Source organism: Ammospiza caudacuta, chromosome 20, assembly GCF_027887145.1.
Source record: "Ammospiza caudacuta isolate bAmmCau1 chromosome 20, bAmmCau1.pri, whole genome shotgun sequence".
NCBI lineage: Eukaryota > Metazoa > Chordata > Aves > Passeriformes > Passerellidae > Ammospiza > Ammospiza caudacuta.
The window spans coordinates 7,674,914-7,796,248 of NC_080612.1; the positions used below are offsets into that span (position 1 = coordinate 7,674,914).

Here is a 121,335-nt window from a genome sequence, read left to right on the forward strand (position 1 = left end):
GCTGTCTGATCAGGGCTGATAACCAAATTATCATTGGTGCCACTATTACCTTGACTCAGGTGTTTATTAATGAAGTTTCAGCTATCCAGGAAAATTTATTATTTTTTATTATGGCTGATAACCTCAGGCTTAGCTGGGAGTTTGTCTTTAATGTGCTGTTAAACCTCAAGCCTATTCCACTGCTCAGTGGTAACAGCACCCAACAAACCTTTAGGTGCAGTTTGCAAGTGCACAAAATACACAAAAAACCAAGAAAATCAAACCTAGAGTGACTATTTGACAGGATCTGGGAAAACATGAGCAAGAAAGCAATCAGAACATCTGGGAAATAAATCAAAATGATAAAGAAAACCAAGGAGAGCCCAGCAGAAAGTCACAGGCAACTTCAGAAACATCAATCATTATTTGTTTAGAGTTTGTGCTGCAGCTGGGCTGTGCAATGATTTCACCACAAACCATTACAAATAAAAAAAATTGTTATGGAAAAAAAATCCAGGTAATGACTTGCAAAAATGAACAGGAGTCTAACAAACAAAAATCTCAATTATTGGAGATTAAACTTTTAACATCTCTATTTGATTAAAACAGCAGGGATTTGAAATCAGCCTGCACTGAGTGCTTTCCTCACTTGCATTTTGTTCAGGTTTCAGTTGCACACAGGTGCTGGGCTGGGGGTGTTCACTGACTCAAAATCCACCTGGAGCAGGCACAGCCTGGCAGCTCCTGAGCTGCATGGGAGGGGAGGGTAATGAAGGGCAAATCTTGCTTTATTTTTATCAAATAAAAATAAGTTTTAACTCCTCTGGCTCCTCCTCACACTTTGGGGTGGAACCATGAACTGCAAGTTTGCACAGCATCAAACCTCATCAAATGAGGCTTTGCTGGTCCAACACTGAGACACATTAATTAACAGCTAATTAAAGAGTGACATTATCACTGTGTGTGGAATTCTCTACACAGTAATGAAAGTTGCAAATCTTATTACAAACAAGGAAGGAAGCAGCAGAAAAACCGAGTTTCCCCAAAGAATCTTCAAGGCTGCAAAAATCTTTTTTATTTCAAATGCTCTGAGCTTGGTCACTGCCCCACCTTGTGGGCTGGAGTAAAGCAGGACAGATGTGACTCTGAATTAGAGCACAGGAGCAGAAAATGCTCAAAGTTCTTTAAATAAGCTCTCCTTGCACACCCTGAATCAAACCCCACCCACGTTCAGCAGGTTTGGGATCAGTTCATAACAGCTGGGCTGAAACTGATGTCAAGTGTAAAATTAAGGCACTAAATGACATGAGGTGACAAAGCAGGGGATGTTTGTCCTGGCAGAGCATTAAATGATGCATTAACCTTGTCCTTCCTCACAGGAACACAGAAATGTGCTCCAGCTCTGGCAGCACAAGGTCAGGGGGTGCCAGGAACACCCTGAGCCTGAGAAAGGCCAAAGTCCCCCTGGTTGTTTTGAGTTTTTGCTCTGAGCAGCTCAGGAGTTGCTGCCTGTGATGTCTCAGCAATTGGAACAAAGCTTTTGACATCCTTTAGCTGGGACAAAGGAGAAAACAAACCTGGGACACTTTTCTTGCATGACACCAACAGCAGCTCCTTTGTGCCTCACTTCTGAGATGAAGGAGAGTTGGAAAATTAACAGCTCCTCCTGCTCTGAGGGGAAAAGGAGTGAAATATCAATATTTAGGATTTCTTGCACTCTGAAAAGCTCAGACACACAGGATATCCCTTCCTCCCTCCTGATTAAGGAGCTGCAGCTCAAACTGCCTCAGCTGGATCAGCAGCCAGCAAGCCAAGAGAGAGCTGCTCTTTACATTGCATTAATAGCTGGCAAGTATTAATTACAGTAATTTATGGCTTTGCATCAGTGATGATTCTCATGCTGCTGCAGACAGGATTGCTTTACAATACTAATCAAGAAATGAGGATGATAACCAGCATTTATGTGAAATGTGAAGCTTGTGATTTACAAGCTGTGGATCCTCTCCTCCTCCTCCTCAATTCCAGCCCCTCAGCCCAGATTTTGGGGATAATCTCCATGTTTTCTCTCAAACACTGATTTGAGACATGGCATTGCCATCTCTCTTATTGCTAAAAGCTGGCACTCAGCCATTCTTTGCCTTGTTGCATATTTTTTCTTTCTGCTTTAATCTTTTCATCTACTTTAGATTTATCCAGGGTTGTTGGCTGCTGTTGAGTGCCAAAGGGATTCCTGCCAACTGTTCTTTTGAAACCTTTAGAAAATCCAAAATAATTGTGTTTTAAAACCAGATTTTTGTCTGCTGTTTATTCCCCAACACTAAGTTTTAAGTGCTCCAAATGTAATCAAAACAGAATGGTTTTATTTCCCTTCCCCTCAAGCACCATGAAATTATCTGTGCTCCCCTGGAAAATCACAGTAAAACACTGAGGACATTTGTTATGTTTGAAAGGCACCATTTTCTAACAGAAATAACATTTTCCATTCATTAATCTCAGCAAAACCCCAGCCTGCTAAAGGATTCCTGCTGAGGAACTTTGGTTTTGATTAGAACAATAAACAAGTGATGCTAAAATGAAAACTCATGAATATTTATCTCTAACAGATACCAACTGCACCCTCAATAAATCCAGGTAAATTCAATATTCAAGTTTTCCCAGATCAACTTTGCTCTGCTTTAATGAGAGATTTCCAACATTAGAAAGCAAGAACTTTAAAACAAGTTGCAGCAAACCTTCCTTGAGCAAATTAAACAGCTCATTAAACAATTTGCTCATTATTTCTGTTTGCTGAGGGCATGTGGCTGCTTTTACCTCCATGGTCTGCAGATTGACATTTAAGAGGTGGATGTTTGTGGTTTTTGAGAGCTTTAAACCCATTTCTATTCCCAGTGTATGTTATAATATAAACATGTTCTAATACACAAGCTCGTAAAATCAGGCAAAAATAAGTTTTGGTTCTTTAAACACTGGGAACAGAATGGAATTTTAAATTTTAATAAAGCAGAGGAGTAACCTGTTTTTCATCCTGCTCAAATCCTTTCAGATTAAGAGCAACTAATTAATTCCAAACATGTTTTACCTACTCCACTGCCCAGGCTGAATGTCTTTATTAAGCCCTGGATGTACTTCAGTAACAATTCTAGGAAAAAAATTCCAGATTCATTTATCTGCATGTTGTAGAACCAGATTTCTCTGAAAAACACTGAGCCCGTTTTTCTGAACACTAACTTTAAGAGAAATTCCTGAAATTCTGCATTTCATGCAATTTACACCTCAGGCAGCACAGCCACCTGTGCTTTTGGAGGGACAGGGACACTGCCCTGATGCCACACAAGCAGCACCAGGTCACAGCAGCTTCCAGTCAGAAAATCAAAATGAAAAGCAATTCAGATGAACAATTTGATAAATTGAACAATGAACAAAATGAACAATTCAGATCTTCAGCTGAACTGCACAGGGAAGGCAAAACAATCCCAAGCTCTCCCACTTGGAGCTGTGCAGTGACCACTGTGATCCCCCCTTGGCAGTGACCACAGGCTTGTGAGGAATTGGTTTAATTATTCATTAAATTTTGCAAAAAGCCTTTGCAAAAAGCACACCCTGAAACCCTCACTGCTGACACCAGGTGGGCAGAAGGCTCAGCACCATCACTTTGGATGTTTGGAGCACTGAAGTGCAGAACCTGCCAGTTCTACTGATATATAATTAAGCTAATTGGGAGTTTTGGCCTCAAACACTGGGTTGTAACTCTTTAAAGCATCTCCAAGTTGCCAAGATTCCCCCTAACCCTTGAACTTTGCCTCTGCAGCAGACTTTAAATTCAAGTTTGAGATCAAAATGACAAACAGCAAGCCTGCAAACAAGCTACAGAAGCAGCTGCATTTGCTGCCCTGGTTGTCAGAGCACTGAAGGGCTGATCTGTGCAGTAATTAATTAATCTGTGCAGTAATTAATTACACTCTTGGTGTCTTGTTTAAACTCTCATTACCACCCTAAAACCCACTGGCATCATCTGCAGTGAAAATTTTTCACTCTGGGTACATCTTCATCTTACAGCACATTATAGGAGTGCCCATTTTCCTTAATGCAGTAAAGTGACCAAACAGTGGTTCTTTCTTTTTTAATTATTTTAATGTACATGTAATAAAACATTTGAACTGTTACCACTTTGTAACAGGCAGAAAAATGTTCTGTCTACACAAACTCCTCAAGCCCAGGTGTTTTGTTGGAGTCCTTCTGCCTCAGAGATGTTTGCAGCAGCATCACCTGGAACACAGGAGCAGGGTCAGGTAACCAGCTTTAATCCTCATTAATGCATTTGTTAATGAGTCAGATATCATCAGAAAACCTTTTGCTCACCACCAGTCAATCTGCCGGTAATTCCAGCAAGTTTGGGTTAGTTTCATCATGTGATATCACAGGAAATTGACACTTTGTGGCAGGAACAGGAACAGACCTTTCTGTGTGTCTGCAGTGCAGAAACAGCTGCTCTCACACATTTACTGCATTTTTTGCCTAGAGCTTCATTAATTATACATTTACAACAGAAAATCTGCTCCAAATGTACAATTAAGTTTCTTTTTGAGGCTGCAGCCAAAAGCCACCACACTCAGCTAAGAGCACAATGAATATTAAACTCACCCAGCAGATTCTCCTGCTCTGCTGTCCCAGTGCCCTCCACAGGACTCGGGAAGAGCTGTCCCATCAATGGGGGGACATCACCACCAGCACAGCCCTGCAGGCTCTACCTAAACACATCAGAAAATAAAGATTAGGCTTGAAATTCTAAGGAACACAGACTCAAGCTCCTTATTTCCTATAAACCTCACCCTAAATTGACATTCCACCTGGTATAGAGCTCTATATAATGCACTGAGACCCATCACTCACCTTCACATCAGAGCCACCTCTCCCAGCTGCTCCTGGTGCTGCTGTGTCACAGCCAGGTGGAAGGCCCAGCTCTGCAGAGAAGTGGGACAGAAGGACAAGGTGAGATGTTTCCAGGGACAGCAAAGCTGCCTGCTGGCTCTAGAGGGCGAATGTGGAGGTTTGAGCTCCTGTGTGTAGCTGCATTTCAGACCAGAACCAGGGTATCGTCAGTTCTCGCATCTGACGGCACTTCCTATTCAGGGTTATCATCATCAACAGCCGTTCATTAACTCCTCTAATTAATCACTCAAAACACCAGCTTGTATCTTAAACAGTTGTACAATCTCCCCCGTTGTCATGAAGCATTAACTCTTGTGTGTACACAAAATCAGTTTTGTTTAGTTTTTATTTAACTTAAGAGGTAATTTTTACAATTATTTTTGACTTGTAAAGGCCTGGAACTTCTTTTAACAACTTTGCCCACCTTAATGTAAGAAGAAAAAATTGAACTTACTCTTTACTTCACGACATCTTTCTGCTGTGGGAATAAAAGCAGAAGTGTTACTACAATGCTTTTCAGCAGTATAAAATAAGTTTATGCAGGGAAAAACAAGAACAAAACCAGACCCTCACGACCAACTCTGCTTGTGTTTCCACCCATGCTTACATTGATATGAATCACTGAAATATTTATATTAGACAACTATTAGTACTCAAATAATTCTCTAAATTAATTCTTAATGAGGAAATTCTCTGTAAGTAATTCTTAACGTGGAAATTCAGAATTATGTAAACTTAAAGTAGTAGAAGAATGCAGCTCACAAGACTGTATTTACCAACATGGCAATTTTCAAACTGAAATCGCCAACACCCCAATGCTCTGGGTGCAATTTTAAATGACACAGAAAGGGTCCATTACATTAAAAAATTTTAAAAAGGGCTTTAATTGCTGATTTTTATGGCTGCAGCGCCACAAAAACCCACGCACAGCGCTGGATGCCGAGCACTCCCCACAGCAGCGATTCCTGCAGGGCCCTCACGGAGCCCCGGGCAGGCCGTGCCAGCAGCGCTCCCCACACACACAGCTCCAACCCGGCCGAGCCCCGAACCCTTCCCGACTTACCGGGGAGGCGTTTCCGCGGTCCCGGCGGGGTCCGGACGTTGCCGGCGGGGTCGCGGTGCCGCTGCGGCCTCCATGGTGGCCTGAGGGACAAGGACCATGAGGGCGGTGAGGGCCATGAGCTGCCACGCGCCGCGAGGCCGCGCCCCCCCCCGCCCTTCCAATGGTGCGGCCCGGCCCGCGCGGCCCAGGCAGGCCCGGCGGCCGCTACCATTGCCGAGCTGGGGGAGCGAGCGCTTCAGCTCGCTCAGTGGTACGGGCCCTTCGCTCGGTACGCCGGGCCTGCGCCTTCCCGCTGCCCGCCCTGCAGGCCCCGAGCCCGGCCCGGAGCTCAGCCCGGCCTGCTCTCACCTCAGCAGCTCCAAGGGCACGGGACGAAAGGGCGCGAATCCGTTCGGCGGCCGCTTATAAAGCCTTGGGCCGTACCACCCCGAGCGGGGGCGGGCTGTGCCACTGCTCCGCAGGCGGGGGGAGCCGAGGCTCCCATTTCCTCCCGTGTGGGCCGTGAGAGAACGGGGCGGGCGGAGCTGTGGGGATCGCTCAAACCCCGCCCAAACCCCCCAAAAAACCCCAAAAAAGCCCTAAACCATCTCAGAGCAGGGACAGGTGACAGCCTCGGGCAGGGACCCTCGTGTGGCCGGGCACAGCCCCTGGGAGCATCGCCCTGCCCTGGGTTCTGCGTTTTCCAGGAACGCTGGAGAGGTCGGAGCGATTTCAGGCCACTTTTATTTAGAACAGAACAGCTGGTTTTAAATAAAAGTTCCATTCTTTTCTCATTGTGTCATCTTGAACTGAAAATAGGGGTGTTTTGGTGTCCTTTTCCCTCTGTTAAGTGCATCAGCCATCGTTTTAAAAACAAACATAAAGCCAGCTTTGCTTTAAAATTCCACCCTCAACACCACGTGTCCAGTCAGCCTGAAGAACTATTTATCAAAAATCCACATTTTCCAAACAGCAAAAACTTCCCTACAAGAAGGACTAGTGTGGTGCTATAACAAATCAACTAAAATTCAGATCCTGCAGCAAGAGCCAAAGCAAACATTCTCCTTTTTTGCCATTTTCGACATAAACACATTTTAGTGAAATACACAGGTCCCGTCCCCTACCAAACATCAATTTCTGCATCAAATTCTTGTAGGTGATGATAGCTGAGAGGTGAGTGAAAAATCACATTAGCTAAGGATTGAACAACTGAACTCAGAAAGGAACAAAATTCTCTTTGCAATCTCTTGATCAAAGGGATGTAAGTTAAAATGTTGAGGAAAAAGCATTGAGTTAAAATTCAGAGTTCATTTTTATACCAAATCCCTGGCTCAGGTAACTAAGGAAGCCCAAAACTGGAAAGGATTCCTGATACCAGCACTTTCCAAGGCTTCTCTGTGCATGATAAAAAAGCAAAACCAGGCACACTCAATTAGAAAACCTTTTCTAAACAATAAACTTCATTTTTTCTTGCAGCTAAACTCCTGTGGGCTCAGCATCACACATAAACCCCCCCCCAAAACCATAAAAGCACAGTCCTGACCTGGATGGGGGAATTTTTAAGGCATATTTCTGACAACCTGGAAGGCAGAAGCAGAGTTAAGGGTCACAGGCCTGTACTTGATTCACAAATCTTTTAGATCAGCTAGAGATCCTCTAATCCCATCAATTTATCCTTCACCAGGTTTAAATTAGGAATATTGACATGGAAACACACAAGGGCTCCCAATAATCCAGCTTTGGTGCATGAGGTGTTGATTCATTTCAGGAAAAAGAAAGGTCCCAAATGGATTCAAAGCAGTGACACAACACAAAGGTTTGCTGGCAAAAAGACACCAGTGAAATAAATTTTATCAGGATTGGAAAGATGGGAGTGATTCTCTGGGAAAGCTTGGGGAGAGGGTATCAGTGAAAGCACACGTTTAAAATGAGTTATTACAGTGATCAGACATTGCAGGCGTTTCTCTCAACAGCACTTTTATGAGACATTTATATATTCAATAATTAAATATAAAATCAAGGATGAGTGTCACAAAACAAGGAAAGAGTAAGGCTTGAAGCCTGGTCAGCCCCCAGATTGCCCCTGCAGTCACTGTGCCTGTCATTTGACCTTTCATTTGACATGCTGCTATCCTCACACATCATAAAGCACAAGAAGAGTTCATTTTGCAGATTCCTTGCTGAAATCTCCAACCTACTTCAACTTAGTACAAAAAGAGGAGGGGCAAAAAAATAAAAAGTGAAAAAGTTGCTTGTTAAAAAGCAGAAATGGGAAGAGAAGTTCACAGATATTTTGGACTGACAGAACCAAGGAATAAGGACAATGCAAACAGATTTCAGACTATTAAAATGATTTTGCTACCTGTTGTTTACCTGAATGTGATGTGCTGCATTATTCCTCACTCAGAATTACTGGCAATATGAAAATAAAAATAAAAAACAGCAGCTGCACACTGATCAAACCCTTGTCCTACCCAGGGAGGGGTGAAAATATGCAGGTAAAAAAGCTGAATGGAACAAGTCACCCATGTCCACATCCACATGTAATATACAGGAAGAACATCCAAAATATTGACAGGAGACAGTGATCCTAAAGTTTTCCTTTTCTGTTTCACTTCTACATAGATAGAACAGCACAGAGGAGAACACCACTAGAGCTTTCACTGTGGCCAATGGGAAGATTCTCACAAATATAAAAATGCTTTCCAGCTGTTGGATGGATTGCTTCAGGACATAATCCAGGTGGAATGACAGGGATATAATCTCTCCTCGTGGAACAACAGCAAAAAAAAAAAAAAACAAAACACCCCCAAACCCTCAAGGGTTTACACAATTGTCAAACATCCAACTTTGCAGTCCTGAACATCTCAATCCCTGCTACAGCAGAATGTGGCATCACCAAAATGAATGAGCAGGATTCCTTGGATCCTGGTGGTGCCACTGGGATACCTATAGGGAATTTAACTGTGATAAAATGTGTAACTTGGATTTACATTCAGTGTGATAATCAATCCCTTCATGCTTTATCCTTGCTGGCTGCCCACCCAGGAAGCTTTATTGTTATTACTTCAGGAAGAAATGAAAGGTGCTGGTAAGAGCCAGAAGGGCAAGGCAGTGATCTGGATCATGAAATAAATGCCCTGTTCTTTGGATGAGGTGTGTAAAACATTTTGTTAAAAGCCTCCATGATGAAAACATCAAGAACAGAAAAGGTCTCCTTAAAAACACAGAGCATTTCTGCCTCATCTTTTAAGTTCAAAGCTCAGGGGAGAAAATGTTTTGCTACAATTCACTACAGGTTTGCTGTCACAACCAGAGATGACAATGCCCTGCAGAGCACAGGGCCGGCCACAGACTCCAGACAAATGTCTTTGCTTTAGGTTTCAAGTGGTTTATGCCTCTCTTGTTGTAGAAAAGGATCAAAAACACCTCTGGAACCTTCACTGCAGAGTCTTTGCCAGTGTCCAGCTCCTGGGCAAAGGGGATCCTGCCAGGCTGCAGAGGCAGCACTGCAGGGTCAGGCTGTGAACCCAGTCATGATTCAGAGTCTGAGCCAGAGCTGCTTTCCCGGCTGATCTCGATTTGTAGGGAGGGTAAATGATCCAAGCGACTCTTTTTTTGCCTGGACTGTTCTTTTTCCTTGATGAGAGCACCCCAAACCCTCTGCAGCTCAGAGTCATCTTCCTCTGGAGATGCCACAGAGTTTTCAGCTTTCTCTGGAGTCTTTTCCTGCGTCTTCGGAGCAGACCCCAATCTGGTCCATAAATTACCTAAGCAGATGAAAAACAATCATTTTATAAAAACCAAAACAGACAGGACTGAGAGGAAAAAGTCAAGGAACCAACTTTTGGTTGGTTCAAACTCTTCAACCCTTCCTACTCCTCCCACCTCAATATTTGGCATGGAACTGATTATGCTTTGAAGAGTAATTGAAATTAAGCTGCAGAAGGCTCAGGGCAGCCTTGTTCACGTTTCCCCATTTTCAAAGGATGTTTAATTCACACCTCCAGTGCCCCTGCATTCCTGACACTTGTTTTGGTGCCCACAGTTTGAAAACAGATCTTCAGCCCACCTCCATAAAAATCCTGCTCCCAAACCCCCCAGCTCCTCCCTACACGTATTTAGATTTCAAAGCTCTGAACAAACATTTGCTAATTTATCCTGAATTTCATTCAACTTCACCCCTTCATGGCTTTCTGCTGGGACTTCTCTTAGACTCCAAAACCAAAGGAAGTGCAGCAGAACATTTTCTGCACAAAACTAACCTGATTTCTTCTCTCTGGTGTCAGAGTAGAGGCCTTTCACATCTTGTTTGGGGATTCCCAGCCTGCTGTGCACATCTGAGATTGGTTCTCGACGAGGAGCACAGGCACTGCTTGGAGCTTTGATTTCTGGAGAGTGTGGCCTTTTTCCCAGTCTCTGCCTCACATCTGGGGATATTTTCAGTGATTAAAATGACAAAAAAAAAATCCTGTGGCATTTACTCTACCTCTGCCAGCTCAGTTTATGCTCATTCATTACTGAAACTAGACAGATTCTCTGGTTTTATCTTTTCTTTAGCCTGTTCATTTAAGTCTTTCATACTCACACTTCCTGGAAATTTCTGCAGTACAATTAAGTCAGATTTCATTTCAGTTTTGGCAATAAATTTGACATTTCATGTTTTCAAGCTGTGCTCTGTCCAAAAGATAAAAACCTAAGTTATCCCATGGCTCCTGCTGCTTTCCTGGTGTAGCAGCAGAGTGTGTAAATATCCAGCAGGAGGGAAAATTCCATGGAAACTGGTCTGCCTTCAACAATTCTTTTCAGGTAACAGATACCTTGATTTAAAATTCTACCACTGCTTGGTATTTGGCAGAATAAAATAAAAAGAATACTAAAGCTATTGATACTTAACCCTTGATGTGAATTTTGTATTCTGAAGTTTGCCTGGCTTAGCTGGATGTTCCCAATCTTACAGGGGGTCCAGACAAAAATATGAAGGGAATTTTGGGACCATGTGTCAACTTGTCAGAGGCCCAAAATGGGCAGAAAGGGTAAAATATACAAACATTATTTTGACATTTCATTAATACAAAAAGGATATAATATTATCTGACAGATAAGTTAAAAGATGTCAGAAGCAGCTGAAATGATACACATTTAAGTTAAATAAATAAGTTATTTAAGCTCAGAAATAAATCCTGCCAAATTGAAAACCACCCATATTCATGTAATGCACATTTGTAATGTGTATTTATGTGTATTTTTAAGTGTAGTCAGTGTTTCACATTTGATTTTGGGCAGGACATTCCCTGTGTGCTGTTTCTCAGCTGCAGAGAATCTCTGCCTCAAGGAGGGAGCGAATTAAAAGGGAAAAAGTGGGGGGAGATTGGCACAGGCAAAGAAAATGGATGGAAATCAACATCACTAAAAAAGCTTTCACTAAAGTGTACTTGATTGTTTCCCCAAAGCAATTCCCACCTCAATCTCTGAGTGAGGACAAACTGTGTGAATGCAGAGCTTATCTGCAGTGGAGCACAGGTGTGAAATAAATATATTTTAGAGACAATTCTGCCCAGCAATGATAAAATCACCTGATTTGACAGTGCTGTTTGGCTGCCGTGGCCCAGAGTTATTCTGACGTTTCTCTTCCAACAGGAGCCTCACATCTGCAACTTTCTCCAAGGATCCTTTGCTGCCAATCCTGTTTTTGATGTTGCTGGTGGCTATGCTATCTGCTCGCATGGAATTCCTAAAAAAAAATCATAGATTTGATGTCCTCTAAATAAAATTCAATCTTGTGTTCTAAAGTCTTCTTATGTGGAAAATTACATCACAAAAAAAAATAATATCATGACTTCTCTGCTGAGAAAAAGTAGTAAAAACAGTGCTTAGAAGCTGTTCAAGCCAGAATCCTAAATATAACAGTAATTCCATGAATACCTCAGTATCCATTTCAAGGCAGCCTCAAAATTGTTGACATTATAATGAGTACAACCACCCTATTGAAGGGGTGGTAATATTTATTTGGATTTATATGGATGTTATTTTATTCATCTACAATATATACAACTTTGGCTAGTAAGCCCATAATAACATAAATTCCTCTTTGTCACCAACAACTGAGGGTTATTTTTTTTCCTCAGATAAAGAGCAAGAGGCAAAGAGATAACAGAGAGAGGAGTTATTTTTCCCTGTTAATTAGGGTTGTTTGCATAAATTTCTCTTGATTCTACTTCAGGTAATAAGCAATGACAGAGAGATCTGCAGAAAAAGCTGTATTAAAAACATGTTAATTCTGTTGAAAGCCTAGTTTCTGTATTTCTTGTTAGAAAATCTATACAAAATAATATAATATATAAAATAATAAAATAATAGATTTTAATAAATATATCTTATTGTTTTATATAATTTTGCTACCTCAGTCTTCGGCAGCTCTGTCGCTAAAACCACGCAATCCCTCTTCACTGCTGCTTTTAAAGACTAAGAAACTTTTACCTAATATTTTTCAGCTGTGACTCCACCTCATCTGCATACATGGTCATCTTCATGCTTTTTTTGGGCGAGGGGGTGGAGATCATTTTCAGCTCCAGGTCATAATCCATCTCGTCCGAGTCGGAGGCGCTGGCGCTGGATCTCCGGGCGGCGCCGCGCTCCCGCGCCTGCCTGAAGGCCTGCAGCTCATCCCGGTACTCCACCACCACCCTGTCATCCTCATCCATGTCCTGATCCTCCTCCTCCTCCTCTTCCTCCTCTATGGGCTCCTCAGGAACATTCACCAAGCCTGCAGTGAAACAAACTCAGTTCTGATCTACTGAATTTTATACAACCAAAACCTAAAGGAAAATCACCTCACTAATTAATGATCTCCTATAAGTGAGTCTGTAGGTTTTAGTTCTCTCTTCTTAAAGAGAGAGAATATTTTGCAGAGTATTTTAACTGGAATCAATAAATGGCATAAAACTGCTACAGGACAAAATGTGTTCATTCCTCAGAGGCCTGGCCAAGCACAAAGCTGGACAGAGTAATTAAAGCACAACTGCCTCCTGTAGGAGGTGCAGCTCTTCCTCCCTGAGCTAAGCACAATTCCCAGGATCTTACAGGGCTTAATGTGCCAGCTGCTGGCTCTGCAAAAATCCCTTCAAGTCCTGCAAGCAGCAGTGCCAAAAAGAACACAGGTGTCATTATGATGCATTCATCACAGACACTGATTTAAATAGAAACAATTTCAATTTAGTCATCAGCAGCACTCAGACATCTCTTCAGACAGCACTACATGACCAACATGGAAAATCTTCCATGAGATTTGTCACATCCATGGCTGTATTTTTAACAGGCCAATCACATTGCACTTGTCTCATGTCAGATTTTTACACCCATTATTTTTCTACCTTAGGTAGGAGATGAAGGTATTCCAGCCTAATTAATAGAATTTTCTCATCTCTATTGTTCTACATTTAGAGATTGGGAGAATTGACTTGGCAAGTGGGACAAATTGCCAAGAAGGCTGAAGATGTCATTCATCCCTTCTTTTGGCCTTTGATGCCACAGTCCCCATGCCCTAAATTTTATAAAAGAAAAATGTCACATAAAAAGCAGCAGCTATTTTGGGAAGCAATGAGCAGAATGAAGTTTCCACCTCAGGAATTTCCTGTAAACTCTTAAAATAAGACTGAAATTTATTTTTTTAAGAAGACTTCCACAGATCCCATGGGATTGCTGAGGCACTGCTGCAGATCCTGGCCAGCCCTCCATGTCCCAGTGTCCCCCAGGGCTGTCCCAGTGCCCCCAGTACCTGAGTGCCGATGTTTGTAGGGGGGAGTCAGGCCCACATCATCCCCAATCAGAGTCCTCTTCTTGATCACATCCCGGTGGATCCTCCTGGAATGGTACCTCCTCTTCCTGAAAGCAGAGAGAGAGGCTGACATGCCTGCCACAGGAATTATGGCTCATTCACGACCCCTAAATCCTGCAATTCTCACCCACTTTAACAGCAGATAAGTTTATGTCAGAGCTGGTCTGAATAGAAACTTCATTTTCATGAGAAAAGTCTCTCCTTATAATTGCAAAAACATTATTTACCTTGAAGCATCTACATAAACTCAATAGAAAATCCACAAATTAAAACAGTTTTAGATTAGCTTGTCCAATTACCTGCAGTGTTCCAATTCCTCTGTCCAATACTCACCAAGAATTGCTAAGAATTCCTTTCATGCCTCCGTAATTTGGATTGCCATATTTCATGTAATACTGGCTTCTCCTTGCAGCTCCCAGCTCCTTTTTGTCATCTGCAAAAAACATAAATTATAGGAATTTTTCCCTCTTAGAGCATAACTTACAGCACAGCATAAAAATAAATAACTATCCAAAGACAGAGAGCGAGACTGAGTGTGCCTTAAAATCAGAATTACTTCACCCTCCAACATGAAGGATTCAATTTTGCTTACACCTCTGGAATTTCTCCTACCACCACAGCTTTATTTGTGTCTAGAAACTTAATTCCAGGGAGACTGGGTTTGTAGAGATCAGCTTAACAGGGCATTACATCCCCCTGTCACTGCTGCAGTTTCCACTCACCTTCCTCATCACCTTTCTTTTCTTAATGAATGTGCCACTTCCTGCATGGTCCAGAAATTATATGGACATTAATTTTATTTTATTAACATGGATATTAATAAATAAAATTAATATTTAGCAATAATTCTTACTAATCCCTCATTGGCATCTCCAGTTGTATCCATATTTATAAAATGTGGAATTTACTTCTGGAAAAAGGCATCATTTCTATTCCATGGGATTGGGAAGAATGTCTTGTGCCCAAAATACAATTTCCAGGTACAATAATTTTCATACAACATGAACTGATATAATTGACACAAGAAATGTAGATTTGTGGCAAAATTTTAACACCTAATAATTAGCAAAAAAAAATCACACTTTTATAAGAAGTGTAATTTTTGAGGTGTTTATAAGAAGTGTTATTTTATAAGGAGTGTTATAAATAAGAAGCAGGCACTTTGAGGCATTAATTAGCCAACAAATAAAAGTACAAGAAGCAGTGAATTCAGGGTGCTTGGTCATTTACCTTTAGTAGCAAATCTCATGAACAGCTTGTTTCCTTTAGCCAGTTTATTGGCAGGGCGAAGGTCGTTACGCAGGAGGGAATCTTCTTCTACCTGGGAGAGGGCATCCAACTTTGGGGGCAAAAAAGGGATTTTGGACTCAAAAATCAAATTTTTGTTGAACAAAAATGGGTTGCTTACAGAGAAGCAATCAAGTGATAATGAAGAAAGTCGCTTTTCAAATGATGTTCAAATGAGCTCTGCTTTATTTTCTTGACAAGCTGATGTTAATTTTTAATGTAAACTGCCCTGAAAATGTAAAATATTTCCTTCTCTTGTTCCATAACATTAACTCAGGTTATTAAATCCAGTCATTGTCAAATGACTCTATATTACTGACTGAAATGCAGAAAATAAATAGCAAAACTCAGGCATTGAAAAGAATGATTTTTTTTTTCCCCCTGTTTCATATCTAAATTATTTTATTAACAGGTTGTCATGCCCTCACACAATGACTAAAACCATTTCTTTTTCATTTATAGCTGCTTTATAGAAACTCAATTCAGACATCCATGATGTAGGAGTGTTCACTGAGCCATTGCTACAGGAAACCCTAATCACACCTATTATACACTCAGGCAGTGAGGATTAAATTGCTGCCAGGCCATCACTGTATGTGCTGATTCCCACAGATCCATGGGCAGCCTAAATCCCATCGGGCTCTAAGCACTTTCCCTGCTGAAAGGTCACTGCCTTCCATTATTGTTCTGTCATTGCCTCCTCTCAGCAGAAAAGAGAAGCCAGGCTCACTCTTCAACTCCCCAAAATCTATTTTCACAAAGCCCTTTCCATTGGGATTATCACCACCTGCACTCCCTCTCACTCCCCACCTAATTTATTTTGATAATTAAATTGTGAATTGCAAATAGAAACCTAAAATGCTGTGAAAACTTCACCCCAGCCAGAGCAGCACTTCCAGAGCAGAGTTTCCACTTCCCTTCTGTACTGACCTCCACATCACTGGGATTGTCATCCTCAACCTCTCCTTCTTCTGTCTCATCATCAGAGCTTTCCTCCTGTTTTTCTAAGGAAAATAATTGGGGAAAAAAAAACAAAACAAAACCAAGCTCCATTTTAGTGTGTCAGCCTCATTTGATTTATGATTACCTACATTGTCTAAAATCAGCCTGAAGGTGTTTTCCTTCCTCCTGAGCAGCCTAGGGAATAATCAAAGCACTGAATGCCTATGGAAAAGTGGAGCACAGTGAAATTCAGAGCCCTGTGCCTGCAGCAGCACATGTGCATCATTAATTTAATTCTTTGAAAGCAAATGAAACTGCACTGCCTGTCAGGATTTAGTGTGTTCAAAATCAGAGATCAGCAAGGCCAAGGCACTAAAGGCACATTAAAGCATTTCCTTCCATCTCCTTTTCAAATGCCTGCAAATATCCAATAGTAACAATTAATCAAAAGCTTGAGAGAGAGAGTAGTAAAAAGGAAAAAAAACCTAACCTTAGTGACTTAATTTTGCTGTGAAATAACTAAAAAATAAGAGCATGCTTCCAGAACTGTTAAAATTGTGAGTTACTTTGATTCCTCAGTTCTTTTTAGCTCAGTGTAAGACAATTCATGGTGGTTTTTTTTCCAAAGCCCCCAAGAAATAAAATATTGTACAAAAGTAATGACTGTGGACAGCTATGAAGTGTGATGTGCCAATATCATTTGCAAAGATCTCAAAGTATTTCATAGGCCTAAGATTAAAAAATTCTCCCTCTTATATTTCAGAGTTCCTTATCTTAAAACTCTTCCAATGGACTTAAAAACTTAAAATAGAGAGTGGCAGCTGTCCAAATGATCCTGAAAATATTCCTGAGTGAAATCAATAAAGCACAATTAACTAAACTGAAACCAAAGAGAGAATTTAAGTAAACAAATTACCCAAATTTAAACCAAAATAATTAGGTTCCAGCAGGGAGAGTACTCAGGCATTTTTCTCCCTCACAAATTAGAAGTTTCTCACAGCACAGACCAATCTTTTGCTTCCCTAAGTGTCTAAACAGCCCTGAAATTCCTATCTAAAAAAAGGAATGTAACCAAGCCAGATGACTCCAGGGTATCTGTATGGATCTCACACCTTAAGATGTAATTGAACACTCTGTACTTTCTCTAATATCCCACTTTTCCAGAGGAACAGGAGTAATTCACATGACAGTTCTTATTTTCAGATGAGGTGCAATGATACTATAATTAGAGCAGGATTAAATATATATGTTTATGCTCCATTTAAGCAATGTCTCTAATCTCCAAAAATTTCCTAACAAGTCTTACTTGAAGCTTTATCAACATTTGGCCAAAATTAAAGTCATGTGGATGGCTGAGGAGCCACTGCTTTGTGGAGAAAAGGAGCAGGAAAAGGGGGTGAATTCAGAGAATCCATAAATTTAACAAAGCCCTAAACACCAAATTTCCCAGAAAGGCTTTTGGAAGAACTGCAGATATCTAACAGAGAGATTGGCTACTTGCATTTAAGTCATATACAGCATTTTAAAGCAAAATCCATGGAAAAGTTAATAAATATAACATTTTTTTCTCTGTATCTTGTGATAGAGCACCTCCAACCACAGCACTCACAGCAGCCTAAGAGCAAAACTCTCCCCAGGCAGCAAAATTCTGATTTTAAACTTCCCCACATAAAAGGAAAATAAATTTACAACCAAGGCAGCGAGGTACCAGACTGTTCACGACACAGACATGTACTTTTGCTGCTCTGCTCTTTTATAACCAACCTTTTAATAACTTCTTTCTTAAAAGGATAGCAGCCAAATTTAGAGCTGGTACACACCCTGCTGAAGTGATGCACTGTCACGCTGCTGTGAGGGATCCACTTGAAGGATGCTGGTGCATCAAAAAGGGAATTAGCTGTGGCATTTCAAAAATAGGCCACTTTCTCACACCTGCTTTTTGCCCACTTTGCCTGCCTTTGTAGCACATCACCCAGAGCTATTTCTGTGCCCAGGGCCCACTATAAATACCAGCTCTTAGTGGCAGCCTCATCTAACACGTTTAGTATCGACTGAATACTGCTTTTGGTCTAGCTCCAACCCACCTTTTAAGAAGCAGCTTCTTCAAAAGGTTTCCAAGATGAAAGCCTTTTTTAAAGTGGCAGAATACATTTACCTGCAACTATATGATAGAAGCTCCTTCAGTAATTTAGGTTATGCAATACCCCAGCACAAGTTTAAACTTTCATTGATTTAATGAGATGATGGCTGTATTTGCATATCTCAATCTACCTTTCTTGGTTTTTTCAGCTGTCTTCTCCTTGTTGTTTTCTCTGCTCTTTGTTTTCTCCTGATCAGGCAGGGAACTCATATTTATCAGAGCCCGCGTTGCTGTCACTTCATCAAGCCAGACCACATTACCTGGGACAAACAGAAACACAAAACACAAATGCAGTTGGTGTCATCAAGCAATCACATCTCCCCCTGCCCTGCTGGAAGGAAATCAATGAAAAAAAAAAATCAGAAATGACAGAAAAAGCCATCAGATCTCTTGCAGGGAAGGTCATATTTTTTTACACACCTGATAAGCTGAAGGACACACAATTTTCAGTTTGTTAAAAATCACTGAAATGCACAACAACAGATTTGAGAGGCTTCCTGAAACCAGCAAATCAGGGCACTGGATGGGGATCAGTGGATCCATGTGTTCCCAAACAAATGTGATTAAGGGAGCAGCAGGGGGCAGGAATGAAGCCTGGATCTTTTTCCCCTTTGGCAATTGACAGAACCTTGGACTTTACTGCAGAATTCTGTTAATCTTTTCCAAAAAGCAGGAAAATAGGGGGAAATAGGAGACTGCTCCAGCACTTTGTACAGATTATAGGGTACACAGGTTCACAGTATCATTCAGGATGTGCCTTAAGCATCAGCAGATGGTACTAAAATATAACTTATTAGGCCAATTAAAAGCATTTAATAGATGTTGAAATTGAAAGAGCTAAAACTGCTTAGAAACAGGATTTGAACAAAAGCTTTCTGCATTTGGTACAAATACAGCAACAAATGTCTCTGTTCTGCTGTTAAGCAGAGTGGATTCAGATATTAAGACTGTACAATGACCCAAAATAAGAGAATCTCTCTTAAATTACTCAAACAGACAAGAATTACAAGGTGAAGAACACCAGGTATTAACTTCAACGATTGGTTAATAAATCTACATTTTTTTCAGTCTGCCTCATCTTCCCATTGCCAAATTTCCAAAACCTTCATCATTTCAGATTCATCATTTTGAAACACAGGACACTAAATCCATCTTTGCACTAAGTCACCTTAAGATGTAATTCAGTTGGGAATACTGAAGTTTTTGCCATGATGCAAATCTATGCTGAAAAGAAAAAGCTTCTTGATATTTCTACCAAGTGTAGCTGACATGGTAACTCACACACAGCATGAAAATTCACCATTAAAAAAGATGTGCAATAACCATAACTGGGTATTGTTACAACCCTGAAGCCTTAATTTTCACATGAATTTACTCAAGCAGCATTTATAAAACAGACAATCTTAGATTGCCTCAGACAGAGTTAAGCTGTGCATTTCCAAGCTCCTGCATCAGCACAGGTCCATCCAGCAGCTCTGTACTGTAATTATCCACCCAGGGCTCACTGGGTTTCACATTTTCTATCAGCTTGTGCCAGTACCTCAAGCTGTCATACACAGTGACTTCAAGGTCACCATCTATTTTGTCTTGCACTGGAGCAGAATTTCTTCAGGGTCACTCCAGAGAATGAAGGTATTGATTCTCAGCTTTCAGCCACGCTTGTCAGGAAGTTTCCAGCTATTTGGAAAACCTGCGCTGGCTCCTTTTTCTTTTTCTATTATTTCAGGCACAAGGTTTGTAGCATGACAGTTTCACAGTATTCCAGTTCCATTTTCTGTAGCAAAAAATCTCTTCTACAGGTGTCAGTGAGGAAAGCACAACTCTCCACCACCTTTGATCTCACTGATCTCACTCCCCAAAACAGCCCTCACCATGTGTACCCACATTCCTTTTCCAATCTATGGAAATCACACCCAGCTGCCACCTCCTTCCACCCACCCATTTCTCCTGGAGCATGCACTACACAAATATGGCAACAAATCTCCTCCTCCTCCCAGAACCATCTCAACCTGCCCAACTGCACAGCTCAATCACCCTCTCTCAGATATATTATTTATGTCAAGGTGGAGATAATAATTTTAGACATTTTTCTTTTTTTCTTTAGAGATACAGCTGTGACCAGGTTTAAATAAAAGAGTAAGAATTACAAATACTCTGTTTGCTTACATGAGGTGTCATCCAGCCACTCAATATGAGCAGGAGGATACTCTTTGAAATAGGCAAAGATGTCCTGGGTGCTCATCTCATCCACTCCACAAATGTAAATGGTGTCCAGTCTTACTTTAGGAATTGCTGTAAAGAGGAAAAGACACAAAACTGGTACTTATTGCAAGCTTTCAGATTAGTGCCATATCAGTTTATAAAGCAAATACTTTAAAATAAACTAAAGAGGAACTAATTGAAGTGAAGCATGACACAGACCATAACTTAGTTTATTCTTCCACAATGCAAAATTTTAAATAAATTAAGAATTAAAAGAGGTTTCAAGCACTGGTAGATACAGAGATTGCACAGCAACCAACCAGCTTGAAAAATATTTTTTTTCCTTTTTGAACACTGCCAAAGTGCTATCATTAAGTACTAAAGAACCAGAACAAAACAAGGCCCTGCACAAAGCACTTCCACTTGCATCACCTGATGGTGAGCTGTTCCAGGCCACAGCTTAGCAGGTCCAAGCTGCCAGCTGGAAAAAAAGCCTTGAGAACCAACTGGGTGCCAAAAGCACCAATCTGTTGTGCACACATCTCCTGGCTTCTGTTCCAGCTTGCCATCAGTGCAGCTTCACTGTGTGTACAGCAGAGTCTGAGCTCCCTGTGCACAGGACACTGAATCCTCCACGTGTACCCACACACTGCTCCAGGCTTTGTACAAAGCATTTAAAAATTCTTAAAGAAGGTGAATCTTGGGCATTTAGCAGTAGTAAAAAAGGCACACCAAAAAATGTTTGCTTTTCCTGGGGTTGGTAAAACAAGAAGTGAAGTGGCAGGTGTCAAATAGGTTAAAAAAATAATAACATGCAAACAAGGAGGTGGAAGAACCCCCAAGTGATTCCTTTCAGCAGTAATGGGGAAAAACCTCTGGGAATGTAGGAAATATTGCAGGATAAATCAAGTCAAGACACTGTGAGGAAGTAACTGAAGGGATCTTTGCTCCTGAGTGCTGGATGAACTCGTACCTTTCTTCATCATGTCCCGGTCCAGGGCCACGTTCCTCTGGGCCAGGTTCACCTCAGCCCGAAAATGGAAACGTTTGGCTCTTTGCTCCTTCTTCTCTATTGCTTCCTGCAAAATGCAAAACAATGCACTCAAACAGGAGCCAGGAGCACACTCAACAAACTGCACTGAGGATACCTAAAATCTACCAGACAGCAACGATTTGTATTAATAATTCTGTTAATTCTGGAGAGACCTGTAGGTTTCAGAATGTGGAAGTAATTCACAAAAATATTTCTGTGTCACAGAACAGTTTTTGTGTGGATCCAGCAATGGGAATCAGGATGCATGGAAAACAAAGTGGCTTGGACAACACAGACTCCATCATGGAACAGGAGCATTATAGTCCTTAGTAATAAATATTAGACCTTACTAACAAATATTAAATACAACCTCTCTTCTAAAAGAAGTCTTTCTACCACAGGCAAAATTAATCTTCGAAAATGATATAATTTTCCCCCTATTTTTTTAACATATACAAAAGTGTGAATTTGTTTTCTGAGCATGAATTTAACACTGGAGAGCTGGCTCCAGAGAACTTTTTAGACTGGCAACTCAGGCTCCTCTTATGCAGCTCATGAGCAACAGTCTGCCTGGAACTTGTGCAGTTTTGGGAACTGGCTGAGAAGCTCCTTGTTCTCCAGATTTTATTAGGTAGCACTATAGATTTTTGAATCTTTGGAATATGCAGTGATTCATGCCAGCTGCATCACCTGAACACCAGACTAAGCCTTTGTGCATGCTGGGAAAGAAAGAAATGAAATGGTTCTACCTCTCCAGGGGCAAAAATGATAAAATGTTGAAGAGCCATAGCACAAAAATTACCTTGGAGGTTACATCTATGCCAGTGATGAAACTTCCAGCTTTGTTTTCATATCTCCTACTGGTGTCCTGAAACAAAGCAAAATGGTCATGAAACTTCAATGAGCGCTGAAAGCAACACATTTGTTACACTGAAAAAAACACCTGATCATTCTTACAAGAAATAGATCCTCTTTTCACTTTCACCCCATCTCATGTCAGTGAAACTGAAAGCACTGAACTGAACCAAACTTCCCTCACTGTAAGGATTCTTTCCTTTGACAGAATTTAGTTTCTATGTCAGCTGCTGCCAAGCTTTTACTCTCTCAGTAATACAGGAAAAGTCATCAAACATCTTTCCCAAGTAAGACTTCTACAATTTTGGGTTTGGGTAAAATTTCTTTGTAAAACATGAGCAGATTTAACAGTGATACCTGACTACTCAAATGTCAGTTTGAAGCTTTTAATCTCAGAAAGCGAGAACACCAAGCCACATCCAAAATTAAACAAGTAACTTTTTATTCCTATCATTATTTCAACCCCAAATTCCAAATCCCAAGGTGAAACATTTCTGTTTTGATACTGAGAGAGGGTAAAAATGAAGAATGAGAGGGGAAAAAATTACAGGTTTCCTCTCTATCAGTCAGAACTGCTGAATTCAGAGGGACTAAGCCCCAGAGCCCCTGGACCAATGACCCAATTCTGTGCCCTCCATTGTTTGCATCTGTAAAATGGCACCTCTTGATTCTGACACTCTCAACTGGCAGAAGTTCGGAGCTGGAAGAACATCTCCTCCTTTCCTTAGGAGTAAACGTGTTCTTTACACTTGTGCTGCAATAATTCCTTTGGCTAAAGGACCATTTCTAGAAGTAGGTTAGTCTCAGTTTAGAAAGACCGAAGAACACACACACAATCCAACTGCTTTTCTTAGTAACAGCACCAAAGTTCCTCTAAAGCTGCCAAATGGCCAGAGTTACTAGAGAAGGAAAAGCAAAATAAACATGGTTTTTCAAGCTGAAACCCCACAGTGTCTGAGGTTGACTCAGGGAGCAGAAGGAAGTGCAGCACGATGCTGTCTCTCAGGCCACATGTTGTGCAAAAGCACAAGCACACGTTGGTAGACCAGCTAATTAAAGATTAGCTTCCAAAGCAATTTTCACCCAAGTTTTCAGAGCAAAAGATTACTTAGGATTTTAGAACTCTGACCCATTTTTTAGTTGGTAAACCTAATCCTACTAAAACTTGTACAGAAACAATCAGCGAGTGCAAAAGGGCAGAAAAACATGGGGAAGGAAGGTCTCAAAGCCTGCTCGTCAGAGCCCACAGTCCCGGCGCTGGTCAGTCCCTGAATTCCCTGCTCCAGGAATTTATTCCCGGCATCAAACACCCCCTGTACACCCTCCCTGCCACCCACAACCCAACGCTGCACCCCAAATTCTTATCTCCGCCGCTTCCTTTATTCCATTCCTCCCCAAGTACACCCCGCCCGCTTCCTCGAGTCCCCTCACACCCCCGCTCCCACATCCCCGCTTTTCCCAATAATCCCCCCAAAAGCCCCCACAGAGCGCCCAGAGACCCCCAATCGCCGGACCCAGCCCCTCCGAGCCCCACACCGCCGGCCCTCACCGGGATGAGCTCCCGCAGCGAGCGCCTCACAGGGATGGTCTCCAGCTCTCCCTCTTCCACCTCCATGGGCTCGGGCTCGGCGCCGCGCGGCTCCGCCGTGGTGGTGCTCGCCTCCGCCTTCACCGAGATCCGCAGGCCCCGCACGGCCGCCATGGCTCCGCCAGGCCCGCCCAGCGCGGCCAGCGAGACGAGCGCGGGGCGGCACAGAGCGGCGGGGCGGCTCCGAGCGCCGAGAGCGGCCGGGAGCGCCGGGCGGGCGGAGCGCGGCGGCCCCGAGCGCCGCCCGCAGCACGGCCTGGCCCGCCCGGGGCTCCCGCCGAGACCGAGCGGACCCTGGGAGCCAGCGCAACCCCCGAGCCCAGTGCACCCCGAATCCAATGCACCCCCCGAACCCGGTGTGCCCCGAGACCCAGCGGACCCCGAGCCCGGTGCACCCCCGGAGCCAAACACAACGCGAGCCCAGCCCGGCACATCCCGGCCCGCCCGGAGCCGGTTCATGCCCAGGGGCTCGGGGTAGAACGGCCACAGAGACCGGGCAGAGCATGGCTTCCCCGTGTCCCCGGCGCTAGAGAGCGGACAAACACAGAACTTAAGTCTTTTCCCCAAAAAGGGTTTTTTTTTAAACTATCTGAACTCTAATGTTCAATTTTCCCGTCCATATTAGTGGAATGTTACACCGCTGATAAACTAATTCTCAGCTCGTAGTCCCATTGCTCACGTTCAGTTATTCTCTTTGTCCCCTTGTCCCAAGGTGTTCGGGTTGTTCCAGGAGAACAGCCTTGCCTTTTCTTGGCCTAAATAAACCACATGCTTTCACCAGTCCCCACGAGACCAGTTCTTCATTCCCCTCATGACTCTAATCAGCTCCATTCCCTCACACACAGCAGACCAGAGCCCTGTTGTAGCTGAGGAATTGCTCCTGCCCTGGCATCATTATTTCACACAACTGCCAGGATACACAGCCACATCCCAGTGTTATTGTGTGTTATTATCACACCACCGGGAATTCCTGTTACCTCTCCAGCAGGACCTTCCCCTCCAGCTCAGGCTGCTCCACGCCTCATTTCTGTGTTTACATATAAACTCCATCCAGTGCATTTCCTGTGACTCGTCACTTTCCCTCTGAACTGATGGTACCTCCCAGGAAAACTCAAATTTAGACTTTGTCACCAAGACATTTCCCAGCTGGCAGCATCAAGGCTCCTCCCCTTACACAAAACCCAGTGGGATCAAGAGATCCTTCTACCCATCACTCATTCCAAGATTATTTATTCTCAAGTCTTCACGCAGAGCTCATTACACAAAGGCTCGTGTCACTGTCCACCAAAAGTGCTGCTGACATCCCACAGCAGCACCTGGCAGGAACTGCTGGCACAGGTGACATTTGCAAGCCAGGTGTGAAGCCAGGTCCCAGGCCACAGGAGGTGAAGAAAAGGAATAAACAGGACACAGGCACCTCCTGCGAGCAGCTGAGCCTAAACAAGAGGAAACATTTCAGTGGGATAAATGCTGTTTCTTCAGGTCACAGGGAAAAGAAACCAAGAGATGGAACCTTCCTTTAGGTTTAGTTTTCTAAGTAGGACACAGTATCACCATGTGATCTAGACCAGCTTGACAAAGCCAAACCCTTCAAGGAGCAGCTGGGACAGGGTTATGTGACACCAGGTCACCTTGCCCTGCTGTCAGCAGAGTGCAGATGAACCCTGGGCTGACCCAGGTGTTTCCTGATTTTGTTTCAACATCCCTTGGATGTCACCTCAGGCAGAACATTGCTGTACTCCAGCCCTCCATGCTTGGCACCTTTTCAAGATTCACTCATTGCACTCAGCAAGAAACTTTCAACTGACTGACTGTGGCTTTGGACACATTGCCAAAATTTTAGAGCTCCTTAGGAAAAAACAATCTCTGGCCAACTGGTAGGGACAATAAAATCAGGAGAGGGCAACAAAACGTGGGTACTAGTGGGGTTTTTTACTGCTAGGTGAGTGAATAGAATGTTTTCATAATATTTTGTAATTCCTTTCAGGATCTTGTAAGTAACAGCGAATTCTTCAGCATTTCAAGCTGATTTAGGTTTATTCTTCTGAGACTGTGTCCCAGAGCTTTTTCTTTCACATTCCTCTCTGCAATCCCTCTGCCTATGAAAGATCACCTGAATTCTTAAAATTCATGTTAATTGTTTTCAAATTTGTAGGAAGCAGAAGGGCTGTGCCTTGTTGTAGCCTTTGTGCAGCAGGGATGGGGCAAGGGTAATAAACCACTGAGGGATGCAGTGTTTAAATAGGGGAGGAAAAAGAAATTTGGGAAAGGCTACCAGTCATTGTCAGAAATGTTAAGTAAGGAAAGGCTTTTACAAATAATGAAGATGAGAAAGTGACTGTAGGAGAGAAGCTGTGGATGACCTGGAAGTGATCAAGGCCAGGTTGGATGGAGCTCTGCCTTAGTTGAGGTGTCCCTGTCCATAGCCGGGGGTCAGACCTGGATGATCTGCGAGGTCACTTCCAACCCAAACTACTCCAAGATCCTATGAAATCATTCCAGCATGAAAACACTCACAGGAGCGATTTAGGGCAGGAGCGTTATTGGTTTCCCCTCTTTGACCACCAGAGAGAGCTCATGCAACAGAATTTCCAACGTGAGCAAAAAGCAGAACCAAAACCTGATGGAAAACACCAATTCCCGCAGTTCTGGGATCGGCTGAAAACAGGAGATGGGGACCGGGAAGGGAGGGGAAAAAAATAACAGTCAGCAAAAAAAAAAAAATAGACTTTTTTGCAGAGGTCTGGTAGGAGTCAGAAAAATGGTGAATTTTGCCCTAATAAAGAATTGGTTGTTTGTTTCTTTGTTTTGAGGTCTGCGAACACTGAACAGAAAGGACACGTGTTCCTGCGGATATGATTTAACTCTCCTGCCGTCCTGGGCTCTCAACAAGGATCTGCAGCTTTTCAAACCTGTGAAAAACCCATGAAAGTGTGTGTGCTATCCCTGCAGCTGGCCAGCACACCCCACACATCACCAGGGAAACTGGGACTGACTTCCAAATGGATATGGGCTCCTCCTAGCTCCAGTCCATCTAGAGAGAGAACAGCATTGGCAGAGGAAGGATGTGCATTTGTGAGGCTGAAATCAAGCACCTGGTGTTTTCTTATGGATTTGATGAATCCACAGGCTCCCCACCTGTAAAACAGAATATTTTCTCACTGGGATATTGTGGAGGTTAGTACAACCCTGGTAACCTCACACAATGCCAGAGTCCCATCCAGGACACAGCTACAGGGCCCTAAAAAAAGCAGGATATTGGGTGCAGGGAGGAGCACAGCACCCTCACAGTCAGGGACAGCTGTGCTCTAACATTGTTTATGCAAGTGCTGCCACAGGGAGAACACACAGTTGAAAAAGCACATTCCTTTCTGGAAAAAGCTCACAGAACTGAGCAGAGCTGGAGCAGAATTCTACACACATTGACACATACTACTCTGGCATTTAAGATATCTTGGAGAGCAGTCTAAAAGTGGTAAATATTTCTGTGTTTTCACAAATAGAACTCTTAATTTGTGCATGCCCACACACACATGGTTCTTCTGTGGCACCAGTGGAACTTAAGCTCTTTGCTGTTGCAGACCTCTGTGGTACTGCAGTCAGTGAACTGCCCTGAATAAAACAAAACTTTTTCTTTCACAGGGCTATTTTTAACCCAGAACAGCTCGTTGGCCCAATTCAGTGTGTACTGCCATGAAAAGAAGCTGTGCTAGCACAGCCATAGGTGGGAATATGTGGCTGGCAGTGAAGATGAGGAGAGAAGCTGCTGGCACAGCCCTGAAGGAAAACACAGTGAGCTGCAGCCTTCAATGTACAGATGAAAATATACACAATATACTGAGCTAGAAGGCACCCACAAGGATCATCTATTCCAACTTCTGGCCCTATACAAACATCCCAACAATACCAGAGCATCCCTGGGAGTGTTGTCCAAACCCTCCTGGAGCTCTGGCAGCCTCGGGGCTGTGCCCATTCCCTGGGGAGTCTGGGCAGTGCCCAGCACTGTCTGGGGAAGAACTTTTCCTAAAATCCAACCCAAACCTGCCCTGGCACAGTTCCTGCTCTTCCCTGTCCCTGGTCACAGTGCAGAGGTTGGTGCTATCCCTCAGAAGGATGTTGAAGATCACAATGAGGTTTGACGTCAATGTCTTCCTCTCCAAACAAACCAAGTATCCCCAGTCCATTCTCATAAGGGTTTCTCTCCAGACCCTTCCCCACCTTTGCAGGCAAGGAAAGGTGTGGCAGCAGGGCCAGGGAAGGGATTGTCCCCCTGTGCTAGTCATTTTAAAGGCCACATTCGAGCGCTGTGTCCCTTCAGTTCAGGAAGGACATCGAGGGGCTGGAGCATGACCAGGGAAGGGAACAGAGCTGAGGGAGGATCCGGAGCACCAGGAGAGGCTGAGGGAGCCAGGAGAGCTGAGCCTGGAGAAAAGGAGCAGGAACCTTTTTGCTCTCCACAACTGCTGGGAAGGAGGCTGGAGCCAGGTGGGGTCGGGCTCTGCTCCCAAGGGACAGAACGAGGGGAAACGGCCTCAAGCTGTGCCAGGGGAGGGTAAGGCTGGATATCAGGAGGAACTTCTTCCCAGAGAAGGTCATTGGAAAGGCTGCCCAGGGATGTGGCGGAGTCACCGCGCTCGGAGGTGTTCAAGAAACGACCGGACGCGGCACTCCGGTGTGGTTAAGAAGGCGGTGTCCGGTACCGGGTCGGACTCGCTGATTACGGCGGTGTTTCCCAGCCCGATCGATGCCGCCACTGCCGGGATTCACCGGCCGTTCCCGTCTCCCCCTCCCAGCCGCCCTCACACGGACCCCGCCCGCGCGGGGAGATGACGTCAGGGCTCCCCGTGTGCGGTCACGTCCGGTAGGTGAGGTCAGGCCGGGGCCGCCATTTTGAGCGGCTCCGCGGGCGGCGGCGGCCGCGGTCGGGGGAGGAGCGCGGCCCCCATGGCCGGGCAGTTCGACTCCGAGGACCGGGCGAGCTGGTACTGGGGCCGGCTGAGCCGCGGCGAGGCCGTATCGCTGCTGCAGGGCCAGCGCCACGGCACCTTCCTGGTGCGCGACTCCAGCACCATCCCCGGCGACTTCGTGCTGTCGGTGTCCGAGAGCTCCCGCGTCTCGCACTACATCGTCAACAGCCTGGGGCCGGCGGGAGCCCGGCGGTCCGGCGGCGAGGGCCCCGGGGCCCCGGGTGAGTGACCCCCAGGGCCGGCGGTGCCCGCAGCCCGGGCAGGGCAACCGGGGCGGCTCCGCCGGGCGCCCGGGCGGTGTTCGCAGGCTGCAGCGCTTTGTGCTGGAGTTAAGCCGCGTTCGGAGCTGCGGCCGCTGCCCGAGCACAGCCGTGTCCGCACCTGCCGTCCTGTGCCACAGGAAATTCAGCGTCCTGGAGTTGGGCATCCCGCGGCTCCAGCCTCGCACCTCTTTGTTTTCCTGACCCCCTTAGGGATAATTCATAGATTTCCCGTGTTATCTCAGCCGGGAGGTGGTTCTGTGCGAGTGTCATCTCCAAAGCCTGACTTCTGACAAGGCAGTTTTGCGTTATCAGGGAGGCTGAGCTCGAGTTTGAGTGGTGGGAACTCCTCAGGATGTTTCTTGAAATCAGATGTGAAGTTCGGTTTGTTTCCCCTTGAAAGGAGAAGTTTGATATTATTTCTCATCAGCTGAACATGTAATAATGAAAACAACACACTGCCGATTGTGCCAGAGGGAGAAGCAGAATTTTTGCTGTTTAGTCCAAGTAAACCCCAGCAGTGCAGAACCCTTGGATGTGTCAGAATGTGCAGTTCAAAGGCACTGGTGTCCCTCTGCTGGAACTGCTCGAGTTTGGATATTAATCCTTGCAAAAATGATGTGGATATGTGATTAGCACCTCTGCAAGGAGCCACTAGATAATTTTTAATAATACTAAACCTGTGTAATAAGAGATTTGGTGAACTTGTTTGGCAGAAAGTAGATAGAGACACTGTGGTGTAGGTCTGTGGGTGGAATAGGAGACTAGTGGTGGAAAGATATAACAAGACTTGTTTTATTTTTCAGTCTCTGCACAGAGTGTTTGACTAAGGAGATAATCTGAGAGAAAACAAGATTAGTGCCAGTAGGTTTGCACTGTCATACAGGGGAAGCATTTCAGATTGGAAAAATGGGGAAAGTCTAAACTGATCCTGTTTGTGCCAGGAACCTCCTGGAGCTGCATGGTGCACTCAGGTCACAGAGCTCCACAGGCAGAAGTTAAATGTGGCTGAATTCAGCTGGAAATGGAATTTATTGCTGCTGTGGGGGTCAGAACGTGGTGGGTTCCTGTTGTTCTGTGTGTGCAGGCAGAGGTTTGTTTGGTGCTGTAATTGCTGACAAGGATGGCTGGTGTTGTGTGGAGCAGAGTCAGTCACCAGGATGCTTTGTTGTGAGTCCAACCTAATTGGATTTTAAAGACAGTGAGAAACACTGGCTCATGAGTGTCTGTCACTTCTGGGCAGTTGTTTTTTGGGGAGCAGCTCATCTCTGGAAAAACAGTGGCATCACTTCAGTACAGCCATCCTGACTTTTTTCTTGTGTTACATCCTAAGCTCAGTGACATTTGTGGCATTCTGTGGGCTGGCTTTGGTTAAAATCAAGAAGTACCTTGTAATTCTCTTCTGTTTTAAAAGAGTAGCTGTGTAAGCTGGTGCCACAGTAGGCTTAATATATCTGGAAAAGTATAATTATGTTGTGGTTGGTCTCCTTTTTATTTGTCCCCTGGAGGTTCTGGGGAGGGGTGATGCATCACTGCTGCACTACAGACACTCCCACGCTGATTTCAGTAATTTTAATTAAATCTTGCCTCCATGCTGATGCTGCTGCCTTCACACTCCAACCAAAGAAGGTGCTGGGGAGGTGTACATTGAATTATACTCCAAGTGTAATTAAGGTGCTCTTCCAGAAGAAAATAAGTGGGAAGTTGTTCTGCAGTGGAAGGGAGGTGAAAACAGTAGAAGATTGAAGATGATTCTGTGTTTGGGTAGGGAAGCTAATGCAGTAAAAAGAGCTAAACGTTTGCAGATTGTCCTGCTTTTTTACTGTGGCCAAGTCAGAACAGTAGGGAAAACAAAATTACTATATTTTAGTATGGTACAATTTTTTTACCAATTTATTGTTTGGCAAATGCACAGATCTCTCTGGGAAATTTGAATATTCCAGGTTGGGTTCTTGGGTTGATTTGTGTTGGGCTGCTCAGTGTCTGTGAAACTCCTGGCTGCTCTCATGGATAGGGAAGCCTCAGCACAGAATGAATGAGATGAGGGGCTTTGGCTTACCTAAAAACCAGAATGTCACAAAAACAGGATACCTTCTCTGATTTCTGAAGTAGAAAGTAAACTTGCAAACTCTTTGTTAAATTGACCTTTTGACTGATGCTGCAGTTTCTAACTTCTTGCAGGTGATTTTTCAAGAAAGAAAAAAGAATTGAACAGAATTTTTTATGTCTTTCTGGAATGTTTCAAGGCTGTTAAAAAATAGGATAAATCACTGAATTATGTGAAAGAAAAACAGTCTGTTTTCAGTGGGAAGGGATAATTTGTGATGAGGTATCACAGTAATGGCTGAAGAAATCCGAAACAAGTGCTCCATGCAGGCATTAGCATGGTGATAGACAGCAGAGGAAATATTAAATATATCATGTGTTTATGATGTGACATGGGGGCTTGGGGTAAAAATGTGTGATATGCACTAAAAAATGCCTGAAATACTTAAAGATAGAAATGTTCTCTGTTGAGAGTGCAGCATTTTAAAGACAGAAGCCTTATAATGTTATTAAATTTGTCTGTCTGAAGTAGGCAAATATAACAGATAAAATGCAGAAATGGATGTTTGCACAAGAGCATGAGTCTGCAATGAATTTTTCTTAATCACTTCCATTGTGACTGAACCTCCTGGAATCACAGAATCCTCACAGAATGATACCCACACTCAGCCCTGGGTGAGGTGGCTTTAGGCATGTGTGAGCAGAGTGGTTTAGCTCTCATGCTTGGGTTTTGGTTTTATTTTCATTTTTATATTGGGATAAAAATATATTGAAATGCAAACTAGTTGTAACTAGTGAGCAGAGTGGTTTAGCTCTCATGCTTTTGGTTTTATTTTCATTTTTATATTGGGATAAAAATACATTGAAATGCAAACTAGTTGTAACTTTATAAAGTGCTGTATTAGACATCTGCTGTTATCCTGTGATCTGTAAATGATGAGTGCAGTGATCAGAAATGAGTGTAACTCCTCAGTGAATGTTTTCCTGGTGTGCTCAGAGCTCTTCCACTCAATGGAGTTTTATGTTTTTATAGGGTGTTCATGGGGTTTATTTGTTCTGCTCAGCATGAGTAGGAAGGTACTTGAGAACAAGGAAAAGAGGTGTCCCTGAGGGGGTGGGGGAAGCACAAGGGCTGGAATGTGATGCCTTCAGAGCCCAGTTCCCATCTGCTCCAGGAGGAAGTGGCTGACATCACTGGGGTGTCTTACTGCTGCTCTGGCTGATAAGAACAGCTTTGCTGGCCCTAAACACTCTGAATTGGGAAAGGGAGCCACCCTTGTAGAATAAAAGTAGATGTAAAAATAAAGACCTGTATTTCTGTGAAAGAAAATTTCCAAAGCTTGGGAATGAAAACTCCTTATTGACACAATTGGAGTGAAGGGAGAAATGCAAACCCCCTGAGATGTCTGAGAAGGTGAGAAGTGTCTCTGTGGTTTCACCACCTGCCCAACCAGCACAATATTGGGTGGTTTATAGCCCTGATCCCCAAGATCTGGACAATATTTAAAACACACACCAGCACTTTTCCCAGACTGACACAAGGCAGCTCAGTGTCAGAGGGCTGTGACAGGAGGGAATGTGCATCATAAAGAGAGAACTGATATGAGCCAGGTTTGAAACGTTCTTCAGTTGTGGGACTCTTTGGATTTTAACTCTTTCCTCCCCTTTTGTGGCATCCTGAGATGGCTGGAGTGATGTTAGTGGAGGTGGAGTCAGGAAAGAAGAGGATACTCAGCCCTTTGTGCTTCTCATTCAAAAAGTTCCTCTTGCTCAGCTGAGCAGTGCTGGTGTTGGAGGTAGTCCCTGAGCAGCTTCTCCAGCTGTGCCAGGCTGCAGAAAGAGAATTTTCAGAACTCAAGTGTCCCAGTTTCCACAGGACGTGACAAAGGACTCACCTTTCCATGCTTGTGCTCTTCTGGGAGCTTCAGGAGATGTGCACACTGTGCTGCTCAGGCTTGTGCCTTCCAGAGGGATCCCAGGATCATGAGGAAAGCTGCTCTTATTCCCAAAAAAACCCACTCACCTTGATGCTGTAACTTTTTCTTTGTTAGATTTTGTTAGAATTATTCCATTGGCCTGCAGGTATGAGCAGTGTCACAGTTCAAACAAGAGGCTGAAGAATTCCTCTGAAATCTGTTAATCTGTGAATTTCATTGTACCAGGGAGTGACAAAAGTCAGGAGCCTGTAGGGAGTGGAATAATTAATTTCCCCACTGCATGTGAACATCCCTTGGTTCATGGTAGCTGAAGAACATCCACAAAAGATTTAAACTGATGGAAAGTTTTCCACTTGCTTGGGAAGGTGGAGTTGTGTTTTATTTCCCATCTGCATTTTACCACCCGTGACTTTGAACTATGTTGACCTTTTTATGCGTGTTTTAGCTAAATTTTAGGAGTCTTCTATTTAAGTTCTCCAGATAATTATGAGATTGCTGCCTTGATATTAATTGATGATTAATTTAGATTAAGTTTATAGATTTCTTGTTCTAGATCTTCTGTAGCTGCCTTATATTTTTTAAAAGAAAAGCATCAGAAGTGCACGTGGTTTTCTGGCAGTGTGGTCTTTGGGAGGGTGACATCTCTCCTTTCTGATGCTTTTCTCTCTGTCCTTTCAAGGAGTGCATTGATCTTTCTGATCCCAGAGTTTGGAGGGTCTGTGTCCTCTGGCTGTTGAGCAAAACACCTCTTAGGATCTGATTTTCCAGGATACAGTACAGTGATTTCTGTCACTCCTCTGTACATAATGTTCCAGAGGACTTTTCTTTTTAAAGTCCAACTTGTATTCAGGTACATTTGGCAGGTCCCTCAGGCTGTTGTGCATTAATTCAAGAGGGTGAACCTGTTCCAAAGGAAAAAAAGACACTCCAAAATGCCTTGTTCATCCTGGTGGAGATTGAAGATTGACCAGGCTGATGAATGTTACTGATGAACTGCTCATTTCCTGTGACCTGTGAAGATTTCTCAGTGAATCCCACATTGCTGACAGAGCTCAGCCCCCTGGCTGAGTCAGCTTGTAGCAGGTTTCACTGAGGTAAATTGGTGTTTCAGGATCTCTGTTTCTGTCATGTGAAATAAGTTCCATGTCAGTGAACTTCCCTGAGACTGTCTTCTCCATGTGAGTTGCAAAGAGCTTTGCTGCCCTGCTCTTAAAGTTCCCATGACTTTTTCTTTTTGCTCAGATGTCAAGTTTGATCCTTAAAGCTAAATGTAAAATAGTGCTAGATATTTGCACATGTTTCTGTCACCAGGTTGGTCTGAGACCTGCTGTGTTCCCCACTTCTACCTCTAGTGAAGTGCAGCATTCCCTGTTTCCCACTGAGCTGTTTGAAGTGGTGCAGGCACGCTGCCTGTCCAGCCAGAATTCCTGTCCTGTGAGCCCACAGAGCTGACAGTGCCACTGGGATGAAATTCCAGGGTTCTGGCCAAGTCTAGAGCTCTATGTTACATCTCAGCAACAAAACTTGAGGGGGTTTTGCATCCTCTCAGCATTACACTGTGGGAGAATATGATGGCTTCTTAAATCTCTTCCCATGCTGGGCTCACTTTTCTCACTGATAATTACATTAACTTCCTTTATCTCTGGTGATGCCGGTTTGAGGGGGTTTTTTTGCAGTTTTTCAAGGCTATTGCTTTTGGGTTTTGGCTCACTGTGTTTGTATTCATTTCTTTAGAGAGCCTTTCAGAGCTGTTAAAGCATGCAAACATGCTTTTTGCAATGACTTAGTTCTGCTCCTTTGGATTTCCTTTAAGCAGCCCCACTAATGCTGCTGTTCCTTCAGGATACTTCAGAACTCATTTCTCGGGTGTTGGTCTCATTGAATCTGCCCTTTTCTCTCTTAGAACCCCTTTCTGCTCTCCTGAAAGAACTTGTTGTAACATTAGCTTTCCATGCTGACAGTGCTACTTTGCAGGGAGTTTTGGATCAGTGACAGCTTGAAAGATTCTGCTAGCTTTGTACTCCAGAGCTAAGGCTTGGGACTGTTAGATATTCCCTGCAGAGAAAACAGACTTGCAAAGTAAGCATCTCTGTCTTGCTAAAAGAGTTACTCATTAAAGTATAAATCTTTTCATCTGCACTCCCTTCCCCCAGCCTTCCCCAGTTCTTCCCATAGCTGGTGGCACGGGACATGGTGGAAATAGAACATCATGTGTGTGTTTTTCCCCAGCTGAGCCTGAAGGACATAGAATGGAAAAAAAAGCACAGCACACAGATTGGAAATGGATATTCTGCACTTGTAGTGATGCTTGTAATGGCTTGGATGTGAACATCATCTGTATTCCAGTGTATTTGAGGTTTGGATTTATGGCTTAGGCTCCATCTGACAAACATGGCAAAGAAGCTACAAGACGTGAGATTAAAAGGCTGAGTCATTCCTGTTATGAAAATATAGGTTGTTGCTTTACATTGCATAGAATGGAGATAATTTTCTTTGCTGGTATCTTTTATCAAAATGAAAAATAACTTAATTTGTTTGCTGCTGTGCAAAGCAGTTTTCTGTAGTGTCCATGCCTTTAATGCAAGGTGTTACAACAGGTAAATAACCATTATTGCAGTGTTGTTCTTTGGAAATAGATCTGAGCAGCAGAAGAGAGTTACAAAAAATAATTTCCTTGAAATGGTACCAAAATTTGCTTCCTATATTTAGAGTATAAAACAGGGGGATTGTACAGGCTCCTGATGTATTGAGCATTTTCATCTGTTGGGTCCATATAACACTGAAAGAAACAAAGATATTTTTATCATAATTTGGGAAGTTTGGCGATGCCAGAGAATTTCTCTTTTCTTTCCTTGAAAAAATCTTTTTAAAAAAACTACTTATGGTCATGATAGTGCTGCCTTTGATTGAAAATGTTCAGAAAAGCTGAATATGATGTCAAGGTGATCAAATTCGGTGTTGAAATACTTCTGTTTAAATGTATTTGTCTTCTCAAATGTTTGATTTGTAGTTTCAATGATTTGTAGTTTCTCCTTGACATGTTGCCTTCTCTTTTCAGGGTCGAATCCCACCAGGTTTCGAATAGGTGACCAAGAGTTTGATTCTTTGCCATCTTTACTGGAATTCTACAAAATTCACTATTTGGACACTACAACCTTGATAGAACCGGTTTCGCGCTCGAGGCAGAATAGCGGGGTCATCCTCAGGCAGGAGGAGGCCGAGTATGTGCGAGCCCTCTTTGACTTTAATGGCAATGATGAGGAAGATCTCCCCTTTAAGAAAGGAGACATCCTGAGAATCCGCGATAAGCCTGAAGAGCAGTGGTGGAACGCAGAAGACAGCGAAGGGAAGAGGGGAATGATTCCCGTTCCTTACGTCGAGAAGTATAGACCTTCCTCTGCTTCAGTCCCCACTCTGATTGGAGGTAACCAGGATAGTTCCCACCCACAACCACTGGGTGGGCCGGAGCCAGGGCCCTATGCCCAGCCCAGCATCAACACTCCGCTCCCTAACCTCCAGAATGGCCCCATTTATGCCCGGGTTATCCAGAAGCGAGTCCCTAATGCCTACGACAAGACAGCCTTGGCTTTGGAGGTACATAATGGGCAAAATGTAGAAGGAAGAGATCTGTTCAAGGGATTTCCCTTTTGCTCACGTGGTAGTTTTAGAGGAATGAGAAAGGGAAAAGCTTTGTAATACTGGTTTTATGTCATCATTAATAAGTTATGGATAAAATGAGTGACTTGAGTCACTTTTAAATTAGATTATTGTTAATTATTACTAGGTTAATGAACCAGTATTGTGTCTGTTGTCAACCATCACTAACATAAGTGTTTCCCCATCCATGTTTTCAGTTCTGAAATGTTTATTTTGGGGGGAGGGAGAGGGAGCAGCTCATAAATTGTATGTCTGAACCTGTGTTTGCTGTTGTGTGCCTCACCACAATCTGTACAAGGTGTGCTGGGTTGTTTGTTGGTTTGTGTTGTGTTGGGCATTTTTTTCTCCCCAATGTGTCAGCAGTTTTAAAGCAATCAGTGGAAACATTGCTACACTTCGAAATTACCTGGACTGAGATGATGATCACACACAGAATTTAATTGTAACATCACCTCAAGCAGATGACTTTGGGTTTAGGTTTGAGGCAAGAGCATTTCACAGTTCACACCACAGTTTGTTAGTCTGGTATAAAGCAGTGATTGATAAGAAATGCAATAGCACTTGTTCACACCACAGTTTGTTAGGTCTGGTACAAAGCAGTGATTGATGGAGCAGGGTTTGTAGTAAAGCACTGAGTTTTCCCCAGGTTGATTCACTTCCTGACAGGACCAAGTAATTGCACAGGCTCTTTTTGATTTGTCTTTTTTCCTCTTAAAAAAGTGACTGGAGTGCTCTATCTCTCCACATCAGATAGTTCTCTCCCAAGTTACACTTGAGGAAATTGAGAGTAAGGTATTCCCTGTGGCAGACCTTTGCCTTAGGATATGTAAATTGTATCCTTTAATCTAGGCTTTCTTTGAGCCAGAGGCTCTGGAATTTCCTGATACCTAATTGACTTCCTGTTTATATAACATTTTAAGTACTTGGGAAAAAAAACAGTTTCTGTGCTGAGTCAGAGCATCTCCTCTGCACTCTCAAATTCTTTGTGCAATTGTGCATAGCACAGGAGGCACTCCAGGACTTCAGGGACCTGGCAGCTGTAGGTGTGTGTCAGTGCAGAAGTGGGAGGTGCAGCACAGGCTGCAGGTGGGTCACTGATGTGCAGCCTGGCAGGTGGGAAATCTCTCCCATGTAGGTAGGAGATACAGTCTTGAGTTGCTGCACATTCTGTTATAGGGCTGAATATTTTTGGATTGAGAAGCAGGTATAGAAATTCATGTAAACTGACCAGATTTTGGGGAAATGTGAGGATTTTTACCCTTCAAACTCTCATAAAGGTTAAAATGCTGTCTCTCTCCTTTTTCTCACCCTTTCCACCCAGTTACACCCTGGAGCTTGGGAAGATTCCTGAATGCAGGCTGTTGTAATCACCAGATGTTAGATTGGTTGTGAGCCTCTGGATACTGTTGTGGCATATTTAGCAAACCCTTTTGGTTTTCTTTCTGAATTTTGCATTCTCTTAAGCCTTAACTTCACACTTTATTCCACCAAAGAACCCCACACTGCTGCCCAGTGCAGGATTTGGGAGCATGGAGTGAAACAGGGAGGGTGAGGAAATGCTGCTAATCCAGGCCATAAGCAACTTAGAGTGAAAGGAAATGCTTTCCACGCTGGAGAGCAGCTTGTGGGTGCCAGGGCTGATCTTGGGTTAGTTCAATCCTCTTCACCAAACTCACATGATCTGGCAAGAGTGCAGTGCTGTAGGAAGAGCAGCTTTGTGGGTAACACCTCTCTTTTCTGAGCTACCTTACACCTCTAGAGTCTTTTACTAACTGATGGGAGAGGCTGAGTAGCTGAAGGATTTGGGAGAGGCAGCTGAGAAGTGTCAGCTCAGCTTGGCTGTGAGACCACAGGGGATTTCTGGTGTCCAGAAATGGCCTTTGTGGGCCTCTTAAAACTACTTCAATATTTATCATTAGACACCTTGGCCCTCCTGGTTAGGGTGTTACATTCCTGTCTTGCTCTCCATTTAAGAAATGCAATAGCACTTGTGGTTCTTCATTCTGTATGTAATATTGCAAACATTTAGTTTTAAAAAGTGAGCCATTTATCACTGCTTCCAGTGGCCTTCAAAGCTTTGCAGCTTTTATCACTTCCAATCACAATGTTACTGAGTTGCTTTCAATGTCTGTACAAGGAAAAAAGCAATATTTCATTTTATCCAAGTTTTTCTTCATCCTGTCTATCAAAGTGCTGTCTCTTGTTGTTTCCTTTCTCCACATTCCCTTTCACTTCATGGTGTTCCTTCTCTGTTTATTTAGAGATCTCTTTCTTAGATAACTTAGTAGAGAGCATTATGTAAATCTGATCAGGCCATTTTTGCCCAGACCTCTTTATAAATACAGCAAGTGGGATTCTTTCCAAATGAAAACTCTTATCCTTAAATCTGGCAATATGCATGGCAGGGGGTGGATCCCACTGCTTCTCTGAGAAAAATAGATTCTTAACATCAAACAGTTTTTGCCCAAACTGCAAATAGAATATCTGTGCTGTTCTGTTATTTTAAGCCTGACATGCTTTTGAAGAGTTCAGGGAAGGAGGATCAGAGCAGATGATGTTCTAATAAAGTCTGTGCTCTATTATGGAGAAAAGATTCAGCAGGAGAAGTTAACATTTATTTTGCATGTAACTGGACCTATGCAAGGAGATTTCAGTGTATTTTAAGAGAAAATAGAGGAGGAAAAGGGAAGATCTGTGTGGTGAATGACTCTGAGATCGATCGATTTATTTTTTTTCTTTGTAACAGTAGCAGAACTCTGCCACCTTGACCTCACCAAAGAGGAGTACTTGGAATAAAACCACAGCATACAGAAGTCTTCACTTGAACCTTCAGTTTTGCTTTGAAGCATATGGGGTATATTTAGTTTTAAAGCTTCTGATGAAGACTGAGACAAAGCTGGCTTTCTAGCAGGGTACAGTGTTGTTCCTGAGGTGCTGTGCTTGGTGGGATGATGCACTATGGAGTGATGTGGCCATAAATCAATGCTGAAAGTGAGGAGAATTCAGAGACAGCGTCCACTCCTTGCCTAAAGGTTTTAAAACTTCAGCACTTGTAATCATAAGTAATTTTTGGAAGGTTTCTCTGTATTGTCTTCAGGAGAGTGGTTGAAATGCAGCTTGCTAGGCAGAGGTTTGAAGCAGATCTAGAAAGATCTTTCAGTTAGTCAGGATCTAATGGAGCCGTTTTATTAAGGCAGCATTTGTGAAATGGTTCGTGCTTGCTTAAAATTAGTCCTGCTTTGGCAGATGTACAGATATATAGATACATATGTAAGAATGAATGAGAAGGTTTATATATATATATAAATGAAATGGGAATAAAAAACCGTATCAGTGTGTCTGCTAAATGAAATTACTGGCCAAAAAGGAATATTTGATCTCAGAGGTCTCTCCTCATTTAACAGTTACCAAAAAGCAGCTTTCAAGTGTAGCTCTGTATGGTAAGGGGAATTCATAATTGAGTGTCCCTTGGCTGCAGTGACCCTGAAACACCCCTGGAACCAAAAACCAGCTGCAGGATGCTGGGGGAGCAGGGGAGCTTCCCAAGCACCCCACAGTGTAACTGTGTCACTGCTCTGTTGAACCCACCTTCTGCAGGTGAGTTTATTGTAAGGCATCCAAGATAAACCCTAATGAACACTAATTAGGTGTGACAGAGCACAGGCCCACAGTCTGCAAACCAGTGCAAGTGGTGCTTTTCCCTTCCCAGTGGGCTGGAGGTTAAACACTGCTCTGGTGAGGGCTGATCTGTAGATGATATCCAGGTCTGAAGCAGTTTGAAGTTATCTGGGACATTGTTCTGTCATGGCTGTGATTAGGAAATCAGATTTTCCACTTCTAGTATTGTCACATTAAATCTTACCCTTGTTAAATGATAGCTGATGTATTGTTTTGGTCAGCAGAGTATTTTTGTTGGTACAACCCCCCAGTGGTTATTAGCAGTAGCAAAATTATACAAACTGCATGATTAAATTCCTAAAGAGCTGAAGCTTGCATTCAGAACTGGAGGAAGGCTTCTTTTTGCCTGTAGCTAATACATAAGAGGATTTTCTTCAAAATATGATTCATTAAAATGTCTATACTAATGACTACAAAAGGCAAAAATAAAGCTACAGCAAGAGTCCCAATGGGCCTCTCATTACCAGATAAGTAATCATGAGAGGTATGGGAAGCTTAATTAAATGTCCATGAAAGGGGTTGAATTTATGAACTGTTAAAAGCTGTTCTGGCAAAAGATTTCAAGTGATTAAAACCTGTAAAGTTAATGGAGAATGGTAACATCTGAAATTGTTTTCCTTGTTCTTTGCTGGCTGCCTGGAAAGTGCAAATAATGAGGTTGTATTTTAGATGGATTTGGAACACAGTGATGAGCATCTGTGTGAATTATATATTCAGTGAATTTCTGGATGAAATGCAGCGAGGCCTTTGGCCACACCCTCAGAGTTTATTTACAGTATTAGTGAAAGAAAATAGAGTCTATCTATCCCAAAAGCATCCTCCATCTGTGATGTGGGAAGAATTCTAAAAACCGTTGTACGTTACTCGTAAATCAGATTATTGATAAAATTCTGCAGAGGGGTAGAATGGGTGGGCAGCTTTTCAGTGGTGCATTCATTGACTCTGCAGTGAGTGTCTACAATGTAAATTGTGCTTCCTTGGGGTGTGTGAGTGCCACTTAATGAAGTGCCCTTAAATATGAACAGAGCTGGGGACTGATCAGACCCAGACTTGTGTCCTGGTGTGAACTCCCTGCACAGCCTGGGGAAGGGCCTGCTGTGCAGTGTGTCCCTGTGTCACAGTGGGGTGACAGAGGCTGCCTTTGGAATTTGTGCTGGCAGTATTAGGGTGGAGATTAGAATAGGGGATGTATTCCTGGGCAAGTGGGAGAGGCATCTGTTGTCTTTACTATTCCCATGAGTGCTGGACTTGGCAGTGCTGAGTTAATGGCTGGACTCGATGACCCTGAAGATCTTTTCCAACTTAAACAATTCTGTGATTCAGTGGGATTTATTTCTCTGAGAAATCCATGCTGGGAAAGCCTGAAATGCCATCTGGCTTTGCCTTTGGTAGTGGCTGACTGTGGATGTCCAGAGCAGGAACAGAGCAGCCTTATGGCACTTCTTACACTTGTTATAATCTGTGAAGAGTGAGAGATCCTCCACTTTCCAGCTTGAAAAGTGGGATTCCAAAGCTAAGGAGCAGTTGAGCTTGCAGGTTAGTGTCCACTTGGTCCAGGTGCAAGTAGGAATAGAGGTGCCTTGTTTTATGAGGCTCTGGGTGGAGTCCCAGCAGTGTGCAGGCCTCTGTCAGCCCAGCAAGGCACATTTCTCAGGACAGCACCTGATGGCAGGTCCCAGGAGCACTTGGAAAGGTTGGTTTTGGATTGCTGACTCTTCAATTCAGGTAGTTCTCACCTGATCGAGGCACATTTCTTTATACACTTTGTTGGAGTGAATGGCATTGGGGGCAGGCTGGTGTCACAGACACTGCCAGGACTAAAGCTGCTTTTTCTGGGTGTGTATCTGGTGCACGTGGGTGAAGCACACCAGGGAGGGGTGGCAGCTGATCCTGCCCGTGTTTCTGGTTTGTAACATGTTTATTTCTTACCCCACAGGTCGGTGAGCTGGTAAAGGTCACAAAGATTAACATGAGTGGTCAGTGGGAAGGAGAATGTAATGGCAGACGTGGTCACTTTCCATTCACACACGTCCGTCTGCTGGATCAACAGAATCCTGACGAGGACTTCAGCTGAGTGTGGCTCAACAGTTGCTCTTACAGATGGGAACAATCTCAACTTGTTTTTATTGCAGATGCCATCAAGACTAAGCTCGGACCGACGCTGCAAGTGGTATTGCTTGGATAAGCATTCTGATAACCTGCAAACCCCTGGGACTCAACACCACCATTCCTTAAGCAAGGGTCATGTAATTCAGGGTACGACAGTAGATAACTCTGTGTCCAGTGGCAGAACTAGGCCATGATTCTAGGTTGTAATGCCTGCTTATGTCCACGTGCACAGCAGCCTGGACCTTCCAGCAGCAGCAGCTGGAGAAGGCAGTGCTGTAGATGTTCAGAGAACATTTATAGCTCTCTCCAGGCCCATTGCTTATGTTGCTTCTTCCTCAGGCAATGAAAATCAACCGTAGACAATTCAATACCTTGATAGAAATTTCACAAATTTATCCTGGAGCTCTCTCTGTGTTTTTTTCCATCCTGGGTTCTCTGCAGTGCTCTGCATGGTCAGTTAGCTGTGCACAGCACAGACTGAGGCAAGGGCCTGTTGGGCACAGCCTTATGATTTACAGATCCTTACCATTTTCATGGTAAATGACAGATCCAATCAACCTCAGAATTCTAGAACCTTGTGGACACTAGATTGATTTCTTCAGTACTGTTGATGCTCCAAACATAGCAGCTGATTTTAATTTAAGATTTTTATTAACACACAGTATCTCCTTTTATCCACAAATACAAGGCTTATGGAAGTGTAAACCTCCATATCAGTGCTGAAAAATACGTGCATAGCACTTTAATACGTAGCTTTAAAGCAGTGTTTGATTCACTAAATATACTAAAATATTGACACTGCTTTCCAATAAAATTAAATTGTGTAGGGTTAGTTTAATTTTTCTAGAATTCTTCAATATTGTACAATACTGTTACAGTACAAATCAATGTCAAGCACGGTGAACTGACAAACCAAATATTAGTTTTATTTTAAAGAGTCTGGGGACTCTTCTGGTTTAATTCCCATCTGTAAAATATTTGATAGTGAACTCATGAGGATTTTATTTTTAATAAACTAATGGAAAATAATTGTGTGCTTCTGGATTGATTCTCAAAAGGCATAATAGAGTAAATATGGCTTCCTAGCTCATGATGAAAATCAGTGCATTGAGTAGGCACTTTATGCACTGCTTGATGGTTGTTTTTTAGTCTGTTCTTCTAATTATCTGGTTTTCTCTAATATAAATCAGAATGGATTTAGTAAGTTTTGTAAACTGAAATTAAACACTGAAATAACTCTCCCTTGCCTGTACCCTGGGTTGTTTTCCAAGCACAGCACTCTGGTGACCAAACTAAATTTTGTAACTTTGACTACAGTATAATCCATGCAGAAGGGTTTTTCTAAATAGCATCAAACTGAAACTGTTGGGTTTGGTTGCTTCACACCATGTGACCCCAAGGCTCACGGGTTGCAAAGGCCTTTGCTGCAAGGCACCAACCCTACAACCATACTGGTAACACTTTACCTCAGAACTCTGTAACATGCTGGAAATTATAATATTTCTGTTCTATTTAAGTACTAGTTGTTTTACTTCAAAATTAATCCATCAGCAAGTCTGAGTAATGTTCAGGTTATGGGCACTCATTAATTCTGTGGACTAACGTTGATCACACTTGTCCATCACCAGTCTCATGAGCACTACTGAGGATTAATGTCAAAAACTGACAGCAGGGACAGTGGGGTAAGAATGGAAATGAGGAATTGCAGCTCTGTTCTACCTTGGATTGCTATTCTGGTTAGGGTGACATGCCAGTGATTGTGAGAGCTCTTCTAGCTTAGTACAAAATTTACTTTGAGGGCAAAAAAATTGTGAAACTAACTCTAACTCATCAAGTTCTTTAAGGCTGATTTGTTTTCCTGTGATCCTGATATTCACTATAACTGTTAGCTGCACTCTGAATAACAGACTTAATACTGAGTTTTTCAGTAGCCCATATATCCTTATGTTTTTCTTCAGGTATTGCAAAAGGAACACAATAAACAGTGTGCCATTAGAGTGACACTGTTCTGAAGGATTTTTGCCAACTGCACTTAATGAAAGCCCATATATTTCTACCTTTCCAATCAGGAATTCAGATACCAAAAGATCATTTTTCTGGAAGTTTTATTATGCAAACCTTGCCTTTTTAATACAAAAGACTTTAATTGAATTAACTAGCAAGTTCCCTGCAAACTTTGTAGATGTGGTTTTGTTAAGACTGTATAAATTGTGAATATTTGTACACTTTGAAAGAGCAAAATAAGGAAACTAGAGGAGTCTTGATAGCTGCTGTTACACTAGAATCCCAAGTTCTTGTCAAGCAGTTTTTTTAGCTGATTGATACATTAATGCAACTGTTTTCCACTCTTCAGTTCTAAGCTGAAATGTGATTTTGTTTCATAGGTGATAGAAAGGAGTATGAATTTGGACAAAATAGACATTTCAACTTGTCAGGCTCTTCAAGGCAAATAGGTAGAACCCATGTCCATGAACATGTAGAGGAAATCCTTTTGTGGCCTTTGTTTATCCTCTGCTGTTTGTTCCCTCCCTTCTCCCAATGCGTGCAGAAAAATCATTGCTCAGAATGTTGGTCACAATCTTTTGTCTCTTCCTTGGCTGTGGTTTTGGTCTCTTGTGCATAGGCAGGTGTTAGAACTAGAATAATCATTTCTAGAAATACACCATGAAAGCAGAATGCTCAATTACACTGTGTTCTTCTGGTGCATTTACACGTTATATCACACTAAAAAGTACAACTGGCTGCTATGGTTTTTTAATATATATTTCATTTTGGTAAGCCCCTGCCTTTTTACTAATATATGACCTGGTTAAATCTTGTTAATCTGTTTGAATTGTATTTGTTAATAATGCAAAGATTTCTAATCATCTTTAAGAGCAGAACACTTCCTTTTTGTTAATGGTTTTGGGGAAGGATTCTAACCAAACCTGTTTGAAGAAAAATATGAACATGTGCCATTGTATTATAACACTATCCACTTTCTTGACAGTTAAAGTCCTTTTTTTATTTTTTTGTAGCATGTAATGTATATGTTCATAGTACGTGAAGTAAATAAAAGTATAGCCAAAACTTTGACTCAGTCATTCTCAATCAGTTCTTGGAGTACTTGCATGTAATAATTAAAAATAGAGGGGGTGTGGCCATTTTTAATTGGCCATGTTAGTATGAAAATAATTAAACACAGCACTACAGAAATAAGACAAACCAAGCTAACTAAATTAACTTATCAAACAATAAAATATGGCTTTTTTTGAAAGAAGGTGACTTTCTGTAATTAAATGAGTCAAGGGGTTGGGGGAAATGTGTATTCTCATTTCAAAAATAACTTGTGAGAAATGTTAAGATGAGATTTTGTAGCTCTTGCTCTCAATTCTACCTGCACAAGTGTGTCAGGGAATAGTCTGGGGATTGTTTGGATGGGAAGGTTGGGAAGATAAAAAGCTGTTCATATATTCTTAGAAATATCAGTGAACACAAAGTTACACAAATGAATACCAGCAAGAATCTCCTGCAGGAATCTACAAATGGTTCAGAAGAGCTGTTTTCATGTGTGGTGGTGTGAGAGCACTAACTCAGTGAAAGGCCAGGGTGTGCAGGTGTTGTCCAGGGCTGAAGGACAGAAAATCAGGATCAGAATCCCATGGGGAGCAATGCTTGTAACATCAATCTGCATTAAAGCTACTTTTGCCACACTATTCCTTAAAAACTGCAAGGGGACAGTGGCCCTTAGGCCCCAGGGATAAGAATCTTGGTGTGTCTCCACAGAGCAAAGATTATTCTGTCAGCTCTAGATGGAAAAAAACTTGTCATTTTTCATAGGCAGAAGCCCCCAGCTTTGCTCCAGTGCTCACCCACTGCAAAGGTGCCTTTTAATGAGATTAGCTGGGAGAATTTCAGAGCCAAAAGGGAGAGGCTGTGCCTGCCCTTCCCCAGGGCCCTGCCAGCCATCCCCTCCTGCTCCACCTTGCTCTGGTGTCTGCAGAGCTCCCTGAGCTGATGGAGCACAGGGCTCATGCAGAAAATGCTTTTCCTTTTCCATTCCCTCTCCTTCCAGCTGTGGGGTTTGGCTGCAGCAGCGGTTGAATGAATTAATGTGAAAGTTCAGGGGGCAAAGGGCAGGCAAGGATTGCATCAGCAAATTGTGCTGTATTTCCTTGGATTAGGCTGTTTATTCCTCATGCTTTGCCAAATCCCTGACCAATTTCCAAGTATCTGAATGCCATCTGTAACGAGTGCATTCAAAAGAATTTCAAGTATTTAGACAATATGCTATTATTTAGCAAGGGGACCAAGAATGCACCTCACTTCTGGCAATTAAATCTGCTTGAAGTGTCCTGATTTATTGATATTATTGAACTCCCTGCAACCTGAGTGCTTGCTGAACATGAGGATCACAGAAAAATTCCTAAATTGATCCAAATCTAATTTATTGTGCACAGCTTCCCAAGTCTCTGCTGAAAAATAGACTTTTATGGTCAAGAGAGTGCAGAAGTGATTTGCAAGTCTTAAAAATTTACACAGAGATAGTGTGCACTACTGGGACCTTTTGAGTGCCTAACTTTGTATCACATATTTACCATCAATTCAGAAGTAAAGGTTTACAATGATTCCCAATTTCAGCAAAATCAGCATTTTCTAATCTTACTTCAAATAAATAAAAAAAGCAAATTTTTTTCTGGACTTGGCACCTAATTTTCAGTGATCTTAGTCACTGATGTCTTTGTTTTAAAGAAATCCTCATTAGATTATGCTGATCTGTGAAAAAGAGGGCCTAAATATCCCTTGAAAACAGAGCATTGATTTTCTGAGCAAGTGATATAAAAATAACTCTGTCAAGCTTTTAGATTTATTTATAAGAAAACCATAAGGTAATGTTGATCGTGCAGACCCTAAAACTCAAGTTCATCAACTGAAAAATAAAAAAGGCCACGAATAAACTACTGAAAAAATGTGCTTTGAATGGTGTTCAAGGTGTGTGCCCTCAGTCACCCATCAGGAGCCCATTTCAGTGGGCACAATACAATAAATGGGGATACCTGACTTTGTGTCCAGGAGGTGCCAGGGCCAGCTCTGTCTCTGCTGTCGAAACTTGCAAAGGTCTCTGGGCACTTTTCCTGTCAGTGAGCTGATGGGAGAGCATCTGTAGTCTGCACTTCCAGGGAGACACTGGGAAAAGAGATAAGAATTCATTCACAGCTACCCTGAGCAAATCACAGAATTGTGGCATGGTTTGGGTTGGAAGGGACCTTAAAACTCATTCCAATTCCTCTGCCATGGGCAGGGACACCTTCCATGAGACCAGGTTGCTCCAAACCTAATCCAACCTGGCCTTCAACACTCCCAGGGATGGGGATCTTTGAAGATCAGGTTCATGCCAGCCATGCATCATCCCTTTTAGTTTTCTGAAACCATTATGATTTCAGAAATCGAGGCATTATCTCAGTTATTGAAGTGAATGCTCCTTTTGGTTTTCAGAAGTACTGTGTGAGGAACTCGTGAAACATTCCATTTTACTTTCTAGATTTTCTAGCCTCTTGAAACTGTGAAATTACCACGTGCTATGCACTGGAGGTAATTCTTAGAGCAAACACCCTGAGGAGGCTGCAGACACCTGTATGTGACCGTCTGCCTCTCGGTCACAGATCCACCCTTCCACGAGGGGCACATGGGGTGATTTGTACCCAAATACCGAGAGTGGGTAACACAAACAGCGCTGTCAGCGTCTGAGGTTAGCATAAACATGGAGAGATGGAGCTGCACTGAGGGAAATGCGACCGGCGGCCGGGCCCGCTGCCCCCCGCTCGCCCATAGCCATGAACCAGTCACGGCCCCGCCAGAGCCGGGTAGGGGATGGGGGAACCATCCCCGCCATTGCTGGGCTGCCTCATCCTTCATCCCGCGTTATTCCTCATCCCGCCTCACCCTCACACCGCTTCACCCATCCCACCTCACCCTCACACCGCTTCATCCATCCCGCCTCATCCTCACACCGACAACACCGCCTCATTCCGCTTTATCCTTCATCCTGCCTCACCCTCACACCGCTTCATCCATCCCGCCTCACCCTCACACCGCTTCATCCATCCCGCCTCATCCGCACACCTTCATCCATCCCGCCTCACCCTCACACCGCTTTATCCATCCCGCCTCACCCTCACACCGCTTCACCCATCCTGCCTCATCCTCACACCTTCATCCATCTCGCCTCACCCCTCACACCGACAACACCGCCTCATTCCGCTTTATCCCTCATCCTGCCTCACCCTCACGCCGCTTCATCTTTCCTGCCTCACCCTCACGCCGCTTCATCCGTTGTCCCGCCTCATCCCGCTTTATCTCTCATCTCGCCTCAGCCCTCAGACCGCTTCATCCATCCTGCCTCACCCCTCATTTCGCCTCACCCCTCACACCGTCTCATCCTGCTTTATCCCGCCTTACCCCTCATTCCGCCTAACTCCCCATCCCATGTCATCCCGCTTGATCCCTCACACCGCCCCATTCCCTTTATTCTCACCCCTCCTCACACCCCTCCTGCCGCCTCACGCCGCCTCACCCCGCCCCCCGCCCGTTGCTAGGGAGCCGCCGTTGCCATGGGAGGCGGTGGGGCGCATGCGCGCGCCCGCGGGAGTGCCCGGATGCAGCGGGAGGAGGCGCTGCCGCCATATTTGCCCGGAGAGCAGCGAGCTGGTAGCTGCAGAGCCCTCCGGACCCATCGGCTGCCATCCGCCCCGCACAGTCCCCGCCGCCGCCCCGCCCGTAGGACATGGACGATCGGGAGGACCTCGTCTATCAGGCCAAGTTGGCTGAGCAGGCTGAGCGCTACGATGGTGAGCGCGCGGGCTCGGGAGGCCGTGCACGGCCGAGGGGAGAGGGAGGGAGGGAGGGAGCGGCCACAAAATGGCGGCTGGGCGGGGGAGGGGGGCAGGGGCGGAGGAGGGGGCGCACACAAAATGGCGACGGGGAGCGCCCTGAGGGGCCGCTGGAAGCGGGGATGGGGGGCCCGGGCGAGGGGGTGTCTCGGGCCGGGGCGGGGCCCGGGGCGGGGGGCGGTGGCGGCAGGAGCCGGGAATAAAATGGCGGCCGCGAAGGGCGAGTCCTGGAGGGGGGGCAGGGGAGCCGCCCCCGCCTCGAGGGGCCCCACAAAGAGACCCCGCTCCCCCTCACGGCGCCGCGAGGTCCGGCCGGCCCCGGCCCGCGCTGCCCCGGCCGGGCGGAGCGGAGCGAGGGCGGCTCGCCGCAGACAACGCCCATGCCGAGCGCTCGGAGGGGGGGCCCGGCCCTCGGCCCCTCACCGGCCGTGCTCGCGGGGGTCCCCGGGGACGGGGCTGCGCTTCTTTCTCTGCCTCTACCCCCGGCTGGAGATCCTGCTGCCCCTGGCAAAGCCAGAGAGAGCGAGTTCTCACCCTGCAGGGAGCGAGTACATGATTCACTGCCTAAAGAAAACGCATATGCTTTCATTATGTGGTAGGGATTATTACAGGTAGTTTCACTTTCCCAGCGTTTTTCTTTTCATCCTTTTTCCCCTTTAAGTTTTTTTGTTATCTCTGATCATTTAATATCCGTGATGATTTAATATCTGGGGGAAAAGGGGTAGAGGGGAGGAACTGGCAACCCTGGGTGGTGTCTCTTGCCCCAAAAATGTCTGTCTTGCAACTGTTCCTTTTAAACATGGTTCCCCTGCATATAATAGAAAGGGCCTTTAATTTTCTCGACTCTTCTAAGACTGTTACTTTGCCCTGAGAACTGTGATTGCTCATTTGAAGTGAAATAAATATATGTAAGTGGAATGTGTGAATGCAGTAGCACCTCATTTAGAGAGGTAAGAATACACTCCAAATACTTTCTGTTCCCAAATTTCTATAGACGACATGACCAAGTTCTCACCAAATGACACATTTTTACTGAGCTGTGCTTAAAAAACATCTCATGGCAAAAAACATCTGATAGCATCATAGCAGAAAATCTGAAAAATACACGTTTTGGAGAAAAAAGGAGAAACTAAAACAAAAAGAAGGCCTAAATAAAACTCCATTCATTTAGAGTTCTGATGGGAAAATAGGTTATAATTCATAGTATCACTAAAGGAAAGCAGTAAGTCAGTCTCTGCAATAACTGAAGGACCTAGAGAAAGGAAATGCCCCCAGAAACCAGGTATTGGGGTACCATAATTACCTTGGGCAGAGGAACACATCCATATTCCACAGAATGTGTGTTGAGGAGGGAAGGGTTCTCCACCTGGCAGGGATGAGTCAGTGCCACTGAAGGTGTTGGCTTTGGCTTGAGTGGAAACCCAACATCCTGGAGGAATCATCATCCTTGGGAGCTCTGGAGGCATGACTGTCTTTGTGGGCTTTTCTGAAGTCAGCAGTAAATCACTTTGTTAGAAGGCAACAGGACTCTACCCCATGGCACAGATCTGCAATGCAAACTTCCTGTCCACTGATAAAAATGGATTGGGAAGGATTATTGCCTTGGTGCAGCATTTCCCTGGGTGGACTTTTGGTTCTCCCAGCACCACGAATGTTTGCTAAACAAGCTGCCCAGAGCAGAATGTAGCAGACCTGTTGTGCTGTATTGCTTTTGAATGGGCATGAGACTTGTTACAGTTTTGGAGGGAGCACTGGACTTAAGTTGTTTTGTTTAAATCAGTGCTCTGGGGTTTAGGAATCAGGTTGGGTCACCATAATTTAAGATGCACTCTCTGATTCTGCCAGCTGCTCTAAATGCATCTTCACTTCCTTCATGTCCATGGCCTGGAAGAAAATGTACTGTAGATACTGTTTTATCATTTATTTCTCTGTTCCTGTTCAGCTGAAACAATTAAAAATGATTGGCATAATTTGTTCTTGTTAATGTGAAATAATGCAGTTCTGCCAAGATCATAGCTGAGACTGCTGGATAATTCTGTGAACAAAGTGATTTCAGAAGCAATGTGAGGAAAGAGTCAGCCAATCCTAATTTTGCTCCTCAGTTTGATCTTTGAGGTGCACAATTAAGGACCACAGTTATTAATGGGCTCATAGAAAATGGGGTGATGGTAAGTACTGGCTACAGATACATTGGAATACAAGTCCCTTGGGTAATTCAGATATGAATTAGACAAATCTTTTTGTGTTTAACATTAGAATAAGTGTAAATTTCTGTCCCATCTTTCTCCTGGAGACTGGAAGAATGGTGGGTTGCTATTTATGTATGGCTCCTGGCATTTATAGCAGCACTTATGGTGGGCATCCAACTGTGGCTTCTTTGGTGTTACTTACCTGACCCACTTAGGGAATTTCTGAAGTCTTGGGAGCTGCATTTGTGAACGGTTGGGAATCTAGTCCTGTGTCTGTGCTGTCCTCAGGATGGTGGCCCAGATTAAGAGGACAACTTTCTAGGTACTTCTGCAGTGTAAGTAGCACTTAAACCCTGATCTCCAGAGATATATTAAGAGATTTGGGTGTCTGACTATCTTCACAGATCTGCTTAGGCATGTTATGGCAAATCACAAAATGCCAGGAAGCTTAGTGGCAGTACAGGAAGCTTGGTGAGAAATCTCACTCACTGCTATTCCTTATTGGTAGGATAATATAGAACTAAATGCACTCCTTTTTTGGAAAACAATTGGAGTAAGTGATATTGTGGAACTCTTTATATCAAGAGAATGTAGAGGATTCCTGTAGACTGCTGCTGAATATTGAAACCAATTCCTCTTTGTGGAGGCTGGGAACATCTTTGTTTCAGGTGAGAAACATGCTGTGGCTCAAGGCAGTCTGAGCAGATACTTGCAAGTCTTGAACTACATCACTTGGGTGAGGTGAAATAGGGGAGTTTCCCCCTCAGAACCAGAGAATTGGTCAAGGTACAGGTAAGGAAAGCCCAGCCCACCAGGACAGGCTTCCTGCTTCCCAGCACAGCAGGCTAACAGCAGCTCCTTTGTCTTTAGAAATGTCTTTATCACAGGCAGGAATGTGTGCAGCAGTGGGTTCAGTTCAAGATTTGAACCCTTTTTAGGAAGAGCTGTCTCCTAGTAACAGGTCTTCAGCTTAGAGCCTAATGAGGAATCAATAAGTCACAAATTAGAATTCAAGTTGCATATTAATTTTGGTTTGCAGAGCATTGGTCTCTTTCAAGCAGATGTCAAGCACACTTCAGTTTTTTGGGTTCCTCTCCCCGTGAATGGTTACCTCTTCCCCTGTTACAGCTCTTGCTGCTGTGGTGGTGTGGGGTGTGACTGCTGTCTCTGAGGTAAAAGGCAGGAAAATCTCAGCACATCCCTAAGAATTGTAGGAATCCAAGAGTTAAAATATGAGCAAGACAGTGCTAAAGGAGTAAGACTGTACAATTCTTTAAGTGGGAGTTGTACACACTGGGACATAAATTAACTTGTGATTATGAGCAGTGTGTGAGAGAGGGCCTTTGTCTGTAATGGCCTTCTTGAATTTCCTGAGGTACCAGCAGCAGACAAAGGAGACAGAATTCTGCACTTGCATGGTGAGGTCCTCTGCAAGCAGCCCAGAAGCTGAACTGGTTTCCAGTATTAGAGGATTGCTCAGAGCAGATCTCAGTCAAGGGAGAGATTTATGATCAGGCCCAGGCTTAAGATGTTTGCTTTCAAACTGAAATGTTTGTTAGAAATAGTGGGGAAATCCTCTTGTTTTGGAAAAGTAAATGTCCACAGCTTAAAGAGATTAGAGGAATGATATAAAAATGTTCTTGTTGCAAGAAGGACTTGTGGTAGACCATACAATTGATCATGCAGAAAATCCCACTGTTGCTAGGATAACTTGGCCCTAACCTGTGTTCCTCCATGTGTGTAAAGGTACAGGAGTGTTTATTGCAGAGTCATGCTGCCAGGTTTGGAAGGGTTTTCACTGCACCAGCTGTTCCAAACCTTACACAAGGAATAGCAATATAACCCTCTGCTTTGTCCACAAATCATCAAGCCACTGTGCAGGTTGGATATTATTTGGGTTTTTTTTTCCTTCTCTGCCTGTTGGTTGTCTTAACCAGGAATCCACCTGTTAGGTTCTTTTATGTGATAAGGAATGCTTCTCATTTGTGCTTGAATTCTGGTCTGACCCTTAGAACCAGTTCAGTTCTCTAAATAAAAGGCAGGATTAATTTTTTTTTTCCCCTGTGAGCAGTTGTCTGAGCTGGTGACCTGAATGAGGCAGTTGAGAGGTCAGAGGGGTGTTGAGCTGGCAGGAGGGAATCGATTGGGATGGGTTCAGCCCTGTCTGGATGCCAAACACAGGATTCCCTAAGAGAACAGAAAAACCTCATGCAGGCAGTGCCACGGTGTGTTCAGAGGAGTTCATGGATGGCAAGAGGAGCTGAACTTGCACTTGGTTGAATCTGGAGCTCAGCAGTGTAGTGAGCAGGGTGGTGCCCACTGATGCCAGGTGGAGGTTTTAGCTGTGGGAAATGCAGTCTGTGCCATTAATCTGCACAGTACATTCATCTCTTACTGAAGAAAACACACTGGTCCCTATTTCTTCAGTTCTTCTCATGTTTGTTCCTAGGAGTTTGCTGCTACTAAGTTAGAACTTCTTGTTTGCTTCTGTGGCTCCCTCAGAAATGCCAGCCTGCTTCCAGCCCAGATCCCTTGTGGTTCCACTGGTGGGCTTTCTCTGTTCTCAACACTTGAGGCTCATGTTCATGCCCTGTTTCCTTGTCTTTCAGCCAAATGTTTATCCATTTGAAGACTTTCCTTCCTATCCCATGGCAGTTGAGTTCCTTAAAGAACCTTGGGTGAGGGACCTTGTCCAATGCCTTTGGGAAATCCAGGTAGACAATTCCAATGATGTCTCCTTGTCCACGTGCTTCACTTGTTCAAAGCATTCCAGTAGATTTGTGAGGCATAATGGAAGGCCATGCTCTACAGGATAATGATTATGCATATACCCACTTATTCAGGGTTTTTAAAGTGTAATTCCCATTGACTTGCCCCCTAGTGAGTATTGGGTTCATGGTGTTGTAGGTCCCCTTGAGTGTGTGCTGGAGCCCTTCTCAAGTGAGCAGTGTACACTGCTTTGTGTTTGCAGCTATTAAAGCCTTGACTGAAGGTTACACACAGCAGTTTAGGGTCAGACACTTCAAGTTGCTGTGACTTGTTGCTGATCATCTTTTGTTCATTGCAAAAATGAACAAGTACAAGGCTAACACTTGTACTGAGTCTTTGAATACTGTTTATAGTCTGTGATCATCTCTGGTAGACACAAGGGAACATTTCTCTGCTGTGTCCTCCACCTCCTCACAGCTCACAGGGTGCTCACTTGCAGCTTTTTGCTCCTGAAATGCTGGAGGAGGTACTGGGCAGCCGCTTAGAAGCTCGAGGATCCTGGTTTGCTTTATTGCCCTTAGATCAGGGCAGTAGAAAAGATTAAACTTCCCCATGACTTTTTAGCTTAGAGTAAGGCTTATTCTTTGTCTTTCTCTTTACACCCCAATCCCAAGCTTTGCACCTTGCTGTTCACAAACCCTTTGTAGGTGCCACCTCTGTCCCAGCCCTTGGTGCTTTCCAGGCTTTGCCTGTGTGTCCCTCCTGGTGGCTGGAGGTGACTCAGCAGGGTTTGCAGTGGGGAGCCAGCATTTTCATCACAGCAGCAGAATATAGGAACCTAAAAAATGGCCTGGTTATCATGACAATTTTGTAGTATCTTAGGCAGTTGTTTGGAGTCAGCTTTTCCATAAAAATACACAGACCTGGTCAGGCAGTGTGTGTGTGTTGTGGTGTTTCCTAACCAGCAGCAGGTGCTTGGGGAAGGATCTAAATCTAGGACAAGCATGTCATCCTCCAGAATATTCCCCTCTCCTTCCTCAATTTACATTTTTGGGATTTCCTGCTCTGATGGTGGCATGAGCTGACAGTAGGACAATAAGTGACAGCCACAATCACCTGAGAGGCTGGAACTTAACCACTTAAATACAGTCTGTACCTCTGAATCTGTATAACACTGCTTCTTCCATAATGCAGTGGAAGCATCTCTGGATTTTGTATGCCATGGTTTGTCATTCCTGCAGTAATCCTTGGTAATGAAATGTAATCTCAGACTTGTCTTTTGTCTTGAATGGTCTCTGACTGAGCTTTCCACCTCCTTGTGGAAACTTCTAGATAGGTAAAACTGCACTTAAATTAAAAAGTAATTTTCTCTGTTGCCGGTGTGGGTGACTTTATTTTTGTTTTCTGTTGGAGGAGATACAGATAGGTTTTCCCCTTGCTTTTGTACTGCCTGTGTTCTTAAGATTTTTCATCAGGCTTAAATTTTCAGGGCTGGATTATGGCTTTACCATGGAAGACCCAGATATGTGCATAATATTTTGTCTTGCTGAATATCAGCCCAGATTTTTGTATTCTTAAGTAAAATTGGGCTCTTTACTTAACTAGAAACCTTTTGTGGGTAGCCTGAGAAAGACTGATAAATGTTCTGTCTTTGGGTGGGATTCTGATCTGTGGTTGTGTGGTTATCTAGTGCCAAAATTAAGATTTTGTGGGGGAGCCCTTTCAGTTCCTGTCGTGGGTGTTGGGAGGTTGTACCCAGTGTGAGGGTGCTGCAGCTTCACAACAAATGGAGGAACCTGAGGTGCTCCCCCATCCCCCAGCATCCTGTTCCCAGGGGCTGTCACTGTCAGGGAGCCTGTTTAACTTACAACTCAGTCATAAAAATGTTGGGGTGATAAGGGCTGTTTGCTGATAAGGAGCAGTTGTGAGCCTGCTTTCCTTTGGCTCCCTCCTTTCTGTGGTTGTGGCTCTGCAGGAGGGGGGGAATGACCTCCTTTGCCACAGTCTGAAACACTGACCCAGGAGCTCCTTGTAGGGCAGGGCTTTGGCTTTGGCTTTGCACCAGCTATTGCTCAGCTGAGTTGGGTTTAACCTCTGTTTCAAGAGCTTGTAGATCTGCAGACTGGTGATAGATAGATAAATCCTGCAGAAGCCAAGCAGTTGATTAAATTGGTAATGATGTGTTTGAATGTCCACTGAAAACAGCTCCTCATTTACAGGGAACTGCAAGTCTTGTGTATAGTTTTTTATTTCACATTTTCATACTACACAAATGTGCTTCTAAGGAAGAGGTTGTGAAGGAAACCTGTAGAACAGTTGATAAAATGTGCCCTTTTTGGCCCAGTTGTTGCAGTTTCCTGACACAGAGCAGAAGATCTTGGAAGCTGTTGCTGTCCATGTTCCTCAACCTCCACACTTCTGCACTCATGATTCCATGTAGATCATTGTTATGTGGGATAAGTGTGAATGGATTTCTGTTGTCTTCATTAAGAGGCAGATTTTCTATAAAAGCACTGTGTACATCCAGGAGTATGACTGAAGAACTGTGCATTTAATCCCAATGGATAAAGCACAATATTAGAAACCCTTTAAAGAAAAGGCAGCATCTTCTGTAACCTCTGGGTTGCTTCTCTGAAGGCAGTAAATATTAGCCTTAAAAACAAGACCTGCATTTTGTTCTGGAGCTTGACAAAGATACCCAGGTCATGAAGACTGCAAGTCTCAATTCCTGATTGTCATTTTTGTCCCTAAGAACTGTCAGGCATCTTAATCTTGAGCATAGCTCTGTTGTTTAAAAAACTTCAAAATATGAGATGGCTTAATTTGCATAATTTAAAAAATTCACAGCTTTTAAGTAGATTCATTGTATGAATGGGATGGTAGGGTCTTTCTTCAGGGAAAAAAAAATCACAGTATTTGTTTTATTTAAGTAGCAAATTGTAGCTATATTATATTGCCTGTAGCTTAACTGGCATCAATTTCTTATGTTTATGTTAATATTAATTGTGTGAGCATGGAGTGTTTTAGGGCAGCTCTCAGATTCTTCTCACCATTTTGCAATTGCAGGGTGGTGTTTTCAACAAACTTTATCAAGTGATGGATTTTTTTGTTACTTTCTGTGATTTGGAGAAGCAAAATCTGCTGATAAAAATAGAGCCACCATAAAGTGTTGTCCTCCACATATGGAGACCTGTTGGAGACTGATAACACTGTTCTGCCAGGGAGCCTGCAGTCTCCATTGCTGCAGTAGCTCATCCCTGTTCAGGTTGTGATTTTGACATCTGAGGGCAAAAAAATGAAAGTTAAGCTTTATTTGTGTATTTAATACTGTTCTTCTAATGTGTCCTGAACAATCCCAATGTGGTTAGGTAAGGAAAGGGTTACAACCTTCCTTAAGTGGTTCAATCTTTGCTTCCATTGGAGTGTAGGAAAGCTGGCTTTGGTTTTGGTATTGATTGTTTTAACCTCAGGTTCAGAAATACTTTTCAACAGGCTTAAAATACAAATATATATTAATTCATATTTTGTGTGTTACTTTTCAGTGTGAATGGCTGCTTGGCTTGGGTACATATGGTTGCTGTGGGTACACTCAGGATGACTTCTTTGTTACCACTTAAAGCATCAAATATTTCTTTTGGATGTTCATTTTCCTACTAACAGTACTCATACATCTCTACATGTATTCAAATCTGGATTTTATATTTTTGTTCATTACCACGTTACACTGTATTCCAGTTAAAAAATCAGTGGAGCATCCTCTGATTCCTCAGATTTCTCCTGATTGTCCCAAGAGCCAGATCACATTTGCTCACCTTTTCTCACTGTTCTCTGCTTTTTCCAGAGCACTCTGGAGAACAAACACTCCTGTAGGATTGTGCTGATAACTGTTATTAATTTCTGAAACCCTTGTAAAATCCCAGATGAATATCAGATACTTCCTTTGTGGATGTGCTGATTGATTTGTTTGGAACACTCCAGGGTAAAAGTGAAGAGTAGCTGGATTAAAGGAGGGAATCTAATTAATTTCCCAAGTTCTCATTAATGTACAGCTTGTACTGAATGATTTGAAAGATGCTTCAGGTGTGAGAATAATTGCTTGACCTTTTCCTCCTAGAAATGGTTGAATCAATGAAGAAGGTGGCTGGCATGGACGTGGAGTTGACAGTGGAAGAAAGAAACCTGCTTTCTGTTGCATATAAAAATGTGATTGGAGCCAGGAGAGCTTCCTGGAGAATAATCAGCAGCATTGAACAGAAAGAAGAAAACAAAGGTGGAGAAGACAAATTAAAAATGATTCGGGAATATCGGCAAATGGTAAGAGGGAGTTGGTCTTAGAGCAGAATGTCATTTAGTTCTGGTCCCTTGCCATAAACAGCCCTGCTGTTCCAGGCTGCCTGTGCTGTGCTGACCTGGAGTAGGAAGGCTGGAGCTTGTTCCTTGTCTGGAGAATCAATCTCCTGGTGCAGGGGAGAGCTGTGGTGCAGCTGTGTCAACACTCAGGAGGGCTCAGGGCTTTTCCCTCAGTGCATCAGCAGCTCTGCCAAGCATCTGAACTGCACTGGCACTTCCCTGCCTGCTCAGGTGGGAGGCTCCACCTGCTCAGGAGGCCTCATTCCTTCCCCTCCAGCCTCACTGACCCCAAGCAACTTCTTTTTTTAATTAACCCTGTCAGAGGAGGTGTTTGGCTGTTAAACTTCCACTTCCTATAAAAGTTGCTTTGGATCATACAGTGACACTTTCTGTGATTCTCTGTCCTAGAGAGATCAAAACATTAACACTTGAAATGTCCATGGGGGAGTTCTTCAGGCTCTTCTTGGCTCCTTCTGTCACTCCTGTTCCTGGGGATGTCCTGGTCATCCCAGCTGTGAAACTTGTGTGTGTAGCAACCTCCAGGGCCTTGCTGTTTTCTCTCTGAAGAGAGGGAAAAATTGATCCACATAACTTCATGCTGACTTAGTCAGTGTGTGCAGCTTTACCTAAAATGGATAACTTGCAACAAGCTCTGACTTGCATTGGTAAGGGCTAATGAAATCTCCAGCTCTCAGTGAGTTTGTTCCCCCTGCCCTAAATGATGGTTCAGCACAGAGCAGGCAGCCTCCCATACTATTTAAATCCCACACACTTCTGCAGAGACTTCATCTCCATTATTTGAGGACATGTGCCTCCACATGGTTCACATCTTCACTTCCAGAGAAACACTGGAGTCTGTTCTGTCACCTGGCACTGATTCACATACCAGCAATGGAAATGATCTTGCCTTGGAAATCTTCTCCCAGGAATGGCTCTGTCTCCTTGCTGTTGACTCACAGCGTTTCTGTTGCTCCATGGAATTGTTAAAGTTGGGAGTTTCTAATTTTATGCTGGCATTCTGATGGGATGAGACTCTGCCAGTTACATACAGTCCCAAATAACCTTTTCTTGATGGGTGTTTCCTAAAAGAACATAGAAAACAAGACAAAAGCTATCCAGTGATTAAATTTGTTTTACATTGTGTTTCCAGATTCTTTTGCACAGGGTTTTGTGGGTGGTTATCATCATCTGCCAGAGATCCTTTGGTGATGAAAAGACTTTTCTCCTGCTTTTGAAAGGACTCTGGAAATAGCCTTTAGTCTGATCTCTTTTGTAAAGGATGTCTGACATTCTGGATGGACTGGGGTGCAAGAAATGCAAGTTTGTAGTGCTTGAGGTGTCTGAAGGATGGAGAGGCCACCTGAAGTCAGTGTCATGCCAGCTGATTGAGCTGTGAAATCCTCAGAGGGAGCAGCTGTCAGAGCTGCACAGGAGGAGCAGTGCCCTGGACTCTCCCTGGTTCCACACTGGGGAAAGGGTGGCTGTGTCTGCCCAGCTCCACAGGGACTCCTACAAGAGGTTCCTGAGCATTATCTGAAAGCCAGATCCTCTTAGTGGCTGCTGGGAGACTTAATAAGGGTTGGCATCTGCTCTGAGTGTGTGAGGGTTTGGCAGGATGGCCTGGGAGTAGGAACATGGCCCAGGTTTGGATGCTGCTGCTCACTGTCACTGCTCTGCACTCCTGCCCTGTTGTGCTCAGTGCTTCCCTGGAGAAACAGCTTCAGCAGAATTCTGCTCACTGTGATTCCCTTGTCAACAAATTCTGCCTATTGTAGCATTTTCCAGAGTAAGTTCATTGCTGGAAAAACCTTTTCAGACTTGAAAGGCTCTGAAGAAGGGAAAAACATCCCAACCAACCAAACATTGCCCCCCAACCCCCAAACCACGTTTGGGGGCCAACAAGGCCAAGTTTAAAGCAGTGAGGAGTTGGAAAGAACCAGAATCTCTAAAAGACACATTTCTCATCTACCAGAAGCAGCTGTGAGCGCTGCTGCAGTAGGAATTGAAAGTTTCTGTAGTGGTTTTTGTGACAGTAATTCTTTGCTGGGTTGGGTGTGTGTCAGTATTTGCTGTAATTCAGCTCATGGCTCACGTGGAGGTTTTTGAGCTAATGACCAGTGTGAGCTGGGGCAGAGCTGCAGGGATGGTGGTGCTGGGAGGGCAGAGCTGGGCTGGGCTTGTCTCAGGTGTGCACTGGGCAGTAGTGAGGAATGGACACCAGACTGTGCCTCTCCCCAAGCCACTTCAGCTGAATGGAGCCAAACACATCCACAGCCATGAGGGAAAAGGCCACTGAGGTGCTTCCTTTGTACACAGGCTGCTCTCCTGGCTCCTGTGGCCATTTGGATCCACAACAGCCCCTGAATTTCTCGTCTGGCTGCATCTCTGATGAGAGCACAGTGAGGTTTGTGCTCTTCATCCTGCAGTGGGGTGTGGCACACAGGGCAGTTCCTCCCTTGCAGTTTAACCAGATCCATCCTCACCCCATAACACAGATATTGACCTGCCCCTTCCTGCTCTGGGGATGTGGCCCATGGAATTTGTGTTCCCAGTGCTCTCACTTCCAGCCTGGGCTGTGTTTGGGGCAGCTGTCAGGCTCTCCTCCATCCCCCCTTCTTAGAGAGTGCTCACTGAGCCACTCTGTCTGGAACTGATCCTTTTTGTACAAGAGCTTTTAGTTTTGTTGTGGGGTTTTTTGTTTATTTGTTTTACTCTTAATCACCTTGATTTCTATTAAATCTTTTTAAACTAAGCTTGCTCAGGACATTTCCATTGCCCTGGATAGCAGCTGATCTCTGATAAGTGTGACTGATCCTTTAAGCAAAGCTGGAAAAGGTCTGTCTGAGATGAAATAGAGTTTGTACATGTATGGTTATTTAACTAAAGAGGATTAGAAACTGATTTAATTCTTTGCAGTTTTACTGAAGATCTCTCTGCAAAAGAAGTCATTGAAAAAGAGGATCAAGAGGAAAGAAGTTTGCAGGAACTGACTCCTGGCCAAAGGTTTTATAGCGTTTGTAGCCCAAGAATATATGAAAGTAGATTCTTCTCAAGTGACCATATTTCAGCACCTTTCTTAAGCATTTGTCACATAATTAAGTACAGCATCTTATTCTTCCTGTGAATGTCAGGGCATTCTGACATTTGTCCATGAAATTTGCTGACAGTTAATTTACCTAAAGGAACTTTTGCAAATCTGTTACTTTGTACAAGTCAGTGTGTGTGTATGTGCCAGTTTATTATTTATTTTGGAGCTGTAATTTGAACTCCTTTTGGGTATAACTGCTGTGGTTACAAACCCAGATAGTTTGGGAGCTGTGTGGTGATAAAAGGATTACAAGGCAAGGAAAATGCTTAAAGGAAGAAGGAAAGCAAATGCTTGGGTGGGAGAATAGGAAGGGGTGATGGACTGAGTGGGGCTGCTCTGTGATCCAAGAGTTGCAGTTCCTGGCAGTTTCTTTAATGCATTTGCTTGAAATCTCTCCTTTATATGAAATCAGCTTGAGCCAGAGTTCTCTTCAGTGTAGCTGTGAAAGTTCCTGTGAAATCATGAAAAAGCAGCAATGGATGGGAGACTGCATTAAACCAAGCACTGCTGCTGGGCTGACCTGGGGGCTCAGAGCCCCCCTGGTTTGGGCAGTGGTGGTGGCACAGGAGGGGTTTCAGCTTCCCTGGGTGTGCTCAGTTCCTTTGCCTGCAGGTGTGAAACTCTCTGTGCTAAACCCTGACCTCATAGGCCTTGCTTTATGTTTGGAACTGGAAAAAATGAAGGTTCATGTGAATGTTTTCAGTTCAGACTATTCAAATCCAGTATCTGTTTTTAAATAAGGCTTTATGTGCTGTATTTTGGCCACAGATTTCACTGTCAGTGTTGATGATTTCTGCTTTTTCACTGAGTTGCTGCGCTTTGTGTTTTTCACCTGCTTCTGGAGCTTGTTTTCATCTTGTAGCTGACCTTTGTTTGTGTGCACATCTTGATTCTGTTCTGATACTCCATGATTTTTGTATTAAAGCTCTATTTTTAGAGCTTTGCCTCCAAGGACTCACTAGGACCTGTTGTGAAGGTGCCATTTCACTCTGGGGTATAATGGAGTTGAGCTGATTCAGGTTAATTACCTTCAAATTGTCCCCTTTGCTGTTACCACTTTTAGGGCAGCCTTCTGGGATCAAAAATGGAAGGAATAGAGTTGTGCAAGCCTTGCAGTGAGGAATTGCATCCTGAGACAAACAGTGCAATGGTCTAGCAAGATGTCTTCCAAGGAATTTCCAGTTCCACTGTTCAGTTCCCCATTTCATTGTCCATCAGTCCCTGCCTCTTGTGTGTGCCAGCTGAATGTGCAGAACTGTTTTGCTTAATGCACCTGTGGAGCAGCTGCATTTTATTTATTTTGCTTCTGTCTTAACCCTCTTTGGAATCTCATGATGTTACCTGTTTGATATTTGGGTACTTTTGAAAGCTTTTAGGCTTAAGCGCTCACCCTGCCCCCTCTTCTAATTTTTTGTTACATTTTTATTATTCTTTATAGGTTGAGACTGAACTGAAGTTAATCTGTTGTGACATTCTGGATGTACTGGACAAACACCTCATTCCAGCAGCTAACACTGGCGAGTCCAAGGTTTTCTATTACAAAATGTAAGTACAGGCCTGAAACAGAGACAGAAATCTTAAAATACATCTAAGAGCTGCACAACAGTGTAAGAAACAGCAGTTTTAATTGAGTTGCTGATCAAGAAATCACATCCCTGCTTGGATTTTTTTATTTTGCATCAGCTGAACATTTACAAAGAGAAGAAAAGGTGTGTCTTGTAGTGATGATTTAAAATTTCCTCAGCTCCTGGTGCAGTGTGTAAATATCTAAAAACACTTCAATTTCAGCTTTTAATTTAATGGTTGGTGGGCAAACAAGGATTACTGACTTCCCACTGTTTCTGTTCTCAGGAAGGGGGACTACCATAGGTATCTGGCTGAGTTTGCCACAGGAAATGACAGGAAGGAGGCTGCAGAGAACAGCTTGGTGGCTTACAAAGCTGCTAGTGACATTGCAATGACAGAACTCCCACCAACACATCCCATCCGCTTAGGACTTGCGCTCAACTTCTCTGTATTCTACTATGAAATTCTTAATTCTCCTGATCGTGCCTGCAGGTAGGTGGGATATGGGAATGCTGTGTGAGTACCAGCCAAGGCAGGAGTAACTGCTTTTCCTGCTTTCTTCTGCTGATGTTTGCTCTGGTTGGTGTCAGTTCACTGGGAAGATTTTTAACATTTTTGGAGTCCAGAGCTGCCACCTGTTTGTGTGGGAGTAATGAGAGGCAGAACAGTGATAACCTTGAATTGATCAGCTAATGGCAGCTCAGAGCTTGCCAGGTTAACTCTGTGCATGCTCTCAGATGCCCAAGGTGTGAGGTGATTTAACTTGTCTTGCACAGGCTGGAGGGGGTGGTGGCACTGATTTCTGTGGCCTGTGAGCATGTACAGAGTGGCAGTGATTGAAGCAAATACCATTCCTCTAACACTAAGGTTTTAGCAGCACTTAATCAAGATGTAGAAATGCTTAATAAAACCAATATTGAGTAAAAAGTTTCTTAAATCACACAAAGTGGCTGGTGTTAAGTTGTGCTTCTGGGTTGTGTTCAGCAGTGTTTGTTACATCTTTGTTGTGTCACTGCAGGTTGGCAAAAGCAGCTTTTGATGATGCTATTGCAGAACTGGATACACTGAGTGAAGAAAGCTATAAGGACTCTACACTTATCATGCAGTTGTTACGTGATAACCTGACACTATGGACTTCAGACATGCAGGGTGATGGTGAGTGAGTGCTGCTGGGAAAGCTCCTCCTGAGCCAGGAGCAGAGTGTGGAAATGGAGAGCCTTTGGTTTACTTCTGTCTCTCCTAATAATGACCCTCCTGTCCTGCCTTAACACTGACCAGGTGACAGGGGTGACTCTGGGGCCTTCTGAGCTCTCACTTGAAGGAAGGAGGTGTGGAATTAGCAACACTTTGTTTGTCCCTCCCCACGTGACTGTAAAAGCAGTGACTTCATTGATTTCATCTTTTCTTTCATGCTCGTCTCTGGCTGTCATTCCAAGCAGTTGTGACCCTCCAGTGCAGGAGGGAGCACTGAAATGGTTTAGTTCCCCTTTATTCCAGGTCACTCCATGTTCTCACTGCCACAGCAAATGCCAGATGTGCCCCTGACAGTACCAGAGGGTGGGACATGGATTTCTTCTGTTCACTAGCAAAGGACAGCACACATTTATGAAATGGTTTTGGCTCACTGAATGCACTTTCCCAACAGTTAAACTTTCACATACAATACTTAGTAAAATCTACTCATTTTAGGGTTTCTCTCTTGGAGAGACAAATGAAAAGAGCTGACTTCTTTACTTTTAACTTGGAGGGGAAGATATAAGTCCTGCTAAGATGATTTTGGGTACCTAAAAATGCCAAGAGCTTAGAAACAGCACTGCTGAACTTCACATAAATATGTGAGTGTCTTAAATTATTGGCAAGCTGTTCCTTGTAGCCACACAGCATTCCTGGGGCACTTCACTGGTGGTGTGTCCATTTGAAAGCAAGTGCAGAATCTTTTAACTTCCCAGTTTCCTGCTTTTGTGTAGGATGATGGGTTTGTTTTGAAGTGTTGTTACTCCATAGCTTCTCACTCTGCTCTTTGGGCTGTTGAGGCTGGGAATGCTGTAAATGTGTGGGGTCTTGGCTCCTGGTTTGCTCCACATCCCAGTGTTTAAGGCTCTTGTACCTCCCTTTTCGAGGATTATCTCTGGTGCAGGATGGACCCTGGGTGGATCTGTAGATTTTTCTCTAAACACTGAAGTGTTGAATGCCTTCCTTGCCATGAGTAGGCATTGGAGAGGAGAAATGTATTCCAAATTCCCTCAGTTTAGATACAACCTTTACTTTATACTGGGGCCAAATACCCTGGTAGTCTGTGGAAGCCATTTTAGTGCAGTAACAAGGTTGGATCAGTGTGGGACAGTGCCAATCTCTTCCAAACAGTGCCTTCCAAAAGTTCCTGATCTGCCCAGAGCTGATGTCTCTCATGGATATTGTAGAAGTTCCACAGGATTATTTACAGGCTCTTTAGATTTTGAAAAAGGAAATAGAGATCTAAATTTCTTGCTCCACACCATGGAAAATAGATATTTTTGTTATTCCTGAAGCAGTTCAGGTTGTCCTGGTTACTGTGCCAGAAAGATAATGATGACAGAATTGAACATACTGTAGGACTGCTTAAAATCTTGGTGGAATTCTTCAGATCCAGAGAAGTGATAATGTAGAATATTCAGACACAGGTGCAAAATTGAGTTTCCTCGTACTTTGCCAATACTCTGAGTCCATTTCCAGAGCTCCATATTCCCAGATGAGCAGACCTTTGAACAATAAATCAGTGGTGGCACAATGAGCAGTTTCCAGGGGATGGGAGAGGCTTGGAAAGGGCTTGTCCTTGGCATTGAGCTTTTCCCTTTTCCATTTCAGCCATGTAGGGATGTAAAGCCAGGCTTGACCCAGCTGCTGCTCTCCCATCCCGGTCCCTGTAGCTTTCCCATTCCCCAGATGATCTTGAGTTTATTTCCACACTTGTAATTTCATCTCCATATGATTCCTGTTCTCCCCTTCTTTCCTGCTGTATAGATTCCTAAAGGAAAGTCCAACTGTTCATTTCCTAAAAACTCTACTTTGTAAGTCTCTTGTTGTGGCTCACTGGAGTTTTCAGTGTCAGTTTTCCTGTCACTAACAGTGCCTGCCTCTGTCACCTGCTGCTGACAAATGCTTGTGTCCCTGCTGCCACTCCTGTGGCACCTGTCCCTGCCCAGGGGTGATGTGCTTGACCAGGATCCAGAGTAACTCACGTGGTTGGGAGCTGAGCTGCAGTCCTGGATGGATAGAAGAGTATTTGGGCATGGGAAGTACTCACAGTGGCCTGGTAGAGGAGTATTTGCTCAAGTGTGTTGGTTAGAGCATGCTCAGATCCTCTAGTCTGGGTTAAAGCCTCTGCTTTCCTCTCTTAAACAGAATTCTGTCTATAAACTTTATTGTTGTTGAACGTCCTGTGTTCCTCTTCCAAAATCTACTTCCTATTTTACCTGGTGGTAATCCTGAATCTGGACATGCTCTGAGCAAACATTCTGGTTATCTGCTGGAAGTTACCAGTTTCATTTGATGGGGTTTTATTGCAAATGAAGTTTTTAGTTACTAATTTCTGTTGATTGCCCTTAAGAGAGTCCCATCTTATGTGGTTACAGATAATTGTGTTTTTTCAGCCTCCCTTATCAATTAAGTGACTTGTGCATGTGTGATGGCACCACCTGGAGCTTGCCCAGGTGCAGCAGAGTTTTGGTCAAGCCCTGCAGAAGGTGTTGCATGGAGCTCCCTGGGGCAGCTGGAGTGTAACCAAAGGAGGAGTCTCATGGACAGCCTCACTCCACTGCATGGCACAGCCTGTGGAACAGAGACATTCATTTCCACAAGATGTTTTTGTTTAATAACCTTGAACCCAGGGTTTCTGTCAGGTTGGACTCACAGTAGGGTGTTTTTCATACACTGAGGGCAGGAGTTACCAAAGGTAACTGTGTAAAATTCCCTGTAGTGCTTTGCTGTTGAGGCTTGAGTGGGCTTGGGCAGGAAAGAGATGAGGGTTTGGGGAAGGGATTTGCAGATCCAGGGCTGTTGTTCCACAGCTGCTGCCGTGGTTTCTGCCTGGGCTGTGCAGCCCTTGCTCACCTGAGTGGTGTCAGGTGTCAGGGCTGGGTTTGTTTGTCCTCACACGTTCCAATGGCCTGGCTGCAGTTGTGTGTGAGGGTGCAGCTGATTCCAAGGCTTCGTTTCCATGGGAATGCTTCACTCTGGAGCTGGCAGTGTGGAGTGGGAGAGTGAGTGTGTACTGCATGAAAATATTAATCTCTGGGTGCTTGTTGAGCTGTTCTGCAGCTCTCAGTTTGGAATGGTAACATTTTCTCCCTTCTTCCCACTTCCACAGGTGAAGAACAGAATAAAGAAGCGTTGCAGGATGTGGAAGATGAAAACCAGTGAGACACAAAGGCCAACAAGAGAACCCATCTCTGACCACCCTCCCCCTTCCCCACAAAAACCCTCAGTGTCACTCTGAGAACCACCAAATCTGACTTTTACATTGGGTCTCAGAATTTAGGTTCCTGCCCTGTTGGGTTTCTTTATTTTTATTTTTTTTACACAGTTTAAAAGTTCTTAAAGGCAAGAGTGAATTTCTGTGGATTTTACTGGTGCCAGCTTTTAGGTTCTTTAAGACACTAACAGGACTGCATAAAGGCTCTTTCAGCATTACTGTATTGTCTCTGCCAGCTGTGGTGACATTGCCATCAGACCTGGATGTGACACCCTGAAGGCCGTGTAGGGAGAGATTGGTCCTGGCCAGGTAGTGCTCATTGTGGTGGCATCTTTCTTTTTTTATAACTGTTTAAACTGAATTTTATACCAATGTTTCAACTTAATTGGGTGTTTAGCTTGAAGTTACGAGGTTGCATTTGGGACATTTCTTGTAGTGGTTTTACTGTATAAAAACAAAAAGTTTCCAAACTGCTGAAACGTTGCTGAAAATCATGGTGCTGGTAACAGTTCAACAATCCGTGGCTGCTCATTCTTGCCTGTTCTTTACTTTCCCTCCAAGCAGGTTAGCATTGAAGGTGGCATTGATAAGCCTGCATGCGTGTTCAATATTTTTTCTTTTCTCCCTCCCCTCTCCCCATCTCCCTTCGCTCGCTCAACCTCTTTTGTTCAGTATGTGTAACTTGAAGCTAATTTGTACTACTGGATATCTGACTGGAGCCACAGATACAGAATCTGTATTGTTCTTACTGAAACACAGCATGGAATTAACATTAAACTTAAATAAAACAAACCTAAATTAAAAATGCCAACCATCACTATGAATTTCTTTTAGGATAATAACTTTCCTTTGTTGCTTGTGCTAGGAACAGTTGGAGGGGGAGAGAGCAGCAGGAACAGCCTTGTTCTTCAGACAGGAGCTAAGGAAGATGTGGTGTGAGCGTGAGTTGTGCTGCTGGGAGCAGCCCTTTTATCCAGTCTTGCCCTGTATAAATCCCTGGGAAATGGTTGGTGAATTCCTCCCACCTGCTGTTGAGTTCCATAGAGGGAGAGAAGGGACTCAGGTTATCTGCTCTGCTGGGATAACCTGCTCCTTGGAAAGAACACAGAGCTGGGGTCAGCCTCCCCCAAACCATGTAAGGAAACAGCACCAAAGACAAGAGGGGTTGATTTTTTGTAAAAATTTATTCAGCGTAGTCTGGCAGAGGTTATACACCAGCATCTGCAGCGTGCCCTGCACACACTGAGTGCAGCTGGGATGGCCTGCAGTGTGTCCACATTCCAGCCAGGAGCAGGGCTGGACAATGGCATCAGGAACCAGAGCAGGAGAGGGAGCTGAGGCTGTGAGAGGCAGCAGTGGGTGGGAGGCACTCAGGGCTGGCTGTGGCTGCAGCAGCTGGAGGGAAGGGTGTCTAAGGCAGGTAGGGCTGGGCTGTGGGGCAGCAATTCCCCGTGCAGCCCTGCACCCTCAGCTGTTTGCATTAAGGGAAGGTGCTGAGGAGGAGCCTGTGCTGCAGCCAGCACCCACCCCTGTGTCCCTGGAGCTGTGGGACAGCAGCAGTGCCCCATCCCTGGTAAGGCAGCATTGAGGCACTGCTATAAATACTGTGGGAATCAGAGTTCCAGTTCTGGAGCAAGAGGAAAAGCCATTTTTCCTGAAGGTGCTCTGAGCCTGCTGAGCTGTGTGGGAAAGGGGCAGTGGGGATTCCCAGACAGGGAAAGAAAGGAAGTGGGGGAAGCTCATGTTCATCCCATGGCCAGCCCAGAGCAGTGTAACCTCTGCAGTTTGTATTACATTGTGTTTGTGTGGATATGAAAAATTCCTATGGTATAAAAATAGAGAGCAAGAAATGGGACAGCTGACTTCAAAAAAAGATAAAGTCTCTGGCTCCTGATCAGTGAAGTTACATCATGGGTTTTTAAGGTTATACCTTGTAACCATAAACTAAAACCAACAAAAATTCCAAATCTAAAACATAAAATTTCCACATCAATTCCATCTCTCGTAGTGCATCTCGTCCTTGGCTATAAAGTATTTACAGGTTTTACTCATTTACACAATATGGCTTCACTATATTTGTAACACAAAGCATTAAAACATCTCCGAGCAAAATTCTTCATAAAACATTCTGAATACAAAGTTTGGCATTTCAGTGATTTGGCTGAGAAAGCAGCAGAGTTACTTGTTTTCTGATTGTGCTTTTTTTGGTGATGACAAGCACAAATTTTGGTCATTTCCATCAGGGCTTAAACTCTTCCTCCAAGCCCAGCTGAAGGTCCCGAGCTGTGGTTGCAGGGATGCTGTGCTGGACCCACCTTCAGGCAGGGAAGGAGGAGAGGAGAAGGCCTTTGTCTGGGACTTTGAGAGTAAGAGGAGAGAGCAAGGATGAATTTTGTGGTTGTTCTGAAAGTGCAGGTCTTTGGTAGTAACAGAAAGAGCAAAGCGAGGAGGGGGGGATTGCTGGGAGCAACGTTCAGCCCATTCCGTGGAGGGGAGGGAAGGTCCTGGGGCAGGGAATTGTTCATCATCGGGAATTCAGCCGAGGAGCCACCTGCAGGAGAAGGACAGGTTTGGAAGTGTCTTCAGAATGCTGCAAAAGACACTAAACATGCTGATTTTAATTCCTGAACATGGTGAGGCTGCTGTGAGGGGCAGCCTCTGGTCCTAATGGGAGCTCTCAGCTCTGCTGGAACGGCTGTCACTGCAGTCTGGGTTTGTCCTGGATTTATTTCTGAATAAGCTGGGGTCTGACTGCATAAATCAGCTGTGGGGCTGATCTGACTGCCAGGATCACCACAAGCTGAGAAAGGGAGAGGATTTTGAGTTCTTAAATGTATCTAAAATTTGATTTGCTATGAAGTAAATGAACCTTGGGAGGTGGAAATAAAAAGTGAGGACAGACCTGTGCTGAGTGTGAGTTTGGCAGCAGGAGCCCTGTGCCCAGCTCCAACTAGGGGAAAGGCTGGGATAGCAGGGCAGGAACATCCCCTGGCTGTGTCCCAGGCCTCAGTGCTGCTTGGGATCCAGGGTAAGTGATCCCCAGCCCACACTCACCACTGTTAGATGCCCGTTCTTGGCTTTGGCTATGAGCAGCTCTGAGCCCGAGATGAAGTCGATGATCCCTTCTTTGCCTTGTCCCACTGTGAACTTTATGCTGTGAGGAGCAGAGGGTGAGAACAGCCCTGGTGAGTGTGTGGGACTTTCCAGGAGCTGGGTGTTAACAGAGCTGCAGCAGATGTGCTCTGGAGCCTTGGCTGAGGTGGATTGGGTACATTTGGGTGGGTACAGGAAGAAGCAGGGCCCTGGTGTCACTCACCTGCCCTGGTTGATGTTGACATTATTGATTTTGTTGGCCAGAATTGCTGTTTTTGTCAGTGTCTCAATCACGTGGTCACTCTGCAGGACAACATCACCCTGGGAGGGGAACCCATGCTTTAGGATCATGGCTTTGGTGTCACTGCACCAAAACCACCCTGCTGGAAGGGACAGGGGACAGGGACAGCACCAGAGGGGGCAAACACTGCTGAGCTACAGCAGTGAAAGAGCTGGCACAAAGTCACACCCCTGTCCCTTTGTCAGCCCCTTCTCCCAGCTGGATGTGCTCCCTGGAGAAGGGAGGGATGAGCCCCCAGTACCTTCTGCTTGTTGTCCTCACAGTGCACGTGCAGCACAAACAAGTTGTCACTCAGGCTGCTGACGGAGATGCCTGGGGAGAGATGGGAGTGTCACTGCTGTCTCTGCACTGCCAGGAGCTGGGGAGGGCTCCCAGCCTCTCCAGGAATGCAGCAACTGTTCCACCCAGCACACTGGGAGGCTGCAGGGGGCTGAGGGGCCAGGCAGGGCCCACACTGAGCAGCGTTGGCAATTTCCCCCCCAGTCAGATATTCCAAGGGCCAAAAGCTGCAGCAGTGGCTCAGGGAGCTGCTGTGCAGGAATGGTGCAGCTCCCCCATGACCAGCCCTGCAACTGGGAAATCACTCAGGGGCAGGGCTGAAAGGAGGCCAATTGAGTAATTTTCGTGACATTTATGGAGCTTCATTTGAGAAAAACACAATTCCAAGATACTAAAGTGCTTGCCAGGATCAGCTCAGCCCTTTCTTGTCCAGGACAAAGACAAACTGGAGTGTGTAGAGGTGGATATCAGAGTGGAGCTGAGGGTCAGGGGGTGCCCAGCCCAGCCTGTGCCATCCCCACCTGTCAGCCTGGAGTAGTCGATGCGCTGCTTGATCTTGGACTCCTCCACCACGATGGCCGAGCTGTGGGTGAGCAGCAGCTGCCGTGCCCTCGCCTTGTAGCCCTTCCTGTCGTACTTGACCACGGGCACTGCATACTGAAACACGAGTGAGCAGAGCCAGGGCCCCCCTGGGCACTGCCAGCCCCCAACCAGGCCTTGGCAAACCAGGAATGCAGAAATTCTCTGTGCCAGAACTTCCCTCCTGCCCCAGAGCAGCTCTGGGCACACCCTGGTGGTGCCTGGGACACCCAAGGGGCTTTTCCCCCTTCCCCTCCAGCTCTAACCCATTCAATTCTTAACTGCCATTATTAAACTGCCCAAATCTCCACTTTCTCATCCATCAATTCTTCCCAGCCTGCCCTCAAAAGTATTACAAGCTTAATATAATGTAAAATTCTTGCTGTATTTTCTCCAGAAAACTAATTTGCCCTTCTGCTGAATAACTGGGAGCTTGACAAAAGCTTGACATCTCTCACCTTAAGTGCTTCATTTTCTAATGCTTGAAGGACTTTAGCATTTATTTCTTCTCTACCTGTATTAAAACCAAAGAGGTGGGAGGTCAGAAAGGAATTTCCAGCAAGGAAAGAGTTCATTAATCCCCCAATTCCCTCCTCCTGTTAAACTTGGCAACCCCCACTCACCCAGTCGAGTGTTGATGAAGAGCCTGGGAACACTCTGAGGATAATTGTCTTTTTTACCCTTGAATATCTCACTGGCAATTACTTTTTGTTCCAACTGCAAGGACAAAAGAAGTGTTCTTATTTAGTAGAAAATTTCTCCTCATTAAAAAGATATGTCTGTGTTAGAAGAGATGTTCCCTTTGTGGTTTTATTAGCAGTCATAATTGGATGAGGAGTCACCCTAAACTTCCACTCCAGCCCCTGTCAGTGACTGAGCCCTGGGCTCCTTTGCTCCAAGAACAAACCAGGGGCTGGGCAAGTGGGAAATCCCCCCTGTGACACAGGACAAGGCACCTGGGATGATTTACAGGGAAAATGGGGATAAAAGAGGCTCCTTATCAGTGAGTCTGGTCTGCTGGGGGAAAGCAGCTGCTGAGCTGAGTTAATCCCATGTCCCTAATCACAGGCTCAGCCTCATTCCAGGTGTCCATCCACTACAGGAGGTGAGAGAGGGAGCAGTGAAAAACCTTCATGGCAGTTAGAGCCAACATCTCCTATTCTGTCTCTTTACTGAGCTTTTTTTTCCCTCCCCCTACCTTTCCATGAGATGAATCAAATCTCAGTATCATTTTTATTCTTTTTAGCTACAACAGAGCAGCTGAAATGGTTCCTACAACTTCTCTGTTTAGAAAATGACTGGGTTTGTGTCTGCAGGATTCTTACTCTCTACTTTACATGGTACAGGCAGAATAATGCAGCTTCTTATATTTTTAGCTTCCATGGGCAGAGTAGCAGGGCTTTTCAATAGAGAAATTATCTGGGGGCTTGGCTCCAGAGCCTGTTTAAATGGTATCTATTGAAATATGTACAGAATGGGGTCTCTTCTGTGCACATTCCAGGCTTTTAGTGTTGTGTGTCTGACCTAAACCCAGATCAGTGACACTGCTCCTGTGGCACCCAGAAAGCAGAAATTCCCAGCCCTCCCCTCCCACTGCTCCCCTCCTCCATTCCCTGGGGTTCTGCCCTTGGCAGAGTGAGGGAAGCCCTGCAGAGGTTCCTGTACCTGCTGCTTCCACTCGGGGCTGATCCTCTTGCAGTAGGTCCAGACCATGTTCTGCATGCAGAGCCTGCGCAGGAGCTGCGACGCCTGCGGGGAGTGGGGGACGGGATGGTCAGAGCTGGGGATAAACCCACAGGGACAGAAACCAGCAGAACCCAACAGCCCAGAGCCACTGACAAACCCACAGGGACAGAAACCAGCAGAACCCAACAGCCCAGAGCCACTGACAAACCCACAGGGACAGAGACCAACAGCCCAGAGCCACTGACAAACCCACAGGGACCAAGAGCCCAGACCAGGGACAAACCCACAGGGAGAGAAACCAACAGCCCAGAACCTCTGACAAAGCCACAGGGACAAACACCCAACAGCCCAAAGCCAGGGACAATCCAACAGAGACACATCCAACAGCTCAGAACCACTCACAAACCCACAGGGACAAACTCAACAGCCCAGAACACTGACAAACTCAAGAGGGTGAAATCTGAGAGGGGCAAACCCAACAGGGACAAAAACCCAACAGGCCAGAGCCAGGCACAAACCCAACAGAGCAGCAGCAACTGCAGAAAATTCACTGCTGGATTAAAAAGCTCTTTCCTGACCAAGAATTAAATAATAAGCAATTGATTTTTTGCCTTTCTCTATGAGAGTTTGACCTGGGACTTCTCCAGCTGCTTTAGAATGGGGAATAAACACCAGGGTCCCTCCTCTCTGCACCGCTGTGCCCTTCCTTCCTTCCAGCTGTACCTTCAATCCAAACAATTATTTGGATAAAGTAACTGGGATTTTCTGCAATATTTGTTTTGAGCAGATAAACCAATTCAGGCAGATGCAGAATAATAACAGCAACAGAGGGAACTGAATTTGTTTAGAGAAAAATTAAAGTTCAGAAATGGATGAGAAGCCCAGGAGGAAATGGTGCTGCAATCCTCTAGGCCTGGATTCCCCTCCCACATCCCAGAGCTCATTCCCACCTCACAGAGTGATGGGGGAGGAGTTGGCCACGATTTGTCCAGGACATTTTTTGGTAAGTTCCTCTTGAGGTTCATGAGGAAGGAGAATCGGATGTAATCCAGGAAATACTCGTTCTCTGGGCACCGCGGGTGGTTCCGGTAGATGAAGCCTTTAATGAACCTGTGGGAGTGGAAAATATTGTTAGGAAATTTAAAAACTCATCCAAATTAGTGGTATTTCAAGGTTCTGTTTCCTGGGCTTTATTTAATAGTTGTAATTTATTTTAAAAAAACTCTGTAGTGACAAGAAAGTTTATTTTTAGGATCTTATTGTTAAGGAGTGTGATGTTTGAGGGCTTGGGCTGCTCTTCACACACCTCCTGATTGTCTCCACTGCCCATTTCCTCTTGGCAGCTTTTCGGCGTCCCAGGGTTCCCCTCCACCAGGACTGGATGGTGATGGCTAAAAATAACACAAAGACTTTGCATTAAGGGAGCTCCTTCACAAAACTGGCACCAAAAATGCTCAGGAAAACCCACTCTGGAAATAACCAGCTTTCAGTAGGGCATGGGGGCAAGAATATGAGTTTTTAATAATGTGATACATGGGATAAATGTCAGGAAAAGGATGGGAATTGCTGTGGGAGCTGCTGGAGGAACCTTTCTCCCTCCTCTGTCTCATACCTGAGCGTTTCATGGTCAGGAATTTCTTCCGGCGGTAGAATCCTCTCCACGTCGCCTGCATTTTTGTGGCTGGAATTGCAAGAAAAGCAGCAATTTGCAACTATGACCAAGCACATTTGGGCAGAAAAAAATGCAGCTTTTTAAAATAGAAATCTACTGCAAGTGTGAGTGCCTCACCCAGACTCTGTTTCCTCACTTCCAGAGCATCTTCTGTGGCAAACAAGGTCTTGGGAAAGCGGATAAAAATCTTTGTTCTGGAAATAGAAATGCAGAATTACATTTGGAGCAACTTGCTTTTGGCATCCCCTTTGGGCTCTGTAATCTTTCCCTCCCCCATTATCTAGAGAAGCTTCATTTCAAAGGGACAGCAGGGACATGCAATGATTCATAACCTCAAACAGAACACAGAACTGACCGTCCCATTTTGTATTCTTCTGGTTTGTAGCCAAGGTGCTTGACCAGCACAGCCACCCCATCGTGGGGCCGCCCATCCCACGTGGGCCACGTCTCTGGACACAGGGATTTGTACCTGGAATTGGCAAGAGAGGAAATCTTAGGGAGAGAAGTGCAAGCCAAGGAGGAAGAGGGGGCAAGGGAAGGGAGGGACCCCGAGTTTCCCACACCTGTACGTGGTAAAGCTGCCCCTGTGCTGTTCAAAACAGCTCCCAGCCTCAACACCAGTGGGATGAAGCTCATGGAGAGGGAGAGGAGAGGACAGAATTGCCAAGCAGCCTCACCTCTGCAGGAACACCTCGTATTTCCTGCGGTAGGCGAAGCCGGCCCTGCGCACGCGGAGGTTCTCCATCAGCCCCAGGTACTTCACCTGGTGCCGGATCAGGACTTCATCAAACCTCTCTGGGCAGGGCATGGAAAGGGACAAACACCATCAGTGCCCAGGGGAATGGTCAGCTCTGGTTGTATCTCACAGGATGATCTTTAGTCTCCAAATAATCCTCACAGAACAAGTCCCACACAGTTTTGTGTCTCCTGCCTTCCCCCCTCCCATCCCTTTTTAATTATTTATATTTAGCTCCAAAATGAAGTTTTCCTTTGGGATGTTTTATGCATAGAGGAACCAAAACTGAGGGAGAATAGGGTCATTATAAAGAATTTACATAGGTCAATAATTCTTTACTATAACCACCACCTTCCCCTATCCAAGAGCAGTGCTCCCACTGCGATTCCTGGCTGCTGGCACTGCCACCCTCTCCCTACAGAAGCTCAGGCCCAGCCCCAGAATCTTCCTTTGGCTCCTTTCTGTGCCTCCCTGGCTGGGCTGCAGCTCTGCCTCTGTCCCAGGGCCATACCAGCCTGTTTGGCATCATTGGGTTTCATGCAGCGAATGTAGGAGGGCTCTTTGGACATCAGGATTTCCATGAGTTTGGAGAGGCTGTTTTTGAACTGAGTTGCTGCCTAGGAGAAAAAAAAGAAGACTGCACATGAAGGGATGACTTGGAGCTGGCTACAAACCAGCAGAATACAAGGTCAAGGGGTTTGCATTCAGATCATGTCAGAGTTCATGTTTCAAAAAGAGAGAACAGCCACAGCCCCCTCCAGCCCTCGAGTTCTCACCGTTTCAGGTCTCTTTTTGTCTGTCAGCTCTGTCCTATCAAAGCACTGGTTTATGATGGGGTTCTCTGAGTTGCACATGGTCTGCAGAGAGAGATGTTTTCAGAGATGAAGTACAGAGAACTACCAGAGAAACCTGAGGACAAAACTATTTAAAATAACAAAATGAACAGTGGAATCTCAATCTGCTTTTTCAGAGCACAGCCCTGTGGACACAGAGCCTCCAGGTGGAGTCTGGAGGAATCCTTTCCCTCAGGTGCCACCTCATTTGAAACCCAACTCCTCATTCTGTCCTGGAACCTCCTCTCTGCACACTCACCTCCTTCAGGTTCCTGAAGAGAAGGTCGTTGTTTTTATCGAGAAAACCTGCAAGAAAAACAAAGCACTCAGGCTGTTCCACTGGGACTTCAAGGCAGGGATTTGAGATTTGAAATTAATCTGGTTGATAAATGATGTGGGGATGTATTTAAGGCCCAGATTTTTGTTTTTATTGTTACCTGCAACACTATAGGTGACATCCCCAGCATAGTGTGAGAGCCGGAATTCCTCCCGCCCCAGCGACTTGCGCGTCTTCTGGTCAGCAAGTTTGTGCCTGGGGAGGGAGCAAAAACCTTCAGGAAAAACAAAATCCTGCAGGATTCACTTCAAAAAGCACCAGGACATTCAGTCCTAGAGCAGGACTGTGCAGCAGTGAGCAAGGAATGCAAATTGGGCTTGGGGATTTTCAGGTAAATGAAGTTATCAACCAACACGTCATAGAAGTGACATTAAATGAATTTATGTTTAATTAAAAGGGGAATTTCAGTGTTCCTGGCAGATTGGTTCTGTGTGCACATCCTAAACTGAGGATTCAGAACAAAAGCAGAACATTTAGAATAAACAGACATTTGGAGCTCCAAAACTGAAGTAAACAATCTGCAAGGTGAGAGGTGAGTCAGTAACAAGAGTTTTGTTGCTCCTATTGCATTCTGAAGCTCAGTCAGGCATTTTGTGTTGACAACCTATTTTATATTATCTTAAATATCAATCAAATTCTCTGTAAAAGAGAATTATCATCTTTTATGTGGGACCCAGCACAGTGAGGATGCTATTCACACACAGGGATCCCTCAGCTGAGGGAGCACTCACGTGAGAAAATGAGGGTGGTTCTTCACAGTCTCCTCCAGTTTCTCCAAGAATGTCGTGTCTGTGGCATCCCCAGGTCTCAGACACTCCTCATCCTACAAACACACAAATTCCAGGCATTTCTGGGCTCTGCCTCACTGAAACTCTCCTCCAGTCTGGCCTTTCCACAGATAAACAATTTTTAGCTCAGTAAATGAAGAATTCTTGAGCTGAAAAGGAAAATATTTCCCTCCTTCCAGACTGCCTGGATTGGGAGCTGCTTTCCCCAGAGCACATGGAGGAGATGCAATGACTTCTAATGGTGTCACTATTCAGTGTATTATTGCTCTTCCCACCTACTCAAACACTTCCAACATAAACTGATTTTCCCCCTTGTTTTCCACTACACTGCTCAAAATTTTTCATTCAAAAAGATGTTTTCAACTCACCAAAATAGAAATGATGCCTTTGAATTTCTCTTCCACCAAATCACAAATTATTTTGTTATTGAAATACTGAACTGGTTCCCACTGCAAAGACAAGAAATCACACTTAGGTGAAAACAACTCTAGACTGGAAAAGAAATGTAAATTTCAGAACATTTCAGAGAACATCTGATTTAAACAATCTTTCTGTCAAAGCCTTTTTTCACTCATCACATTTGTTTTCCTAACATTGCCCTTATTAAAAGCTTGGGATGGCATTACTCACTTCCAGCTGTCTCACACAGTTACCAGGGTTTCCAAAAGAAGGGAAAAAGGAAAGTTCTTTAATTCCTTGGTTTGGAGCTGGTGGCAGCATCTCTGCAAGGAGAGGGAGGGGATTTGGGCTCTTACCGCGATGCCCTCGGACTCGTACTCCTCCTGCTCTGACTTCAGGGTCAGCTCTATGAAGAGCTGCTGCAGCTTTTCATTGCAATAATTAATACAAAACTGCTCAAAGCTGCAAAGAAAAAGCAGAAAAAGAATCACAGTTTGTACTGAAGGGGGTACAAACAGTGGGAGCAGCAGGGATACAGTAAATTGAGAGAAATAGATTTGTGTGAAGTATTTATTTACTGACTGCATGCATTTAGTAAATTGATTATTTAGGGAAACTCAAAGAGTTCCAGAAGGAGGGAAAAATGGACATGAAGGATGGAACATGGAGGAACACAAAAACCTTGAATAAAGGCCCAATAACACTGCAAATCTGAGAGTCTTGGTTCAGTGCTACCTGCCAGGGAGGTTCCAGACTGTGCCAGTCCCATCCCTGGTTTGTCACCACCATGGGAAGATGCCACAACAGCCACCCTGGAGAGCTGGACAAAGGCACAGCTCCAGGTAAGGCATGAATACACCCTAAAACAACAGTTTATTTAAAATACCAGCACCATTAATAGCTGTAAATGCTAATTATTAGCTGGATGTCTTAAGTGTTAGAAGCCCTGTGATTAGCAGTTTTCCACCTGATGTTCTGACATTTAAATGCCACCTCTTTTACTAAGAAATGGAATAAAGCCTTGTGAAAACAGCATAAACTGAACAATGTAACTCAGAATTTATCAAAACAAACCTGTTGTGCTGGAAAACCTCAAACCCATAGATGTCCAGCAATCCTAGAACTGTTGTACTTCTCCAGCCTGGAAATTTCTCTTCCTGCAACAGAGCAGAAAACAAATGTAGGTAAAACAAATGCAGGTATTTGCTGACAGCTATGATCCACCCCTGGATCTTCATCATCAAATCCCAGCGTTTACTGAGATTAGATTAATAAAAAATTAATTTAGGAATTACTAAAAGCATGGGACTTGCTTTGAGGCTGAAAGATCTGGAAATTGCTGTCCCTTTTGGCTGGATCTCAACAAGCAGAGGGTTCACTTGCCTTGTAAGCCAGGGATTTGTTGACCTTGCTGACCAGCCAGGAGAAGGTGCGGCCGTAGACGGCCTTGGCGAGGGCATCCCTGGCATAGGCTGCCTGCTCCAGGTTCAGGGGACTCACCAGCTGCAACAGAGCAGAGCAAAGCACTCAGCAGCCCCCAACCAAGGGATCCCCTTCCTTTTCGTGCCTCATCATCACTGAACAGCCACTCAAAATCATCCTGCTGGTGGCTGGAGCATCACCAGTGGGATCCCTGCAGTGCCAGCCTCCTGAGAGGTGATGATGGAGCTGATTCACTGAATCCCCTTTGCCTCCCAAATCCCCTGTTCTTACCTCCTCCCCTTTTGCTATGATCTTCTTGTGGATCAGGGCATCCCGAAGAACCGAGCCATCCACTGCCAGCAGCTGCATGCAGGATATTCAATTAATTTATGGAGTTGTACATTCCATTCTCCTAAAATCCCAGCCCAATGAAACAACCCTTTATTTCCCACTCACACTGAACAACTCTGCAGCATCAATCCCTCCCTTCCCTCCTTTCTGGCAGGGATTTGAGCTAACAAATGGAAGGAAGTGACCAAGCAAAGGCACTAAGGTGGTTCTTCCTTTAGAACTTTTCCAGATTCTCTTCCTACCTCACTGCCCTAAGGTGGAAACCTCAAGGCAGGGGTGGTCAGATGGTAAATAGAGAAGTTGTCCATTAAATGGGTTTGATGATAATATTTGCATTCTACTTAGGTGAAATTAAATTTATGAGAACTTCTAAATCACAGTCTATTTGATGATATTAACCTCAAAGTAAGGAATCCTCTACAATTGACCTTTCCTGTAGTATCTCCCTCACTGGTGATACTCACCCTGGCCAGGTATTTAATCTGGTTCTCTGTAGTGACCTGAGCATTTCCCTGCTCATCAGCAGCAAACTGGACATTCCCCAGGTGCAGGACACTGGCCACAATGCTCAGCAAATCCTGCCATGGGAGCAACAGCAGAGATCAGGATGATGGAATGAACACACAGCAAGGTTTTGGTGTTAATTCACTTTTTAGAGAGCATTTTGTATCTTTTTGTGGGGAATTTTTGTGGGGAATACATTCACTCTGAATTGATTCACTGATTTCAATCAGAAATCTGAAATCAAACCAGAAAAAAATCCTTAAAAGTAGGAAAATCTGTGCTGCTGAACCTCACCTCCACCTCAGTGTCATTGAAGCCGATAACAGACAGGGCTCTCCTCATGATCTTCCACTCATTTTTGTCATTTATGGAACTCACTCTTGCACAGTGACCCTAAAAAGACACAGCTTGATATAAATAGGTAAATAATCATCAAAGATACATTACCCATGCTCAATGCATTGTGCTTCTTTTTAGAGCAATCACCTCAGAGTTATTTCTGAAGTGAGGGAAGGAAATTACAAAGTTAGTTGGAGATATCCCAACCCTGTAATATAATATTTTAAGAATGATAATTAATGTTCACCTTTACTAAATAGTGATACTGCTGTGGGTTCTTCTCAAGGCCCAGCCTCCTGAGCAGGTCCTCCTCCCCTCCCTCCAGCAGCTGGTAGAAGATGTGGAAGTTCCTCTCGCCGTGGTTCTGGTGCACAACTCGGGATTTCTCCAGGAGGTAGTTCAAGATGTGGCCCCCAACAGGAGCCCCCTAAACCAAACCACACATGTGGAAAGAGTTCATCAACACAGAGGAAAATGTTTCTGCTTCTTTGTTGTCTGTTCAAAGACAACATCTGAAGCAAAAGCCCACAAAAACACAGAAAATGATCTGCCATTCTGTGCCACAAGCTCTATTTCAGCATGGTGGTGATTTCAGTGCTAAAATTCCTTCTAGGAATTCACCACAAAGGGAAAGCACCAAAACTGAGTGTGGAGGGATTAAAGGAGACCTGAAGGATGGCAGTGCTGAGCTCCTCAGCCCCTGCACTGTGTCCACCTTGCTCCTGTGGGGCAGTTGGGATCAGAGTGGGCACAAACTCTGTGCAAAGTTACTCAGGACAGGAATTATCTTCAGATCTCCCAGCTGGTTTATGTGGATTTACCTGGGGAGCATCCACTGGCACAGAGCACTAGAAATAAAATACCCCAGAAATAAAAGGGTTTGATCTCAGGGTCTCCTTGTACAGAGAAATAAGGGAGGAATGAAAGGAGAGTGAGTGCCATAAAACCCTCTGGACCTAAACTTTGCTACCACAGGCTCTGCTTAAGCTGTCACCAAGGAAATGCAAAGCACTCACTACACACACACAACAATATAAAAACACAGAGCTCCTGTAACTGGGACCAGTCCTGACATACAAAGCAGATTCCAAGTTACCCTGTAATCAAACTGCACATCCATGTACTTCCCAAACCGACTGGAGTTGTCATTCCGAAGGGTTTTTGCATTTCCAAAGGCCTGAAATGAAAATTATTAGAGAAAATTAAATGAGTACCAAGTCAGACTATTTATAAACACTTGGGTGAAGCTGTCAGTTATTTATTTACAGCCCAGGATTTTCCTTCCTGGAAACACAGAAGGAAACAGATTTCTCCCTGAATTCTAAGGTTGATCTTTACACCCTGTGCAAGCAGTGCAGATGGAACATCCCTGAAAACACTTCCACCCTCCTGCAAGGTGATTTTAGTGCCAGTTCACTGCTGACAACAAATGTCACATCTGACAGCCTCTCCTCTGTCCCCACAGCTGTTTGTCACAGCTCACTGCCACAGGGGCTGCAGGGCTGCCTGCTGCTGCTGGGGGCTCACCTTGCCTGGGACAGGGGACAGGGACACAGGGACATAGGGACACAGGGATAAAGGACACAGGGATATAGGGACATCTCAGGGAAACAGGGGTACAGGGACACAGGGATAAAGGGCACAGGGATAAAGGGAAACAGGGATACAGGGACATCCCAGGGCACAGGGAAACAGGAATACAGGGCACAGAGACATCTCAGCCCAAGGGATACAGAGACACAGGGCACAGTGAACCAGGGCACAGGGACACAGGGAAACAGGGACACACAGATACAGGGACATCTTGGGGCATATAGATACAGGGCACAGGGCCATCTCAGGGCACAGGGACACACGGATACAGAGCCAAGAGCCATCTCAGGGCACTGCACACAGCCAGGGCTGGACACTAGAGGACACCACAGCACCACAAAACGAACCCAGCCTGTGTGAGCTGCCCACTGGGATGTGTCCCTTTGCAGAGTGACCCAGAGCTCTTCCCACCCCGAATCCCCTCTGTCCCCAATCCCCATCCGTGCCACAGCTGCTCCTGGAGCGCTTTGGCCGGGAATCAGAGCAGGATTCCCTGCTGATGTCCATCCCCAGGACACGCTGTGTCACCGCTGTCCCCAGGGCCGGGAGGTACCTCCAGGACGGGGTTGGACTGCAGCAGCCGGTCCTTGACGGTCTCGACCTGCTGGCTGGCGGGGCAGGTGACGGCGTAGTACTGCAGGATCTTCTTGGTGGCCTCGGTCTTGCCGGCGCCGCTCTCTCCGGAGATGAGGATGCACTGGTCCCTCCTCTCGGTGCGCAGGGAGCGGTACGAGTTGTCCGCGATGGCGTAGCTGGGAGGGGACAGCGGATCAGGGGAGTGCCCGAGAAACCCCGGCTGAGACAGCCCCAGAACAGCCCCGGGCCGTGGGCTGGGTGGGATCACAGCTCCTGCACGCTGGGGACAGCGCAGGACAGCGCTGACACTGCTGCTCACACCTCAGCCACCAGCCAGGCCATGCAGGGTCATCACACAGATGTCTGATCCTTTGAGACCGCTCTTTTGACTTTTCTTTCTGACAAAAATAGGTAAAAGTCGACTAAATTGTGCAGAACAACTGGCTTTTGTAAATACAACTGATCTCTCTTGTCACACCTCAATCACCGAGCCAGGCTTCTGCAGGGTCATCACACAGTCTGTCAGATTCTTAAAGACTGTTCTTTTAAACTTCTTCCTGACAAAAAGAGGTAAAAGTCGACTAAATTGTGCAGAACAACTGGCTTTTGTAAATACAAATGATCTCTGAAATATAAATGATCTCTCTGGTCACACCTCAACCACAAACCAGGCCTCTGCAGAGTCATAACACAAACTGTCAGATTCTTTGACACTGTTCTTTTGACTTTTTTTCCTGACAAAAATAAGTAGAAGTCAACTAAATTGCGCAAAACAACTGGCTTTTCTAAATACAAATGATCTCTCAAATATAAATGATCTCCCAAATATAAACGATCTCTCTGGTCACAACCTCAGTCACCAGCCAGGCCATGCAGGGTCATGACACACTGATTATTTGAGACTGTTCTTTTGACTTTTCTTTCTGACAAAAATAGGTAGAAGTCGGTTAAATTGTGCAGAACAACTGGATTTTCTAAATACAAATGATCTCTCAACATCATGATCTCTCCCTTTCTGTCCTGGTCCCATGGGACAGAAAAGTTTTACACTCAAGAAACACCTCGTTCTCCACTGGTGTTTTTTCTTGCTTGTCTTGTAAGTGATGACACATCCAGGAGGTCACAACAGAATTTTGCTGCCTGAGCTTCTCTTGGGTGCTGGGAAGAGCTGGAAACGCCACCACAGCTTCAGGAGCACCCTCAGGTCCCCTCTGCCCCAAACACCAGGCACTTCCTCTGGCCCTGCCCTTCTGCTTCCTCCTCTGCTGCTTTTTCTTTCATTTCTGTGTGTGAGCAGACAGGTCTTAGACCCAGCCAGTCACACACTCCCACAGCACCAGAGAGAGCAGGGGATGAGTGACAATGGTGACAACTGCTCAGGGGGACAGGAAAAGGACAACCCCCCCAACACCATGTTCAGCTCTCTCATGTGGTGAGCAAGCAGATATCCTGTCTTCTTCACACACCTGACAACATTTGAGCAGCTTGGCTTTTTAAATTTTCATTTTTATTTTCATTTTTCCCTTTTTTTTTAAATTTAACTCTCCTGCTGTGCTATTAATTAGAAGTAATCACACCAAAATAACAGCAGTGGCCTTCTCCAGTCTATTAATACTTGGTGCTAAGGCAACACCAATGAGCTCCCTTGGCAACACAACTCACCCCACAAAATACATCATGTCCCTCTCTCCCCATCCACACTCTGCCTCTGGAGTCTTTTGGAAAGCAGCTGGATAAATGCAGATTTAATTTGGATTTGAAGAAGTGCCTCTGGCCCCAAGAGCTCCAGGCAGGCACAGACAGAACCACAGAAATAAAGATTTTTATGGTGCCATTTGCAGGCCATAAACAGGACAGGATGTGGCAGATCTCTGGGAATATGCTGGGTTCCAAGCCCATAGGGATAACTTTCCTCCTCTGAGTGTGAGGCACTTCCCAGAAAACCCAGCTGAACCATCTGACACCGGAATGGAGATCTGGAAGTGTTTTGGTTTTCTACAGTCAGTTTAGAAGAGGAGAAAGAAGAAAAAAGATGAGTTACTGGAAAAGGAGAAACCCAGAGCATCAGACTGCAGATGGAGCATTTTGATGCTCCTCAGAGGATTTTGAAATGCATATATAATCAAATAATACAATAAAATAATCAAATAATGCAATGGAACAGCAAAAATAGTCTGCAAAAAATTCTGTTCTCCCAGTGGGAGCAGCAGTACCCAGGAACACAATTCTCCAGGGCTCACTTAGGAGCTGCACATTCTACAGCTTCTGGAGGGACTTGTTAAAATGAAAGAAAGCCTAAGAAATAATCAGCCACAGTGTGATTTAAGTGGAATTAAAGCACATCTGCTCAGGGCTTTGTGCTATCCATGAGCATTGCCATCATCCAAAAACAGAGCCACAGCCCCAAGGATTTTCAAGAGAGCCCCAAAATTCCCATTTAAGTCCACAGAAGCCCTTCCCTGACCACAGGCAAAGGGAAGTGGGCAGGTTTGAATGCAGAGTTTTTCAGGTTTAATTCTCCCCCATCTGGGTTCATACAGTAAAAAATCATATTTTTGTCTCAACAAATCCAATTTCAAGTGCTGAGACTTTCCCAAGTAATGGTGTTTCTCCCCCTCTCTCTGTGCTTGCAGCACATTCTGGTTTGTTTACTCTCCTGGGCTATGTGCCAGCAATAAGAAACAACCCAAATAGTTTGTTCAAAAATAATATCATTTACTCTTCCAAGATCTCTTTTAAAAAAAAGCCCAACAAAACACAACATAAAAAATCCTCCAAGAGGTGCTCAGAATTTGGCCTTTAGTCCTGAAGAAAAACCATTCTGAAGCCATGTGGCCTCAGCTCTCAGTCATCTTTTTTCTCTCAGTCTGACAAAAAAATTCAAATGCTTTCAAAAATAACTTTAAACCTCAAGCTTTTTTTTTTTTCAGATGGGAAATTGGGAATGCTCACCAAGCCAGACCATGTAAATAAATACATTCCTTGTTCCAACAGGCTGATGGTATCTTAGCAACAAGGGAAATACCAGATAAATATTGGTCAGGCAGTAACAGCAGAGGTAGGAAAGAAACCCCCACACAGCAGAAACTCTTTCCCCTACTTAGCCCCGGACACAGAGACCCCAAATAACCCTGGAACAATGAACTCCTGTCCTGCCAGGGCTGGGTGAGCAGCTCTGTTCCTGCAGCCAGGAAGGAACCAACTCCCTTTCCAAATACTGCTCTTGCAAAGGCAACTCATCCTCTTTGGAGAGAGGAACAGGAATAGAAAGAGCCTCACACCACACCCTCAGAGGATCCTCTCTGTCCCTGGGACTTGCACTGGGACAGGGCAAAGTTCTGTTTGCCTCTTTTGACGTGTCCCATGGGTGGGAGTGACCAAACCTGCCCTGGCAGCACTCACAGGTGAGGAGAGACTTCGTAGAAGCTGACGCCGCGGTAGCGCTCCATGTTCTGCTTGGTGTAGATTTCCAGTTCCTTGTAGGGATTCACAGACACCAGCACAGAGCCAATGTAGGTCTGGAAAACACAACAGAAAGCAGGGAGATTACAGGAGGGCTGGAGGCAGAGCTCAGGTGTCTCTGGAGGCTGGACACACATCCTGGTGTGCTGGGGATGCTGCTGAGGGTTCCCAAACAGGCCAAGGGGGCTGAGGAAGAGAACTCAGCTCTGGGAAAGTGACACTGCTGCAGCTGTGCCAGCCATGTTATCCTTGCTGGGTAAAAAGCACCTCAAATGGTTTTAGGGTTCCCAACAAGCCATAATACTGGGTTATTTCTGATATACATTTAGGAGTGAGGTCAAGTCTGGATGTGAATGAATTCGAGAGATGGAAGAATGTGGTGGGAGTTGGATTTTCAGTGCTGTCAATGCCACCAGATCTCAACAGGGGCACTGCAGTGAGTCCCTATACCCATGAAATGGGTGGTCCTGGCACCAGACTGGTCCTGGCACCAGACTGGTCCTGGCACCAGCCCCCCTGGCCAGTGTGATCTGCCACCAGCACCCCAAACCCCACTGCTGAGCAGAGCCAGGTCTGTCCCATGCAGCAAACACTCTCCAGCTCACTGAGGGCCACCCTGGGGACTGTCCCTGTACTACTCACATAGATGAGGTTCTCCTTGAAGCGTTTCCTCAGGTTCTCAATGAATGCAGCCTCGCTGGTGAAGTTCTCCAGCAGGACAAAGTCCTGCACCCCGACGCGGTCCCGCGCCGTCAGAGCGCTCTCCATGCTCAGCCGGATGCCGTTGGCTCCCAACCCCTGCAGCCAAAAGCACAGGGAAATTGGGATGGCTGTGGGTTTGCAGGCACTTCCCTGAGTCCACAAGAACCACAGTTATCCTTGGATAACCATATTAAAATGGGATATTAAAATAATCCCATTGTTGATTATAACACATCATCAGTTGTCTGCTCTAATTGCTTTGAGGGAAGACAAGACAGCATTAGGGAAAAATTACTGCTAAATTTCCAATAACTTCAAATCAACCAAAGAAACAAACATTTGATAAAGAGAATAAAACTTGGATTTCCTTTCCCAGGCATCCTTTAGCAAGAGGGAGACTGAAATGTGTTCTCTCCTGTCTCTGATTTCACAACGGGAAGCTGTTTCGAGGTAAGGAATCTTTTATGACTAATGATGAGTCATCTCAGAAGCAAACAGCTTCACATTGCTAACCAATTGAAAAGCTTTAGCAAGGCACCCAATGGGAAAATTCTGAGGAAATTGAGAAGAAATGAGAAATGGGCATTTCTGCACCCACGCTGCTGAATTTAGACCATGAATCACTGACGTGCATCAAGAGGCTCCAACCCCTGACCCTCCTCTAAAGGTTCCATTTCCAACCTGACGTGGGTGAGACACAACCATCTGTGGAAAGCCCTCATCTGCTGACTCCTGACTTCACTGCAAAGCTGGGAGGGGAAATCTGCACCCAGGGGTGACTCAGTGGCTGCCTGTGGGGAAATCTCTACTCAAGGGACAGAGACGGAGAAGATGAGAGGCACCACAGAAACCAGAGACAGGAGAAACCACGCCTGACACCCTCTGCCTCTCTCCTGCATGATTTCCTTCAGCCCTTCTTGCTTTGCCCACTGCTCACAGCAGCACCTTTATCCTAAACCATTTCCTAAAGCACCAAGTGATGTTTTGGGATGCTGCACAAACACCATTGGGGTCTGTTCCTAAAACAGGCTCATGCACCAACAGCAATCCCAGACACCCATCACAAACTGGGAGTGCCAGACCCTGCACAGCGATGAAGATGAGTTTTTACTGACTCACAGAACCTTCTCAAGATGTGAAAGTGGTCAAACCACAGGGACTGGTGACATGCAGGGAGAAAAATAACCCCAGCCTTGGTCAGGAAGAAAATTTACCTGAAGTTTTGTTAAACAGTAATAAAAGCAAAAATCACTGAAGTATCAATTTGGGTCAAACCAGGTGCAAATCCTCTCAGTCTGCATTGTTTTGACTCACCAAATTCTTAGTAAATGTTTTTTTTTATTTGGTAAATGATTAGTAAATGCAGTTTTGCCTATTTCTGCCAGTTCTAATTGGCTTCCTCCCTGTAAGCCTGGGCAGAAGTGATTGCCTGAACCCAGCAGTTTTCAGATAGGAAAATCAGTTCCTTCTGGAAATCTCAAATCCAGACCCTCTCTAATGGCTCAAAGAAACATCATTTGATTTCCTGTTTTATTTTTTCCAATTAGTCTCATGGTCTGGAAGGCCTGAGTTCTAAGCTTGGAGAGACACAGCCTGGGAGGAATTCTGCAGATACTCTCGTGAAGTAATCCTTCTAAAAGGGGCCAAAATTTTCCAAGCCAAATCCTTCACAGCTTCAGCAAAATGCTCTGTTGTCTTCTACCCTCTCTGCCAAGGTGAGGAGAAAAGGGATAAACCCTTGGAGAAGGAAGGTGATGAGATAAGGGAAGGAAAACAGAGATAAATAAACTCTGCCTAGAAATTGGAATCTTTCTATCAGAGCAGTGCAATCCCAGAACAGGTTTTGGCCAAGGTGATGAGAACAAAGACAAAACCAAAGGAAAATATCTCCTTTTCCAGTGGGGAAATGCACAACTACAGCCCTAAAACACAGCTGCCTCAACAAGGAGTGAGGAAAACTTCCCCCCTGGCAGAGTTAATCCCAGTTTATATAATCCTGAAGCCTTGCACAGAAAACGTCACTTGGGCAGCTCTTTCATCAGCCCCTCCCTGAGGCCAGCACAAAGTGATCCCAGCTGTGCACATCCAGCAGAGGGAAGAGCCAATCCATCCCCCTCACAGCACACAAACCTCCTCTGGGACAGGCATTTAAGGCCAAGAACTTTCGGTTTCCTCCAGTTTTTGTCTCCTCATTCAACTCCAGCCCCTCGCCGTGAGAACAAAATCACCACCTCAAATCTGCAGCCGGCTCGAGACAAAACAAAAGCCAAACAAACGGCTGCAAGTGGCTTTTTGGTGATAATTAAATGTGCCCAGGGGATGTGATGCAGTCAGAGCCTCCTGAATATAAACTTCACTCAGTCCTGTACCCTCCCAAGCCCAAGCTGGGTGCAAATTTGAGCCAGAGCTGAGCAACAGGCACTGCTCCATGCCAGCTTTTTGCTTTATTGCATATGTCCAAGTCTACCAGCAGCTTCAAATGTCAGTGTTAACTCTTTCACTGCCACTGACATCAACATATGGGCCATAAAAGGAGGTGACAATGAACTCTTTTTGCAAAATGGAAACAGAGCAGTCATGCAGAAGGAAGGAAGTGGGGAGGGAAGATGCTTCTTAAGAAAAAATAATCACAGTGATGATCATATGTTCCTACTGAATGTAAGGCAGTGAAAAAATTAAAATAACCAAAAATTTAATAAATTAAAATAACCAAATGATTTTCTGTTAGCAGGCAGACACCAGATCTGGTGGCTGTAAATTAATGCTAGAAAACCCAGTTTGGGGGATTAAATGTGGTGCAGTGGAGCTAATTAACCACTAAAGCAGTTTGTCTATGGACAACACTGGTTCCCTTTGAAATTCTTGATGAATTTCTGTGTGCTAAACCACCTCTGACTGATATACATTTACAAGATCCTCTGCTCCAGGCCAGAGATCAGCTTGGAGCACTGTGACAGCCCTGTGGCAGGGAGTATATTTCAGATAATTGGGAGAACACAGGCTGTGAGGGTCAGATCAGACCCTTCCTTGTAGAAATCAGTTTTTTTGGGAGTTGCCAGGAGATCTCAGTGCTAGAGGACACTGAGGGAGGATCTCAGTGCAGCTGCACCCTTTGGTTTGCACTGGCCCAGGACTTGTGCAATAAACCATGCTGGAAATCTGACAGGGATTAAAACTAACTCAGATTTTTTTCTTGCTTTAATCCAGGTCATTTTCCCACACTGGTCCCACATGGCCAGGGATGGGGTAATGGGGAGCCAGAGCAGGGCCAGGGAGGAGCCAGGATGCAGCAGCAGGGCCAGTTCCTGCTGCCTTGAAATGCTTGGGAAACTCCCCCCTAAGATGCAGGTCGGGTTTAAGTTAAAGCTCAGCATCAAATCCATCCTCAGGCTCTGCTGCCTCCCTGGGACAGGGTAACACCTCCAAACCAAACCAGGGCAACTCCATCAGCAAAACAAAGAGCAGGAAAGAGGAATCTGCTGGTGTTCTCTGCAGGTTTTGAGCTAAATCACCTCCCTGTGGGACTGGGAGGGTGTCAGAGGCAGGGAAAGGAGGAAAGAGAGCACATTGAATCAGTTATTTGGGGCACATCTACCTTAGAGGTCCCCTATGGGATCAAAAGGAGGGCCTGGCTGAGGATCCCGACCTTTGTAGGATGGGGACACCTGATGCCACACCCAGCACAGGCTGCAACCAGGGAATGGCAAAAATCTGAGCAATCTGCATGTGATCTTGGTGCCTGTGGGCTCAGGAGTGCCTGAGCCTCCTCTCCATCTGAACCTGCTGTCCTGAGGGTCACTCCCCTCCAGGGTGCCCAATGTGACCTCTGCCACCACAATTCCCAAAGGCACCCCATGGAGCCGTTTCCAGGATCTGTTCCCACATTGTTTTAACCCATTCTTTGCTTTTAATGCCTTCTCCAGAGCCTGGAGCACAACAGTGGCTCAGGGCCAGGAAGGGAATAGTCCCTCTGGAATGGTGGGGACCAATCACCACCACAGCAAAGCTTCCAGGGCTCTTTCTGCCCTGGGATTGAATTTTGGGAAAGACTTTCCACTGGTGTAAATTGGTGGCTGAATGCAGCCTGCAGAGCCAGGTTTACATTGGCTGGGGTTCCAGCTTTTCTTTGTGTTCATACAAGAGTCAACAAGACCAGCAAATACCTCCAAGCTCCTGGGAGTGCAAAACCGCTCCAGACTGTACCAAGGAGTTTCCTAAACTGAACTGGGAAATCGCTGACATGGGGTTGTGAAGGTGTAAACACATTTTTCCTTTAAACTCTGCTTAATGCCAAAGCATGATAAAGTTTTTCCTCTGCTTAGGACATGGAGAACTAACACACCTCAGAAATGAGAAACAGGATCTTTTGCTCAGTGCAGCAAAATCAAAAGGGTTAGAGTCAGCCAGGCTGAGCACTTTGGGGGAATTTGTGCTGGAAAATGGGAGGGCAGCTCTGCCATGAGCAGAGCAAGAAACTCCCCCTGCCTTTGTCCAGCAGCTGCTCCATGGCCATGGAATACCCAACATGGAGCAAAGACTCATTCCCAGGCTTGATTTTCCAAGAGGGGCACTGGAATGGTTTAAAACTCAATTCCAGACACACTGAGGGAACAGGCAGCACCAGCAACTTTCCATGAGAAAACACCTGGAATTCTCAAAATGAATGGTCTTGTATGGAGCAGGGAAACTCCGTAACTGCTTCAGAAAGGAAAGTCACAACATGAACAGAATTTGTGCTTCAACACCTAAAAATGGATCTTGCAATATTTTCTCCTGGCAATGTATTTTTACAGATTGGGTTGTAGGCTCACTGGAAGAAGCCCAGGAAGTGGCTCCCTCTGGGAAGAGGCAGGCACCTTTATCTTGGTATCAAGTGCAAGATGATTGATCTGCAGGCTCCAGAAATAGCCACAAAGCCGGGAACGGAAGAACAGAACCAAATGTGAGTGGGAAGGGAAATTCAGATTAGATTCTGGAAGACAATGCAAGCTTGAACCAAGAAGGAACTCCTCGTGGGGAGGTGGCAGCTAAAAAATATTTGTCTCATGGATAGTTGGACATTCTTCACTGTCAGGCCAAAACTGCAGGAAAGAGAAAAAATTCCTTTGATTTCAACTTCATTCTACAGCCTGGGAAAGGGCTTGGACACAATGTGGGCCAGACAGCAGAGCAGACAAAAATCAACTGTTGTATCCACAGCCTCAATTCCCAAGGTGCAGAATGGGAAAGCTCCTCTTTCCCTCTGCATGGAGAAGGAAATAATGAAGGTGGCAGAGGTGGACCAGAATGAGGGATTCTGCCAGAAATCCCTGACAGACTGAAGTGCATCCAGGATCCTCCTCCCTCCTGCCACACTGCAGATCAACTGCTCATTTTGGACACAACTCCCTCTGTTAGTCAACAGCAGGGTTGGAAAAAAGGTTCCCTGAGAGGCAGCTCAGTGTCTCCCACAAAAATCCCCTACAAGAACCACGTGGATTTGTCTGCCCTTTCTGAAGCCACCTGAGCTGAGATAGTAATTGATAAGAAATTTGCTTTTAATTATGTAAGGACAATGAAGTGATTTCCCAAAAGACAACCTGGGAAAAGCAGAGCTGTCAGGTGGATTGGGACAAAACCAAGTAACAGCTCTGGTGCCCCAGACCAGCAGAGTTAGAGGGAACAACTTGAACTGCAGCTGCCACTCAAGCACCATTCTCAGAATTATTTTTTATTCCTGCTTCTTTTAGACAAATACATCACCAGCAATGGAATGTCTGGAGTCAGGGAACTCGGAACTTGGTTGTTCCTCTGATATTTCCCATCCTAACCAGATGGAAGGATGGAACTCCAGGAATACACTATTTAGAAACTTATATTAAAGAAATATAAATGCTATATCCTTAACTAATTCTTGCGAAGTAATTACTTTGAAGTTTTCCACATTTGGGGTAGGGACAAATTGAAATAATAAGTAGATAATATTATTTGTTCAATATTTATAACATAATTATGCCTTCCAGACTTTACTTTGTGGGGGGATGAGTAAGGAAATAAGCAATTAGCAGTGAAAAGGAAAAGGCAGTTTTAAGAACTGATTTGAAGGACAGGAAAAATGTTTACCATTAAGAGCGGTAATGATATTTCAATCAACAGGCTAAATATAAAAGAGCACTAAGAAAAATGAACTAGGCAAACCAGAAAGATCACCAGGGCTGGAAAAGTAAATACACAGAATTTCTATATTTAGGGAGCTGACATTTTTGCTCCTGAACAGATGGCACAAGCTGCTGCTGCTTCAGAGATGTTGCTGGTGGCAGTTTGCTCAGGAGACCAGTGCCCACAGGCCTGGGCATCCCACAGCAGCTCCAGGGGACAAACAGATTTCAAAAAGGCATTTAAAAAGGTGAAACATCAGCTTGCTGTCCCTTCAGGTGAGTTTTGATGCTGATTTCCAGAGCAGCTGAGCAGTGAAGGGCGGCAGAAGCTCAAACATGAGGACCTGCTGCAGCTTTGGGGCACCCCCTGTGCCCCATTCCCTGCTGCCCTGCCCTGGCAATGCCAACCCCCCTGGCAGCCCTTCCCCTGCATTCCACACCCCCACAGAACCTCTGACACCACGAGGGCTCTGAGACACTCAAACTTTCCAGAGAGAGTTCCAGAGCATTCCGGGGCCATGCTGAGGGCACCTCCACACCCACAGCTCCCTCAGAGAACATCCCAGACACCACCCCAACACCACCTCTGACTGTCACACTGTCACCTCTGCCAGTCACACTGCTACCTCTGCCTGTCACACTGCCACCCCTGTCTGTCCCACTGCCACTGCCACCCCTGCCAGCCTTCCTCCAGGCCCACAGCCGGCCCCAGCACCCCAGATGCCAGCAGAAATACCCTGTGGTATTTCACCTGTGGAGCTCTGTCACCTCCACTCCCACAGAGAAGGACTCAGGAGGTTCTCCAAAAGCTCTGCCCTTCCCTTCATCACTTTCTCAGCGGTCAGCACCAGAATATTTGTGAAACAGGCAAGGATCTCTGGTTTGAGCAGGTATGGGATGCAGCAGCCCCATGGTAACTCTTCTTTTTAACAGAGAATTGCTCCAATCTACACAAGTGACGTTTTCAACCCTTCTTTTCCTAAATTTGGTCACTTTACCAATTAAAGCCTTGAGCATTCTTATCCAGGCAAAAACTCACACACTTTTTTATAACACTCCTTCATTCTTGACCTCAACATCTTCCAGAATCAGTGAATTCCATGGCCCAATTATTCATTGTATGAAAATAATCTTTGCATTTCTTTGGCAACTTTTAGCTTAACTCAGTGTCTCTTCCCATGCTACACAAACCCAGAAAAAGGATCTCTGTGCTCTCTGTGGCACTGTTTTTTATTTCTCCTCCTCTTTTACCAGGTATCAATCCCAGTCCTCTCAATCTTTTGCCACAAACTCCTTTTCCCAAGCCTGGGACACAGGGCCAGGTGTTCAGGCTGCTGCTAAAGCATGGACAAATTTTCCTAAACTAAAAGAGCCTGGAGGAATTGAGGGGCAATAAATCCTTAAGCAGGGGCAATAAATCCAAAAAGCAGGTACTTCCTGCCATTGCCTAGGATGGCAGGAATGGGACAGGAGCCAAGCCCAGCTCCAGGACAGTCCCTTCACATCCTTGTGCCCAAGTGAAGGCTCCACCCTTTCTTCCCTCCTAAAGCAGAGCACAGCTTTCCCCTCTCTTCCCACTTTCTCAACTCCCACCTTGGTTTCCTCCTCCAAACAGGTATTCCCTGAATTTTTAGCCAATTTCACCCAACTTTCCAACAAAAGGATCCTTCTCAAAGCATTTCACTTTCCTGCTGAAACCTTGAAAACGTTTCTCCTCTCTTCCTCTGAGACCAGACACGCATCTGAGAGCTGCAAAGCCTCCAAAGGAGTGAAATAAACCTTAAAAAAACCTTAAATAAACCTTAAATAAACCTTACCCCTCCTCGGAACTTCATCTCTGTCTCCTGCCAGCTCCCGCTGCCCTCGCAGAGCCTTCGCTTACGCTGCTGCAAAAAGCAGCACTCTCAGGACAACTTCTCTCCTCTGTCAGCTGCTTTATTTTTTTTTTTTTTTTTTTTTTCATGGCATTTTCAGCGCAGTCAGAACTCCCTCCCTCCACCAGCTCCTACTGGAGCATCTGGAGAGGGCGTTTTCCAAGGAGAACTCCCCTCCCAGCAGGAGCAGCCCGGCAGAGGCAGTCCCAGGGAAATCAGCTGCGCTCTGCCTGTGGTGTTCCCGCTGCCCAATGACAGGAAAAACGGAAAGAAAAGTCATCCCAGGCACTGGAAAAGCTGGGGCTGAGCCCAGCACACAAAGCACAGCCATCAGACAGGAAGAGAGGAGCTCTGGGACAGGGGGTGATTGTCCTGGGACAGCAGTGAGGACAGGGTTGCCCAGACCTGCCCCAGCTCACCCCAAACACAGCAAACCCACAATTATTACACTGGGAATCACCCCCTCAGAGAATCAGAGACCATAAAGAATCCAGGCCTGGATGCTGTTTGCCTTTACAAGGATTTAAAATCACAGAATGGTTTGGGTTGGAAGGGACCTTAAATATCACCTATTTCCAATTCCATCAAGCCCCATCCAACCTGGCTAATGCAGGATTTTATTCCAGATTCCTTAGGAGTCATCCACCACCAAAACACCCATTTTACCTGAAAGTTGTGAGGTCCTTATTACAAAATAACCTGCACTAGCAAGGAAAAGCTTTCTAGAGAACACAGTGAAGGCCCTGCTGCCCTCAGTCCCCAGCCCTTGCAAACACAAGTTGCACATTTTGCTGTCTCTGAGCTCATCAGTTTTCTCACACAGAATTATTTATGATCACAGTTACACCAAGAGTGTGAAAACCCCACCTCATTTCCCACCCACCTCCTGAGATAAGGACATTCTGACAAAAATACTGCACAGCCTTCATTAGCATTAGGGAAAAGTGAAAGAACAAGAGACAGTGGACACAGGCTGGAAGAAGGGAAATTCCAATGAGTTCTTGAGAAATTTCTTTTCCCAATGAAATATGTTGTCAAATACTGGAACAGGGGTCCCAAAAAGTTGTGAAACACTATCCCTGGAGATATTTAAAACTCAACCAGACAATGCCTGAGTGACTCAATCTAAATTGGTCCTGCCCAGAAGTGAGGTTGGACCAGAGATCTCCACAAGTTTTTTCCAATCTAAAATCACTCTATGATTTTATTAAACATTTTGTTCCTCAATGGACTAAGCTGTGGATCCATCCTAAAAGGAGTTATAGATAGTGCAAATAAAGATATAAATCTGTTAGAGAGGATGCCACCCCTCAGGTGTTTCAGGCAATTCATATTGTGAGCTGACAAGCAGATTCTCTAATCATTGAACATGCAGAGCCATGGAAAGATTCCCAAGCTCAGCTGCTGATGTTTCATGACTGGCACTATCTGCACTCAGCTCTGCTTAAAGGGTTTTTTGTTTGCTTTGTTTTTTCCCTTCTTATCAAAATGCATCCTTCACAAATTCTGCTACAGGAAGGGTAAGGTCAAGACCTGAAGTAAAAAGATTTAGAGCAAAAAGCTAAAAAGCTTCATCCTGCTCAGAGAGGAGGCTATTTAAAAGCAAACACACACAGCAGATGTTGTCAGTGGTTGGGTGCAGCACTCCCCTCTAATTAGCTCTGCCCAAGGCAGAGATCCCAGAGATCCTGGCTGTGGTGGATGTCACAGGCAGAATGTGCCAAGGATTTGGGATGGAGCTTGGCTGCTGGGAGCACTGCAGTGCCACAGCTCCTCTGCCCTCTCAGACTCCATTTTGAACATTATTTGTGCTTCTTGCACAACTCTGTTTGAAAGGACTTTCACTCACTCCTTATCTCAGCTAGGTGAATTTTTAACAGCAGCAGCTTCAGGATGTGGCTCAGAGGAGGGTTCAGCTTTGGGCTGGCCCTGGAGGAAGTGGACACTGCTCCAAGCCCCTCTCCTGTGCACAGGTGAGATCAGAAGTGATAAAAACTCCATTTCCCAAACTGAGTCACATCAGCCATTAGTGAAACACAACAGTGAGCCCTGAGCCAGGAGTTTTCCAAGCATAATTAAAGCTGTGGCCTGGCAGCTCTAACTCTTCAGGAGGAGAATGTCAGTGCTCCACCAGCACTCCTCAAACCAAAATAATTGTCACCAAACAGATTCAGTTAAACTCCTGTTACAATTCTAAGTATTAGCAGAGTTATCTGCACACAAACAACCTCATCTTTTCCTTCCTAACACTTCTCAGATCACATCTCATCACAGAAAATGCCACATAAGAGAAAAGTATACAACACCCCAGCACTAAAAAGTAGATTTTTAAACATATTTCCCTTGGTTTTTTCATTCAGGAGAACCCTTTTATTTATTTATTCACTGAAAAGACCTTTCCTCAAAATGCTTTTTTTCTGCAGCCAAACTACTGCCCAACTTCTGCTGGTGAGCAAATCCTGCATGTGGATTAACCTAAATTAGGAGGGGAAAAAAAAAAAAGTTGGAAAGCAGAGATAATTTTACTTTATAAGATCTTGATCCTGGATTATGAAGGTGATAAAACCAGACTCTTCCTTTCCAGCAGAGCCCAGCCCTTGCCTGTGATTTCTGCTGAGGATGGCTGGCAAGGTCTGGCTCACTCCAACAGGCAACTACAGGCCGAGAGATGAATCAAGTTTTCCAGGCCTCACCAGTTAGAAGTGACTCATTTAAACCCTGGATTAGAGCACTGGGATTGCTCTGCTCGTTGCAGATAAGCAGCTGATTCCCTGAATACAATATCACATTCAAAGCAAGGGGACTGGAAACCTTTCCTGTCAGCCCTGCTCCAACAGGCTCGCTAAGCTACACCCGCAAGCAGTGGCTCTGCTGAAAAAATAAAGAGTTTGGTCCCATAAAAACACCACCAGTGTTCCCCTCTGCAGTGCAGATTTCACTGAAAAATATAACTCTGGAGGTATGAGATGCTGCCTTGGGTTTATGCTGTTCAAAAATCAACATGGATCACATCTGTGTTACTCCAAAAGGTGTCAAGTTCATCTATAAGTGAGTGAGTTCTTTCTGGATTTTTGTAATATTAGTTATTTCTGCCTTGCTAAAGAACTACAGAATAAGATACATTCCATAATTAGAAAGCACTTGGCAAAAATACCATGGGAAAGAAACCACCCTAAACAGGCCAGGAATTTGAGAGCCCTTCCTCTTGCAGGTCAGAGGAACGTCTTAATCAAAAAATAGAAATGTCTTTAACCTGTCACATGTGTCCTGCTGTCCAGATTATCCTGATCTAAAACTGATTAAAATGCCTCACATTCCTAAAACACCCTATAGCAGAAGCTGAAGGTTCTGAGGGACATTTGTCCCGTTGCTTAGGAAAAGCACCCTGTGTCCCACAGAGGATGAACATCCAACTGCAGGATAAGGATAAATCAATGCCCTGCCAAAGAGCCAATGCTAAATATTGTAACAGGTTTGATAAAAAGGCAAAACCTCCTGCCTATATTATTAGTTCTGCTAAGAATTGTCTCTTTTCTATCCAGTTTTTAGATTAAAGCATCTCCTCTTCCCCTCTCCAGAGTGCTCCAAACAAGTCATCATGAGCAGAGGTTTGAACACAGGACACTGGCCCCTGGAGACACAACATTCCTGCTCAGTTATGAAACTGCACACCTAGAAAGGTTAAACCAAAAGCTTGTTATACTCACTCAAAAGGTGCCTCAAGATGATGAAAGTTCCTTCACTTTACTGCAAACTTCATGACATCACAAGTTGACTGAATTCCCCGATTCTGTGTGAAGGTGTTTGCAAAGTTACAGACAAAACCTTCAAAATAGTGAGGTGTGGCCAAAAGGGTTCAAAAACCAGAAGACAAAGAATATTTAGATTATTATTTTGGATTCTAATTTATGCTTTGTAATGCCTAAAACTGTCAATACTGGTTTTGTTTGTTTTAAGAAAGCTTTGTCAGTGAGAACACCAAACTTCTTTTCTTCCCAAGCTCAGTCTTTCATAAATAAATACAAAAAAAAGGAATATTGCAAAAAATGGAGATGCGCACGTCTCCTTGGATTCCTGCACTTTCTGTGCCAGTGCTGTTCCCTGTTTTGATGCCCCTGGTGATGGATTAAAAGGCACATATGACAGGCTTGTATTTAGTTATGGCTCCCGCACACACACAATAATTCTGGGTCTATGACGTGAGCGAAAACAGAAACTGGGTTAATCTAACAAATTAAGATAAATTTTCCTTGTTGTTGCTTTCTGCTGAGGCAGTGAAACAGAAATGGCTGGCTGGCTTTGACAGTGGCCATCAGAACAAAGTCCCACTTTACAGTCACCAGATGCCCTTAATGCGATGCCAGCTTGTCTCATGCCCGTGGCTGCTCCCGCTCACGGCCCTGTCAGGGTTTCCCTGATTTTACAAACACACTCCAATCCCAACAGCAATTGTTGCACTGACTCCAACAGCAACGTTTAAACCCAGCAGTTAATTCCCTGTGATTGCTCTGACACAATGGTTTGCAGCAGCTCCCTGCAGTGGCTGTGGCAGGGATGGGGTTTGGAGGGAGCTGGTAACACAAACAGCCTCACTCAGTCCAGCTGATGTGCATTCCTGCCGACTGACTTTGCAAACAGTCACTCCTAGTGGCAGGACCTACAGCTTCCTTTTAAGGGGAAAAAATGTTTTCACAGGAAAAATTAAGTGTTCAAAGCCTGTGCATATCTCTGTGCTTCCAGTGAGTCTCGCCTGTAAAAACACTTCTTGTTGCACGCAGCAGAACAAAAACTTCTCCTTCCTTAATTTAAAGCTGTTCCTCTTTTTTAACACAGGCATTGGCTGTCTGCCCATCCCTGGCACTCTCAGGTGAAATATCCTAGCACACTGCTTTTCACACAAATCAGCACTGAACACAGAGCTGGTTTTCCAAAGGAAGGACTCAATTTGAGTGAGGAAAACACGATGAAAGAGAACAGGGAATGTTCAGGCTGCAGACAAAACTTTCCAGCTCACACTGCTGACTGACAGTTCCTATTCCTTCACATTTCTTTTCCTGCATTTCTGAAAAGAGGCTCAGTGTTAGAAAGGGCTTCAGGCTGGAAAGCAAATCACAACAAAAACTTCTTGTTCCATCCACTGAGATAAGGAAAGAGTGAGCACTGGTGCTTTGCCTGCAAGTTAGATGAAGGAAACAGGATTTCCCTCTGCTACTCCCTGAGCAAGATCCCAAGGAAATGTTTCTAATAATAGGAAATTACTATATAAGGCCAGATCAGCACTAAACTGTTTGCAGTCTGGAGGAGAAGGATGTACAGGAATCCTGAGGAGCTGCTCACACATCAGGGCAAGGCAGCACACCCAGGGCTCCCCTCCACACAGAGGGACAGAGTTTAACCTGAGCTGAGCAGGGTCCTGTCCTACAGCCCTAAATAGCAACTAAATGGACAGATTAGAGATGCTCTGTCCTTCTGTGATGCCCTTGCTTTTCTCCATGGCAGGAAAAAGACAGAATATACTTTGAAATCTATAAAATAATACTTGCAAAGCAAAGCTAAGCAGGTCTCTGATTGGGAAAGGGCAGAAAAAGACACAATCACACAACATGAGCAGAGCTGATGCAGAGGGCAGGCTGAGAGCTCCCCTTCCTGGGCTGCAGATCCATGGAGCACCAATGTTTTATGAACTGGACAGTTCTTACTCATCTTGGTTTAAACAGCAAAGACATTGGGCACCATTTAAGTTCATTTTTGCAGCATTCCCACAAAATAGCAGGAATTAATGTCTCCTAGGCCAAGAGTTTCAGCAGCTCCAGGCAGCTGCACATCCCAGCAGAGCTGCCAGGGATGTGCATCCTTTCCACCATCCCTTCAGCAGACACCAAACCTGCAAGCCCAGTTAAAGGACACATTTTTCTTCTTATACAAATGGGAGTTACTACAACAATGCTCACAGAGGCCTCCTTTGGGGAAAGTGATAGAACTGGAAGGTTTCTCTGTGATTCCCATCAAGGGGGATCTTTCCATCTCTGTTATTCTATGGGGAAGGCCAGGAGCACCCAGTGCAGGGCAGCCTGCTGAGCAAACACAGCCCCAGAGCTGCCACGGAAACGAGCACAATATAAATTGCCAGACATATTTATCACCCAGAGTTTTGTTAGGTTTTTTTTTTTCCTCCTTGACAGCAAGAGATGTTTGTGACAAAATGTACAAACAATTCTGTATCTGCAGCCCTGCCACATCCTATGTCTCTTCTCTGCAGAATGACACAACTTCCAGGGGAAAGCGAGGCCAAATCCCAGCCAACATTTTCCTGTCAGCTGGTGAGACCTCCTTGAGCTGCAGGGCTCAGTTTGCCACAGCAAATTTAATTAAAAAAACTTAAAAAGAGAGCATTTAAAAAAATAATAAAAAAAACCAAAAACCACAACCCAGGCCATCCTTGTGAAAGTCATTGATGAGAGATTAGAATTTGACAGCAAAGTTCTCTCCACATCACAGCATCAGGAGCTTCACAGCCCCCATGAAAACACAGCTGAGATTCCCAATAATTCCCAATCCCCTCTGCTGTCCCTCAGGATTCCTCCAGTGCCACCAGGACCTCAGCAGCTGCCCCTGGTCCCCACAACACCTGGCCAGGACAGGGTGTGCACTCAGAGCCTTCCAGGGCCTGTTCTGGGCCAAGAGGATGTTTCACTCTGGGCTTTATCTTTAGGGACATCTTGATTTCTGAGGATTTTTAGACTGACCTTTAATTTTTGTCCTGTTAAATACTTCACATCCTTGACTGCACAGCAAGGGGGAAAATGAGTGCAGGCACCAGGCAGAGCTGGGAAATACAAGTGGTTATGACTCTGAGAGAAAAACAGCTACAAAAAAGCTCTAATTTTAAATGCTCTTATGCCTCTTTTCTCATGTAATACTTGCTCCATAACAATTATAAAGCAATTCAGCAAGATGGCCTCTGCTGCTATGGTTTGTGGTCAGTGGTATCTGAAGTTAAATTTGGAGAAGAACATTTTTGGGAATGAGCTCCCTGTGGATTTAAGTCAGTACAAAGTCTCAGCTGTCAGGCTGGACCCTAACACTGCTGTATTCCCTGTTTATTTTTCATACCAGCTCCAAGGATGCAGGCACTAAGATGTTTGCTCAGTTTCAAAGTCAAGTCCAGGAGAAATAAGATATTTGTCTTGGCTCTAAAAAGTGAGAAGAATCGTACCTGTGTATTGACAGGATCCCAAGCCTCCCCTGTGCCCTCAGTGATTGCAAAAATCTTCTCTAAATATAGAAATTATCTGTTTAGAACTGCCAGCACTAAAGCAGAAAGTTTAAGTTGCTTTATTTTCTTTAGTAGGTTAAATCTGAAACTTAAGGAAGGCTACCTGAAAGACATCATTCTTAACTGTGCCAACACTCATCATTTTACACAAAAATCCATTTTACATACAAATCCAAATACCAAATTTATCTACTACATCAGACTGCTTTACAGGAAAGAACTTCACTTCACTGACCTCTCTTGTCGTTTTCTCTTCTAACTGACAATTTCACCTATGTAGCTTTACATTAAAACAAACCACACCCAAAATCAGATCATTAGTACTGTGAAAAACAGTTTAAAAAGGAAATACCTCCCTCCAAAACAGCCAAATGAAATTGTTTCTTTTAAGGCAGCATGGAGCTTTTCCTTTTTATAAAACTTGAATAAAGCTATCGTGGAATTCCTAATTTGTTTTCAAAGCCATGAATTTTTCTGTTATGTGCAGACTGCAGCATAGGTAATATCTAGATTTTATGAGTATATTCAAGCTTCCAAAGTCAGAAGAATAAAGGTCAAATGACTAAAACTTTCCTCAAAAGCACAGGAGAGAGGCTCACATATGGAACATATTTGCCTAAATTTGGATTTTTTTAGAAAATATTTTGTACATGAGTGATACCCCAACAAATAACTAACCCTACTCCTCTCTACTGTTACTGTAACAACAAAATCCCTTTCTATGGACAGTTTATAGTAGGATAAAGATGTTTATATCAATGTAATATCTGGGATATTTTTATAATTTGTACCCAAAATATGGGGATATGTTGCTGTGAGCAACATTTTGTATTGGTACAATTGCATTTGCCATAGGTTTGTTCCATGGATTATCCACAGGTTCCTTGGGGAAAAAGCCAAATCAGCAACCTGTGAGTGTTGGGTGATATCTGGGAGTAACAAATTCTTATTTTCCTTCTGGGTGTGACCCCCCTTTGAAGCAAACTCTGTAGAAATTCCGTGGCAAACTCCAAGTTCTCAAGTGGAGTTAAGTTCATTGAATGCTTTGGATATTCAAACAAGTGGAGCAGTTTTTTAATTTGATGATTTGTAAGTGAAGAGTTTACAGGCACAATTTGTACTTCCACTTTTTTTTTTTTTAACTTCTTTTTTTTATTTTCCTTTTTCCTCTCTCCTCTGTTTCAAACTGACTTTGTTGGCCTAAGGCAGGCAGTTATTTTGGGGCAGTGCAAAGTTATAAATAAATTCTAATAAAACTATTAGTGACACACATGAGACTGAACTTTTCAAACCCTTCTTTGTAAGGGAACAAAGAGCACTTTACACTGACTGTGATGCCACAAGCCCCCAAAGAAAAATTTAAGGAAAGAGTTTCAACAACTAGCTCATGAACCCAAAATAAGAATATTGGATGAGCTGTAGAAATTCCAGATTGTGCTGAAAGGAAGGGGCTGAGCAGTCTGCAGAGGGAAGGAGAGGAGCCAGAGGCTGGCAGAGAGCTGAGCACGTGGGCAGATGATATTGCAGCTGATGTCTGAGCTGCTTCCCTTTGCCCTGCCTGCCCTGCTCCTGCTCCAAAGGAGGGGAAAAGGCAGCAGAGGAAGGGTATTTATTGTGTGAGCTCATCTCCTCTGGCTGCTCTGCCTGTGCCCCAAGGAGCCCCCCCTGTATCACTTAGGAAGGATTTAATGCTTTGGTGAATCTTTTCTGTCCCAAAATAGAGTCAGCATCACTTAACATCCACAGGGAATGATGAGCTGTCATTGGGATGGCAAAAGTGTTCCAGGCTGCCTGGAAAACAGAACTATAATTTCAGAAGGGTATCCCATTCCACCTGCATCAGTTGGCACTCACATTCAGAATATTCTCAATTCAGAATTTTGTTTTTCAAGATTGAATATTGTTTTCCAAGAATTTTAAAACTGACATTCCCATTGGATTAAAACCACCTTAAATCAAGATTTTTTAATGTAAAAAAAGCAGTATGACATTGATGTTAAAAAATAAATAAATTATGCCCTGCATAATTTACATTTGGATTACAAGCAATATCTCATCTCCAAGGTAGTTTCAACTCTCTCTTAAGGAGAACTACACAGTTTGCAATCTGCATTTTCAAAACTTTTTGCATTATCAGAGGCATCAGTTTAATCAGAAACAGAGACACTAAAGAACAATGAAGGAGTCCATCCCTTTGTGGTTCTCAGGAATGTGTGTTGCACATCTGGATAAACATGGGTCTGCAGAGAATGGAAACATTCATTCCCCACCTGTGGTTGGGTCCAAACCCTTTTTCTTTCTCTGTCTGATTTACTCCTAATCCTGCATTTGGTGGCTGCAAAACTGCACAAACCCTGCTGAGGCTGACACAACAGGCCCAGGAGTCTTCCTCATGACCCTTCACACCTATTTTCTAAACAAAACCTTCTCCTGGGCTGTGAGCTCCAGCTGAAAGGAGAGATCCTGAAGGAATTGACAGTTGTGACATTAACAGAAATGCCAACTGTCCCACAGCATCTTGTTCTCCAGCAGGAGATGAGGGCTGGCACTCCTAAGAGAAAGCAAAGGGATGGACTTTTGCATTCCCTGTTTGTTTTTCATACCAAGCCCAAGGATGCAGTCACTAAGTTGTTTGCTCATTTTCAAAGTCAAGTCTAAGAGAAATAAGATATTTGTCTTGGCTCTAAAAAGTGAGAAGAATCAGAGGCATGAGACTGAGAAACTGAGAGCAGAGTTCACCATCCTGCTAGAAATCCTGGATTTGGAGATCTCATGGAAATTGGGTGCATTTAGATCTTGTGTTCTGATACTGTGTGGGAAAACCCCACAGTCCATGGCAGCCAGGAGCACAAGAGGAACTGTCTGAACCATCCCACTGGGAAGGAAACACATTTTCCCCTCTGATTTCACAGGTACAGATCCTCTTGGATAGATCAAGGGCCTCCCCTTGGGAGGTGCTGCAGCACCATGAAGGAATCTGAGCTCTAATCTGACAGAAGGACCTAAGGCTCTCCAAAATAGATATTTCACATAGAAAAATCAACATTTGTTATCAAACCCCATCATGAAAGAAATACATAGAAACCACAGGCAGCAGCTTTGATTTGTTACCTTAAATTTTCTGTTTTACCAGCTCTCCTAAAGCCAGGGCAGCAGCATCTGCTGTTACAGCAACAACAGGAGCCCAGCCCTCATCACTCCAACAATGACAGGAGACTGCAAAAAGCTGAGAGCTGATACAAAATGCAGGGCAAGCCCTAAATTAACCCTGCCTTGCCAAGGACAGTGCTCTGCCCTCAGCCTCAGTGGTGTTGGAGTGCACCTGTGGCAGGAAAAAAGGTCAAGCTCTTTTATATCACCTAAAGGAAAGCATCAATATTTGAGGGTTTGTTTCAGGAGCTGTTGTTTGCATGGCTGAAGTAGAAAAACAGAGGCACAGGGAAGTTCATCACTGTAAATTATTGATCTGCTGCTTTCTACACACTGAAACTGGTAATTAAACAAATGGTAAAAAGATACTTCATCAATTATAAAGGTGCCACTTTAAATTACACTTGCTCCAGGATGAATAAAACACAGAGGTTAAATGCTTTGGGTATTTCATGCCTGCTTCTTGTTCAAAATCCTCACTGCACCAATGATTCTAATTCTCATATCCTGCTGCTCCAGAGCTGTGTGCTCTGTGTTAAGCTTCACAGAGGGAAATTAGAGCTTTTGTTTCACAAGATTTAGTTCACACAATGTCCAGGAAGCACAGTGCCATGGTCAGGAAAGAGCATTTGGAGTAGATATCATGGGATTCCCTTTCTGCTCAGCAGGGTTGGTTATATGGCCACAAGTCAAAGCCCTGTGATTACAGCCCTCCCTCAAAAATCAGACCAAAAAAAAAAAAAAAAAAGAGTTTTGTCTGCTAGCAGCCATTTGTGCAATCTATGAAGCACTGGGCAGACATTTGACACTGGCCTGATGGTTTTTAGTAGCTATAGACAAGCACACACACTCTCCAACCTAAAATAACCAGCAAGCTGCTTGTGAAGCAATATGGTGATGACATCAAAGATGCCCTTTTAAGCAGAAATCATGTCACAATCATGATGATGACTCAAATTTGATTTGTGATAAAATTTTATATGAGGATGCACACCTTGCTGCATCAAGCTTAAGGTTATCTCATTCCACATGTTAAAGATGTGAATGTAAAAGTACACTAGCTCTAATACTGATTTTGAAACAGCAATCAAAGAACAGCTTGGCTATCTTGTTCTGGCATGGGTTCTCTAGAACAATTATTCCATCTTAAATAGATTTCACCCTGGGAAAGCATTTAGTGAAGGCTGAGTTCATCCATTGATTGAGATATGGAATATGAATATTCCAGGTTTAAGGCTGCAAATGCAGCAGAAGCAGCTGCCTTAAAGGCACATGCAAAACAACCCTAACAGGTGGACACAGCTGGCATCCCTCATGGAGCAGGGAAACAGCAGCTGCTGCCGGGGCCAGAACAATCCTGGAAGTCAAAGAGCTCATCATGGAGCAGAGGGGCAGGAGTGAAGGTGGGAGCTCAGAGAGGCTGAGGTGGAGAACTATCAGAATGTGGTGTGGAAGCTGGAGGTGATGGAAAGCTGCAGCTTTCAGCTGATGGAAACAGCCCCAGTGGATGATGGAGGTTGGGCTGTAGGATTTTTGTGGAGGAAAGAACATCAGTGCTTGGTAGGGGGACAGGAGAATCAAAGGCTGAGCTGACTCTTCCTACTGCTCCCCAGATAATGAGGCTGAAGCACAAGGAGAGCCAGCTCTGCCACAGGCCTGGTGCCAAGTGCTTTGTGAAGTGCTCCTTGCCTGTTCTGAGGAGAGTTACACAAGGTTAGGCTTTATTCATAAGTGCCTGATGGATCCTGTGTGTGCAGCAGCTCCTACCAGCAGAGCAATGTTTGTGGGAAATGTTAGCAAGAGTGTCTAAGAGATAAAGCCTTTGAGCTGCAGATGAAGCTGCCAACCCTCATTTCCAGCTTGTCAGAGCAAGTCCTCCTTGAAGTCAGCGGGCTGGAATGAAGAGAATCTGGCATTTGTGCTGGATGTATGGCTCAGGCAGGCGGGGCGGAGCTGTCTTTAATCAGACTTTCCACAGAGCAGCGGCAGAGGGAGTGGCCGGGGCACTCAGTGATGGGCGTTATCGCTGCCCATCCACAAATTCCTCCCCTCCGACTTCGGATTTCAAGCCTGACCTCCTTTCCTGCTTTCACCAGCCCTAGAGCTGGAGGGGAAGGGTCACACAGGACTGGAATCTGAGAGCCCTTCACATTCTCAGGATTGCTGGGCTGTGTGAGAGGCAGCACGCACTTGTCTGGTGAGCGGACAAATTCCACAACAGCTGATGGCTCCCAGGAGTGGCTGCATGCAGGTACCTGCAGGGCTGAACCCCCCTATTCCAAAATCCACTTCTCCAAGTGCTAACCCACTCCAGCTCACAGCTGATTGTGAAGCCTCTTCACCCACAGTGCATCAAAAAGGAGCAAAATTCCAAAACATTTTAATCCAGCTGCCTACGACAGCATCAAGAATTCCAGTGCAAACCACTTTGGGTTGTTTTCTACCCTCACAACGAGCCTACAGTCCACTACATCACACAGAGCTCCAATTCCATCTAGAAATAGCCTCCTGAAGTCTCTGTTGCAGGATGACATTCTTAAATTTTGTTTCCTTGTGTGCCACTGCTGGTGGTGACAGCAACAAATTGCAGGAACCTGCACGAATGCCCGGGGTGGGCACAGAGCCACATCCGACCTCTGGCATGGAAGGTTTTGGCAGCAGAATTAATTCCTTGTCCCCTCCCCTGTGTCTCTCATGGCATGCTCAGATACCACAACAGAGTAACCTTGTTCTGCTACCCACCACAAATGCCTTGTCAGAGTCTCACAGGGCTCTCAAAGGTTCTTTGGATCTTTCCACCTGGTGAAAAGCAGGGCAAAAGTGGGGATCTGTGCATCCTCACCTGGGTAAGGTATTGCCCATCCTCACCCTCGGCGCACTGGCTCTCCCAAACTCCATCCATGGAAAAAACAATGCTCTGGGAAGGGAGCAAAATATTCCAGACAGCAGTGCCCAACTGGATCCCTGTGCCTTGGGCTTCTCTCCCTGTGTGACCGTGTTCACAGGGGTTTGAGGATGAGGGAAGAGATGAAGATCTGACTCCATGTTTCAGAAGGCTGATTTATTTTGTGATATATATTATATTAAAACTATACTAAAAGAATAGAAGAAAGGATTTCTTCAGAAGGTTAGCTAAGAATAGAATAATAAGGAATGATAACAAAGGTTTGTGGCTCAGGCTCTCTGTCTGAGCCAGCTCACTGTGATTGGCCATTAATTAGAAACAACCACATGGGCTAATCAAAGATGCACCTGTTGCATTCCACAGCAGCAGATAATCAATGTTTACATTTTGTTGCTGAGGCCTCACAGCTTCTCAGGAGGAAAAATCCTAAGGAAAGGATTTTCCATAAAGGATGTCTGTGACATCCCTGTTTTGGATGCCAGCCACTCTAAGGATGCTTTGGCAAGAGGCACAACAGACAGCAGCTTTTCCTGGCTCTGTGTCCAAGTGTGTGCAGCCTGGAAGGATTTATCAGTGCCTCTCTGATCTGAATGCACATTACAGGGCACCAGCAGTGCAGGACTCAGGGGCAGGTGCTCCTGCACTGCTCAGGAGCTGGGGCTGTGGGAGCTTGGGAATGCTCATTATGAGCAGTGGAGTGGAGATTGCCTGTTCTGTTTGTAAACCTTTATAAAGCCAACATTTAGAAAGCAACTAATTACCATTTATGTCCCAAACAGCTGGCCTAGCTCCACATCCACATGCTGGGAGGTTTTGGTGCCAATCAGCCCACACATCAGAGCACAAAAGTGCCCCAGTGTGACTGCAGAACCTTCTAGCAAACAAACTAAACTTCTCACTAGCACTGACTTCAAGGATCCAAACACAGCAGTGTAAGAATAGAACAGCCACCCAAGCCATCATTCCCACATCATTACACTACAGACACTTGTCCAAGGTGAAAAGGGCACAGAAAATGTCCTCTGAGGTGCCACAGGGCAGTCCCAGGCTGCTGGAAGCTGATGTTACTGTGACACAGCCTCTGTCCCAGCTGTACCTGTCCTGACCCTCTCCCCCTCTGGATGGGACTAAGATCCATTCAGCTCTGAGCAGACACTTCAGGGAATTAAACAAACAGAAAATGTTGGTTTTGTCATCACAGCTCTCCCAGCTTTGTTTCAAAGAGTTAATCAAGGGGTCAGATGGATGCAAGGACAAGGCAGGGAGTGGAGAACTACAGTGAAACCAATTAAAATTGGTTCAGTGAAAGGTGGAACAAGATGATCTTTAAGTCACTTCCAACCCAGACCATTCTATGATTCTAAACAGAGCTGATATCAAGATAAGCTTATCTTAGATACAAAAGAAAGGGCATTTCATGGAAGTGACATGGATGAAGCTCCAAGACTCCCTGGCTGCTTGCACATCCCCTCCCCTGTGCACACCCTCATGCCTTGAGCACTGGAATCCTGGAGAAGTGACACAAGGACAGAATCACCCCCAGCAGCCCTGGGGACAAGCCCAGGAATGTCACCAGGGGTGCAGCCTGTCAGGAGCAGGGAGCAGCACCATAAATCACCTAACCTGACACATGAGGATCCTGTCCCAGCACTGCTCTGCTACTCCCAAAAATTGCAAAACTGACACTTTTTGGCCTTAGAAATGAGGGCTGATGCTGGTGGGGTTTGGTTGCCAGCACAAGGAAAGGAGCAGCTCACTGCACACACTCATCACTGAGCCATTTATTGACCCAAATGAACCTCCCCATCCCCTATCAATCCAGAAATGTCAATCCAGCCCACACTAAACACTGATTGATTTTCTACTCTAACGAGCACCGTGTCACATTTGTGTTAACTACTCATCAGTTCAGATAAGTGGTTTGCAATTAAGATAATTTGAGACCAGTACAAGTGTGGCCTGAAAAGGAGTTCAGCACAGAGAAGTTTACTGCTCAGAACAGACAGCCAGGTACCAAGCTGACAGCTACAGCAGAATTTACCTTTCCAAACAAAAAAAAAAATTTGTCACAACCTATTTTTTGCCTAGGAAGGCAATAACTGGCTCGTACAAAGATTTCTTCCCAGATGTGAACACTCACCCTGCAGCAACACTGATTTCTGCTTTCCTTCCTTTCAGGTGACACCACAATCCTTTCACAGGTGCTCCCTTATTCTGATGGCAGGCAGGCAGCATTCCAGCAAAGCTGCACTCAGGGACAAACAGCCAACTTGACTGAAGCCTCCAGAGAAAAATAAACAGTTACAGGAGAGCAGCTCTGAGTTCCATGGCCCTGAGCCTGGACATAGCTCACATTCTCATCCTACACAGAGCCACTCTGTGGAATTTTCCTCCCAGTGCAAGTGGTTTGGACACCAGCAGCTGCCAGTTCAACACATTCAGGTTACAGTTGGAACTCTCCTGTCCCCACCTAGATCCGGAAGCTTCAGAGCAGACACTTGGCAACCACCCAGGTTTTGCATAGAGAACACCACATCTCTTGCAACATTTCCTCTTCACATGAAGCCCTCATGATCAGTGTGCCAGAGCAGCAGGGAAGTCCTCAGTCCCTCCCAGCACTCACTACCTGCCAGGCTGCCAGCACCAGCCATGCCTTGCTTTTCTCTCCAGGAAGTGCAGCTCGTCTCTCTTTTTACTCTCCTTTCCTTTCTGCTTCTTCCTTGTATCAAGCCACAAATACCTCAAATCAGATTAGTTTATATTTTAATCAAATAATGTCTGAAAGCTTTACCCTAATATGTAAATGGCTCATAACCATCAGCCCTTGTATTCTTTAATTATATCAGGCAAAGTAAAAAGACATTCTGCTTCTTCATTATGCTGTTTTTCTTAAAAGTTCTAAGAGACTTAAACACACCTGGTTTGGAAATACCTTTTGCATAAATTATCCCAAATTCCTCCTAGCTGTCTCAAATCCCTGCAAAAGCAGCCATGAGAGTGCTGTTTCTTCTGTGGGTTTAGGGGACACCTCTTTGGTGATCTTAAAGGACAATATTTTAAGGTATTGAACAGACAGGCAGCACTACAGCTCACCTGTACTATTTTTACAATCAAGACTCAAACAATTTACAGACCTGTTTTGTGCTGGAAACCAAAATTTTAAGTGCTGAAACTAAGCTGCAACTGAAGCAATACAAGAGCCAGGACAATGGGCATTTGTCCCCAAGTTATTCCATGAAGCTGAGCTTTAACTTCCTTCAGCTGAATAGTCTGAGAGTCCCCTTCTTCAGGAGGATGTGGAGGCCAACAGAGCAAAATGAGATTGATCAGAACTCTGATATGGGCTCATTTTGGCCTCACTATCTTTTCTGCCTCCCACACACCTTTATCTCCATCTAACTTTTCAAGCCTCCAGTTTTTGGCCTCTACTTTCCTTGCTGACCTCCCACTCCTTTTCAGTTTCTGCTTTTTCTATTGGTCTCCCACCCTCTCTCAGCCTCCACTTTTCCTTCTGGGTTTTCAGCCTCTGGTTTTCTCTCAGACCAGCACAGAATATTCAAACCCCCTCAAGGTTATGAATTTGTAAATTCTCTTTCCAAACAACCAAGTTCCACCTTAATATGTCCATCCACACTTTTTCTACACTCTAGCTGACCAGAAATAATCCATGTCCATCCTGACACCTTGCAGTCAGAGCTTGGGTTTATGTCCAAGGAAACCTGGTGGTTCTCTCAGTAATTCCAAGCCTGCTAGGATTATCACAGCACTGTACAGTTGTTTTAATGGATTTATAAAGTAAAACATGAGAATTTCTGGGATGGTAAAAGTTGATGTTCTAAGCTTTGCTGATAGCTCCATAAATTGCTGTTCCCAGGTCCTACCCATCAGATTCCTGGACAGATGATCAGCAAAATTAAATATAATCTGCATTCCCACAGAGTGCTATGGTTGGGCACACACAAAAACACACTCTGTACTTTTCTGCAGAACTTGCTTTTGATCCTCTCCCTCACTTATAACAGCAAACAAATGCATGCACAAATAAAATGAGGATTTTGCAAGTCACATATTTTGTATTCACCTTCATTATGACACAAAGGTTTTCCTTTCTGTTTTCCAACAAAATTGTGTACAAAAAAAAACCTTGTAATTTTGGGAAAAATAAAAAATAAACTTTTTGAACACAGTATTTAAAATGAAGCACTTGGTTTACTTGAGAAATGTGATGGGTGCTCTGCTGGTTGTTTATTCAGAACCCCAAAACCAAAGTCAAACCCTGACTGTTGTTAAAACCTTTTTGGGTGTAATGGGTGGGGAGGGAAGTTTCCTGTAACATCTGTGAGAAATCCCACGCTAACACAGAGGAGCAGATCATGAGTCAGGAAAAGGCAGAAAAGCTCTCAACTGAACCCCAGTGTTCACTCAAAGGAGGCAAAAGAAACATCTGCTTTTCTGTCTGAGTTCCAGTTCTGTCAGAGAGAGAATTCCTGCCTTCCTGGTGCAAAGGTGTGGCTTTCCCTCCCAAGAAGAACAAGAGGCAATTTCAGACTCCAAAAGTCCTAAGAGTGGAGGACAACCTGTTATTTAAAATAACAAGGTGTGTGGACACAGAACAAGGCTTCCTGGTCTCTAATTTGGAGATTCAATAAAACTCTAGAGAAGCCCAACACTAATTTGTGCAATAATCTTCCCACCACATCATTGGACTCGCCAGCTTTTACTGCAGATCAAAACCTGAGCTGCAGCAGCAGCATTTGTAATGCAGTGCTGTGTGATGTTGCAAACATGCACCAGGTTTTGTTTTTTCCAAAATGTTGGTTATAGTGTGCAGCCTTGTAAAGGACAGAACTGCATATTTTAGTTATTAAACTTCACAAACAAGTCTGGCTGTTGAAAGTCATTTCCCTGAGTAAACAATGACTCAGTGTGGGCTGTATAATGTACAAGTTATTAGTTACTGTTAGTGAGTTTAAAAAAACTCAACTCTATACAAAGGCCTGCTTCAGAATGGAAAATAGTTTTCCTCCTACTTCCATAGTCCCAGTTATATTGTTTCAGTGGAATTTAATTTTCTAAAAAGCTAAACAGATCACTATCTCTTCATTATATAATTGGACATTGACTTAACTGGACCCTTCAGCCATGAACAATATGTGCAGTGTGAAAGCTGAGTTTACCTTTTTTTCTGTTCTCAGTTTGTCATTATAATGCTGAAATCAAGCTGATTCTTTCCTGGATAGGAATAGCCCATCTAGCCCAGGCATCAGGTGACAATGAAAACAGACATAAAGACAGCCATAAAATATTGAGGATATGGTAATGAAGAAAAATTCAATTGCAAGCTCAATAAAATCCTCTGACAAACACTGCTCCCTAGTTGAATTACAGCTCCTTCCATAATCCCCCTCTTCATTAGCAAAATGGCCAAACACACCTGGTGATTGTCAGCTGGCAGAAGGCACCAGGACCACTCTGTCTAATGAAACTCAGCTGCTGAGGCACCAAGGAGGTTTTCCTGCAGCCTCCAAGCCCCTGCAAAGGCTGCTTTCCTGTTCCAGTGTGCCCTGTCCCAGGGTAGGAGCACATCTCTGTGTTAGCTTTTGGAAGGGGGAAATCTCTGGTCAGACTAAAAGGAAATACAGAGTGAGATCACAGAAAATCCTGAGCTGGAGGGACCCACAAGGATCATCTATTCCAACTCCTGGCCCTGCACAGAGACCCAAACAATCCCACCCTGAGCATCCCTGGGAGTGTTGTCCAAACCCTCCTGGAGCTCTGGCAGCCTCGGGGCTGTGCCCATTCCCTGGGGAGCCTGGGCAGTGCCCAGCACCCTCTGGGAAGAACTTTTCCCTAAAATCCAACCCAAACCTGCCCTGGCAGAGCTCCAGCTGTTCCCTCCTCCTGTCACAGGGCAGAGGTTGGTGCTGCCCCTCACGAGGAAGCTGCAGCCCCCAGTGAGGTCTGACCTCACTCTCCTCTTCTCCAGGCTGAACAAACCAAGTGACCTCAGCTGTTCTTTACAGGACTTCCCCTCCAGACCTTTCATCATCTTTACAGCAAACTCTGTGGTGAAATTTTACTAGAAAAGTGCCTTCAAAAGAAATCACCAAAATAAATGTCAAGGCACAACAGCTCTAGCTTGCAGAGCCCAGCCTGCAGGCTGAGTGCCATCACAGCTGTGTCACAGAGCACTTTTTAGTCATTCATGGACTCTCCATTTCCTGGCAAATATCACAACACATTTTGACACGACATTCTTCAGCACCAACAATGACACTGCCCATTCAGTGACAGAGCTTTCAGTGGCTGCAGCCTGCTGTACCTCCCATCCCTGGGATCCCACTGCCCACAGGGCAAACACTCCAAAGGTGCTGCCAAAATGGCAAATTCTACATCCAGTTATTATCAGCTGCTGAACAGAATCACAGGAAGGGTGGTGGCCAGGCTGGCCCAAGGTCACTGTGCTGGTTAAAGGGCTGAGAGTGTCCCAGGAAAGCTGGACATTGGCACCTGACCAAATGCTTTCCTAAAGAAAAAAGCTGCCAGGGAGAGCTATCCATGCATGCATGAATGCCACAGGAGTTCTAAATACTAACCTTTACTGCCTTCAGTACAGGAATTTAATATAGAACAGACTACACTGGAGATATATAGCAACAGAAAAGGTACTGGCTCTGCTGCTCCTTGCTGTATTTAAATGTTAAAATATTTAAATAAGGCAGGGCAGGGCTGTAAGGAACACTTCCACCCCCACAGAACATGACTCAGTTACAACAAATTACTTGAGATTTGTCCACTCCAAACTTCTGCCATAATAAGCTTTGTTAGCCTTTCACATTGACTTGTGCTGCCTGCTTACATCTTTATTAATGTTTTCTGGAAAGAGCTGGCCACCCACCCCACTAATACATCAACAAGAAATATGCAGAGGAGGGCACAAAACACAAAGGATATTTTCCAGCAGAGAGATCCCTGAATCCAGGCACAGAGAGGCACAGCACAAGTGGCTCCCTCCAGGCAGAAAAAGAACCGTGCTACAATCTCGGAGGAAGACAAGGCATGCAAACCTCACCCACCAGAGCTGACAGCAAGGCTGGATGGATGGTTTCTGGAGAAGCCAGGGATAGCAATCCTAGGCAGAGCCAACCACATCACTCAGGAGCTGGCTGCACAGCAGCAAGGCAGCGTTTAACACAGGAAAAGCCCTGACAGGAGACACACACATGCCACAATTGCAATCACTTCATGCCAGCACAAAGGGCACACCTGAGCCCAGCCCTCCCTGCCTCTGTGCAGATGTTGCTGTGCTCACACTGAGATCTGGGCTGGGGAACTGCTCCTCACAAATCCCCTCTTTGTTTGTTTGGCTGCTCAGTTCTGATTTGGATTAGTTCTCAGCAGTTAACCACCTCTGGCTGCCACTGCCAGAGGTAACCCAAAGCACAACACAGATGGTTTTCCCCACCACACAAATCAGCCTTTCTGAATGGCTCTTCAGCCTGTGTGAAAGCACAAGTGATTGAGTTACACCTCTCACAAATGGCTGTGGCACACACCAGCCCTGGGGAAATTTCTACTTTGAGTTCTCTCCACTCATTTTCTGCAGCACCTGTAACACTCCAGCTTCTCCCAAACACACTCTTGTCCTCCAGAAGGCACAGCTGGTTATCTGAGAGCAGTGCTCACTCATCAGCCCTTTGAACTGGGGGGGCAAAGTGCTGCAGCCAGTGCTCCTCAATATTTTCCATGCTGGAAGCATTCACAGCTGCCAGGTAAGGGCCAGGGGAAGGGGCACTGGGAGCTGGGTTTAGGCACTGTCCTGGGACTGTGGCAGCTGCTGCAGTTTGTTTTTCCTGCATTTGGAGCAGACTGTTCCTTTGGACAGGGGGAGAGGAATTTGTCCTGTTCCTAGAAAGCATGTGGTTCCTAATGCAGTAATGAGCAACATGACACTACAAACAGAAAAATCCCAAATATCTGAACATATTAGATAGACTAAGACTATCTTGGCTTTGCATAAAGGCATCCATAGAGTTTGAGCTTATTCATAAAAAGAAACATTATATTTAATGTTATAAAGCATTCTTAGCCCCCAGTTTTTTACTGGCCTTCCTCCAGTGGGGTTAGATCAAATAAAAAAATTAAAATGGCTTGGCTCATTTTGTCAGGATCTATGCAAGTTCTCTTACAGTTGTTATAAATCCTGAAGATGTACTGTAAATCACAAGTTTCTTCACTATTAATTATGCAGGAGAGAACAGAAATTACACACTGTGCATACTGACTCACGTGGGATCTCTCAGTCCTTAGTGTGTTATGATTCACACTTTTTTTTTTCTCTTTAAAAATAAATCTATCCTTTATACCATGATAAATTAGAACATGTGTTCAGTGTAGCTCTCCATTGGTCCCTGCCAGGCAGAACACAAAATTCATATTTACACAGCCCCTCCCTAGAACACAGGATTATATCCACTATCAAAACTAAAACCCCTGAAGTGTTATGACAGTGGTTGCCATATCAGGGCCTACTGTGAAAATTAAGAACTCATCAGTCCCATAAGCCTTAGGCAGTTTCTAAAAGTTTTGAAAAGGTGCTGACAACCGGCAATTGTCTATTGCTCCAAAAGGGGATGAAAGAAAAATGCCTTTCTTTCCAAGCACTCTAAGATGTGGTTCTGTTTTCATTGCTTGTCCCACCAACCAAGCAAATTTTCTCATTTGTCACTTTTAAAAACTAAGCAGCTGCCATCCACAAGTAGTTCTGGAGGAGCCTTCCCCCCCCCCCCAGCAACTGTCAGAGAGAGATTAAATACCAGAATAATCTCTGTATTGTATCTCAGAAGCACTTTTCCTCTGCAATCCTCCCAACGACAAGAATGCAGCTCAAGCCAGCTTACTTGGAAAATTCAAGTTACTAGAATGAGTTGCTCATTCAGGCAGAGTCAGATTCCTCCCATGAGTCACTGTCACTTAAAACAATTAACTCCAGGTACATTAGAACTGGGGAAAACCGGCATGGAAAGCAGCACTAGAGATGGGGACCCTGAGCCTCAATGGGGACGCAGACCTGTGGTCTAAATTGAGAAGTTAAGGAGTTTGACCATCTCCACCTGTGACAGAGGGCTAAACAGAGAGGGCACTTCCCCATGAAGTGCTTTGAGGCACCTGTGCAAGCACTGGCAAAGAAGGAAGAATTCCTTCAATGCGAACAGTCAGCGCTGTGCCCAGCAGGGTGGATCACACCCAGGAGCTGTAACGCAAGTTCGGGATGTACGGGAAGCCTGTCTTGACAAGGGCAAGCCGAGCCGCCCGGAGCCCCGGCCGTGTCACGGCCACGTCTGAGACCCGCCCTGCCCGGCCCCGGCTCCGCTGGGGCTCGGCCCGTGCCGGGCAGGGATGCGCGCACGGAAGCGTTACCGGAGTGCACCGGGAACCGGGCAGCGAGAGACTGCTGCGGGCAGCCGGAGCCACGCCGTGCCGCCAGCGGGATGCCGGCTGCTCTACCCCGGTCATCTGCTCCTTCCGCGCAGAACGCTCCGAGTTTCCGGGAAGGTTCGGCGGCTGCGGGGAACGGCCGAGCCGCGGCTGCCCCCGCGCCGCCCCGCGCGCCCCGCGGCCACCATGTGCCCGAGCGCCGGTACCGCCGGGCGGGACGGACACACCGCGCACACCGACAGACGGACAGAGCGCCCGCTCGGCCCCCCCGGCCCCGCTCACCTGCGCTCGGTGGTGCCCCGGGACGCGCGGCTCGGGGCCCTGCGGCGGCTCCGGGAGCGCCTCGGCGCCGACTGCCCGCGGGAGCCCGCGGCGCGCCGCTAGTGAGCATGTCCGAGCGCCGGGCATGCGGGCTGGGCTGGGGCCGCCGCTCCGCCCTCACCTGCACCGGCCCCGAGCTCCGCCGCCGCCCCGCCTCGCCCCCCGGGCCGCCCCGCGATCCTCACGGTGTCCGCGGCAGCAGCAGCATCCTGCTGGGCAGCTTGTGCAGAGAGCTGCTGTTAGCTCCGAGGGCAGACGCACCTGTCTGCTGCAGACGGACAGATAAACCTGGAACGCTGTCGGTAATTCTACCGGCTGTGAGAGACATCGGGAGTGCGTGTTCCTGGGAAGGACGCAGGTGGAGTTCATTGCACCCAGCTCGGGTAACCATCGGCTGTGAGCAGCGCATTGGTTCATCCCACACAGGTGTGAAATACCCCAGGCGGTCTCGTCAGGATCTACAGGAAATTCTACGCACTGAACTCCAACAGCCTGAACCGCTCTGAGTTAAAGAGTAAAAAGCTCTGCTCTTGCCACTCCTGCAGCAAAGTATCTTAATGTTTCTCTAAAACCACCCCTATCTGGCCATTCATGCAACACCAACCCTGCTTGACACACAAAGTAGCAAGTTATTATTTCATGGAATGTTAATAAGTGTTTAAAACTTTTTAGGAAGTTGAACGGATACCTTTTCTCTCTTTGATGTCTCCCCAGGACCCCGGCACACGCTAAGGTTTAAAGGAACATTCACCCCTGAGAACAGCATTTCAGTCCTGCCAGTGTTCCCTAATAACACTACAAATGAGTCAGTAACACTCCTGCAAACCAAAGAACACCAGAATTGCCACTGTCTCCTCTCCCAGCAAGGCAGAGGGAGCTCTAGGTTTTTTCTGAAGTAAAATGACTCTACCTGCCGATTGTGTAACCACACAGTAAATGTCTCAGCTCATTTTCAGATTGAGTTTCAGATTAGTCACTAGAAAGACAATGCTAGGAAACAGCAGCAACGTGCACAGATGTGCACTTCAGTACAAGATGGCTCTGCCAGGGCTGAAGATCTGTTAAACAGGTTTTAAATAGCTATGACAGAGTGAAATTCAGTTGCACTTAGGTACTTCCAAACATTTTAAATTTTACATAGTTCCTTTTCTTTGACTCCTTTAATTAAAAATTATACAAATGCAGACAGAAAATATTCTGAAGCAAAACACGTGGAACAGCCATTAATTCCAAGAAAACTGAAATTATTCTTAGAGAAGTACCATCCTTCTCAACTGTTTGTGTCAAACCAGAAAAGATCAGCTCATGGATTTCCATTTGCTTACATACAAACCCTGAAAACAAGTCAATAAAGTTAACAGAATATTCAGTTCTTGAGATATTTATAAGTTTGTTAATATGTGTCTGTACCACTGAATTTTCCATATGTGAACCTTACTATAACATTCAGGGCATGAATCCCATGACAGCACAACCACCATAAGAGGAACAAAACAACTATTTCAAAGCTGTTCCCTTCTTCTGCTGTCTGAAAGTGCTCCCAGAATTCTGACAGAATTCATACAGCCAGGCCAAACACCAGCTTTGGTTCACTGCAGTATCTCTACAGAAAATAAATCTTAATGTTTTTCTGAACTCCCACTCACTTCACTGCTACTAATTCCATCCCAGATAGGAAAAACTGTTCACAACACAGCTCCAGTCCCTCCAATGACCAAGCAGCCTTGCAAACCCTTCCATTCTTACCCTGGGGTTGCTCAGTTCAGATCTAGGTTGGTTATTGTGGAAGCAGCAGTACCAGAAGGGAACAGGGAACAATAAAAGCCAGGCTTACAGTGCCGCGCTGTGCCTTGCGCCCGACCACGCGGATGATTTCTCCTGTAGGGACACGTTCAACCTGCAGCTCCATTTTCCCAAGGAAAGTCAGTAAATCCCTCTATTCTTTATGGATGGTTCTGGTTTCAGTGTGCAGCAACAGCAGCAGCCAACCTTGACTAAGTGCAGCCTTTGGTTCAGAGCCCTGTTGTGAGAGGAAAAGATGAACCTCTGCATTTATACCAAGTGTTAGGTGTGAGCTGAAACAATGAAGTTCAAGATTGGTTCCCACTCATTCCAATGTGCCACGACAGTTCCAAGAAGCCTAAATTTATGTTTGTGTTTATTGCCTCCAGCTTTGTTGCTGTTCCATTTCTGTCCCAGCAGGCTCAGAAAAGTCAGGTCGCTGCGGATGCTGTTCCAGAGGTGTTGGCACGAAACAATCCCATGGTGGACTTCAAAAATCTACCAAGAGATTTTGTGCAGAAAAAAATCCTTCATCTTTGCCTCCAAGAGCAAGCAATAAAAAACCCTGACTGCTCCCATGGTAAGTACAGGAAGTTCTGCAAACTGCTGCAGAATGGAATCATTATTAATTGAGTCCTTGAGTAGCTAACTAATCATGGCAAAGGAAATTAATTGGCACGTTACTGCATGAAAATTCCTACAAATAGGAGAAAAATAATCTGGTGAATGTTGGTTTAAGTCCAATTACAGAACTTTACAAAGATCATGCCATCCATTAATGGAGTGGCCAGACCTATCACTCTCCAAAAAAAAGATATCACATATCCTGCCTGTGACTGTGGGGGAAAAAAAATCAGTTTAAATTTCAGGTATTTTAATATTTGCTCAGGAGGTAATTCCTTCTATCTTCTTGGAAGAGCCAAACTTGAATTTTCAGCTCTACTACAAACCAACTGGAGTTGATAATGCTTGCCAAGAAAGCATTAACAAGATTAATTAACAAGATTACCAAGCACTGGCCACTCCAGAGCAAATACAGGTAACACAGTTCTGTTCAGCAACTGCAAAGAAAAGTTCTGTGTTTTGTATCT

General features: G+C 44.8%; 4 protein-coding genes, 1 long non-coding RNA gene and 2 other non-coding genes across 12 annotated transcripts; 2 read left to right on the forward strand and 5 right to left on the reverse strand.

Annotated features, from left to right (window-relative positions):
- Positions 1 to 4,116: 4,116 nt before the first annotated feature.
- LOC131566530 (uncharacterized) lies at positions 4,117 to 6,337 on the reverse strand. Of its 2 annotated transcripts, XR_009275555.1 has the most exons (6): positions 6,320 to 6,337; positions 5,972 to 6,051; positions 5,363 to 5,386; positions 4,870 to 4,940; positions 4,621 to 4,727; positions 4,117 to 4,245 (listed from the first exon to the last, which is right to left on the reverse strand). It is a non-coding gene; the product is annotated as an uncharacterized LOC131566530 (long non-coding RNA). The 2 variants fall into 2 exon arrangements; XR_009275554.1 differs by lacking the exon at positions 6,320 to 6,337 and having other exon boundaries at positions 5,972 to 6,126.
- On the reverse strand, positions 4,317 to 4,390 carry LOC131566705 (small nucleolar RNA SNORD65). Its single transcript, XR_009275580.1, has one exon. It is a non-coding gene; the product is annotated as a small nucleolar RNA SNORD65 (small nucleolar RNA).
- Positions 5,052 to 5,125, reverse strand: LOC131566701 (small nucleolar RNA SNORD49). Its single transcript, XR_009275576.1, has one exon. It is a non-coding gene; the product is annotated as a small nucleolar RNA SNORD49 (small nucleolar RNA).
- A 1,263-nt stretch (positions 6,338 to 7,600) lies between the features above and the next one.
- Positions 7,601 to 23,948, reverse strand: NCBP3 (nuclear cap binding subunit 3). Its single transcript, XM_058817850.1, has 13 exons — positions 23,796 to 23,948; positions 22,194 to 22,259; positions 21,332 to 21,437; positions 20,323 to 20,448; positions 18,288 to 18,416; positions 16,005 to 16,078; positions 15,018 to 15,126; positions 14,121 to 14,220; positions 13,728 to 13,834; positions 12,431 to 12,716; positions 11,527 to 11,684; positions 10,216 to 10,380; positions 7,601 to 9,720 (listed from the first exon to the last, which is right to left on the reverse strand). Exons 1-13 carry the CDS (start codon positions 23,946 to 23,948, stop codon positions 9,485 to 9,487), a joined length of 1,815 nt encoding a protein of 604 aa, XP_058673833.1. The 3' UTR covers positions 7,601 to 9,484.
- A 4,762-nt stretch (positions 23,949 to 28,710) lies between these two features.
- On the forward strand, positions 28,711 to 45,563 carry CRK (CRK proto-oncogene, adaptor protein). Of its 2 annotated transcripts, none has more exons than XM_058817770.1 (3): positions 28,711 to 29,022; positions 36,103 to 36,638; positions 42,316 to 45,563. In XM_058817770.1, the coding sequence occupies exons 1-3, from the start codon at positions 28,779 to 28,781 to the stop codon at positions 42,451 to 42,453; spliced, it is 918 nt and encodes a 305-aa protein (XP_058673753.1). In that variant the 5' UTR covers positions 28,711 to 28,778; the 3' UTR covers positions 42,454 to 45,563. The 2 variants fall into 2 exon arrangements, with proteins under 2 accessions (XP_058673753.1, XP_058673754.1); XM_058817771.1 differs by having other exon boundaries at positions 36,103 to 36,468.
- A 3,542-nt stretch (positions 45,564 to 49,105) lies between these two features.
- YWHAE (tyrosine 3-monooxygenase/tryptophan 5-monooxygenase activation protein epsilon) lies at positions 49,106 to 68,514 on the forward strand. Of its 2 annotated transcripts, XM_058817574.1 has the most exons (7): positions 49,106 to 49,315; positions 58,370 to 58,569; positions 63,132 to 63,238; positions 63,545 to 63,751; positions 64,278 to 64,414; positions 66,260 to 66,306; positions 67,605 to 68,514. In XM_058817574.1, the coding sequence occupies exons 1-6, from the start codon at positions 49,252 to 49,254 to the stop codon at positions 66,265 to 66,267; spliced, it is 723 nt and encodes a 240-aa protein (XP_058673557.1). In that variant the 5' UTR covers positions 49,106 to 49,251; the 3' UTR covers positions 66,268 to 66,306; positions 67,605 to 68,514. The 2 variants fall into 2 exon arrangements, with proteins under 2 accessions (XP_058673557.1, XP_058673556.1); XM_058817573.1 differs by lacking the exon at positions 66,260 to 66,306.
- A 387-nt stretch (positions 68,515 to 68,901) lies between these two features.
- Positions 68,902 to 118,478, reverse strand: MYO1C (myosin IC). Of its 3 annotated transcripts, none has more exons than XM_058818009.1 (32): positions 118,424 to 118,478; positions 87,302 to 87,457; positions 86,600 to 86,715; positions 83,175 to 83,373; positions 82,125 to 82,205; positions 81,276 to 81,455; positions 80,984 to 81,082; positions 80,650 to 80,763; positions 80,126 to 80,197; positions 79,796 to 79,915; positions 79,487 to 79,569; positions 78,769 to 78,874; positions 78,382 to 78,462; positions 77,957 to 78,048; positions 77,326 to 77,420; positions 77,148 to 77,194; positions 76,832 to 76,912; positions 76,567 to 76,672; positions 75,997 to 76,114; positions 75,675 to 75,788; positions 75,437 to 75,513; positions 75,260 to 75,328; positions 74,954 to 75,038; positions 74,598 to 74,757; positions 73,627 to 73,710; positions 72,585 to 72,678; positions 72,420 to 72,475; positions 71,904 to 72,039; positions 71,345 to 71,415; positions 71,026 to 71,123; positions 70,764 to 70,863; positions 68,902 to 70,260 (listed from the first exon to the last, which is right to left on the reverse strand). In XM_058818009.1, the coding sequence occupies exons 2-32, from the start codon at positions 87,425 to 87,427 to the stop codon at positions 70,234 to 70,236; spliced, it is 3,087 nt and encodes a 1,028-aa protein (XP_058673992.1). In that variant the 5' UTR covers positions 87,428 to 87,457; positions 118,424 to 118,478; the 3' UTR covers positions 68,902 to 70,233. The 3 variants fall into 3 exon arrangements, with proteins under 3 accessions (XP_058673992.1, XP_058673990.1, XP_058673991.1); XM_058818007.1 differs by lacking the exon at positions 118,424 to 118,478 and adding an exon at positions 95,316 to 95,501; XM_058818008.1 differs by lacking the exon at positions 118,424 to 118,478 and adding an exon at positions 95,316 to 95,501 and having other exon boundaries at positions 79,487 to 79,565; positions 79,792 to 79,915.
- Between the last annotated feature and the right edge of the window lie 2,857 nt (positions 118,479 to 121,335).

Excerpts from the sequence above, each read along its gene's own strand:
- YWHAE (XM_058817573.1), top strand. The coding sequence starts at position 49,252 with ATGGACGATCGGGAGGACCTCGTCTATCAGGCCAAGTTGGCTGAGCAG. Across the intron at positions 49,316-58,369 it reads GCAGGCTGAGCGCTACGATG|AAATGGTTGAATCAATGAAG; the intron begins GTGAGCGCGCGG and ends TTTTCCTCCTAG. Across the intron at positions 64,415-67,604 it reads TTCAGACATGCAGGGTGATG|GTGAAGAACAGAATAAAGAA; the intron begins GTGAGTGAGTGC and ends CCACTTCCACAG.
- NCBP3 (XM_058817850.1), bottom strand. The coding sequence starts at position 23,948 with ATGGCGGCCGTGCGGGGCCTGCGGATCTCGGTGAAGGCGGAGGCGAGC. Across the intron at positions 20,449-21,331 it reads CCGGGACATGATGAAGAAAG|CAATTCCTAAAGTAAGACTG; the intron begins GTACGAGTTCAT and ends TCCTCTTTACAG. Across the intron at positions 12,717-13,727 it reads CTACAAACATCGGCACTCAG|GCTTGGTGAATGTTCCTGAG; the intron begins GTACTGGGGGCA and ends GTTTCACTGCAG.
- CRK (XM_058817770.1), top strand. The coding sequence starts at position 28,779 with ATGGCCGGGCAGTTCGACTCCGAGGACCGGGCGAGCTGGTACTGGGGC. Across the intron at positions 29,023-36,102 it reads CGAGGGCCCCGGGGCCCCGG|GGTCGAATCCCACCAGGTTT; the intron begins GTGAGTGACCCC and ends TTCTCTTTTCAG. Across the intron at positions 36,639-42,315 it reads AGACAGCCTTGGCTTTGGAG|GTCGGTGAGCTGGTAAAGGT; the intron begins GTACATAATGGG and ends CTTACCCCACAG.
- MYO1C (XM_058818007.1), bottom strand. Across the intron at positions 77,195-77,325 it reads TGTCACCTATAGTGTTGCAG|GTTTTCTCGATAAAAACAAC; the intron begins GTAACAATAAAA and ends TTTTTCTTGCAG. Across the intron at positions 71,416-71,903 it reads CGACTACTCCAGGCTGACAG|GCATCTCCGTCAGCAGCCTG; the intron begins GTGGGGATGGCA and ends ATCTCTCCCCAG.